Here is a 144,179-nt window from a genome sequence, read left to right as displayed (position 1 = left end):
ATATGGTGTTGTAAGCAGTCTTTCTGATCCCTCCAGGCCTTTAGGAGGCTAATGTGGTATAGCTATGTCTCCTTTCGCTTCTTCACCCTTTTAAGCTCCACCTCCATTGAGTGCACACCCCGAAGGCTGGGTGTAGCCTCCTGTGACCAGAGCTGCTCCTTAACACCTAGTTCCTCAGTGTGGGGTTTGTACACCCCATCACGCTCACATACACTGGTAACTGAACTGAGACCACTGAACTCATTTCATATAAGCCACCGCCGGTCAATACATGGCAACATCTTTTAATCTACCTGTTATCAACCTGGGCTGGATTTGAACTAGTGTTCAAAGATGAAAGATTCTGGATATCATTACTAGTCCCCTACACCAACCTGCCTTAAAAAGCTTCAGTGAGGGAAATTGAAGCTGGAAGCTTCTTGTTATTATTTATATTCCAGTAATGTCTAGGCACACTAAACAGTTTAATCAAGGATCAGAGCTTGATTGTCCTGGGTGTAGTATAAACATAGTAAAATGATGGTCCCTGCCCCAGAGAACTAGGTACCAGGAGCAAGCATTGCTAAATACAGTTTTGGAACAGCATGGGGCAGTTTTAAGCCTATTCCTCATGGCAAGTTGCCTCAGAAGACACAAAAGGCAGGAAGATCATAGTAGGGATTACGAGAAGAGATATGAGCAGGAAGAGACAATTCCAAATAAATTATTCACGAACAGGAAACCTGGCTTTTGCTATTTACTTGCATCAAACGGTTTTTGTTATTTACAACAGCATTTAGAATTGTTTTCCTTTACGTGGTTCTCAGTGACAGAAAATACTCCAGGTGCTTGAAGAAATGGAAATAATAAAATCCTGGAAATCTTTAGGCTTTCAATGAACTGTCATTTTAATTCAGGGGTGGGCAAACTTTTTGGCCTGAGTGCCACATATGGGTATGGCAATTGTATGGTGGGCCATGAACGCTCACAAAATTGGGGGTTGGGTTGCGGGAGGGTGAGAGGGCTCAAGCTGGGGATGTGGGCTCTGGGGTGGGGCTGGGGATGAGGGGTTGGGGGTTCAGGAGGGTGCTCTGGGCTGGGACTGAGGGGTTTGGAGAGCAGGAGGGGGATCAGGGCTGGGTCAGGGCGTTGGGGCGTGGGAAGGGGTCTGGGGGGCAGACTCTGGGCGGCGCTTACCTCAAGGGGCTCCCAGAAACAGTAGCATGTCCCCACTCTGGCTCCTACCCGGAGGTGCGGCCAGGTGGCTCTGCGCGCTGCCCTGTCTGCAGGCGCCATCCCTGAAGCTCCCATTGGCTGTGGTTCCAGGCCAATGGGAGCTGCGGGGGCGGCACTAGGGGCGGGGCAGTGTGCAGAGCCTTCTGGCTGCCTCTATGCATAGGAGCTGTAGGGGGGGACATGCTGCTGCTTGTGGAAGCAGTGCGGAGTGGGGCAAGACCCTGACCCCACTCCGCGGCTGGAGCACCAGAGCGGGGCAAGCCCCGGACCCCACTTTCTGGCAGGAGCTTGAGGGACAGATTAAAACATCTGGAGGGCTGGCCCCCAGGTCATAGTTTGCCCACCCCTGTTTTAATCTTTAGGCTTTTCTCTGAACTGCAAACAAAGAAACAAAAATCAAACAAATTCTGAATACAGTAATGCAAGAGGGACCAAATCACCTTTTACAGTAAAGTTCGTAAACATTTCCCCATTACTAATTGTTCCTTCTCTCTGTCTCACTTTCCTGCTTTTGGCTAATCTAAATAGGAGGCTATGACATGTTCAAGTTTCAGTAAACTAAAAGGAAGTGCATGCAGTGAATTTACCAAGTCCCTTAGCATCACACCCCACTCTTAAAACTGTTATTAGAACTACTTGCCCAATCTTTGTGAAAGGCCAATATTACTGAAGATTTTTCTAAGGTATTCTAAAAAAACCTGTGGTCTGTTTAACAAGTGTGTTTAGTACTATGCTTAATTAAATGCTGCTTAAAACAATGCAGATCCACCTCATAGTTGGATCCCCTTACCATTAAACATATGTTATACATAAACTGTCTGCAGACCTCCTTTTAGACTTCTTAAACACTGTTATTTTTCCTGATAATTGACTGTAGATCATAATGGGCATTTGGTATAGTTTACATGGCACTATTGGCATACATAGCAATTTATAAATGTGTTTATTATTAATAATAATTCTTAGCACTTTTTATTGCTAGACTTCAAAGTGCTTTATGAGGCAAGTAAATGTTCTCATCTTCATTTTATAGATAGGGAAACTGTTGGGGAGCAGAGTGATTAAGGGGAAATTTGTAGAGAGATCAGCACAAAACCAGTGGTTTTTAAACAGAGATGAGCACAAGGTGAAAAGATTAATCTAGGTTCAGTTCAATATTTTATCAAAGTTTAGATGTTTGAATCTGAACTTTTGGTTCAGATCATGTCCAAGGAAGGACTCAAGAGTCAAAATTGAGGTCCTCCATAATGGCTATTATCTGTAAAGAGAGATAATCCAGTTTTGCTGATTAATAGTGTAAGGACAACAGCCAGTTCTGATGAGATCATTCATTTCTCCATACTATGTCATGTGTTTTTCTCTAGAAAGAAGATTAAAGAAAGATCAAGAAAAAATGCAAAACTGATAAAACGGAGAATGTGCCCTCATGCAGGTTTCTTTTGTGTCATCAGTTTCCCATCACAAATACATTTCTGTACACTGCCTCTTAGTTTCCTTCTTGATTACCAGTAAAGTCTAATGCATTTTCAGTGATGTTATTTACTGTAGCCTTTGTAGAAAAACTTCCAACCTCAAGCTGGAGAAAGAGGCAAACTGTGTGCCACTAGGTTCAGTTCTCTCTCTCATATGTCATTTCCCAGGTCATTTCAAATAAGCATAACCTCTACGTCAGAACCAGTTAACATAAGCTTAACATGGGAAAGCCATTGAAACTAAATTTATTGCTCAGCAGAGACCTTACCCGCACCCTGAACATGATGTTCTTTCTCACAATTGGTCAGCTTTCTGTTTCTATCCTTCTAACTCTTTCATTTTCAGTCCTCTGCCATTTCCCTTCTAGGCTATTACTAACTTTAGTACCCAATCTCCTGGCTATTAAAATTTAATATTAATTTATTTTTTAACAATGAAAAAGACTCTGGCTTCCGAGAATTCAGAAGCTGACCAACATTATGCCACAGGCCAAGGGAGAGGTGATGTTATTTAAATAAATAAATAAAATCTCAGTATCTCATCATCACCATCAATTTAAGTAAAAAAGTAGATCAGAGGAATGTAATACAACTGAGCAACAAATTAATACTGAAAACCTGAGTCATCTTTGTTCATAAATGGTATCTAGCTAACAGGTTTGTCTTAAGCACCCTCCACAACAGTACTTAACTGCTAACCAGGTAAATCAGATTTCTCACCCTGACTCTCATAGGTGAGCTCAGTGGTGCAGTTTCCTTGCTTTCCTTATGTCTAGCCAAAACAGGGACTTGGATGACAACAAATGGGCTGAGGCTTTTTGTTGAGGTGATGCATATTGGTAGGGGGAACTGATGGGAGCTGTGGCTGTTCCACACACACACACCCCTGCCTTCTCAAAACATTTTTGGATTCTTGCTGTATTTGAAATCCCAGGCAGTTCATACTGTACAATACGTCTCTTTTCTTCCATGGTTAGTAAGGATGATGTAGCCTTTCCTTGCCAGCATAGACATCACCACAGTCATGCTTCAGAAAGGACTACTGCAATGTGGTCTACTTGAGGTTATCCTTGAAGCACTCTCCAAAGCTTCAGCTAATGCAGAATGCAATATCCTACTTGCTTAGTCCCGTGCTTCAGTGGTGGGTGTATTGAATCTGTGTTCCAAAAACTGCACTGGTTTCCTATCTGATTCTAGATACAGTTCGCGTTGGTTTTAATCTATAAATGCTTTAGGATTCATCTGCATTAAACCATCATGGCCACACAATTAGTGTGATGTCACAGTCCCTAGATGTGGACTCCTAAGGTTTGAAAGCAAAGTGGTTTCAGTGAATGAACCTAAACTCAGGTAACTTACTGAGCTTCAGAGCATGGTACCAGGCACACCTTTGTGGTCAACCCTTGGTCTGCCTTTTCATTATCATCACAGTGCTTTTCCTTATGGTGGAATAATCCTGGGAAGTGGGTTTTTCATACTTTCTGTTGTGGGGAGTTTAAAGTAATGTGCTATGTACATTGAATGGTTACCGTATGCCCATAGGTCACAGTGATTATGATCACATAAGTCATTTCTATATTTGATTATACTCATGTGAAAGTAACTCTGAAAGCCAGAGAGCAAGTTGTTGTTGGATCATTACTGATGCATAACTGATTGCACAGTTTTTCATTAGTACCACAATTCCCTAGACTCTAATTAGTTATGGGCAGCTGCTTTGTCAAATCACTGTGTGACAGCTATGTCAGTCTCCCACATGTCTTTGGGAGCTCTTACTGTATTAGGTTTATGCATCATTGTGGATCAGAGGTTGTGTGTCTTTCTTCTCCAGGAACTAAGAATGGGGGAGGACAGGGTGTGACTGCGCAAATTCACTCAGGTTATAATACTTCCAGAGAGGCTCACACATACTAGTTCTAGAGACCAACTGAAGTGACGTGGGACTCACCCGGCAGCACCTCCTGCTGGTCATCCTGGGAATTAGCTCTGTTTCTAGCTCCGGAGCACCCTCTGCCAGTCTGTCTCACCTGTCGTTGGCCCCCGTGTCCCTCCCAGACCCTGGTGCCCCTCTACAGCAGGGTTCTGTCCTCCTCCATACCCCCACAGCTCTGGGTCTCCCCTCCCCAGGGAACCCCCAGCCCTCTATCCCCACCTCGCCTCAGTCTATGGCTACTGCCAGTCACCATCTAGCCACTGCTCACTGGGGCAGACTGCAGTATACAAGCCATTCATCATTGGCAAAGAGGGGTTTGGACCTGCTGCCTTTGCCTAACCCCTGGGTTGCAGCCTCTGCAACCCCAGTACTTGGTTCGGCCTTTGACAAGGCCTGCAGCCTGGGAAGTTGCCAGGCAGGAGCTCCCCTGCTCCTCTCACCTTTCCCCAGCCCTTCTCAGTTGCCTGCGCCCTCAGCTCCCAGGCAGCTAGGTCCTTCTCCCTCTGAAGCTGGGGGGAGAGTGTCTAGCTCCTGGCTCATAGCCCTTTTATCAGGGCCCGCTGTGGCCTGATTGGGGCATGGCCCAGCTGTGGCTGTTTCCCCAATCAGCCTTTCCCCAGCAGCAGGCCTCTCGCAGCCTCAGCCCTCTCCCAGGGCTGGTTTAACCCCTTCAGGGCCGGAGCAGGGTGACTATCCCGCTACACCAACATACAAAGAAAGGACTTTTTGATAAATAGCCTGAGTTTAAACCAACTCGGGGCCTTCTTTCTGATCCAGCAAATGGACAGGGCCTCTTGTCCAAGGGGGGCCCCAATGCTTCCTGGGAAGGGTTGGAAGGACTTTTGCCTACTGAGGTCCCGTAAGATTGATGGGTGACCTCTTTCACCATGCATATGGGAATTCTTAGCATGTGTGTAGGAACTTCTATTGTTTTTAATGTTTTCTTTGCAATGCTTGGACCTTAAAAATAAATGTGCTTGCTTATAAAGAGCTGTGTGGTAACTCATAACTGCCACTGTTCATAGACTTTGAAGAGTAAGCCAAGTGCAGATGCTGGCCTGTTTAGGCAGTCTGGCTTTCTGGGAATATCCCAGGGCAGGCAGGGAACTGTGCAGCCTGGGAAAAATCCCACCAGGAGAGAAAGAAACACGGGTCTCTACCTAAGACTGGTGATGGCTAAGGAGCCAGGAGTGGATGGCCTTGAGGGACCACTGAGGGGGAATACAGGTACAATTGCCTTGAACTGTGACACACTGCATGTTTATTTCTCAAAAACTATGGAGTATGCAAACCTCTGTACTTTGATTTGACTGACAGCGACTATTAGTCAATCAGAGTGCAGCAATTTGAATAATTTTTCAGTAACTGCACTGTGAGTTTGCAAATCTCTCTACCCAGGCTACTATAATCCCTCTGCTCTGATTGGTTCAGCTCCTATATTCTGAACTTTCAAGCTGTATTCAAGCAATGAAGATACTGCCTTAGCTTCTCACTGCCTTTCGGTTAGGCAGATGACAACCTGGGACCTCAGAGACTACTGACTGATGCAAAATGGGTCCATTTTACTTTCTTTATCCTCCCACTCCTCAAGTCTTCCTCCTGCCTGTTATATTTACCTGTTGAGTCTTGTCATAATCCTAAATTGCAAGCTGTCTGGGGCAGGGACCTTTTTTGTTTTACTTGATCGTACAAAGTGCCTAGAACAGTGATTCTCAAACTCTTTTTCGTGGACCACTTGAAAATTGCTGAGGGTCTCAGGGGACCACTTAATGATCTTTCCCAATGTTGCTTGTACCATTAGCTAACTATTGTAAAGCGCTTGGATAAAAGCGCTATATTAAAAAAAACAATAATTAACTTTTTTTTGTTCTACAAATAAAAGCACACAAGCACCATTCATATTTTAATATGAGTAGTCTTACCTTTCTAGTGCGATAGATGTGCCTTCTCTCTTCCACCATAGCAGCCCCCGAGCTGGGGCTGGGAAGGAGGGGGGTTCTCTCCCCGCCACAGCAGCCACAGAGCTAAGGCTGGGAAGGAGGGCCATCTCTCCCTTGCAGCCACAGCCCTGGAGCTGGGGAAAGTCACCTCTTTCTCTGGCCACCGCAGCCCTGCACATCCCAAATTCCTCCCACCCCCTCTTCTCACCCCACTGCCCCCTCCCACCTACCCCATATTCCCTCCAAGGCCACCACCTCACCTTACTTGTGCATCTTCTCCAGGGTCGAGGCACCTAATTAGTGGAGCCACGTTTGCACAGCTCCACTAATTAGCTGGGTGGCCCTTCATTCTCTGGTGTATGGCCACCCAGGCATGCACCTTAGAGGGAACTATCCACGGACCACCTGAATAGAGCTCGCAGACCACTGGTGGTCCACGGACCACAGTTTGACAACCTCTGGCCTAGAACAATGAAGCTGTGATCTGTGATTCAGCTTCTAGGCCAAGAGAGATTTTAATTTTTTTAAAAACCCATTACCATTTCAGTACTTTACTAACCCATTTAGGTTGTTTTGTAGGTTTTATATTCTCTTTAATTTAAAATGTCCATACAATAAAAGAATAGCCCAAATGTGCTTTGTATTAACTAAGCAATAATCATATTCTAGGTTAATAAATTCCTCCTCTTTAGCCTGGGTGTTTATTGTAAACACGTCAGTGGTTGACCTTTGAGCTCAGTCAGCTAGGAGACAGTTCTTTCCTGGTTAATAGGAGGCAGCCTGAAACCATCATGTAACTATATATACACAATCATGTCATCGGGGGTGTGTATACATATATTTTAGGAAAATAATAAACAAAATATTTAGAAAAATAAAAAGCTTTTAAAATCAAGATTGGAAAAATAATTAGCAGGCAGAAAAGACATGGTCTATTATGCCGTATCTAATCTCCTGCCAAGAATCTGATTTAATAATAGAGCAATAACCTTTTTTTCTTCATGACCAGATCCTGAGCCTCTCACAATACATGAGCACAATATAAATACTCCAAGAGCCCCATTCCCACATGCTTGCTTTTCCTGGTAAGACTGCAATTCTCTGTCTTGTTTTTTTGAGTCTGGGCTAACACTAGAAGGCAAGTGAAGTGCTGTAATACTGTCTGCATGCAAGACAATCTTTTTACATTTTGTTTATTAACCACTCTGATTCACAGAGCTGGCCTGTGGATCCTGGGAAGCCAATGACAGCCCCTCTCCCAAACAGATAAAGAAAATGTGAGCTGGCATAAACTGGCTGCTCAATTTTGTGACGTGAAATCTTTTACTGTGTTTTTTCTAAGTTCTAAAAAGGCAGAAAAAAAGAAAAAGTCATTTCAGATTGGGTGGGTTGATTGTTTTATGGGGTTTTTTGTTGTTGTTGTTTTGGTTTCTTCAGTGTCAAGAAAAAAAGGAGAGATTGATAAAATGAAGGAAGGGAGAGATGAAAAAAATGTGTGTGTGGTTGTGGTGGGGAAGGGAAGTCTTATTTCTACCCTTTGTCCAGATCCTATAAATCCTGTCTGTGCCCCGGCTTGTCACATCTCACATCCGCAGAACTGGCCATAACATTTTTGTTCAGGCCTATAGAATAATCTTTTGCCACTTTCCTCCCAACAAAATATAAGCAGTTCCCACCCACCATAGTCAGACCACTCTGCACAAGGGTGGCCAGAGACTCTGGGAGGATTAGTGAGCTTCCTCTGTGGGATACACTCCAAATCAAACTGGCTCATTTGATACAAAGTGTGTGTGTTAGAGGGTCAGGGGATCTCTAGGTTCCCACAGGCTCCAACTGCCGAAATGGGGGCCCAGCTGCTTTTTCCATTCAACCTAGTGATCAGTTTATGCCCATTCATATATTCAAGGCTCTTTACAAGAAAAAGGGCTAGGCCAGTGTTAATTTTTACCTTCCTAGCTGACCCCTATTGGGTGGGGGAGGGGCTGTCCCAGGCTTCCCCAGGGCTCATAGGTCAGTTCTTTGCATCAGAGAATATAATGAAGTATAAAAGAGCATGCTCCTTGCAGTAAAAAGAACGAGGATTACTTGTGGCATCCTCCTCGTTCTTTTTCCTGGTACAGACTAACATCGCTACCCCTCTGAAACCTGTCTCCTTGCAGTGTTTCAGGTCTCCCCTTGCCCTCTAGTGGTAGGCCAGACTCAATGCGAGCTACGGAAGTGCACTCTGAAAAGCCAGACCCACCTATTCTCTCAGGCCTTTGTCTGAGGGTTTGGGAGCCGCCTTCTCTGTGTATCTGCATTGTGCTCATCCACCATGGTAGTGAGCATGGTATAAAAACCTAGAAATATTCAGGGGTTAAGTTTGTTTGTTTTTTCTGTTAAAATTGGCATGCTGAGTTCTGATTGTAAGAAATTGTGCATGGGCCCAGACACATTGTAACAGACATTTGATGTATGCTGAAAAGTAAATAGAACTGCTCTATTATCTTTTATTATTATTATTTATTCTTATTTTATTCCATGCCACAGGGCAATGAAAGCTTCTCCTGGCTTGGTACGGCTGGCTTCTAACCCCACCTCAGGGGATTTCTGGTTCTACAGAGGAAGGGAGCATAGGAAATGAATAGGGTGAAATTTCCAGGTTGAATGACCAAGGAAAACCCCAGTCTTTTACAGCCTACATATGAGCCCTACTTTGACTAAACAGCAGAGGCTGTACACTCCCATTCACGCTGGAAAATGTGCTGTGCTCAAAAAACATTTTTAGAAATGGATCAAAAAACCCAATTTCAGTTCATCAGCCAAAATGGCCAGCCCTATCATTATTGCTTAAGGCCCTTCCCTCTTATCTTTTTCCACTCTCCCTCTTATCTAATCTAAATCTAGCAGGCCTTAATTTTTGGCTATTTTGGTGCCCTGTGATTTCCTAGAAACATAATGTCTAGATCTATCTGTGAATTGTATCAGAATAAATTTTAACAGAAATGGGTTGTTTCATTAGGAATTAAATAAACTCCAAAGTTTTAAAAAAAATCACAAAGTTCATGATAGCTTTTTAAAGAGATTTGTTTATAATATGTGCCCTGTGTTCCCACATTTTGTGCTATGCACAACCAAGAAATAAACTTCAGATAACATGATCAGGAAGAGATAGAGCCGGCATTCACAGTGGACACCAGGAACAAGACATGAATTCCATTGAAAATCCTTCTAAAAGAATGTTGCCATTCTCTCAGAGAGAGAGCCCGACAAGGCCCAGCATATCTAAGCACTGAACACATCATAAACTTTGTAATGGATTCTGGTTGTCACCTTTCACAGGTTCCAATCTTGGAAGGATTTTTCTTTGCTTTCTGTGTATTAGTGTTTGCTTGGTTTCTATATGGCATGAAGACTTTGTGGCAACCTCTGAAGACAGTTAGGCTTTCTCTTGGTGATATCTCCTCCAGAAGTTGCAAAGTTCAGCACCCTTGAATGCTAACTTTATCTGTAGCACTCAAGAGCTTCAGCGTCAGCCTTGTTAGCTGCATTGTTCCAGAGGATCAAGAATGGAGAAGTGGTCTCTGATACAGCTATGCCCTCACTTGTTGATAGCCGTGTAGATTAAGACCAAGGCCTGACCCAGCCTGCTTTGCCTCCACTTTATCCTTCAAGTCCATCCTATTTCTCCCAAAAGATATTCAAACTAGAGTCTGCTCCTAACAAAAATATTAATAAAAGCGCAGAATATAATTCTCTTTCAGGAAAAAATAAACTGACAAAACACATGCTTGCCCCACTCAGCCGCACTGCTGCTTTTACAGGCCACCAACCACTCTTGTCTAGTTAGATAGTAGTACACTCTTTGGGCAGAGACTTTGTCATTTTTGTTGTCTGGAAAGTGCATCTATCTCTCATCTGCAACCATCACTGTAGTACCTGAGCACTTAGCCTGTTGTTGAAACAATAACTAATCAAACTGTGATTACCTTAGTCTCAAGAATGGTTTCCAACAGCCATTTAAAAATGTTATGTTCTGTTGCTGATAGTTGGCAAGCTGTTACTTGAAATCATTGTTAAGGTTTTGTCTGCACTAGCAAGTTGTACTGTTTTAACTATACCTATATAGTTAATGCAGTACAACCTCACTAAGGCCTGGTTTACACTGGGAGGGAAGGGGAGGATCGATCTAAGTTACGCAACTTCAGCTACGTGAATAATGTAGCTGAAGTCGATGTACTTAGATCTACTCACCGCAGTGTCTCCACTGTGGTGAGTCGATGGCTGACGCTCCCCCGTCAACTCCACCTACGCCTCTCGCTCCGGTGGAGTACCAGAGTCGACGGGAGAGCACTTGGGCGTCTGTGACAAGTTGGGTCACAGAAACCCCCGGGGAGTTGCCACCTGATGTGCCAAGACTACTTCTGCCCCTGCTTTCCCTGCCAGTTTGGGACTCCAACATCCTGTCTTGCTGAGCCAGACATGCCAGTCTGCTCCAACACAGACCCAGGGTCTGAATCACGTACCCCAAAGCTGCAGACTTAACTGAAGGCAAGTTAAGAAGTGTTCCTGCCTTTAACACCCAGATGCCCAACTCCCAATGGAGTCCAAACCCTAAATAAATCCGTTTTACCCTGTATAAACTTTATACAGGGTAAACTCATAAATTGTTCACCCTCTATAACACTAATAGAGAGATATGCACAGCTGTTTGCCCCCACCCTCACCCCCAGGTATTAATCTCTGGGTTAATTAATAAGTAAAAAGTGATTTTATAAAATACAGAAAGTAGGATTTAAGTGGTTCCAAGTAGTAGCAGACAGAACAAAGTGAATTACCAAGCAAAATAAAATAAAACATGCAAGTCTAAGTCTAGTGCAGTAATAAAACTGAATACAGAAAAAATTCTCACCAGTTTCAGTAAGCTTTCTTTTACAGACTAGTCTCCTTCTAGTCTGGGTCCAGCAATCACTCACATCCCCTGCAGTTACTGTCCTTTGTTCCAGTTTCTTTCAGGTATCTTTGGGGGTGGAGTGGCTCTCTCTTTAGCCAGCTGAAGACAAATAGTGGGGTCTCCCAGGGGTTTAAATAGACTTTCTTCTGTGGGTGGAGACCCTCTTCTCTCTCCTATGCAAAGTCCAGCTCCAAAATGGAGTTTTGGAATCACCTGGGCAAGTCACATGTCCATGCATGACTGAGTTCCTTACCAGCCAAGCCACATTCCTTGGAAAGCTCAGATGTGGACTGGCATCTCCAAGTTCATTGTTGGCTTAAGGGCTTCTTGACTGGGCACTTACTGAGAATAGTCTTTTCTCAGGAAGCTGACCAACTGCTTCACTAAAATCTACTTAGAATCAGACAAGTATACAGCCAATATTCGTAACTTCGAATACAAAAATGATACATGCATACAAACAAGATTAATAGATTCAGTAGATCATAACCTCCACAGAGATATGTTACATGGCATATGTAGCATAAAACATATTCCAATTATGTCATATATATACATTAATAAGCATATTTCCATAAAGCCTTATGGGGGACACTGTCACAGGTGTCGATTTATCGCATCTAGACTAGACATGATAAATCAACCCCTGCTGGATCAATCTCTGCCTGCCAATCCAGCGGGTAGTATAGACAAGCCCTTAGTGTGGATATAGCTTCGTCTCACACAGGATATATAGCTCTGTCTCATACAGGAACATATAAGTCATCTTTATACCAGAATAGCTGCTTCCACACAAGGGTTTTTACTTGTATAACTATACTGTTAACATCCACTAGCTGCATATAGTTATACCAGTATAGCTTTTCTAGTGTAGACTAAGCCTAAAATCAGGAATGGTTTCAGAGAACAGCCCACTAAACAGATTTTTAGTGGCAGAGAATTGTGTTGCAAGATAGTTGGGAAGCTATTATGTTAAACTGCAAACCCTGCAAACATCAGATTTGATGTGTAAGTGGGCTGTAAAATTCTGGCCACTGTACAAGTGGTATCTGCTTTACGTTCTGGGGTAAGGTGAAAGCCTGCTCATCTCATGCCACAGCACCATATAGCAGGTGATTTATACAGTGATTTGTAGCAGCAGCTGAACACAGGAATTATGTGTTTCCCTGAGATACCAAAGTGTGATTACTGAAAGTCAGGTGTTATGAACTGACCTTCCCCCAGAGCAATTCAGTCAAGTTTGAGAGAGACCTGGTGGTTTAACCATTTATTGAAAACTACAATAGGATCTAAAAATATGATCCTGGCCCACAATTACAGCAACCAAGTAAAATATCACTCCCCGTGGTCAGATGAACCATTTCCTCTGTCTAGAGGAGTCTGTCACCTCTACACCACACAGAGAAGCTCTTAACACACTCAAATATATCATAGGCTACACTAGGGTGTCTGGTTTTTGACTGGAATGTCCGGTCGAAAAGGGACCCTGGCGGCTCTGGCCGTTAAAGGTTTGGTCGGTGGCGCAGTGGGGCTAAGGAAGCAGCTGGGGGCTCCACGTGCTGCTGCCTGCCGCCTGCCCCCACCCCAAGTACCGGCTCTGCAGCTCCCATTGGCCAAGAACCGCAGCCAATGGGAGCTGCAAGGGCGGTGCCTGCGGACAGGACAGCGCACAGAGCCGCCTGCGGCTCCGCGTAGGAGCCGGAGGTGGGACATGCTGCTGCTTCCAGGAACTGCCTGAGGTAAGCGCCACCCAGAGCCTGCACCCCAACCCCCCTCCCATGCCCCAACCCCCTACCCCAGCCCTGATCCCCCTTCTGCCCTCCAAACCCCTCCATCCCAGCCCAGAGCACCCTCCTGCACCCTAAACCCCTCATCCCCTGCCCCACCCCAGAGCCTGTACCCCCAGCTGGAGCCCTCACCCACCCCCAACCCTCTGCCCCAGCCCTGATCTCCCTCCAAACCCCTCGGGCCCAGCCCGGAGCACCCTCCTACACCCCAAACCCCTCATCACCAGCCCCACTCCAGTGCCTGCACCCCCAGCCAGAACCCTCACCCCCTTCCGCACCCCAACCCCCTGCATCAGCCTGGTGAAAATGAGCAAGTGAGTGAGGGTGGGGAGAGCAAGTGACAGGGGGGCGGGTGTGGAGTGAGAGGGGGCGGGGCCTCAGTGAAGGGGCGGGGCAGGGGCGTTCAGTTTTGTGCAAGTAGAAAGTAGGCAACCCTAGGCTACATATGAGTCCTGTGACATGCACATACACAGTATGTCCAGACATGCCCAACCATGGCTCCCCCTACTGCTGGAAAACATGAAACACATACTAAAAAGATAAACATTAAAAACAAGAAGGGTAAAGGTGCCTCACCCAGGGGACACAGGAGCATCTAATGGTGAGGCCTGTATGGGGGTTCTCCAGTCCCCTAACACAGGGGATACTGATGTGTTGGAATAGAAAACCAAAATCTTTTTCCAGCCTGGGTGACAGGCTTACTCAAAAGGGGAATATATAGTTGACATAATGGTCTAGATAATATTTAGCCCTGCCATGAGTGCAGGGGACTGGACTAGATGACCTCTCAAGGTCTGATACTGGATAGTGATACTGGATTTCCACCAGTGTACTACCATTGACTTGAAAGGCCTTACTCCTGATTTATTCCAGTGCAAAAGGGTAGTCTTTCTGTGGGGGAAAATCTTAACTCCATGACAGTATTTGATGTTCAAATGCCATTCTTAAAATACCACCATTTAATAGTCCCTACTATTTAATGCAAATATATTTTGCACAGTCTTTCATACAAACTGCAACTCAAACTGAGGTAAATAATACAGGCCCAGATTGTGTCTTCCCATGGAAAAACCCACAGACAGTGACATAGCAGGGGTTCCCTTGTAAAGCTCTCCACAGTTGGGGTTGGGTCTGTAGAAAACGTTTTAGGGACCACCTCCAAAATCTGATGTATGCCCAAGGATTGCAAGAAACTCCAGAGATCTGTAGGAGATCGGGGCCATCCAAGCAGAGGCTGTATGCCTCTGCACCATGTCTAATCCCAACACCCACTCCCCGCAGCTCCCTGGTAAAGCACTTGTGCAACCTACATAAAGGGGAGGTAAGTCAATTTACTTACTTAATTTACTTACCAATCAATTCTGTGCTACAGAACTCCTCTATCTGATATACAGCAATTGCACAGACCATGAGTTCATATCCTTGTGAGAGATTAGATTTTCTATGGGAATCCTCTACATACTAAAAGTGGGAATTATAATAGGATTCACTTTCTTTCTCTTCTTCAGCATTCAGTGGCAGTCTTTTCCGTAAAACAGGTTACGCACACTCACGTGGGCATAATTAGCAGTTTTAAATTTATTTTTAGAGAATAACACTCCAAAAATAAACCGTTACAACACAGAGTTACAATGCTCCCTTGCTAGACTAACATCACTAACTAGAGATTTGTTATTTTATTTTAAAAAGAAGATAGTACAAGGCCTAAACCTTAAATTATATATATTTATATCTTACAAAATAAATAGATTGGAACTTCTGACAATTGGATATCTTCTGCTTTCACATAGGCCCTAGGTATTATATTGACAACTAGATAAAACGTTTAGTTGTACCACCAAACCAATTGTTTCAGCATTCACAATATGGAGCACATACAAAATAAGAGAAACTGACAATTGCATTGTTGTAAGGCTCACATGGTGTCTTTGGTTCCATGATGTAATACAACTCATGAAGACATTTGGCCTCCAATCTACAATTCCTCCTTTATGGTGTTTTCCCAGCCTAAATCCAACTGATTTTTATAAGATTACAGGAAACTGCACTGAGATCCAACTCACAGATTCAGTCTGGGTTACACTGGCAGCGTTAGCTCCTCCCTGCAGGGCTGAGCTGGATCTGACTGGTGCTCAGCAATGGCTCCCAGTTTGTACCCCATATAGAACTCACTGCTGGTTGGTCAGGAGCTTCCAGTCTCTAACTAAGGGCTTGTCTACACTGGCACTTTGCAGCGCTGCAACTTTCTCGCTCAGGGGTGTGAAAACACACACCCCTGAGCGCAGCAAGTTTCAGCAATGTAAAGAGCCAGTGTAGCTAGTGCACCAGCGTTGGGAGCCACACTCCCAGCGCTGGTAGCTATTCCCCTCACGGAGGTGGGTTTTTTAGAGCTCTCTCCCAACGCTCTGCTGCGGCTACACAAGCCACGTTAAAGCGCTGCCACTGAAGACGTGCCCTTAGGGTGTATGTGTGTACATGCAGGAATGTCTTCCCTTAATGAAGCTTTCCAAACTAGCTTCAAAACAGCAATTGAGCATTGTTAACTTCCTGCAGTCCTAGTGTGTTGAAATGGCAACTACTTGTTTGCAGTCACTCAAGCCTCTATACTGCCACCTTGTCTTGGAATGTTTCCCTATCAACTCAGAACAGCAGCTGTAATTACAGCAATGGGTTTCGGCAGAACACCAGACAAAAAGAAAAGGGGGTTACACTTGTGCTCCCCTCCCCCATGTACATGCTGTGTGTTGCAGAATGTTCTAAAGCAAGAATAAATAGTAATGATAATAAGTTTAGTTACCACATAAAGACAAAAAGAAAAGGAGTACTTGTGGCACCTTAGAGACTAACCAATTTATTTGAGCATAAGCTTTCGTGAGCTATAGCTCACTTCATCGGATGCATACTGTGGAAAATGTAGAAGATCTTTTTATACACACAAAGCATGACAAAATACCTCCCCCCACCCCACTCTCCTGCTGGTAATAGCTTATCTAAAGTGATCACTCTCCTTACAATGTGTATGATAATCAAGTTGGGCCATTTCCCACTCTCCTGCTGGGCCCAACTTGATTATCATACACATTGTAAGGAGAGTGATCACTTTAGATAAGCTATTACCAGCAGGAGAGTGGGGTGGGGGGAGGTATTTTTCATGCTTTGTGTGTATAAAAAGATCTTCTACACGTTCCACAGTATGCATCCGATGAAGTGAGCTGTAGCTCACGAAACCTTATGCTCAAATAAATTGGTTAGTCTCTAAGGTGCCACAAGTACTCCTTTTCTTTTTGCGAATACAGATTAACACGACTGTTACTCTGAAACACATAAAGACAGAACTACTCTTGATTTTTCTGCATCCTTCCCAGCAACATTAGCAGGACATCCACTGCAGATGAAGGGGAGTAAAATCATGACACCTGGGTTATATTTCTTGATCTGGTTTGACTCATGGCCCTGGTCTACACTGTGGGGGAGGAATCGATCTAAGTTTTTCAACTTCAGCTACGTGAATAATGTAGCTGAAGTCAACGTACTTAGATCGACTTACCGTGGTGTCTTCACTGCGGCAAGTCGACTGCTGCCGCTCCCCCGTCAACTCCACCTGCACCTCTCGCAGCGGTGGAGCCCAGCAGTCGACGGGAGAGCGCTCGGGGATCGATTTATCATGTCTAGACTAGAAGCGATAAATCGATCCCCACTGGATCGATCGCTGCCTGCTGATCCGGCGGGTAGTGTAGACATACCCATGATGGTGTAATCTGACAAGATGTGCAAGGCATTTGGCCAGATTCTGATGTCAGATACATCAGTGCAAACCCAGAGTGAGATCAGTGGTAACTGAGAGAAGAATATAGCCCATTGCATGCAATTACCAAAGGTCTTGGCTCTGACAGAACAGCAGATAAGAATTTTTTGTTGCTTAAAATCTTCCAGAGAAATATATTGAGAAGAGGGGTATGTGGGGTGTTTCCAGCCTTATCAGTGTAGTTCATTAAAGTGAGCAACTCTGTAAAGTCCCTTGGCCATTTCCTTCTGCTTTTAATCTGCTCAGTGTAAAGTTCTCTGTTCTTTATGCTTATTCCTTTGGACATATTAAATATCTTAATATTAGTAGTAATAATAGTACTTTGCTGCTTCAACACCTTTCATCCCAGGCTCTCAAAAAAACTTCACAAACATTAACTGATTAAGATACTCAACACCTCTGAGGCAGCTAAATATTTGTTGTGTGTACCCATTCTGCAGACAGGTAAAATGAAACAAGCCAGTGGCAGAACCAGTTCAGTCTATTGGTTCAATGTACTTAAAATATGTAATTAATAAGATATGGAGTAATCCAGTGGACTGAATATGAAGATAGGGCCTAGGATCTTCTGATTTTTATTGTTGGCTCTGACATGGATTTGCTGTCTAGCTTTGAGCAAGTCACTTTACCTCCCTGTGTCTCAGTTCCACCATCAGCAAGGTGCAAAGAATAAGTTACCTGCTTCACAGGGGTGTTGAGCATTTACTACTGAGTTTGTATTTGTATAGCATTTTGAAAACAGAGAGCGCTATATTAATGTTAAGAATCCTCACGAGGGCTTGAGTTGTTACCACAGACTGTTGTTATGGGTGTTCTCATGCACATCCAGACTGCAGACCAATAGGTTGTCACACATCCCACATCTCTTGCCCTTTGGTCTGGGGTCCACCTCCCTTGCTATTCAAAATTGTGCAGCGTATCTCTGAGTTCTACAGTTACTGCTTCCGTAGACATTCCTTTCCCACTGATAGCTAGCAGTGGCCTCCCCACTCAAGGCTGCAGACCCTGATGGGGCCTCAGTTTCCTCTCCTCCTTCTCTTTCATAGCAGTGAAAGCCGGTAGATGCAGCTAGCCTGACTCCTCCTCCTTATTTCCAGGGCTTTTACAGGCTTTTAATTGAAAGCAAGAGCCTAGGTGCCTGTGAAACTGGAAACAAAGAAGGAAGTCATGCAACCAGCCTGCTCTTCGTGAACCACCAGCAAGCAATCTGACTGTTGTGAGGGAAGAAATTACAGGACTTGGTCACAGTGTCAATGTGGTGGAGAAGGAGAGGGTAGGATTTAAGATGAGCCCCAAGCTTGCAAGCTTGGATGGAACAGGGAGATAGTGCAGAGAGCTTGAGAAGGAAGATCAGGGGCTCTGTGTCAGCCATGTTGATTTGATGGCAGTTTGGCTGTTTCTAACTCTAGGCAGGGTTGAGGTAGAAACGCCTAGCAGTTGTGTGGTAGGGGAACCAGGCCCTCTCACTCCACCAGGTTCCAACCCAGGGGCCCTCTTGAGCACCATAATGCAGGAGTCCACCACCTGGGCTTCTTCCTACCACTCTTCTCCTCTCTTTGGGGCTCATCACGGCTGGCAGTTGGCCCCCGAGACCTAGTTCATGTTTCTCAGCAGGGTAGGGAGTCCCAGTTCAGTGCAGCAGATTTCCCGCTAGGGATGCCTACCTGACATAATCCCTTTGCAGCAGCAAGTGCAGGTCTGCCTCTCTCTGCCCACGACCCTGCTGTGCTGAAGAGACTTCCTTGTAAGTCCGTCCTCTAAGCAGAGCATGCCCAGCCGGCTTTTCACGGCAGGGTTTCCCAGGCCCAGTGCTGTTCCTGCACCCTTAACTATCTAGTGTGGGGTTTATTCACTCTGTCACACTGGCAAACACTATTTGGAAAATACCTCCGCATTTTCAGAGATGGAGGAACTTGCATGGGCATGCATGCAACCCCACACGTGCACGTACACACACACACACACACACTGGATAAGTCTACACTGCAATAAAAGACCCCATCATGGCCGCAACTGGCCTGGGGCGTGGGCTGTGGGACTATAAAATTGTATTGCGAATGTTCGGACTCGGGCAGGAGCCTGGGATCAGCAGCCCTGCGAGGGGAGGGTCTCAGAGCCCAGGTTCCAGCCTGAGCCCGAACATCTACACTACAATTTTTAGACCTGCAGCCCAATCCCCGCAAACCCCGTGAGTGCTGAGACTCAGCACTGCAGGTTTTTAGCACAGTGTAGATGTACCCACAGAGACCTGACCCCAAGAAAGCTTTATGTTTCTACGTCTCCTTAGCTTTTTTTAAATTTAACAATTGTGCCCCTAGAAGGCAGCAATGGGGATATGGCGACACTGCAGTCAGGAGGTGTAATTGCAGCACTTGTAGAGATACCTGAGCTAGCTTTGATCTAATAACAATCGCAGTGAAGCCATGGTAGTACAGGCAGCTTTACGGACTAGCCCTGCCCTCTTGGGACACTGGGTACATACCCTAGCTTTCACTGCTAGCTCCAAGCTAGCTTGGGCATGGCTACACATGCTGCAATCAAACCTTCCGATTGCAATGTAGACATACTCTCAAAAATGAGGGCAAGGGCCTGGAAGCAGAAAGAATTTTAGTGCCTAGGATCTGGGTAAGCTTAAGGCAGAGCTTAGAGGGTCTGCAATGGAATGTAAGACCAGAGTTAATGGAACTCGAGTCAGTAGACCCTGGGTTTGAGAACCCAGTGCTGGAGCATCTACGTTGATTGCTGACCCTAGGTCGAGATTTTTTGAACCCAAGCCCCAACCTGGAGCTCCAACATATGTACAGCAGTACACAGGCCTAAGTTCAACCAAACATACCACAGACTTCCTAGTGCCCTTCCAAAATGCTCTACCCCTTTGTTTGCGGTGCAGTGTGGGAACATTTGACTGTCCACTCACACAGGACATTTGAGCTGCCTGCCAGCACAGCCTGCTGAGCCATCATTTTGTTCCATGTGCTCCCAGTGACCGGAGCCAGCAACGAGAAGGCATCACCATTTGAAGAACTTCTCTTGCTTGTGCTTTCACTCTTGTTTAAGGAAACAGGAAGAGCTGGTGGATATTCTGGTGGCATTTTCTGACCCACTGAAGGCACCTGACAGAGCTAATGATAGAGCAGAAGAAAGAAGAGGAGGAGGGTACAGACATGGCAGACTCAAACTCGCTGATGCTGCCCATGACAGTCATGATAGCCACTTCTGGAGCAGGGCCACAGGCAGTGCTTAATTTGTGCCAGGGCTTGCCAGGGCTGAGCCCCGGTAACTCTAGGCTTGGCAGTTCATAGCCCAAGCACCTCTGGGCTTGTTGCATCAGTTATGAATGTAAAAAATTTGCTTGAACCCTGGTGCCTCTTTCATCACAAATTAAGCAGGGTCACAGGCACAGACTGGTGGGACCACACAGTCATGCAGACCTGGGACGACCAGCAGTGGGTCCAGAACTTTCATGTGAAGAAAGCTACATTTCTGGCGTTGTATGAGCAGCTTGCCTTGCCCCTCCAGCATTAGGACACGCACATGAGGGCAACCATGCGGTCCCAAATCAGGTTGCTATAACTGTATGGAAGCTGGTTACTTCAGGCTGTAGCAGGTCTGCTGACAACCAGTTGGTTTGGAAAGTCGATAGTGAGTAGAGTGGTGGTGGAGGTTTCTGAGGCAATCAGGTGTGCGGTTTACCTGAAAGTGGCAGTAACTGCTGGCTTTGGGAAAGCAGAGTTCCAAACTGTGCCAGGGCCATTGATAGGATTCAGGTGCCATTAGTCTGCACTCCTGATGGAACATCTGAGTACACAAACCAAAAAGGGGACTACTCTATCATCATGCAGGACCTTGTGGACTTCAGAGGTTGATTTAGGAACGTCAACATGGGTTGCACTGAAAAAGTTCATGATGCCAGGATTTTCTGCTGATTGGAAGTCTGCATTCAAGGATGCCACCAAATGTCATTGTCATAAATGGAGTTACTGTTCCCACTGCTATTCTTGGGGACCCCGTGAACCCTCTTTTGCCTTCGTTTATGAAGCCATATACCGATATCAGAGAGCCTGGCAAAAAAAGGTTTAAATGGACTCTAAGCAGGTATGGAATGCTGGTTGAAGGTGCATTTGGCAGATTGACATCCCATTGGAGGGGTCTACAAACCCACTTGGATGCCAGTGTCATCAGTGCTGTCCATATTATTGTGGCCTGCTGTGCTCTTCACAACCCTGAGTCCAATCCCAAGGCTGAGAGATTTGTATGTAGACAAAAGAGGGCTTAGGGCTTGAGCCCCTGTCTGAGCTCAGGCTTACATTGCAGCACTTGGCTTACATTGCAGCTCAGGCTTACATTGCAGCAGCATCCCTAAATCTCCACTTCCGAACCCTGGCAGCAGGATCTAGGATCCAGTGTCCTGGGTCCAGAAGCACCCAAAGTCCAGAGGTGTTTAGATTCTGAGTTCCAGTTCAGAACTGATGATAAGCAATTAAATATTTAATTGCTAGCCTACCACTGGTTACCAGCTTCCCCTCAAATCCAGTATGTTGAACTCCTAACCACTGCTACATTCTTGCACTAACCAGGATAGCCATGTCATTAAGAAGATGAGGTTTGCTCATTTGTTTTGTTATGTGCAGTCTCATATGATGCAGTTGGTTTACACATGGGCTGTAATCAAAATACACTTCAGTTGTGTGTATTTTTCAGTTTGGTTAATTACGTTCACTGCATCTTTCACTGATAACTGGTGCTGCTACAATGTTGGGACTGATAAAAAGCTGCAAATATTCTTTACTTCCAAATAAATGTTCCATAACCTCTTGCAAGCCATAGTAAATCTACACTCCACATCACTGAGTTAAACCCAGGGTCCCCAACGTGGTGCCCTCGGGCGCAATGGTGCCTGCCGGGGCAGTTGTGAGCACTTGCAGGACACCGCCCGCCGATACGCCGCCGAGAAGCGTTGCTGTTTCTCGGTGGCATTTCGGCAGTGACGCTTCTTGCCGCTGCCACTTCTCGGTGGCATTTCGGCGGCGGGGTGTCTGGCACCTGCCACAGTCTTCTGGGAATAGGAATATGCTATTCCCACAGAAAGGTTGAGGACCACTGAGTTAAACCATCACTATATAAGTTAGTGCTGCCACTTGCTGGCTGTTTATTGTCTGTGCAGATGCTAAACCCTGCAGCTAGATCCCATAGGTGGGGAAAAAATGGATACTGTAGTATCTACCAGTCAAATCAGTAAAAAGAAAAGGAATACTTGTGGCACCTTGGAGACTAACAAATTTATTTGAGCATAAGCTTTCATGAGCTACAGCTCACTTCATCAGATGCATGTAGTAGAAAATACAGTGTGGAGATTTATATACACAGAGAACATGAAACAATGGGTGTTACCATACACACTGTAACAAGAGTGATCAGGTAAGGTGAGCTATTACCAGCAGGAGAGCCGGGGGGGGGGGGGGGGAGCCTTTTGTAGTGATAATCAAGGTGGGCCATTTCCAGCAGTTGACAAGAATGTATGAGGAACAGTGGGGGGTGAGGGAGGGTGGAATAAACATGGGGAAACAGTGTTACTTTGTGTAATGATACATCCACTCCCAGTCTTTATTCAAGCCTAAATTAATTGTATCCAGTTTGCAAATTAATTCCAATTCAGAAGTCTCTTGTTGGAGTCTGTTTTTGAAGTTCTTTTGTTGAAGAATTGCCACTTTTAGGTCTGTAATCGAGTGACCAAAGAGATTGAAGTGTTCTCTGACTGTTTTTTGAATGTTATAATTCTTGACGTCTGATTTTGTGTCCATTTATTCTTTTACGTAGAGACTGTCCAGTTTGACCAATGTACATGGCGGAGGGGCATTGCTGGCACATGATGGCATATATCACATTGACAGATGTGCAGGTGAACGAGCCTCTGATAGTGTGGCTGATGTGATTAGGCCCTAGGATGGTGTCCCCTGAATAGATATGGGGACACATTTGGCAACGGGCTTTGTTGCAAGGATAGGTTCCTGGGTTAGTGGTTCTGTTGTGTGGTGTGTGGTTGCTGGTGAGTATTTGCTTCAGGTTGGGGGGCTGTCTGTAAGCAAGGACTGCCCTGTCTCCCAAGATCTGTGAGAGTGGTGGATCGTCCTTCAGGATAGGTTGTAGATCCTTGATGATGCATTGGAGAGGTTTTAGTTGGGGGCTGAAGGTGATGGCTAGTGGTGTTCTGTTATTTTCTTTGTTGGGCCTGTCCTGTAGTAGGTAACTTCTGGGTACTCTTCTGGCTCTGTCAATCTGTTTCTTCACTTCAGCAGGTGAGTATTGTAGTTGTAAGAACGCTTGATAGAGATCTTGTAGGTGTTTGTCTTGTCTGAGGGGTTGGAGCAAATGCGGTTGTATCGTAGAGCTTGGCTGTAGACAATGGATCGTGTGATTTTAATAGTATACAGTGCTAAGAATCACAGGTCACATTAGTTTAATTTGCCTAAATTTTGCAAACAAAAAGTGTTCAAACTCCATTAAATAACATTTAACCATTATCTGAAAACAATTTAAAGCATCTATCCCAATCCCTGCCAGTTCAGCCTCCACCTTCAGCTCTACTTTCCTGATTCAGCCTTGGCAAGGCAACAGGAGCAGTTGCCTTTTTAATATCAGTTATATACATGCTCCCTGATCTTTACCTAAAAAGCAGGATATTTCACCGCCTTCTGCTCCTTTTAACAGCCACGTGTAAACGAAGGCAAACAGCATCAACCAACGAAGGGGCAAATCCTAAGAAGAAATGCTGCCTCACGTTCAAAGGAGAGTGGCTGGGTGAAATAGTCGAAACAGAATCTTAACTGGCAAGATTCATGTACAACTGAGGGAAATAGTCCAGTACACTGCTGATGTGGGCTTGATCTGCAAAATGTATGCTGAAACTAGAATATCCAAAGATTTCTCTACAAGAAAGAAATGGGACGATGGATGGAAGTTGGATGACATGAAGAGGCATTTATCAAGCAAAGGTCATGAATCTGCTGTACATATTCTTAGAAGCATAAATTCTCACCCACTGGGATTTGACTTGCAAAGTATTCTATTAGAAACCACTAATGCCAGTGTGACGATGCTGCCTGTGGGAGCCAGCTGAGGTCACTCAATTAGGGTGAACTGCGAACAGAACAGGGTAGACAAACCCCAAATGCTGGTGGATATTCCAATACTTAGATTTACCAAGCCAGCACAAAACAGCTTCTATTGCACCTCACTGGTTACTCAGAAGTCCAAACAACGCAGTTCCCTTAAAGTGCCCAGCCTCTGGCCTCCATCCAGACACACATGTCAGATATGATGATGGTTACTGAAAATCTTATTTCATCATATAAAATAAATTGGTTAGTCTCTAAGGTGCCACAAGTACTCCTTTTCTTTTTGCGAATACAGACTAACACGGCTGTTACTCTGAAACATATAAAAGAAAAGGTTCTCCTGACCCCAAAGGACCAAGCCTCAGAGACCCAGGTCAAATAATAACTTAGATCTTACCCCAAATACACACTTATAGTCAATTCTTATTAACTAAACTAAAATTTATTTAAAAAGAAAAGAGAGAGAGTGTTGGTTAAAAGATCAATATACATACAGACTTGAATTCAATTCTTGAAGTTCAGATACATAGCAGAGATGAGCTCGTAGTTGCCAAAAGTCCTTTTAGAAATAGTCCATAGATTATACTCCAATGTCCATATTCAGGGTGACTCCAGTCAGTGACTGGGGATCTCAATCCTTATGGCTTGAAACCCAAAGCATATCTGAAATGAAGAAGCATCCTGTCCCAAGGTTTTTATACATTTTCTGCAGCCTTTTGGCCTGAGAAAACAATAGGCTTAACTTTCCTTCTTCCAAACATCATGGCAATTAGCACAGGATAATTTATCCATTAAACAGTTCAGATACAGGTTAACACAACCTTCAAAGAGACATAGACAATAATACTATTTCATGCAAGCATATGTTAATATTCTTTTTTTAATCTTTGAATCAAAGCTATAGCCATAGACAAGACTTGTTTGCTTACATCACAAGACCTGAGCAAAAATCTACTCTTCTATCTCCAACAATACACGCTTGCATTTCAAAACTCTATTCATTTACATATCTTCCTAACCAGTCTTTAAAGTTCAGCCATGGGTCAGGTTAGTCTGTGAAAAGAAAAGGAGTACTTGTGGCACCTTAGAGACTAACAAATTTATTTGAGCATAAGCTTTCGTGAGCTAGACAGTTGACAAGAAGGTGTGAGGATACTTAACATGGGGAAATAGATTCAATATGTGTAATGACCCAGCCACTCCTAGTCTCTATTCAACCCAAGTTAATGGTATCTAGTTTGCATATTATTCCACTCTTACTCCACTTTTTCATGTTCTCTGTATGTATATATATATCTTCTTACTATATGTTCCATTCTATGCATCTGATGAAGTGGGCTGTAGCCCACGAAAGCTTATGCTCAAATAAATTTGTTGGTCTCTAAGGTGCCACAAGTACTCATGGTCTTTTTGCGGATACAGACTAACCCAGGTGCTCCTCTGAAACCTGAGTTAATTAACTCTTTCTGGCCTTATCACCTTTCAATGAGATATTATATTACACTCTTAACGTCACAGCCAGACAGAAGAGACTGGAACTGATGGAAAGACAATGTTCAAAGCCAGAAGAAATAAAAATGCTCATAGACAATGTTCTGCTTGCAGTACAAATGAAGAGCTCCATGAACTGTGCAAAATATAAATGGCAAAATATCTGCATGTACCAACGAGCTGGTGTCACAAAAATTATACTTTTGGGTTTTTGGAGTCAGTCAACAGTGTTGTCCATGCAGAAATCATGTTGCAGATTCGTCTGTCTTCCTATCATCCACTTATTATTGATGAAAACACAGCTATTTCTGTTAACAAGATGCTTATAATTTACTTTAAATTCAGAACTGCAGCATCTGCAGTGCATAAGACAATGCTTGGTGAAATTATTAGATTATCTGCTTGTAATGTGCAAGCTATTACAGCTGCTATAAAAGATTTCTACACTCTGAATAAGCTGGACATGATGAAAATGATGATGTTCACTTCAGATGGTGCTTCTGTCATGCTAGGGAGAAACAATGGTGTTGCCACACAAGTCAAGCAGTGCATTCCACATTTAATAGAACAACACTGTGTGGCCCATCGAGAAGATCTGGGGATAGTCAATGCTGGTACCAATGATGAAGAAAATAGAGACACTTTTGAAGACCATTTATACAGTCCTCTGTTGATCCTCAGTCCAAACAGGACAATTTGAGGAAATGGCAAATCTCACAGAAAATGAGACTATATTGTTTAAACCTCTTAATGAAGTGAGATGGCTATCTAGACATTTTGCTGTAAGTGCTTTGATGAGCAATTATGAGACCCTTCTTAGATACTTTGAACATCAAATCTCAGAAAATAATGACCCGATAGCAAAGTACTGCCTGAATAAGCTCTCGGATACTAATTACCATATCACTCTAACTGCATTAAATGATGTCTTATATGAATTAACAAAACTGACCAAATGCTTTCAGAAGAACTCTTTTTAACAACAGTTGAAGCTGTACAGTTAGCAAGGGCCCAGATCCGCAAGATGAGAGGACAGTGTCTCAAAGAAACAGTCTCTTGGAGCAACACTATGAAAAATCTAATTGCATCTAGCACAAGAGATAAACAGTTCAGCGGTGAATCTATTCTACGTTTCATATCCCTACTGTGTGATCATCTGAATCAAAGGTTTCCAGAAAACGAACTAAAGGAATGGGCAGCTTTTGACTTTGCCTTACTTTCATCACAGCAAATCAGTTATGAATTTGGCACTGAAAACATTAGCAAGCTAGTTGACAAATATAGAAAAATTTTGGACGTTAGTCAAGTGAAGTCATCTGCCCAAAACACCATGGAGAAGAACAAGTTCATTGTGAGCCAGTACAATGATTAAAAATACATAATTGTGGAGAAACATGAAGCAAAGTTGATGACAAATTTCCAGGAAATGATGAGTTTCAGTCTATAAAATGCAGAACAATACAGTGTAGTTTTATGACTGGTGGATATATGTGCAACCTTTCTAGCTTCCAGTGCTGACTGTGAGCGTGGCTTTAGCCTTATGAATAATATCAAAACTAAATCACGAAACAGATTGAAAGAAGATCACCTGGATATGCTAATGAGGATCAAATTTCACACTTCAAGTGGTGGAGAAGTAAACTTTGACACTGTATATAAACACTGAAAAAGTGGTAAAGACAGAAGAGAAAAGGTTCGTGACCAGTGGCAAGTATCTGCCCCATCATCTAGCCTGCCAACTACTGGCTCGGGGTCTCATTCCATGACAGTGATTAGTGGTCTCCTAAATTAAGAAAATAAATAAAGTAATTTCTTTCATGTGTCATAACAAAAGAATGTTTAATTTTATGTGTCACAAGTCACAACAAAAGGGGATATATAGCATACATAAAAACACTAGATAAAAAACTATTTTGTGTGTCAAGCCAAGAGATGTAATCTTTAATTTCAAGCATAAAGAAACTGTAACAATTATTTTATTTCATGCATCAATACTAATGATAAAATATTTTGTTTTCTATGTCAAGAAAATTGATAATTTTATTTTATGCCTCAAAGGAATAGGTACATGTAAGATTCTAAAAGGCTACTGAAAATTTTGCAGTGTTAATTTTCTTTTTATTTGATTTCATATTAAATAAACATCCTAAGCAGTGCACCTTGTTAATTATCCCTTGTTTTAATAATCTTTCTTCTTCTTCATGGTAACCTTTTAAAAATATATATTATATCTAGGTTTTTCGTTTCTACTGGTGGCACACATCGGCACATTACCTTGATATTCATGCTGCACATAAAAAAATTCATTCCACATATGGATGGAAAAAAATAGAGGGAACATTGCATAGGGAGGGGGTCGGGAGCTGCTGGAGGGGGGCTTCCACTTCTCGGCACTGCTGCAGGGAGCTGGGTCGGGGCACGGGGGCTTTTTCTGCTCCGCCTGCCTAGCAGCTGGGGCTCATGGCTTCTGCCGCCAGGGGAGCGGGGGCAGGGGGAATTTTTCCAGGGGCTTGGCCCCACTTCAGGGACCACTCTCACAAGGAGATATTCCATCTGGAGGTGGGCTTTCTCCTACAGCAAGGGACTATAGATCAAGTGTCACCTCAGCATCAAGGGAAAGGGTGCTACTGCCCATATTTCATAGTTCCCAAGAAAAAAGGAGGCTGGAGACCCATTGCTGACCTACATCAGCTGAATATCTTTATTCGCAAATCAAAATTTTGCATGGTTACACTGGCATCAATAATCCACTCCCTGGAAAAGGCATGTGGTTCATGGGTTTCAACATGAGAGATGCTTACTTTCATGTGAACATTCATATCTTCAGATTCCTGGTGGGACAAGACCACTACCAGTTCATAGTACTTCCATTTGAAGCAGGGTCTTCATGAAAGTCCTCTCGGAGGTGGCAGCCCAGATGAGATGAAGCAGCTATACCATCTTCCTGTATCTGGATGACTGGCTCCTAATGGACAGATCCAACCAAGAGGGTCAGTTGGCAGCCCTATCTTTGTCCACCTTCTGGCATCCTTAGGAAACTGTGTAAACAGAAAATCTACTTTGTCTCCCACAAAAATACTACAATTTATAGGAGCACCCCTAGACTGAACCTCAGCAAAGGCCTACCTCTCTGGACAGGGTCCAGGCCATGAACAGCCTGACAGCATAAGTCACTCTCAGACCTCAAACCACAGTCAAGTCTGCCTCTCTCTACTAGGCCACATGGCCTTGTGTACCTACATAACACCATTTTCCAGGTTTCACCTCTATTTCCTACAGGTCTGGCTCCACTCTGTTTACTTACCAGACAGAGACAAAATGAACACCAAGGAAATAATTCTTGCCAAAGTCAGGACTTCTCTTGTATGATGAATGAATCTGGAACAAGTGTATGGAAGAGTCCCTTTCCTTCTGTACATATCCAATGCAACCATAATCACAGATGCATCCCTCCTAGGCAGGAGAGTCCCTTTGGGCAGTCACTCTGTGCAAGACACATGAACTCAGGGCTGTCCCTACCCATACACAAAGTATGTAGCTGCATAGGGCATCAGGAAATTTGGTGACCCAAATTTCCTGGTGCCCTATGCAGCTGCGTGCTGCTCCAGCCCCTGCCCTGCCTCTTCCCCATGCCCCCCTGCCTCTTCCCCAACCCCGCCTCTTCCCACCCTGCTCTGCCCCAGCCCTGCCCCCATTCCCCTGAGGACTGCAGCAGTGCCAGGCCTGCACTCACTGGCAGTCAGAATAGACCCAGACCCAGCCAAACCACCAGTGAGAGCTGGGGGGCAGTTTCCCTGCCCCCCAAGCCAGCCCCCGCCCCCCCATGGAGGCCTAGGACCTCACACATACATACCCTGCAGAGGGCTGCGGAGGGTCCCAGAATAGCTAGGGACAGCCCTGCATGAACTCCTCAGGAGTTCATGTACATATCATATGTGCATGTTGCATATCAATCTCCTAAAATTAAGGGCAGTCCACCAACCCTACAATGCATTCCTCCCACTTGTATGGTCCTGTCACAGACAGATAATGTCAGACAACATGACAACTGTCTTCTATATAAACAAACAAGCTGGAGTGAAATCTCTTACTCTATGGCAGTGATACTCAGACTGAGGCTCACAAGCCGCAAGTGGCTCTTTAATGTGTCTCCTGCAGTTCTTTGCAGCATATTATATTAAAACACTGTGTGATTTATTTATTAACCAATCAAGATGCTTTTACTGTGTTATTAAGCAATTGTAGTTGATAAAATAATAATACTTCATCAGTCATTTTGCTGTGAGAATAAAATATACTGCAAAACCCCGTTTATCCAATCTAGTTGGAACCGGGGCCAGATCTGATAATCAAAAATACGTATAAACTGGAGAATGGGAAAGTGCAATGCTACAGCGCCATCTAGTGGCCACAGGAGAGAGCGTCCCCTTTTGGCCTGTGTGCTTTGGTTGTCTGGTTAACACGAGAGCTGCATAATGAAGGGTCGAATAAATGGAGTTATATATATATACATATATATATATATATATATATACATATATAAACTAAATATTTCCCCTGTCATACTGTTTAAATATGAATCTATACAGTAGTACTATAGTAAATGAATTCACACTACTGTGGCTCTTTTGGGTAAAGTTGATCATTAATTTGGCTCCTGAACCACTGAAGTCTGAGTATCACTGCGCTATGTATAGAAGCAATAAGTTTATGGAAGAGGTGCATAAGGAACCACATCACAGCCTCAGCAACATATCTACAGCATGCACAGAACTCTCTAGAAGACAATCTCAGCAGGCACTTCTCCACAGACCACAAATAGGAGATACACAGTTCCATCCTGAACGAAATCTTTGTGGGGAACACCATCCTGGGACCTGTTCACCTCCCAGACTTACAAGAAGTTCCCCTTCTGTTTCAGAGTAGCACTGGGCAAGGACTCCAGGGGAAATGCCTTTCTGTTATCCTGGATAGACCACCTGAGGTATGCCTTTCCTTCCATCCCACGGCTTCCACAGTTTGTGCAAAAGATTCAAATATGACAAAGCTGGAGTCATTCTCATCACACTGAACTAGCCCAGACAATTCTGGTTTCTGGACTTTTATGGATGTCAATCAATCCTCCCATCAGCATCTGTCCCTTCCTGGATCTATTAACTCAGGAGAACAGAAAGATAAAACATCCAAACCCGGACCCTCTTCACCTCTTGACCTGGTGTTTGGAGGGCATCAGATCTAGAACATTCATGTTTGGAGGCAGTTCAATTAAGTCTCAATCAAAGGAGAAAAGACTCCACCAGAAAATGTTAACTAGTTAAGCAGAGGCATTTCTCTATCTGGATACATCAGTTACTCCAGAAACAGTGGGTATTCCTGCTACTTTAGACTACATCCTCACTCTCAAGACATTGGGGCTTTCCATTAGTTTGCTAGCAGCAATCAGTGCCTTCCATCCTCTGGTTGAAGGATATTCTACTTTTAGGTTTCAGAGTAGCAGCCGTGTTAGTCTGTATTCGCAAAAAGAAAAGGAGTACTTGTGGCACCTTAGAGACTAACCAATTTATTTGAGCATAAGCTTTCGTGAGCTACAGCTCACTTTGTCGGATGCATTCATGAAGTGAGCTGTAGCTCACGAAAGCTTATGCTCAAATAAATTGGTTAGTCTCTAAGGTGCCACAAGTACTCCTTTTCATTCTACTTTTACTCACCTAGCAACAGTCAGATTCCTGGAAGATTTCATTAGGACCTTTCCATTGGTGGTGAAACAAACACAGCAATGGGACATCAATCTTATGTCATCAATACTTTTCAAACCACTCTTTGAATTGCTGGCCACATGTTCCACCTGTCCATGAAGGCTGTCTTCCTATTCGCCATCACACCAGCCAGAAGGATGAGTGATGTGGGAGCACTCATAGCTGGCCTGCCATGCACCACATTTCATAAGGAGATGGTTTCTTTTGACTCCGCCTGAAATGTATCCCTAAGGTAGTTTCTGAATTTCACATAATCAACCTATTCGCTTACCACTATCCTGTCCAAAACCTCATGTTTCCAAGGTGGAGAGGAGACTTCACTCTCAACGTCAGATGGGCTTTAATGTTCTATCTGCAGAAAACAAAATCAATTAGGAAGACACCTAGATTATTTGTTGCTATAGTGGAGCAATCACATGGAAGCATTATCTACTCAGCGACTTTCTGTGTGGATCTCTGGCTGTATCACTCTTTGTTATCAGCTGCTGTGTATTCCTACTCTGGACAGGGTGAGGGCCCATTCCACAAGAACACAGGCAACCTCAATAGGATCTCTTCAATAAGTACCTATACTAGACCTTTGCAGGGCAGCTATGTGGAGCTCCATTCATACCTTCATGAAAAATTATGCCATGGTCCAGGCCTCTTCTGCAGATGCAACTGTTGCGACAGCAGTATTATTGCTCTGCAGTCCTAGTAAACCCCCTGCACCAGGAAGCAGCAAGTGACAGGAATGGAGCAGCGAAGGTGGGTCCTCCAGGGCTGCCTAGAGAGGCCTTACAGAAGCAGCCAGGCTCAGATAAAAGGCGCTGTCGGGCCTTAGCAGTTCAGTAAATTCCTGGCTGGGACCAGAGGAGTGAGGAAGGGTGCTTCTTTCTGGCCAAAGCCACCTGATAAGTAGCCAGGGTTTATGACTGGCTGAACTTACACTGAGATTGAAGGAGGGTGCGGGGAGAGAGAGAGAGAAAGAACGAACCTGAGGATGCTGGGTCCTGAGATAGGACTGGAGATAAAGCAGCCTGGTAGGAAAATGCTCACAGAAATAGCAGTTTTCAGAGTAACAGCCGTGTTAGTCTGTATTCGCAAAAAGAAAAGGAGGACTTGTGGCACCTTAGAGACTAACCAATTTATTAGAGCATAAGCTTTCGTGAGCTACAGCTCACTTCTTCAGATGCAGAAGAAGATCTTCTTCAGATCTGAAGAAGTGAGCTGTAGCTCACGAAAGCTTATGCTCTAATAAATTGGTTAGTCTCTAAGGTGCCACAAGTCCTCCTTTTCTTTTTGAGAAATAGCAGTGATGAATTGGAGTAAGCAATTTGTGGCTGCTGTTCATAAGATCCCTGGATTGGAACCTGGAGTAGTGGGCCGGCCTGGGTTCTCCTACTGGCCACAGATAAAGTGGTGTAAATCCCAAGAAGGATTATATGGGAGCCTGAACAAAGGGCTGAATTTAAAGGGCCTAGAGCTGGGGCTGAAGACCCTCGCGAGGGGAAATAGACTCTTTAATACTTTGGGAGGAGTTCATTTGGATTTTGACTCAGCCAGAGGGTCAAGCCACTGAAGACATCCCAAGTTTGGCTGACACCCTGCAGTGGGTGCCAGGAAAGAAAAGGACTGTGGTACTCTTTCCAGGTGCTTGGAGGCACTCAAGGTGACTGCCACTTTACAGATAGTAATGGCTCCATAGGTTGTAACACATTATCCATTATACTCTAGAGGTGGGGGAGGGGAAGTGTTCCCATTTGTAACATGGGACTACTGATAATCTTTGCCTACTTCACAGGGGTGTTGTGAGGATTAATTAATTAATGTTTGTAAAGTGATTTGAGATCTGTGGCTGAAGGGCACTATAGAAGTGAATAGTATTATTTTTGGTACCTAGATACTACCATGATGGAAGCCCTTGAAATAGATAAACTTTCAGTAGCAGGGCTACAATGCAAGCAATTACCCCCAGCAACTGATCACTTATCTGTGTTTCTCTATATTCTGAGATAGAAGAACAGCATACATGCTATGTTCCTTATTTTCCATATTAATTTGCATAGCACACTCCCTTGAATGGAAAAACACATGGGGTCTGATTCTCCTTTCACTTGCGTAGATGTTACTGGTGGGCGTGATGGCAGAACCAGAACTATATTCTTTAAGTGAATCACCATGGGAAACAATATGGGTTTTGTTTTATGAAATAATTTGAATTCACAAATATTTTCAAAGCTTTGGTCCACCTGGTTTGTCCTTTGTATTCTACTTGGTTTACCTGTCCATAATCTAGGTAGACTGATAGGTAGACTCTATAAGTGAAAACTGTGTATCTAGACTTCCATCCATTGGTCTGTACAAACATGAAGCAAATCTTACAACACAACAAGATTATTTTTATTTCTATTTCAAGGAGGTGAAAACTGAGGTTTGTAGTTCCGTGGTCCAAAGTCACACAGCAAGTCAGTGGCAGTGCCAGGAACAAAATCACTCTTTTAATGCTAACTTTAAAATAGTGCAGCATGGAGTGCTAGGGACTCTAAAAAAACAGGATTACCTTTTGAGGTCTGGAGGATCAAGCACAAGCAGCAAAGAGAAGTCTGAATTTGTCTGCCCTGAATTTGTTTGATCTTCTGGATAAAAATAATTTGAGCATCTAATGCTACCAAATTAGTTCAATGGCCATGATTCTCCAAATCATCTGAGCTGTGCTTGGAGGCATTGAATAGGGGTGGCTGCAGGGACCTGTTTACAGATTCCAGACTTAGAGCTTCCCAGTTTTTGCACAGCAGTAGCTCTTGCTTACTCCAGAGGAAGATCAGGCATAGCAGAGCTCTGTTCCACTACACTCTCACCGTCCCCTGCCCCCAGAATGCCCTGACACACCCGCCTCTTCTCTTTCCCTTTATGCTGAGACTGGAAGGGCATCAGCTGTATAAGGCAGCAGAGGTGCTTCCTTGAGAATTATGCTAATGGCTAGTGTCCCTACACAGAGGGAATTCTCCACTGGCTGTCTGCAGCCACTTTAAGGCCAAAGACTCTGGCATACTAACTTTCTTGCAATGACACAGTTGATATATGAAGTACCTATGTCCAGAATGTTTCATAGTGGTAACTGGATTTTGTAAAATGTGCCTGTCTGTACTGATGATGAGCAGCATATCTGTCATATTTTAGATTTAGAATAAACAAAGCACAAGCTCTAAGTGCTCTGCCAATAACTTAAAATTACAACACGAAAATGCAATACCATCAGTTCACCCTCCTACAAAACCATTGCCCATACTCAAATGCTGCCAGCTCCACACACGCGCCAGTACATCAAGCCACCCACTCCTATTCAAAAACCATGTTAAAAACCTGCAGGCCCCCCCCCCACACACACACACCTTTTTTTCTTCACCATCAAGTCCCTGATTGAGCAAAGCACACACCTAACTCCCTTTGCTGAATCAGGGCAGGTATCACTTTGCTCACATTAATTGATCCTCACAACACCCTTACCTGAGAATAGGCAGAGTCTGTTTTTTTCTTCACTCCTTAAAAAGGTGTTGGGGAGCACCTTTGAATAGCAAGTTAACAAACGTGATAGTTATCTTGCGGTGAAATGCTAAATGGAGACAAAGCACTGTAGTGTGTACTTTGAGGTAGCTAGGTGAGGTCAGAAGGCCTGGGATTGATCGTGCCTAGTTTACTGCACAGTAAAACTCCTCTGTTTTTACAATGGGATAGCTAATGCACATTAATTATTCTGCAGTAAAAACACACTGTTTGGCAGTGAAGACAGACTAAGGCTATATGTACACAACCCCAGAGTCTAGTGCACATTGTTATCCACACCCCTGTAGTTGTAAGTGCTGAGCTGTAAACTCCCCGATTCCTTCCCCGCCCCCTTTGGACTCTGCAGGCACGAGGTTCCTAGTTTGCATTAACATAGTCCTGTTTGGTTTCAGAGTAGCAGCCGCGTTAGTCTGTATTCGCAAAAAGAAAAGGAGGACTTGTGGCACCTTAGAGACTAACCAATTTATTTGAGCATGAGCTTTCGTGAGCTTATGGGTTTCGTGAGGAAACCTTTTGAAGTGATAAACACCCATTTTTTCATGGTCTGTGTGTGCATCCTCACTGCATTTTCCACTTTTATGCATCCGATGAAGTGAGCTGTAGCTCACGAAAGCTTATGCTCAAATAAATTGGTTAGTCTCTAAGGTGCCACAAGTCCTCCTTTTCTTCATAGTCCTGCTTGAAGAGGATTGCACTAACATGGACTAGAAACCACTTAGTTTGTGCCCACGGCGTCCACACGGGGGAGCTGGAGCTCAGTACTTTGGTGTACACTGCTACTCAGACCCTGGCAGCCAGAACTGCAGGGCAGTGTTATCAAGCTCGAAGCTTTACCAGAAATCAAAAAAGTAGTCAGCATCAGAGGCTGAATTAAAACCCAGGAATTGCTGCTTCCCGGTCCTGTGTCCAAACTACCAGCCTGCACCTGTGTGACAAACACTGCATTGACATGAATGGTTAAAGTGACTTTTATGGTGTCTTTTCTGTCAACCCAGTGGAAACTGCTCCCTCCTATGTCACAGAAAACAATCTGACATTATTGCAACTGGGCGGGTGAACCTTCAACATTTCCTGTTCTGTCCCTTTAGCTCTCATTCAGTTCAGAATGGCGTTTGTGTCTAACACATGAACACTTCCAATGAAGTATTGTTGCCTTGAGATTCTTGTTTGGTTATACTTGAGTTTCCAGTTGCTGCCTTTGCCTCCTATTTGGGTCTTTGCAAGCATAGGACCATTTAAAAGTATTCTGCAAAAGAAGAGAAATTGGGCTTTTGTCCTTTTTGCTTCCTCATGATGAAGATGACCTGAAGAGTTTTTTGTAATGTCTTAAAAAAACAACAACAACAACAACAAAAAACTGTTTAAAGGAGGACTATTAAAGTGGCAAAGTCAAGCAATCAGATTAGGAAATGTCAGAATTAAGGTTTCTGTACAACTATAATTCCCCCCCACCCACACCCCCGTGCGTATGCATTATGATACAGTCTTTAGTTACATGGTCACATAGTTTCCCTCAGGACTCCTGCCTTATTCAGTGAATTAAACATTTCGTATTTAACACACACCATCCAAACCCTGCTCTGAACACACAATTATTTCTACCTGGGTATTTCTTTGGTGCTCTCACCATAGTATGAGTGACAGGTTTCAGAGTAACAGCCGTGTTAGTCTGTATTCGCAAAAAGAAAAGGAGTACTTGTGGCACCTTAGTGACTAACCAATTTATTTGAGCATGAGCTTTCGTGAGCTACAGCTCACTTGTAGCTCACGAAAGCTCATGCTCAAATAAATTGGTTAGTCTCTAAGGTGCCACAAGTACTCCTTTTCTTTTTGCATAGTATGAGTGTTTCATACACACTAATGAATCTATTTTCACAACATCCTGGTGAGATGAAGTGGTATTATTATCCCTATTTTATTGCTGGGTAACTAAGACACACAGATTAAGGCTAAAGCTGTCTTGTTCCCACTAATTTTGGGTGCCCAGTTTGAGATACCTAGGCCCTGATTTGTTTTCAGAGTACTTAGCATTTTATGGCGGTTTGTGTTCACAGCATTCATTCAGAACTAGTGAAACTGATATCCCATAAGACAATATTCTGGTTTTGGGAACTGTACCTTTAAGTGGTTTAGCTTCCCAGGGTGGGAACTTGGGGCAGACTACTACAGAAGCCTATGTTCTGTTATAGAGAAGCTGTTGGAACTGGTCAATGAATAAAGAGGATCTTTCAAGCACCTTGGAGTGATTACTGAACACCACAGTACGGATTTGTGTGGGGGAAATGGGTACTTGGGTACAAAATTATCCATTTTTGTTTCTCCAGATATAGTTGCATGCAAAATTAGCTGTTTGGGCTTACACTAGTTTAGTGACTAAGTGCACATGTACCACTGACCTCTGGAATAGCAGACCTGCTATTTGCCTATATTTGCCTATATTACCTGCAGTGTAAAGGCTGCAGTCTCTAGATGACACAAGCTCTAGTAGTACGTCTACAGAATAGTACAGCCTTAAGTTGAAGAAGTAGAAACCTGTGGTTTTGGAAGCAAAGGTCCTGGGTACTAGTCAGAGTGCCATAAAAGTGCTGTTTAACCTGAGTGTGGTGTCTAGACCATTGACTCTAGATGTACATATTTTTGGGGGTACAGCTGAGGTGCCTATCTTTGAAAATTTTGAGCAGAATAATAATTTTGCAGCGCCAACAGTCTGAGTCCCCATCCAAGAGTTTCATGTCTCAAGTCTCAGGGAGGACTGGCTGGGAGTAGGTTGGTCTTGACATTTAGAGCATCTGTCATCAGGCAGAATGCAGACTCTAGTAGTAGGTGCAAATCTGGCGTCATTTACCCTGTGAATGCCCTGGGTCAGGAGTGAACATTAGCTAAGCCCTGACTGTATAACTGTTCCAAGCTCGCTCTCCCATCCTTCTAACTGAGTGTTATATTCATAGCAAGCCAAATTCCTCAGGAGTCCTAGGACTGGAGTGGGGAATATTAGAGAAAACAGGGAGAAAAGATCTGCTGGCAAATAAGCCCCTTATCCCAGCTTGCTTGCCTAAAATGGAAACTGTGTAAACATGAACTATCAATCTTGTGGCAGACTAAAAACCATGTGACTGTCAAACAACATGATGGAGATATGATTTTCTCTCTGATGCATCACCTCTCACATCATCCTGCTTTGAAATTCCTTGGAACTACACAGGAGCATAATTGAAGACAGAGACAGGTAATCTGTTTTCTCATCTATTTCCAGTGAATGATTAGTCATTGATGCTGCCGCCAGTTGCCTGGTTGCGGGTTTTGTAGGAGAAGTTTTTGGTTTATTATGCCCCATGCAGGTTCCGGGGCAGCTGAGGAGGCAGTATGTGCTATTCAGCTTCCTGGGTTCATCAGCAAAGCTAAGATTTTGTCATAGATATTTTTAGTAAAAGTCATGGAGTGGGCAATAAAGAAAAAATCATGAAAGTCACAACCTGTCCCTGACTTTTACTAAAAATATCTGTGACAAAATGGGGATCTGAGTGTAAGGGGACTGTTGGCCCCTTACTAAAATTCAGTGGGGGTTTTTTGGTTGACTAGTTCCCAGTACCAAAAGAAAGGGGAAGGGGACAGTCCCCAAGGGGACTGGGGAGAGGCCAATGCTCCAGGTCAGCCTGATTGACAGGGCAGATCAATGAGGGAGTCAGGAGGCCGGAGACGTTCCATCCTCTGTGTGAGCTGGAATTGCCTGGGTCAGACAGAGTGGGACCGAGCTAAGGAGAGAGCAGGGGCCTGAGCTGAGTTGGGGAGCAGGGCCATGCCAGCCAGAGAGAACCAGAGAAGCAGCCCAGGGAGCAGGTCAGTGCTGGGAGCAGAGCCACGGAAGCAGCCCAGAGAGCAGACCTGTGCAGGGAGGAGAGCTGCAGCAATCAGAGCCAGAGGGGCCAGAAAAAGCAGCCAAAGGAGCTGGAGGCAGAGCATCAGCATCAGTGCTGAGGCAGAGTAGAGCTGGAGCTGGATGCCTGGCAACCCTACTCAGGATTAGGGGAGCATAAAGGAGGAGCGTAGAAGTGGTTTAAGGCCACCTTTGTGCTTCTCTCCTGCTGCATTATTGCACCAAACACCGCTCACCAAGAGGATCAGGGCCTTCAGTTAGTTTCACTTTTCCAACTGTACAGCAGCCATGTTTTGTTGTTATTGTATAGTAGTTCTATTCCCTCTCTTCTCTTCTCCCTTTTCCCCTCTTTCATTTATTAATTATCTGGAAAAGGAGGTGACAACTGAGGTGGCAAAAATTTACAAAAAATACAAAATCTTCTAGGTTAGTCAATACTGCAGAAGAGCATGGAGAGCTTCAGGAGACCCCCCAACCAGTTAGGTGAATGGGCAGTGTGACAGCAGATGAAATCCTTTGATGAATATAAGGTAATAACATACTAGAAGGAATCATTTGAACCACTCATACACCTCAGTGGGTTCTAGATTAGCTGTAGTCAGTTTAAGGAAAATCTCCAGTGAACGTGCAGCAGCAGACAAAAAAAATTGAAAACGTAATACCAAAATCAATGGTATGACTTCACCTGGAATACTGTGTGCAATTCTGTTCACCCTGTCTCAGAAAGGTAAAGAAGAAATTAAGGGGGTTACAGAGACAAGCAAATGAGACATGGAGTCAGATTACGGCATGAGGACAGAATATAAAGATGGGGACTGTTTTGTTCAGAGAAGAGATGAATAAGGAGAGAAGTGACAGATGTGTTCAAAATAACAAATAGAGAAGGTACTTCCCATTTCTCATAATACGTCAAGGGAACATTTAGTGAAACCAAAACACACTAAAGAAAACACCATTTTACATAGTGCACACTAGCCTATGGCTAACTCAGAGCCACAAGATCTCATTGAGGCTAATAGCAGAATTTATAAAAGGATTTGATGTGTATGGATAATGGGAACATCCACAGTGATGCTAGATAGGTTAATTTTTAAAAGGAATACAAACCCTGAGGCTTCAGGGCATAAACCAACCTTTTAATGATGGGATTAAGAAGAAAAAAATCTACTATGAGCAGGTTATAACATAATTTTCCATCGGGGTTTCTTGCACCTTCCTCTGAAGATTATGATACTGGCATTGTTGGAAACAAAACACAGTACTTTAAAGAACTCTGATCTGATTCAATATGACGGTATATTCCTGTATGCACGGTCCCATTGACTTCAATGTGATTACTCATGTGGGTAAAGGTATTCACACACGTTTCCAGAATCAGACCCAAATCTTGTAAGTATTGTTTGGAGCTCATTGAAACCTTTTTATGGGTAGAGTTAAAACCTTGCTGAGATTGAAGGGTGAACTAACTCTTCAGTTAATGTAACTGTCAGGATCAGTTAATCAGAATCCCTCCACCTTTGGCTATGTCTACACTACAGACCTTACAGCAGCACAGATGTAGTGGTAAAAAACGCCTCCCACGTAGCTGCTGTTTGCCAGCAGGAGAGAGCTCTCCTGCTGGCATAATTAAACCACCCTCAATGAGTGGCCGGCATTATCTATGTCAGCAGGAGAGCCTCTCCTGTTGACATAGTGCTATCCACACCAGCACTGTTGCTGGTGAAACTTATGTTAGTCAGGGGGGTGTTTTTTTCACACGCTGACTCACAGAATTTTACCAACAAAAGTTTCACTGGCAAATCCAATACATCCAATAAGATACCAGATTCTAGTCCCAAAGTCTACTTGGGAGTAGAAAATCCGCAGGGTCCCAAACTTTGACTAGCTGCTCAGGTGAAAAAGGGGCAACAGTATTGTCCCACCACTACCAAACTGAAGCCACTAACCAAAAGTTAACATGTCTGACTGAACTTCCTCTTTCTAGTGCCACTAACCAAGCACAGAGGTTCTGCTTTACATTTGTCATTCATCTGTGGTGAGTGTGTGTGTGGGTGGAGTGGATAACAAAGAAAAGAGAAACGGATGACTTTGTGTACAAAACATACATCCTACGTAGGCAGTAATTAGAGGGCGGCAGCTATGTTTAGACTCAAATTACAAAAATGGTCCAAAAATAGGTAGAAGTGTTACTTCAAACACTACGAGTAAGATGTTGTGGGCAAGTCAAACCCAGGCCATTGCTATTTTTAAAGTGTGTCTGTGGGCTGACAGACTTAGATGAATTAATTCACTTTTGAGAGTGAAGAAAAATATGAAAAGCAAATGAAAAGAGGTTTGGGGGTGGTTGTTATTAAAGGAAATGAAAAAGTGAATGGAACATATTAGTAAAGCTCAAATGCAGTGGCTTAGGGCTTAGCTCTTCACTGGCACACTCTAAAAAAACCACCTGCATGAGGGGCGCAGCTCCCAGCACTGGTGCACTGTCTACACTGGCACGTTACAGCGCTGAAACTTGCGGTGCTCAGGGGTGTGTTTTTTTCACACCCCTGAGCAAGAAGTTTGCAGCGCTGTCAAGTGCCAATATAGACAAGCCCTTAGATTTTCAAAAGTGACTAATGACTTTTGATGACCAGTCTGAGATTTCTTAAAAGGACCTGGACCCAAAACTATAAACACTCTTGAATATGTACACTAGATCTTCAGAAGGGAGATGTGTCGCATGGCAGTAAGCATGTTAATGTACCCCTGCAGGGATATCTGTGTGAGCATTAGAGGACATAACATGGCCTTTATATTTAAATGTCAAAAAAGATCAGTGTTCAGTCGCTTCCATTGTACATTGTATTTGCTTTCCCACACTTCTGATTACAAATGAGTTTTGTCACAACAATTCATCTTTCCTAATAGCATACTGAACAAGCCATATGACAGGGACTTGCTTAGTGTCTGACTAAAGTCAGTGGAACGAGTCCAGTTCATTTCAGTGAGATTTGGATCAGGGCCCACAGGGTCAGCTTTGAGGGTGGAATTTCATCTTGGTGAAGGCAGTGTTCATCAAGACCAAGTTAACAGACTATCAGCCCTTCAGTTTACAGTGGGGAAGACAGTATGTTAGGGTACTTCCATGCTATAGAGCAGTGGTTTTCAAACTTTTTTTTTCACGGACCACTTGAAAATTGATGAGGATCTCAGCAGACCACTTAACGATCTTTCCAAATGTTGTTTGTATTGTTAGCTAACTATTGTAAAGTGCTTTGGATACAAGCGCTATATTAAAAATAACAATAATTAATGTTTTTTTGTTCTACAAATAAAAGCACACTACTCATATTTCAATATCAGTAGTCTTACCTTTCTAATGCGATAGATGTGCCCTCTCTCCCCCACCGTGGCAGCCCTGGAGCGGGGCTGGGAAGGACGGGGGTCTCTCCTTCTCTCCCGCCCCACATCAGCCCCCGAGCTGGGGCTAGGAGGGCTGGGGGGTCTCTCCTCCAGCAGCCACAGCCCTGGAGCTGGGGAAAGTCGCCTCTTTCTCTGGCTGCCACAGCCCTGCATGTCCCAAATTCCCCCCATCCCCTCTTCTCACCCCACTGGCCCCTCCCACCTACCCCTCTATTCCCCCCAAGGCCACCACCTCACCTTACATGTGCGTCTTCTCCAGGGTCCAGGCACCTAATTTTTGGAGCCATGCCTGTGCGGCTCCACTAATTAGGTGGGTGGCCCTTCATTCTCTTGTGTGCAGCCGCCCAGGCACACCCCTAAGAGGGAACTATCTGCGGACCACCTGAATGGAGCTCATGGACCACAGTTTGAGAACTTCTGCTATACAGCCTAAATGTTCAGATACTGTGTGCACCTCCCAACCTCTGACACATAAGCTGAACTGCTGTGAACCTCCTCTCAAGATGCCTGCCCAGAGGATGTCTGAAATTAGTCTGCAGACAAGTCATAATTTCTGACAGACAGTGATGTTTAATAATGTGTGTATTACTCATGAGGAATACACAACTAGCCAACACATTTCAAAACCAAAATGTTTCTGCCTGTGCTGTGTGATAAGAAATATTTTTAAAGGGTGCTAATTAACACCTCATTTTCCCTATGTGGACAAAGTCAGAGTAGTCTCACTGAGGGGTAGTGCATGGCTTGAAAGAGTATAGAAGGTACAATCTCAGACACTATGGTTATGGGAATCAATAAATACCTAGGCACTAATGGTATCTGTATACCAGTCATGGACCAGTCATTCTGTGGGTGGAACTGACAATGCATTGACATCCAAAAATGTCAGAATAGTGGGCCCTGTGTAACTGAATGCACTCCTGTATTCACACCCTGCACATTATTCTAGTAATCTTTGTATAAAATGTGACTCGTGAGGTATCATTTAAATCCCCCCAGGAAATGTTAAAGGAGCCTGTTCAAACTCACATAGCCCCGATTACACACAACTAGTCAAGCAGGTCTTAAACAAAGGGATGTGTGGCTACCTCAATTTCTATATAAGCTGTAAACAGAGTCCTCAGACAGGAAGAGAGAAAAGACAAAGAATCTGCATCTCAGCACACACAGGTGAAAGAAAATAGCATGAAGCATCTTTCCTCACCAGACTTAATATCTCCTTGCTCTCAACTGAAAAGAACTTTGTGGGGACTGAGCTATAAAAGTGAGGGGCAAACATCCCAAGTTATCTCTTTCCCTGTCAATCTCCCTCTTTGCACCTCAGAAGACAAAGGAAACAGCCATTAGACTTTGGGGGAGGGGTCCTGACCTGAAAAATTTTTGGTCACTAATGGTGTTAGAAGAATGTGGTAAGGACTTTACTATGAATCAAGTATAGTTTTAAGTTAGGCCCCAGAAAGCATTTTATCTTTTTTCTTGTCACCATTTCTAACTTTTATGCCTCATTACTTGTACTCACTTACAGCCTCTTTTTAGTTACATAAACTTGTTTTATTCCTTAATTAAAACTAATCCAATGTGGTTAAGTTTTCTGGGTAACTCCATTTAAGGCGGCAAGTTTGTTGGGTATTGTTCCCTTAATGAGATAATGGACCTAATATCCTTGGACTGTTCAGGAGAGGGCTGCACAGTACAGAACATACTTCTGGGTGTCTGGGACAGGGAGAGTGTTGGGGTCACCCTGCAGAAGTAACCCAGGCTGTTAAAAGCCAGAGTGTAACCTAAGTGTGGCTGGCAGGCTGCAGTTATACACAGATACCCAGGGTATGACTTGCATGCTGAAAGGCTATCTGAGCAGCCCAGGTGACAGCTGCAGCAGCAAAGCATTGTAACTAGGGCTTTCAATTAATCACAGTAAATTCACATGATTAACTCAAAAAAATTAAACGTGATTAAAAAAAGTAATTGCAATTAATCGCAGTTTTAATCTCACAGTTAAACAATAAAATACCAATTGAAATGTATTAAATATCTTGGATGTTTTTCTACATTTTCATATATATTGCATTCTGTGTTGTAATTGAAATCAAAGTGTATAATATTTTTATTACAAATATTTTCACTGTAAAAAATAAATGAAATAGTATTTTTCAATTCACCTCATACAAGTACTGTAGTGCAATCTCTTTGTCTCTTTGCATGGCACTTTTGTAGCCAGCATTGCAAAGTATGTATGTGCCAGATATGCTAAACATTCGTATGCCCCTTCATGCTTCAGCCTCCATTCTAGAGGACATGCTTCCATGCTGATGACACTCGTTAAAAAAAAATGCATTAGTTAAATTTATGACTGAATTCCTTGGGGGAGAATTGTATGTCCCCTGCTCTGTTTTACTTGCATTCTGCCATATATTTCATGTTATAGCAGTCTCGGATGATGACCTAGCACATGTTGTTCATTTTAAGAACACTTTCACTGCAGATTTGACAAAATGCGAAGAAGGAACCAATGTGAGATTTCTAAAGATAGCTACAACACTTGACCCAAGATTTAAGAATCTGAAGTGCCTTTCAAAATCTGAGAGGGACGAGGTGTGGAGCATGCTTTCAGAAGTCTTAAAAGAGCAACACACCAATATGGAAACTACAGAACCTGAACCACCAAAAAAGAAAATCATCCTTCTGCTGGTGGCATCTGACTCAGATAATGAAAATGAGCAAGCGTGGGTCCTCACTGCTTTCAATTATTATCAAGCAGAACCTGTCATCAGCATGGACGCATATCCTCTGGAATGGTGGTTGAAGCATGAAGGGACATATGAATCTTTAGCGTATCTGGCACGTAAATATCTTGCAACGTTGGCTACAATAGTGCCATGAGAATGCCTGTTCTCACTTTCAGGTGACATTGTAAACAAGAAGCGGGCAGCATTATCTCCTAAAAATGTAAACAAACTTGTTTGTCTGAGCGATTGGCTGAACAAGAAGTAGGACTGAGTGGACTTGCAGGCTCTAAAATTTTACATTGTTTTATTTTTGAATGCAGTTTTTTTTGTTCATAATTCTACATTTGTAAGTTCAACTTTTACTTGTATTAGGTGAATTAAAAACTACTATTTCTTTTCTTTTTTACAATGCAAATACTTCTAAATATAAAAAGATCACTGTACACTTTGTATTCTGTGTTGTAATTTAAATCAATATGTTTGAAAATGTAGAAAACATCTGAAAATATTTAAATAAATGATATTCTTTTATTGTTTAACAGTGTGATTAATTGCTATTAATTTTTTTCATTGCTTGACAGCCCTAACTGTAACACACACAAGGTTGCAGGGCAGGTGTGAGACAGCCCCTCACCGGCCTGGATTGCACCCTGGAATGCCACAGCCTATTGGTCTGCGTTGGAGGAAATAATGAGGTAGATTTTTTTCTTTAATTATTCTCTTTTCCAAAGATACTTGTTTTCCAAAGTATCTCTTGCAGTTTGACTGAGATTTAAATACAGGTCTCCAGAGGTACAGAGCAGTGCAGTAATCCAGATTTAGTTTGATCTGGACTACATTGAAATATTGGTTAAACAGGAAAAATAGAAGGATTTTAAGAGCGACTAGAAGTTTGGGATAGGAATATACTTTATTTCCCCACCCCCACCGCCACGCACCTCCCACCCACCATACATGGCTCAGGATCTACCATAACAATGCTGTTATTATAGAATGGGCAAATGTCAGGATAGGAAACTTGCCACTGTCTGGCTACAACTAAGAGGAAGAACTAAAGTCTCCTGTGCTCCCACGCCACTGTCTACCTGTCATCCATACTAAATGGTCTTGGCTGCAGAGGGAATAAGATTGGAAGAAGAGGGGGTTAAAAGAAACTTGAATTAATAAAGGAAGATTCTCATTAGGATTCTGCTGACTCTCAAATGTTCTGATGTTTGTTTTGTTTGGCTTTTCTATTTGTAGCATGGCATAAACCCCTCCAGTTTGAATTTCAATTGATTCCTTTTGGACAGGCCAGACTGCATTTTAACTGCTAGAAGACTGAAGGCCAGACTCTAATCTCAGCTGTGTTGGTGTAAATCAGGAGTAACTCCACTGAAGTCAATGAAGTTAATTTGGATTTATACCAACAAAAATGAGATCAGATTCTGGCCCTATCTTTTGCAAATGTATGTCTTAAGCTATGTCGCGTTTAAAAAAAACAAACCAACAACTTTGCTATCTTTTTCCAGGGAATTTAGTGTCCCGCAAAAAGTACTGGATTGATAACCCTGGAGACCAAAGTCTTTCATGTACAGAATGCATACAGCACTAGAAGCAGCAGCGCAAGCTTCCCCACACTGCCCTGCCAATGTGCTTCAAACCTGACATGAAAGAATCATTTGTAAGGATAAAAGGGTAGTTCAGTCTCCATACACAATCAAGCCCCAGCCATAAAGAGCCAGAAACAAGGACCATACAATATCTCTCCAGACTCTTCCTTCTGTCTTCTCTTAACTTCAGGGTTCTCTTGTCCTGACTTGTCAGTTTACTTGTTCTTTGATACAGTTCCACAATGTTCAGTTCTAGTCAGCATCCATTTCCTGTAGGAGTGTTTCTGGCCGCTGTGATGCTATAGTTGTTATTTATTTGAGCCTGGTTTCTTTGGATACCCAGATTATGATTCCATCAAGCAGTTTTATGTTTTGCTAATGATATGATGCTTCATGTTGTAGTGGATTAATCATAGTGAATCTCCCACATTTATTTCTGGATGATTTTCTCTATTAACTTCCTCTCATGCCTCCTCCTAAGATTTCCACCCCCCACTCCACCCCCAGTGTTCTCAGAGGATCCAGTCATTCGCTGGATTTGGTTTGTGAGAGAGGGCAGTTTATCCTGGACTCTGAAACTTCTGTAGCAGTTAACAGTGCTTATGAGAGTCTGTGATGGCTTTTGCATTGCTGATATGATTAGCTTGTAAGCTGGAAATATCACCTAAGGCAGGGGTAGGCAAACTACAACCCGCAGGCCGGATCCGGCCCATCAGGGCTTTGGATCCTGCCTGCAGGATTGCCACCCCCCGTGGCACTACAGGGCTAAGGCAGGCTTAGCTTGGGCAGTGGAAGACGTACATTTCTGGAGGAAACCCTGGGACTGAGAACTTGCTGGTATTGCTCTGCAGTGTAACTCATCAGTGGCGGGCCATAGCACTCATACAGTACAACTGGGAGTGACTTACATGCTGGAGGCTGTGTGTGAGCAGACGAGGAGTGAAAGCTCTCATAGCAAAGCAGGGTAAAGGGCACCCCAGGTGGGGGAACTGAGGGGACACAACTGTTCAAGAATCCAGATCGTATTCTGGGTAATGTCACAGGGCAGAGCAGTGCACTCTTCAAAACGGCACCCCCCACCCAATACTGGACAATACTACATCTGGTTTTGTCTGAGTACGACGCTTGGGACAAACCTGAGCAACAAGACTGTACAGTTTAATACCGGATGAGTTGCCTGCCTATGTATGGCATCGTTTGACAGGTGAGGCACAGGCAGCTGATTGAACAGTAAGTGAAAAGCAGGTGGCCTCCTGTCCTGTGGTGAAGGCTGCCATCGTGGATAGACTGGGACTGACTCTGGAGGTGTACTGGTGCTGTTTCAGATCAAACCATTCCCACAGGGGGCATGACTGTGGACAGTGGCTCAGATTATAGGACCTCGCTACATGAGGGTTATGCCCAGAGACTACTAGTTCCACAGGGAAAATCATGAAGGTCCTTTCCAGGGGAGCCCAGAGCTGCCTTAATGGGGGAGCCAGTCAAATGGTCAGAAGCCTTCTTTAAGGCTGAAGTAGCTGAGCATGAGCAGCCTGAACAGTGTGACAGACTAGTGGTGGCCCCCTAGGGAGACCAGACAAGAGGATAACCTGGTCTGAGGAGTCACCAAGAGGCTCTCAATGGAAGAAGAACCTCAATAGCTGAAAACAGGGTTGCATGGGAACTACCAGAGTGCTGTTCAGTCCCAACTATAGTGGAAGCGCTTCTGGGACAGCCAGGGAAACTGGGAAGTCCAGTGTTCCATATCAGATGCAGCAAGCCTGGGCATATCGGGTGAGTGCCCAATAATTTAGTGTGATTACCTGGGCTGCTGTTACAGCCAGGCTGGGGGTCTGGGGTTTACTCTGAATGATGCTGGGGCAGAGCCATACCTGGAACCAGTCAGACTGGGAGGAGTGCCAGTAGAAGGTCTTGGACTTAGGTTATGGATGCACCTTTATCTGGGAAAATGGGGTGTAGCAAAGAGGATGGACGGGCGCCTTCCCATACATGTCTCCCTATGGACACGAAACAAGTGTCTACCTTATGACAGAGGCTGAGCTGGGGGCCCAGGGCTGGTGGCTAGGCTGACCTAAGATTTAGGTGAAGGCCTGGCCTGAGGCACATTGTTACTTGCACAGTGTCATGCAGGAAGTCTGTAACAGAGCTAGAAATTGACTCCCAATCTCCCAAGTCCCAGGTCAGTGCTTTAACCATAAGATCACCTTTTCTGTCTGGCAGAGGGCCAGGTTGCAGTGGAGCAAGGTAGCTGCCACATGCTTTGGTGGGGGAGGTGGGAGGCCACCAGTGCACCTCTGACTGGAATGATGGCCTGGCTAGGCTGACCAGAAGAGTGTTTATTGAATGCCTTCTCTCTGGAGCACTCAACTATAGAGATCCTAGTGGGAATTCATGCAGCTCCCTACTGCTAGAAGGAGCAGGGAGTGCAGCAGTAGAAACACTGCCTGGCCTCTGCAAGGGTAAACGCTTCCAGGGCATAAAGAGATTTGCTAGCATAGGGAGGGACGTGGGCACCTCTCTGTGACAACTTTAGTGACTCTCATCCCAACTCCTTGTGAGTTAGGAAAATTTGATTTGGCAGGTTTAAACCTTCAGTAATAGTGTGGATCTCTTTTACCAGAATGGCAGCAAAATGGCTCCTATTTAGGAAACTGAGGGCATGGCTACACTTGCAGGTGTAGAGCGCTTTGAGTTAAACCAGCCTTTGTAGAGCGCAGTAGGGAAAGCGCTGCAGTCTGACCACAATGACAGCTTCAAGTGCACTGGCATGGCCATATTTACGGCACTTGCAGTGGCGTTGGGAGCGGTGCATTATGGGCAGCTATCCCAGCATGCAAGTGGCTGCAACGTGCTTTTCAAATGGGGTGGGTGGGTGGGTGGGTGAAGTGTGACAGGGAGTGTGTTGTGTGTATGTGGGGGGGAGAGAGAGTGGGGTTTTGGGGGGCTAAGAGCATGTCAGCATGCTGTCTTGTAAGTTGGGACAGCAGCAGACCCCCCTATTGCTCCTCCCCCCCACCTCTCTCTCTCTCACACACAGCATTCCACACGAATGGTTGCTTTGTCTCTGAACACATAAGCAGCCAGCTATCAGAAAGGGAGCTTTCCAAGGGCATTTCTGCATTCCTACAGCCGATTCCAAACAATGACAAGAGTGGTCACTTGCCTTAAGGGGATTATGGGACGTTTCTGGAGGCGGATCAGAGCGCAGTAAAGCAACACCTCGTTCACACTGGTGCTGCAGCGCTCCAGTGAGGGCGCAGCAAACGTTATTCCACTTGCCGAGGTGGAGTACCAGCAGCGCTGTAGCTGTGGAGTCAGAGCACTCTATGTGCCTTGCCAGTGTGGACAGGTAGTGACCTAGTGCACCCAGAGCTCCTTTATTGCGCTGTAACTCGCAAGTGTAGCCAAGCCCTGAGACTGAAAGTGGCTGATTAGTCAACAAAGAACTAATGGAAACTGTGACAGGTTGGATCACAGAAACCCCCTTGGGGCTGCCAACTGATGTGCCAAGACTACTTCTGCCCCTGCCTTCCTCACCAGCTTGGGACTCCAGAACCCTCCTGGTTGTGCCAGATATGCTTGCTGGTCACAAACACAGACCCAGGTCTGAACCACATCCCACAAACTGCAAGCTTAACTGAAAGCAGCTTAAGAAGTGTTCCTGTCTTTAGCACTCAGATGCCCAACTCTCAATGGGGTCCAAACTCCAAATAAATCTGTTTTACACTGTATAAAGCTTATACAGGGTAAATTCATAAATTGTTCTCCCTCTATAACACTGATAGAGAGATATGCACAGCTGTTTGCCCCCTGACCAGGTATTAATACATAGTCTGGGTTAAATAATAAGTAAAAAGTGATTTTTTAAATACAGAATAGATTGATTTAAGTGGTTCCAAGTAGTAGCAGACAGAACAAAGTGAATTACCAAGCAAAATAAAATAAAACACACAGCTCTATGCCTAATACAGTAAGAAAAGAGAATACAGATAAAATCTCACACTCAGGTGTTCCAGTAAGTTTCCTTTTACAGACTAGTCTGCTTCTAGTCTGGGTCCAGCAATCACTCATCCCCTTCCCCCCCGCCCCGTGGTTACTGTTCTTTGTTCCAGTTTCTTTCAGGTATCCTTTGGGGGTGCAGAGGCTATCTCTGGAGCCAGCTGAAGACAAAATGGAGGGGTCTCCCAGGGGTTTAAATAGACTTTCTCTTGTGGGTGGACACCCCTCCCTCCCCCTGTGTAGAATCCAGCTACAAAATGGAGTTTTGGAGTCACCTGTGCAAGTCACATGTGCATGCATGACTGAGTTCCTTACCAGCCAAGCCACATTCCTGAGAAAGCTCAGATGTGGATTGGCATCTCCAAGTTCATTGTTGGCTTAAAGGCTTCTTGATTGGGCACTTACTGAGAATAGTCTTTTCTCAGGAAGCTGACCAACTGCTTCGCTGAGGCTATTTAAAATTAAACAAGTATACAGCCAATATTCATAACTTGGAGTACAAAAATGACACATGCATACAAATAGGATGAATATATTGAGTAAATCATAACCTTTTCAGAGATATGTTACATGGCATATGTAGCATAAAATATGTTCCAGTTATGTCATATATATACATTCATAAGCATATTTCCATAAAGCATTATGGGATGCAACATCTCAGAAACATTGACACTATTGGAGAGATCATAGGCAACAAAGCTGCCATAGGGAGACTCTGCATGCTACAGATTCTTAATTCCGTGTGCCTATAAATACATGTGCTCTGCCAGTCCCTCTGTTCCATTAAACCTTTATATGTAGTTAATCAACTCCCTAGTCCTCTGCCTGTCAGTCTTTCTACCAGCAAATTGGTAAATGTGTGTATAATGCACTTTGTATTTATACATACACATCCAGTAAAGAGGTGCACATGCTCTGAAGCCTTGCTGTGTCTGTGAAGTGTAATTAGGGGGAGCATTAAAAAGGGAACTGAGGACAGAAGAAAATGAAGTCTTTCTTCAGAGTTCACTTTCTTTGATCTTATACTGCTGTATGTTCTGTACTAGCTTTCAATCAAATCCTGCACTGCTTACTGAAGCCACCTCTGCACTGGGTTTTAATTTTGGGTACAATTTTCAAAACCATTTTGGTGTCTTAGGAGCTTAATTCCAATTTATTTCCAGTGAGACTTGGGCTTCCATGTCATTTAGGCACTTCTGAAAATTTTACCCTCTAACCCTATGTAAATTTACACCAGTCCAGCTTGTCTGCACGAGGGCTAGATACTGATTGAAAGAGTGACTTGCACTGACGTGGCCCACCTGGTTTGAAGTGGATGTGCAAGTCATCACTTCTTACATCTATGCAACCCATCTATAGTCGCAAAAAGAAAAGGAGTACTTGTGGCACCTTAGAGACTAACCAATTTATTTGAGCATGAGCTTTCGTGAGCTACAGCTACAGCTCACGAAAGCTCATGCTCAAATAAATTGGTTAGTCTCTAAGGTGCCACAAGTACTCCTTTTCTTTTTGCGAATACAGACTAACACGGCTGTTACTCTGAAACCCATCTATAGTCGGAGTCTATCCTGGCGCAGCTACATCAATGTAGCTATACAGGGGCAAAATCCCCATTGTGATCAAGGCCCCAACACCCATTGACTTTGCAAGTGTCAGGATTTGCAGTACTTAATACTAGAGGATTTGAACCAGGTATCACACAAATGTAAAAGCTTGCTGGGCCAAGTTTTCTAAACAGGAAGATTAAGTTCTACGTGAACAACAGTGCTTATCTCTGCCCATGCAGTCACCAGGATTGCATGCACAAACCGGATGATTTTCATGTGAAAATGGTTGGTACTACGTAGCCTTTTATGTTTTTAGTCACCCAATTTGCACCAGTTAGGGTAGGCACACAACTGATTTCAAGGGAAGTTTTTCCTGAGTAAGCAGGGCAGAACTGGACGGAAATTAGGGTGCAGCCCTGCTCCTGCATAATGCTCAGTGGCTATCAAAGTCAATGGAAGCTAAGGCTGCTTCTACTTTTCAGGGCTGGACCTTATAGATTGAAACATAGTGCATTGAAAATTGGAAAAAAAAAAAAAAACAAGATTACAAACACCTGCATACAGTTTTTTCATTCTATGGGCCACTTTGTACAATAATGTCCATCTCCTCTGCCCACACAGAGACTGGTGGACTGGCTGCCTAATGCAGCCAGATTTCTCTCATAAAACCAGTCCCATAGCCTGTATTTTGAAACGTTTGTGTAAGGAAGAACTCTTGAAAATTATATTTATTGTAGGATTACAATACCTGTGTACAAAGATGTGCTGATGAAATATTGAAACAGCAGAATATAAAGCAGACTAGCAATGTTAGACATTACCAGCTGGTTTGCCTGCTGAGTATAAACCAAAGAAGAAAAGACAAAATGAAAGCTTCTTCATTAAAGCTTATGATCAATTATGAATGATATTTTTATGAAAGTTTTGAACACAGGACAGGTTATGAAAAATTTACTTAACTGTCTTCAAAAAAATACATTTCAAAACAGATTTGATGGAAAATAAAGATACCCTATGACAGGTCATTGGAAATGTGAAAAGAAATCAAAGCCATCCCAGCTATACCTAGACTCATGTTAAAAATCATTATGAATGCTGGTGACACAAAGAATGAAGGGAAGAGAGGCCCAGGAAACTGAACCTTTACCATAGTCGTGTGGGCCTGTTGTAATCCATTACAGGCAGGTTTCTAGGCAGAACTGGAGAGAACACTCCATCTCCAGGCAAGAAGAAATGTAGTCTATGATAATTTATTTGACAAAGGTATTCCCCCAAGGTCTGAGTTTGCTCTGTGATTGGTTAGCTGAAGTGGCAAGCTGTTAGCTAGGTAGAAGTACTGTAATTAAATATCAGTTGGATTTGTGGTTCATCATAGATGCTACTAGGATTGATACCAATGTAGCAAACAGTGTTTACGTAATGGAAAGTAAGGCGGTGAGGGAATCCCCAACTGAATCCCCAGATGAGCCAGTATTAAAACTAGTGGGAGCCCTATTGTAGACAAAGGTTCCAGCAGGGAGAACCATTATTACTGTTTTAGTTAAACACAGTGGCAGAAATGATTACAGCTGCCAAAGCCTTGCCTACATTAGGGCTTGCTAGGGTGACCAGATGTCTCGATTTTATAGGGACTGTCCCGATTTTTGGGTCTTTTTCTTATATAGGCTCCTATTACCTCCCACCCCGTCCCAATTTTTCACATTTGCTGTCTGGTCACCCTGGGGCTTGCACTGATTTTAACACTTTTCAATGAACTAAGTGGGGAATTTTTTAGTTTAATTACCTGAGGAGGGCTTCCAACTTTTCTGATTTTTTTTTTAATTTTTTTTAAACTGGACCCCCTGATCTGCTTCTTCTCCCCAGGCCCTGCCCCCTGCTCGCTGCTCTCCCCCCTCCCCCTTACTAGTCACTCAATCCTCTCCACATGCCACCCTCACCAGCAGGGCTCCTCCTGCTCCGGGGCTGGGATGGCACCTGCAGCCCCCGAAGCAGAGCCTGCCTGCCCAGGAGATGCAGGTAGGGGACGGCCCTGGCTGAGCAGGGGCTAGTGTGGGTTGATGACCCGGCACCTCCCTGCCTGCAGTAACCTGACTTTTGGTGTCCGGTCAGTATATGCAACCAGACGCTGTCAGGTTCCCCCTTTCGACTGGACTTTCTGGTAGAAAACTGGACACCTGGCAACCCTATATCGGAGTGATTGTAAAGATTTAAAAATCAAGATTCAAATAAGTGGCTATTTAGGAGAAATTAAGTGGAGGGGTTGGCTATTATTTAAAGCATCCCAAATGTTACTGAGATGATGAGTTCCACGGAAGTCAGTTTTTTGTATATTTATGTAAATGTTAGCAGTTATTCATGAAGGTAGACACACATGGGATACTAGTTTGTATAACACAATTTTACTATCCTACTTACAGTTAAATACATGCCATGCTTAAAGAATTCAAAAATACTATTCAAGGATCTGATCTAATCCTGAACAAATAACATAACCTGGGCAAAATTCCTGAGAAGGCTGCAGACCATACACAAAACAAAAGAACAATTGTCCCTCTCAGATGCTATGACTGTGCATGGGGATCCTTTTCAGTACTCTTTCTTGGCAATCCTCTCTATTCCTGTCCCAAAGATGAGAGATATCACAGCAGGCCTGGGACCCAGTATAGCCACAATCTCATTGTTCAACCTACACACAACCCAGAAGTAATCTAAATACATAATCGGTCACATTTTTATATCACTTTTCTATCTGTGGATCTCGAAGTGTAACAACCATTAATTAATCTCACAATAACCCTATGAGGTATGGAAGTATTATTCCCATTTTACAGATGGGGAGATTGAGGCCTAGAAAGGTTAAGTAACTTGACCAAGGTCAGGTAGAAAATTTGTGGCAGAGCTAGTTAGAGTCCAGAACTTTCAGTCCCATATTGTAACCATATGATCATCTTCACCAGTGATCTATAATTAGTTTTTCTTTTAGCAATTCATGCTGTATTATGTTTTGTATTTTTACTTGTAATGATTAAAGCTGGTGTGATAATTTGTAAATATAATTTTAATTCAATAATGTAATGGTTGAATACTAGGTCCATTTATTGGATGTTGAATTGGGCAAGTAGAAAAACTAAATGAAGTGAAAGGCCCACTACTATAGTGGTTAGATGTTGTATTTTTCCCCATTTTTTTATACTGGTGCATAATATTTATTTTGTACTCCATTGATTTAATGTTATTTTGTCTTATTTTAAAATAAATGCTTTTTCAAAGTAATTTTAACCCCCATGCAAAGAATAGTTCCTGCACACAGTTTTATAACTGGCTGCATTCTGTGACATGGAAAAATATTTTAGATCCCTTCATATACTAATGTGAAAGTGAGACTAAAGTTCCAATCCTGCTTGTAGTCAAATCAATGGCTAAACTACCATGACTTCAGTGAGAGCAAGACCTGGCACTAGTACACTGCTCAACAACATTATTGCTTATAGGAATGACACTTTTTGGCTTGAAAAGCTAAATTAACTATTATTAGAATATATGAATAATATAGATGCAGCTGTCAGGGGAGAAATCATTTACATGTCTGATATGTTTAACTAAACAAATGCTATTTTTAACTATTATTTAACTAAACAAATATTATATTTATAATTAGAAGCACAATTTATGCAAAATATACTCTTTGATGTTCAAAGTGAGCTATCTGCATGGGTATTTAGTTAACATTAGAGAGGGCAGGGGACAGAGTGCATATAGCATACCTCTCAATCTGGTTCAAAGACACAAAATGAGAGGGACCCATAATTCTAAACAGGAAGCCTGTAATACTGTGGTATTCCTTCCTTTAGTGTGAATAACTCTGTAATGTCAGTTTCATTATTCTGTATTTCTGATCTACAATAAAAGGGGACACTAGATTTGTGGGGAAAGTAGCTGACTTTGAGACTAAAATGAGCCATGTCCTTCAAAAGAAGGTACAGCTGAGAGGTACGTCAGTGAGCAGGACTATATATTTTTTTAACCACGGTACAATATAAATAATCATAAAGGGTCAAACTGTGCACTTCTCAGGGCACATTCCAGTCCTACTGAAGTCACTGAGGCTCAGATCCTCAAAGATATTTATCTTCCTAACTCCCACTGAACTCAATAGAAGTTAGGTGCTTAATTACCTTCAAGGATATGAGCCCATGAGTCCGTCCATTGACTTCAGATGGTGCAATATCAGGTAGCTCCATCTGATGCTGGCAAAATTTTCAGACTTTATTAGGAGCAGAATGAGTCATGGAGTTGCTTACTGACTTCAGTGAGTTTTACCTGAGCAAGAATTGAGGAACAAATCCTACTTTCTCTTCTGTGGTTACACAAGACTCCCAACTTGTGTCAGAGGAGGAGGCCCCAGGACCAAGCCCAGCTACCATGGCTTAGCTCAGCAAAAAGGATTTAGCCCTGAGTGTGGACTGCAGGATTTAGCCCAATAATACATTGCATTCTTCATGCCTTTAATCTGAGGATCTCAAAGTACTTTACAAGCAATAACAAATTGACCATTTCAACTCCCCTGTGGGATAGAGTAAGGGAGATGTAAAATACACTTTATGCTGAAAGTATGTGGTTGCTCCGTCATGTTTGGGAAAATAAATTGCAATCATCTGATTTTTTCCCCCTGGTTATGCCTCAGAGTTAGCAGAAGGAACAAAGATCTATGGGTAAACAAAATGAAGACTGAGAAACCCATAGCATACAGTTAGAGACTGGTGGGATTTGAATTTTGAAATTCAGACCCACCTTAATTTTACACTATCCCTTATACCCTCTATATCATACTATATTGCCTTCCCAGAGCCTCAGTAGCTCAAACATTAGCTTACTATCGGCTACAAATTACTACAAATTAGCTTGCTATCGGCTTCCTGCTTGTCATGGAAATTGTAAGCCTTGAGGGCATTGGGTAATAATAAGGCTTTGGTTGATTATTGCAATGTTCTGGCTTTCCGTGGTGTGCAGTGACCTAGCACACTGGGGCAGGCTGGCAAGAAACAGCAGGTTGGCATTCTTCCTACTGTATCCTCATTTGACTTTGCTATGTGATACAAACAATGGTTGTAGTGTCAAAGTTATTCCTTAGAACTCCACTAGCCTCTCCTGTGTTTATTTTGTCCTGTATTGTCCTTGCTTGTGCCTTTAGACCATAACAGGAATCGATTCTGTTCCTTGTTTGACTAACATTAGCTATCTAAAAATGTCATATACATTTATGATGCTAGAGAGAAAATAAAATTGCCTGTCAGTGGTAAGTCTTGAATAATGGTTACCTCATATTTCCCTAACCCAATTCCAGTCTAACAGATTTTGCCACAGGGACTGTTACAGATGGGCCTGTGATATAGCATTAGCCTGGACAAATTTGCCTGGAAAATATTGCTCTTGAAATATTCTTTCAGGTCTCAAGTCAGGGACTTCTGTCAGTCCTGTTTCGCTATGTCAGTCACAGTCACTGAGTATGTGCTCTTCTGAATTGCACTGAACAGTACCATACAGTGTCCCTGATGAAACAACACTGCCTTGTTTCTTTTAGTCATGTGTTTTGCTTATTAGTTGAATTCTTGGCACATTTTTTGGACAGATGTCTACACTTGTTACAAACCCAATGCTGTCTTTGCGCTTCTGGTTGTTAAATTTGGCTTTTTAGGAACTTAGAGCTCCTTTCATTTATTGGCCGGAAGAGGGTCCAGGCCCTTCTTGGTGACTTGCTGTATCCCTTACCATCAAGAAAGTTTGATGAGGAAACCAGAACTTTCTCACCTTTACAGTTGGCACCTCTAGGTCAGAATTCAGGGTACAGGACAGTTCAGCTCAGTCTCTGTGCATAGATATTTCTGAGAAGTTTTCAACCTGGCTCATGCTGAGACTCCAGGTTTAAGCCTGTACACTACACTTCCAGTATTGATCCAAACCTTTCAAACTGTGCATTCAAAGCATAGGAGTCAGCACAGGATCTAATCTTGCAGAAATTTCTAATGCTTCCTCTGAACCCAATTCAGCTCCCATTGAAGTCTGTGGCAAAAATCTCATTGGATTCAGTGGCTGCGGGGTTGGGCCCTGTGTGAGCAATGGATTTAACATGGCAGCTCAGGTGTTAGGAACCAATTAAATCAGCAAGCAAAGCTTATCAGATGGCTGCAGAAATATCCATCCATCCATGCTCTTTTATACTAATGAGGAAGCAGTTTATCATATATATTGACAGTTTCAGTTGTCCCTCTAATCCTATTACTCACTGGATTTCCCCCAACTGAATACTCCTTTCCAGTCAAAACATAATTATCTTCTTCCTCCTCTGCTTCTAGCTTCATTTTCTCCAGCTCAGACTTTTGCTTCACCGTTAACTGTACCAGAGTCGCTGATTTCGTTTTATCCTTTCCATCTTGGCTCCTTTTTCTCATTCTTTTTTTCCTCATCCACACATGGAATGACTTTCCTGAACAGATCCATAAGGCTGCTACCCTCTCCTTCTTCAGCTCCTTTCAAGAACCTCCTCTATGGTGACTGCTACCAGAAATTAGCAAACTAGGACACAAGCAGGAATAGTTTATATTATTTCAATTTTTAAAAATGTGTATTAAATTATATATATTCTGATTGCATCCATCTCCCAGATCCCTTGTAGGTTGCTTGGATTTCTAGGTCCTGTCCTGCAAGCAATTACTCATATATACTTAATTTTATACAAGTCAAAGTCTCGTTGACTTTAGTGGAACTACTTGCATGTGTAAAGCCAGGAATATGCCCAACTTCAGGATTGAGATCATAGACTGTAAGCTCTTTCGTGCAGGCACCAGGTCTTCCTATGCCCATTGGAGCCTAAATACTACTGAAATATAAATACTAAGTCATTAGTTCTTCTCTTTGTTCTCATGTTAATTATTTTCCAGTAGTTTTTTCTTTGTATTAAATAGAATCATAGAATTGTAAGACTGGAAGGGAATTCGAGCACTCGTCTAGTCCAGTCCCCTGCACGCATAGCAGGACTAATATTATCTATATTTTAAAGAAGATGAATTACCGAGGAGAGAGGGACAGATGAAAATACATCAGCCAACACAACCCTAGAGTTATGCATTAATTCTTAGCAGTGACATAGCATGTGCTTCACAGGCATGCATTGGTCCTTGCAACACTTCTGTGGGATACGTATTTCTTTCAAATGGGAAAAGTGAGACACAAAGAGTGAAATCCACTATTGGTTTGAAGGGCCACCACATGGGGCAGTACAACACCCTGATGCTCCACACGATCAAGTGATGGTGTGGCCATGCAGGCTTGTCTGTGCCTTTTAGCGTACTGTGGAAATCATCTCTGTGCCAGGCTTTCGTAGGCCAGTGTTAACATTCACTTTGGAGTGGAGTTGGGGTGGAGCGTGGGGGCCAGGAGGGGCTAGTGGATCTGACTCAGGGAGGCTGCAACTCCTACTCCAGCACAGAATATGTGGATTGATGCTGCAGGGAGGCTGCCAGCAGTTCTGTGGTATGAGGCTAACATGCTCCTTCTTGCAGGCTCCACAGACACATTTCAGTGGAATTAAAATGCATTCACTCACTTCCCTTTGCATGACACAGTGGGCAGATGTCTCTCTCAGGGTATGTCAACGCTACGAAATTAGGTCAAATTTGTAGAAGTCGGTTTTGTAGAGAGCGTTTTTATACAGTCGATTGTGTGTGTCCCCACACAAATGCTCTAAGTGCATGTAGTCGGCGGAGTGTGTCCACAGTACCGAGGCAACCATCGACTTCCAGAGCGTTGCACTGTGGGTAGCTATCCCACAGTTCCCGCAGTCTCCACAGCCCATTTGAATTCTGGATAGAAATCCCAGTGCCTGATGGGGCTAAAACACTGTTGTGGGTGGTTCTGGGTACATATTGTCAGGCCCCCCTTTCCTCCCTCCTTCCGTGAAAGCAAGGGCAGACAATCATTTTGCGCCTTTTTTCTTGAGATACCTGTGCAGACGCCATACCACAGCAAGCATGGAGCCCACTCAGCTAACCGTCACCGTCAATGTCTCCTGGGTGCTGGCAGACGTGGTACTGCATTACTACACAGCAGCAGTTTATTGCCTTTTGGCAGCAGACAGTGCAGTATGACTGGTAGCCGTCGTCAATGTAGTCCTGGGTGCTCTTTTAACCGACCTCGATGAGGTCAGGGGCGCCGGGGCAAACATGGGAGTGACTCAGCCAGGTCATTTCCCTTTTAAATTTCATCTCGTGGCGATTCAGTCCTACTGGCAGTGCACTGTCTTTTAATCAGCAGCCAGCAGAAGATGATGGCCAGCAGTCATACTTCACTGTCTTCTGCCAAGCACCCAGGAGATGACGATGGCTAGTAGTCGTACTGCACAGTCTGCTGCCCGCAAGATGTATAAAGATAGATGAAGTGGATCAAAACAAGAAATAGACCAGATTTGTTTTGTATTCATTCTCTCCTCCCTCCCTCCGTGAAATCAACGGCCTGCTAAACCCGGTTTTGAGTTCTGTCCTTGAGGGGGCTATTCTTTTTCTCGCAAAGCCACCCCCTTTGTTGATTTTAATTCCCTGTAAGCCAACCCTGTAAGCTATGTCATCAGTCGCCCCTCCCTCCGTCAGGGCAACAGCAGACAATCGTTCCGTGCCTTTTTTCTGTGCAGACACCATACCACAGCACGCATGGAGCCCGCTCAGATCACTTTGGCAGTTAGGAGTACATTAAACACCACACGCATTATCCAGCAGTATATGCAGCACCAGAACCTGGCAAAGCGAAACTGGGCGAGTAGGCGATGTCAGCACGGTGATGAGAGTGATGAGGACATGGACACAGACTTCTCTCAAAGCACGGGCCCTGGCAATGTGGGCATCATGGTGCTAATGGGGCAGGTTCATGCGGTGGAATGCTGATTCTGGGCTCGGGAAACAAGCACAGACTGGTGGGACCGCATAGTGTTGCAGGTCTGGGATGATTCCCAGTGGCTGTGAAACTTTCTCATGCATAAGGGCACTTTCATGTAACATTGTGACTTGCTTTCCCCTGCCGTGAGGCGCAAGAATACCAAGATGAGAGCAGCCCTCACAGTTGAGAAGCGAGTGGCAATAGGCCTGTGGAAGCTTGCAACGCCAGACAGCTACCGGTCAGTCGGGAATCAATTTGGAGTGGGCAAATCTACTGTGGGGGCTGCTGTGATCCAAGTAGCCAACACAATCAAAGATCTGCTGATATCAAGGGTAGTGACCCTGGGAAATTTGCAGGTCATAGTGGATGGCTTTGTGGCAGTGGGATTCCCTAACTGTGGTGAGGCCATAGATGGAACCCATATCCCTATCTTGGCACCGGAGCACCAAGCCAGCGAGTACATAAACCGCAAGGGGTACTTTTCAGTAGTGTTGCAAGCACTGATGGATCACAAGGGACGTTTCACCAACATCAACGTGGGATGGCCGGGAAAGGTACACTCGCATCTTCAGGAACTCTGGTCTCTTTCAAAAGCTGCAGGAAGGGACTTTATTCCCAGACCAGAAAATAACTGTTGGGGATGTTGAAATGCCTCTAGTTATCCTTGGGGACCCAGCCTACCCCTTAATGCCATGGCTCATGAAGCTGTACACAGGCAGCCTGGACAGTAGTCAGGAGTTGTTCAACAACAGGCTGAGCAAGTGCAGAATGGTGGTAGAATGTGCATTTGGACATTTAAAAGTGCACTGGCGCAGTTTACTGACTCGGTTAGACCTCAGCGAAACCAATATTCCTACTGCTTGCTGTGCGCTCCACAATATCTGTGAGAGCAAGGGGGAGACGTTTGTGGCGGGGTGGGAGGTTGAGGCAAATCGCCTGGCTGCTGGTTATGCACAGCCAGACACCAGGGTGGTTAGAAGAACACAGGAGGGTGCGGTGCGCATCAGAGAAGGTTTGAAAACCAGTTTCATGACTGGCCAGGCTACGGTGTGAAAGTTCTGTTTGTTTCTCCTTGATGAAATCCCCCGCCCCTTGGTTCACTCTACTTCCCTGTAAGCTAACCACCCTCCCCGCCACCCTCCCCTTCGATCACCACTTGCAGAGGCAATAAAGTCATTGTTGCTTCACATTCATGCATTCTTTATTAATTCATCACACAAATAGGGGGATAATTACCAAGGTAGCCCAGGAAGGGTGGTGGAGGAGAGAAGCTCCAGGAGGGGTGGTGGAGGAAGGAAGGACAAGGCCACACAGTACTTTAAAAGTTTAATACTTTAAAACTTATTGAATGCCAGCCTTCCGTTGCTTGGGCAATCCTCTGGGGCGGAGTGGCTGGGTGGCCGGAGGCCCCCCCACCGCGTTCTTGGGCGTCTGGGTGAGGAGGCGATGGAACTTGGGGAGGAGGACAGTTGGTTACAGAGGGACTGTAGTGTGGTCTGTGCTCCTGCTGCCTTTCCTGCAGCTCAACCATATGCTGGAGCATATTAGTTTGATCCTCCAGCAGCCTCAGCATTGAATCCTGCCTCCTCTCATCACGCTGCCACCACCTTTCAGCTTCAGCCCTCTCTTCAGCCCGCCACTTACTCTCTTCAGCCCGCCACCTCTCCTCCCGGTCATTTTGTGCTTTCCTGCACTCTGACATTGTCTGTCTCCACACATTCGTCTGTGCTCTGTCAGTGTGGGAGGACAGCATGAGCTCAGAGAACATTTAATCGTGAGTACATTTTTTTCACCTTTTAATCTTCGCTAGCCTCTGGGAAGGAGAAGATCCTGTGATCCTTGAAACACATGCAGCTGGTGGAGAAAAAAAAAGGAACAGTGGTATTTAAAAAGACACATTTTCTAGAACAATGGGTACACTCCTTCACGGTAAACCTTGCTGTTAACATTACATACATAGCACATGTGCTTTCATTCCAAGGTCGCATTTTGCCTCCCCCCAGCGCATGGCTAGCCCCTCCACCCTTAAGAAAAGCACCCTATTTCAACCAGGTGACCATGAATGATATCACTCTCCTGAGGATAACACAGAGAGATAAAGAACGGATGTTGTTTGAACGCCAGCAAACATACACTGCAATGCTTTGTTGTACAATGATTCCCGAGTACGTGTTACTGGCCTGGAGTGGTAAAGTGTCCTACCATGGAGGAAGCAATAAGGCTGCCCTCCCCAGAAACCTTTTGCAAAGGCTTTGGGAGTACATCCAGGAGAGCTGCGAATGCCAGGGCAAATTAATCCTTTCATATGCTTGCTTTTAAACCATGTATAGTATTTTAAAAGGTACACTCACCGGAGGTCCCTTCTCCGCCTGCCGGGTCCAGGAGGCAGCTTTGTGTGGGTTCGGGGGGTACTGGCTCCAGGTCCAGGGTGAGAAACAGTTCCTGGCTGTTGGGAAAACCGGTTTCTCCGCTTGCTTGCTGTGAGCTATCTACAACCTCCTCCTCATCATCATCTTCTTCGTCCCCAAAACCTGCTTTTGTGTTGCCTCAATCTCCATTGAAGGAGTCAAACAACTGGGGCTGGGGCTGGGGTAGTGGTGGCTGAACCCCCATAAAATGGCATGCAGCTCATCATAGCCATAGGTTTTGGGCTCTAACCCGGAGCAGCCGTTTGCCTCTCTGGTTTTCTGGTAGGCTTGCCTCAGCTCCTTAAGTTTCACGTGGCACTGCTTCGGGTTCCTGTTATGGTCTCTGTCCTTCATGCCCTGGGAGATTTTGACAAATGTTTTTGCATTTCGAAAACTGGAACGTAGTTCTGATAGCACGGATTCCTCTCCCCATACAGTGATCAGATCCCTTACCTCCTGTTCGGTCCATTCTGGAGCTCTTTTGCGATTCTGGGACTCCATCATGGTCACCTCTGCTGATGAGCTCTGCATGGTCACCTGCAGCTTGCCACGCTGGCCAAACAGGAAATTGAAATTCAAAAGTTCGCGGGCCTTTTCCTGTCTACCTGGCCAGTGCATCTGAGTTGAGAATGGTGTCCAGAGCAGTTTCAATGGAGCACTCTGGGATAGCTCCCGGAGGCCAATACCGTCTAATTGTGTCCACAGTACCCCAAATTCAACCCGGCAAGGCCGATTTCAGCGCTAATCCCCTTGTTGGGGGTGAAATAAGGAAATCGATTTTGAGAGCCCTTTAAGTAAAAAAAAAAAGGGCTTCGTCATGTGGACGGGTGCAGGGTTAAATCGATTTAACGCTGCTAAATTCGACCTCAACTTCTAGTGTAGACCAAGGCTTAGTTTGCACACACAGTGCCCATAAAAAAGTATGGCACAAGTTCCTAGGTATTTCCAGGTCTACAGCCGGGATGCTCAGGACAAGATGCAGACATAGCCTCCTAACAGCATTCAGGTCCCCTTATCCTCCCACCCCCATTAAATGGAATCCCCTTCATTCCCCATTTATACCCTTCATTAGCATATTTAATCCACTTCATTCTTTGCAGATTGAGATTTTCAGACTCCCAAAATATTTGGATGCCCAATTCTTATTCATCTTAATGGGAATTGCGTGTCCAAATCTCTTAGGAGGCTTTAAAAACCTCAGCCATTAAATCTCCTAGTGTTCGTGCTTTATAAGCACAAACACAAGCTAAACACCACTTTTTCTGAAAGGCCTTATCCCTTTCTTTGGCTTGAATTCACTCCCAGCAATCCTGCTGGTATAAGATAACACAAAGGTTTTGTTTACACTAACAGTAGTTTCCTATTGGAAACTTTGCAGCTACGATGTTTGTATCACTTTGACAGCATGAAAGTAATTTACTCAGCAGTAGACTGGAATTATGTTTTCCATAACTGTGTACTTTTTTTGTAACAGAGTGGAAAGAGTGGGAGGAGATCACAGTATGACGTGGTCTACTCAGATTATTAAATACATGGAGGGGCTTTCAGAGGATTATTAGTATTTGGAATTCTCTATCCCTGCAGATACTGGTAAAATCCACTTACTTGGATTCAAAATGGGAAAAGAACAATGAGACCAGTTTCACTGAGGGGGTATGAATGGGGATAAGTGTTTAACTGTTGTGTTTCTTGATCACATGCACAGAGTTAAATTGACCACTGCATTTTGGGTGAGGAAGAAATCTTCCCCTGATGTACCTGGCAGAAACTCTTCTGTTTTCCCACCTTTCTTTGGAGGACTGAACAGGAATGATCAGATAAGATCAGGTGGTCACACCCCATGCTATCAATTTCCAGCCCTTGCAGCGGATGGGTGTTGGTGAACCGTGGTCCTTCCTGTCTGTTCTCATGTGTGTAATCGCCAGCAATGGGTTGCCCAGTGCCATCCTGATAAACAAGGACAGTAATTAATTTTATGACTTGCCACAGCCTTTCACTGCTGCAGGGAAACAGTGCTGAAAGGAGGAGATACAGGCTTCATTCAGACGAGGATGATCAGATAGCAAGTGTGAAAAATCAGGGTGAGGGGTAATACGCACCACCTATATAAGAGAAAACCCCAAATATTGGGACTGTCCCTATAAAATTGGGACATCTGGTCACCCTAATTTAGACATATCCTAGTGAATGGAAATTCCCAGCTAAAACCCCTGGGCACAATAGATTGCTCTTCCCTTCATCTAAATTTCTGTTGTGCGCATATTTCAAATATCTTCCCTCCACCCCCCACAAACACTTTATTCCCCTCCCCGAACTGCGCAGCCTCTGCAGAGCCATAATTGAGCCCTAAAATAGATTGACTTAAATTAACTGCAATATGTTTCAGTATTAGTGTAATTAGTGTAAAAAGAAAAGGAGTACTTGTGGCACCTTAGAGACTAACCAATTTATTTGAGCATGAGCTTTCGTGAGCTACAGCTCACTTCATCAGATGTTTACCGTGGAAACTGCAGCAGACTTTATATACACACAGAAATCATGAAACAATACCTCCTCCCACCCCACTGTCCTGCTGGTAATAGCTTATCTAAAGTGATCAACAGGTGGGCCATTTCCAGCACAAATCCAGGTTTTCTCACCCTCCACCCCCCCACACAAATTCACTCTCCTGCTGGTGCTAGCCCATCCAAAGTGACAACTCTTTACATAATCAAGTCGGGCTATTTCCTGCATAGATCAAGGTTTTCTCACATCCCCCCCACCCCCATACACACACAAACTCACTCTCCTGCTGGTAATAGCTCATCTAAACTGACCATTCTCCAGGTTTAAATCCAAGTTAAACCAGAACATCTGGGGGGGGGGGGTAGGAAAAAACAAGAGGAAACAGGCTACCTTGCATAATGACTTAGCCACTCCCAGTCTCTATTTAAGCCTAAATTAATAGTATCCAATTTGCAAATGAATTCCAATTCAGCAGTTTCTCGCTGGAGTCTGGATTTGAAGTTTTTTTGTTTTAAGATAGCGACCTTCATGTCTGTGATTGCGTGACCAGAGAGATTGAAGTGTTCTCCGACTGGTTTATGAATGTTATAATTCTTGACATCTGATTTGTGTCCATTTATTCTTTTACGTAGAGACTGTCCAGTTTGACCAATGTACATGGCAGAGGGGCATTGCTGGCACATGATGGCATAGATCACATTGGTGGATGTGCAGGTGAACGAGCCTCTGATAGTGTGGCTGATGTTATTAGGCCCTGTGATGGTGTCCCCTGAATAGATATGTGGGCACAATTGGCAACGGGCTTTGTTGCAAGGATAAGTTCCTGGGTTAGTGGTTCTGTTGTGTGGTATGTGGTTGTTGGTGAGTATTTGCTTCAGGTTGCGGGGCTGTCTGTAGGCAAGGACTGGCCTGTCTCCCAAGACTTGTGAGAGTGTTGGGTCATCCTTTAGGATAGGTTGTAGATCCTTAATAATGCGTTGGAGGGGTTTTAGTTGGGGGCTGAAGGTGACGGCTAGTGGCGTTCTGTTATTTTCTTTGTTAGGCCTGTCCTGTAGTAGGTAACTTCTGGGAACTCTTCTGGCTCTATCAATCTGTTTCTTTACTTCTGCAGGTGGGTATTGTAGTTGTAAGAAAGCTTGACAGAGATCTTGTAGGTGTTTGTCTCTGTCTGAGGGGTTGGAGCAAATGCGGTTGTATCGCAGAGCTTGGCTGTAGACGATGGATCGTGTGGTGTGGTCAGGGTGAAAGCTGGAGGCATGCAGGTAGGAATAGCGGTCAGTAGGTTTACGGTATAGGGTGGTGTTTATGTGGCCATTGTTTATTAGCACTGTAGTGTCCAGGAAGTGGATCTCTTGTGTGGACTGGACCAGGCTGAGGTTGGTGGTGGGATGGAAATTGTTGAAATCATGGTGGAATTCCTCAAGGGCTTCTTTTCCATGGGTCCAGATGATGAAGATGTCATCAATATAGCGCAAGTAGAGTAGGGGCTTTAGGGGACGAGAGCTGAGGAAGCGTTGTTCTAAATCAGCCATAAAAATGTTGGCATACTGTGGGGCCATGCGGGTACCCATAGCAGTGCCGCTGATCTGAAGGTATACATTGTCCCCAAATGTGAAATAGTTATGGGTAAGGACAAAGTCACAAAGTTCAGCCACCAGGTTAGCCGTGACATTATCGGGGATAGTGTTCTTGACGGCTTGTAGTCCATCTTTGTGTGGAATGTTGGTGTAGAGGGCTTCTACATCCATAGTAGCCAGGATGGTGTTATCAGGAAGATCACCGATGGATTGAAGTTTCCTCAGGAAGTCAGTGGTGTCTCGAAGGTAGCTGGGAGTGCTGGTAGCGTAGGGCCTGAGGAGGGAGTCTACATAGCCAGACAATCCTGCTGTCAGGGTGCCAATGCCTGAGATGATGGGGCGCCCAGGATTTCCAGGTTTATGGATCTTGGGTAGTAGATAGAATATCCCAGGTCGGGGTTCCAGGGGTGTGTCTGTGCGGATTTGATCTTGTGCTTTTTCAGGAAGTTTCTTGAGCAAATGCTGTAGTTGCTTTTGGTAACTCTCAGTGGGATCATAGGGTAATGGCTTGTAGAAACTCGTGTTGGAGAGCTGCCGAGCAGCCTCTTGTTCATATTCCGACCTATTCATGATGACAACAGCACCTCCTTTGTCAGCCTTTTTGATTATGATGTCAGAGTTGTTTCTGAGGCTGTGGATGGCATTGCGTTCCGCATGGCTGAGGTTATGGGGCAAGTGATGCTGCTTTTCCACAATTTCAGCCCGTGCACGTCGGCGGAAGCACTCTATGTAGAAGTCCAGTCTGCTGTTTCGACCTTCAGGAGGAGTCCATCTAGAATCCCTCTTTCTGTAGTGTTGGCAGGGAGACCTCTGTGGATTAGTATGTTGTTCAGAGGTATTTTGGAAATATTCCTTGAGACGGAGACGTCGAAAATAGGATTCTAGGTCACCACAGAACTGTATCATGTTCGTGGGGGTGGAGGGGCAGAAGGAGAGGCCCCGAGATAGAACAGCTGCTTCTGCTGGGCTGAGAGTATAGTTGGATAGGTTAACAATATTGCTAGGTGGGGTGAGGGAACCATTGCTGTGGCCCCTTGTAGCATGTAGTAGTTTAGAAAGTTAGTTAGTTATTAGTGTGAGACTAAAGGTGATATGTATCAGAGGGGTGGCCGTGTTGGTCTGTATCCACAAAAACAATGAGGAGTCCGGTGATACCTTAAAAACTAACATTTATTTGGGCATAAACTTTCGTGGATAAAAACCCCACTTCTTCAGATGCATGGAGTGAAAATTACAGATACAGGGATAAATATACTGACACATGAAGAGAAGGGAGTTACCTTACAAGTGGAGAACCAGTGTTGACAAGGCCAATTCAGTCAGGGTGGATGTGGTCCACTCCCATTATTGATGAGGAGGTGTCAATACCAAGAGAGGGAAAATTGCTTTTGTAGTGAGCCAGCCACTACCAGTCCCTATTTGAGCCCAAATTAATGGTGTTAAATTTGCAAATGAATTGTAGCTCTGCAGTTTCTCTTTGAAGTATGTTTTTGAAGTTTTTTTGTTGAAGTATGGCTACTCTTAAATCTGTTATAGAATGTCCAGGGAGACCAAAGTGTTCTCCTACTGACTTTTGTATGTTACCATTCCTGATGTCGGATTTGTGTCCATTTATTCTTTTACATAGAGACTGTCTGGTTTGGCCAATGTACATGGCAGAGGGGCATTACTGGCATATATCACATTAGTAGATGTGCAGGTAAATGAGCCCCTGATGGTGTAGCTGATGTGATTGGGTCCTGTGATGGTGTCACGAGAGTAGATATGAGGACAAAGTAGGCAACGGGTTTATTCTAGGGATTGGTTCCTGGGTAAGTGTTTCTGTCGTGTGGTGTGTAGTTGCTGGTGAGTATTTGCTTCAGGTTGCAGGGCTGTCTGTAAGCAAGGACTGCCCTGCCTCCCAAGGTCTGTGAGAGTGAGGGATCATTTTCCAGGATAGGTTGTAGATTGTTGATGATGTGCTGAAGAGGTTTTAGCTGGGTGCTGTACATGATGGCCAGTGGTGTTCTGTTATTTTCCTTGTCGGGCCTGTCCTGTAGTAGGTGATTTCTGGGTACCTGTCTCGCTCTGTCAATCTGTTTCCTAACTTCCCCAGGTGGGTATTGTAGTATTAAGAATGCTTGATAAAGATCTTGTAGGTGTTTGTCTCTGTCTGAGGGATTGGAGCAAATGCGGTTGTATCTTAGGGTTTGGCTGTAGACAATGGATCATGTGGTGTCCTGGATGCAAGCTGGAGGCATGTAGGTAAGTATAGCGGTCAGTAGGTTTCCGGTATAGGGTGGTGTTTATGTGACCATCGCTTATTTGCACTGTAGTGTTCAGGAAGTGGATCTCTTGTGTGGACTGGTCCAGGCTGAGGTTAATGGTGGGGTGGAAATTGTTGAAATCCAGGTGGAATTCTTCAAGGGCCTCCTTCCCTTCCAGATGATGAAGATGTCATTAATGTAGCGCAAGTAGAGTAGGGGCGCTAGGGATGAGAGCTGAGGAAGCGTTGTTCTAAGTCAGCCATAAAAATGTTGGCATACTGTGGGGCCATGCGGGTACCCATAGCAGTGCCACTGACTTGAAGGTATAAGTTGTCCCTTAATCTGAAATGGTTGTGGGTGAGGACAAAGTCACAAAGCTCAGCCACCAGGTGTGCCATGGCCGCATCAGGGATACTGTTCCTGACAACTTGTAGTCCATCCTCGTGTGGCATATTGGTGTAAAGAGCTTCTACATCCACAGTGGCCAGGATGGTGTTTTCAGGAAGATCACCAATGCATTGTAGTTTCCTCAGTAAGTTGGTGGGGTCTCAAAGATAGCTAGGAGTGCTGGTAGCGTAGGGTCTGAGGAGAGAGTCCAAATAGCCAGATAACCCTGCCGTAAGAGTGCCAATGCCTCAGATGATGGGGCGTCCAGGTGTTGGGGCTGACCGCCCGTTACCTTGGGCTATTGTTACAGAATGGTTCGGAGGGAGCTAGTAGTGAACTGGCTTTGACCGGCCAGGCTGGCTTGCAGACACTTGACTGGATAAACAAGGAAAGAGATAAGGAAGGCCTGGAGAGTGTTGAGTGTGGGAATAGAGAGCAGTACTGTTTCTTGCCAGAGCCTCCTTGTGGGTGAATACGCCCCCACCCCCCATTGAAGGAGATGATGATAAAGGGAACTATGAGAATTGCTTTAGATGAACAGTCTCACCTGCGGACCCTGGCCTTGTGGGTGCCCAGGAATTCCCCATGCTGGAGCAGTGCCTGCTACAAGCCCACAAGGACAAGGCTGGAGGGTCCAGGACTGTGCATAGCAGAAGCGGTGTAAGCATTGATTCTTGCTTGCTTGCTGGAAAGCACGTATTTAGTAATGTGTGAAGGCTGGGAAGCTTATTATATTTTGGCAATAAAACCAGTTATACTTATGTACCTGGTGTGGTATCATTGAGTGTATCCGAGCCTCCCGCTCCCCCAGGGTTTCCATGTTTATGGATCTTGGGTAGCAGATAGAATACCCCTGGTTGGGGCTCTAGAGGTGTGTCTGTGTAGATTTGTTCCTGTGATATAGCAGGGAGTTTCTTGAGCAGATGGTGTAGTTTCTTTTGGTACTCCTCAGTGCAATCAGAGGATAGTGGCCTGTAGAATGTGGTGTTCGAGAGAGGCCTGGCAGCCTCCTGTTCATAATCTGACCTGTTCATTATGACAGCAGCACCTCCTTTGTCAGCCCCTTTGATTATAATGTCAGAGTTGTTTCTGAGGCTGTGGATGGCGTTGCATTCTGTATCGCTGAGGTTATGGGGCAAGTGATGCTGCTTGTTCACAATTTCAGCCTGTGCACGTCTGCAGAAGCACTCTGTGTAGAAGTTCAGTCTGTCATTTCGACCGTCAGGAGGAGTCCACGCAGAATTCTTCTTCTTGTAGTGTTGGTAGGAGGGTTCCTGTGGTGCACTGTTCAGTGGTGTGTTGAAAATATTCCTTGAGTCGGAGATGGCGAAAGTAGGCTTCCAGATCACCGCAGGGCTGTATCATGTTTGTGGAGGTGGTGGGGTGGAAAGAGAGTCCCCGAGATAGGACACACTCTTCTGCCGGACTAAGTGTGTGGTTGGATAGATTAACAATATTGTTGGGTGAGTTACGGGCACCACTATTTTAGCCCCCTGTGGCATGTAAATGGCTTGTCTTGTGTTTGTAAAGTCCAGCCATGTGGAAGTTTGTGTGGAACGTTGGTTTTGTATGAGAGTCTCCAGTTTTGAGAGCTCATTCTTGTTAAAGGTGATATGTGCCCAATGAACACGGAAGAAATACTCTATATGCAAATATTTGTTCTTATTTTATCTATTTATCTTTGTACCTGAGAGCCTTTTCCTGCCTCTTTAGGGCTTCGATTAACACAACTACACAACATCTTTACATTTAAAATATTTCTATTTTTAAATGCTAAATGTATGTTTCTTGGAGGAACAGTTAGTATCTTCATATATCCAAAAAGCAAATATTCTTTACTTATATTATAGTTGCATTCAGAGGCTCCAATCAAGATCAGAGCCTCTCTGGGCTGGTTTTCTTGAAGTTTTGTTTCTGTGATTTCAGTTGCAATATATTCCCAGATGGTGACAGAAACTAACGTAAGCAGAAGGAAATTAAAGCAATACTGGCTGTAAGTCCATTTTAGCATGATAGAGTGCACATCACCTGAGAAATTCTTGAGATGCAAAGTATCTTTCAGATTCAAATTACCAACCTACTCAAGAATCTGAAAATTGGGAATGTGTTAGAATCACAACATAATCTCAGTTGTTCAAAGGACATTAAAATGTCATACTGTGTTTGTCTGGCACTTCCCTGACAAATTTTATTTTCAATCAGAATATGAATTTGAGGTTTGGCATAAATGTCTCAGCTTCTTGAAAATGAACATGTTTTCAAATATAGTCATAGAGAATTTTACAGAATGGTTGTTATGAGTGTAAAAAAATATAGCAGATTTGAAATGCTTTTGCATTGTGCTTGAAATTCCACCCAGTGCAGAGGACTTATTCCAGGCTCTCCACACCACTTAAGCCTCAAATTAAGAACTAGGACCCAGATCCTGCAAAGACTTAGGCCTGGTCTACACCTATAATTTAGATAAATCTAGTTATGTCACTCAAGGATGTGGAAAAATTCACACCCCTGAAAGCGGTAGTTTAACCAATCTAAGCTCTGGTGTAGAGACCGCTAGGTCAACAGAAGAGTTATTCCATCAACCTAGGCTACCATTTCTTGAGGGGGTGGATTTACTACAGCAACGGAAAACCCCCTTTTGTTGCTGTATTAAGTGTCTATGCTACATTGCTACAAAGGCATAGCTGGAACTTTATACGTGAGTAGTCCCCCCTTAAAGTGAACAGGATTATTTACGCTTAAAGTTAAGCATGTGCATAAGTGTTTGCAGGATCGGGGTCTAAATGCCAACCTCATTGAAGTCAATGACAAAACACCTTTAGATTACTCTGGGCTAGGATTTTGTCTCTAAGGGCTTAAGTGGTGTGGGCAGCTTTGCAGGGTCATCTGCAGTGGGGTGAATATCAACTTTTAAAACATTCAAAAGATTGGAAATGGGGAAAAATGTAAGTTTTTCATCTACTATGATACATCTACACTCTGTGTTGTACATCCTAAAACCAAAGTCAGTTATTATTAGAGTGTAAAAGTTAGTGAATAAAGTATCAGGAGTGGTAGGGAGAGGCTAATTATGTATTTACCTCAGTAGAAAGAAGTGTAGTCTAGTAGTCTGAGTACAGAACTGAGAGCCGTGAACTCTTAAATTCAAATCCTATCTCTGACAATGACTGGCTGTGCGGCCATCAGCAAATCACTTAGGATAAAATTTTCAAAAGCTCCTAAATAGTTTAGGAGCCTAAAGTCCCATTTTCAAAAAGTGATTTAGAGACAGATTTTTATCTAAAGATGCAGACAAGTGCCTAGTGCAGTGGAAAAAACAGTAACGTTTTGAAAAATGGCGGCGGGGGCGGGAACCAAAATACAACGAGAAGATGCATTTTATTTCAATTTTTTAATTGAAAACTTAAAAACCTGAATTTTTTTGAATGAAACTTTGTTTGAAAATTAAAATAAAACAAACCGAACAGCTCTAGTGCATTCATTAAACCAGATTACAGATGTGTTTATTAAACTGATAATACCTTGTCCTCCTTTATTTTACAGATGGGGAACTAAGGCATAAATAAATTTAGCCCCTGCAAAAATTTATGCATGTTTCACTTCAAATATGTGGGTTGCCCTAGTGGATTCAAGTTAAACACATGATTTCACTGGGATTCCTCACCACAAGTGTAAACATATCTTTCAAAGCTCAGACCCCATGTGACAGCAAGATAGTGACAGAGCTGGGACTAGAAGCCAGATATCCTTGCTCCTGCTTGGCCTGTCCTCATCTCTCTTTAATAGCCACAATGCCCACAACAACACAAAAGCTCATTTACCACTGGGGTGCAAAGTGATCCAGGAGCAGATCTAGACAAACACAATCACGATCTGCTGCTGGCTTCAAAATGACTAGTAACGCATAAACCCTGGCGTGCGTAGAAGTACATGACGGGCTCGCTAAAGAAAAAAACAAACAACACTTTTTGTATGGGGCTAATAGTGTTAGGTCAGATTCACCCTCAGATTGGACTTGACAGTCCCAACATCCTTCAGACCTGCGCACTGTCACTCACGGGCCTGCCTCACCACGTCTCGTTGCAGGCAGCCCGTGACTTTCGCGGGGCGGGCTGAGCCTCTCTCCTGCACCCTACCTGGGCCGCCGCAGTCCCGGCCCCTTCCCCGCGCCCACAGAGGTGCAGCGGGGGGCGCGCGGGAGGGAGCCGGGCGCGTCTCGGGGAGGAAGAGCCGAGCTGGAGCAGGTGGAGGAAGCGGCCGGGCTCCCAGGGAGCAGGCAGGGGCTCGGCTCCAGCGCTGGAAGGGGCTGCGCGGCCGGGCCTCCGCTCCAGGTGCGACTGGAAGCCGGCGGCAGCCAGGTGAGCTGCTGGCGGGGGGGCTGAGCCACAGCGCCCGGGAAAGAGCCTGGCCGCCCCTGCTCCGCTCCCTGGGCGGGTTGGGGGGGGTCTCCTGCTGGCTTAACCCCTTCCAGGCCGCGCCCCCGGGGATTGCCTGGCGGGGCTGTCTTTGGGGCGCCCTTCCCGTGGCCCTGGGCGAGCCTCTCGCCCCCTGCCTGCTCCTGCTGCACGGTAGGAGGGGGGCGGCCCCTCGCCTGCTGCCTTTCGCGGGATGGGCTGCGGGGAGGCCGCTCGTGGCTCCGTCCCCGGCAGCGCGCTGCAGCAAGCGCTCTAGACTGGGGGCGGCCCCGCTCTGCTCTCCTGGCCGCGGGTGGGGTGGGGGGAGTTGTGTGTGGCATTAGTCACGGAGCGCTTTGCAGACTAAGCAGCATTGCTTAGGTCGAGGGCTGCCGGGCTAATCCTGCAGCCGTAGCCTAAAGGCGGCTGGAAACTCCGATGACTCACAGTGGCTTAAAAAATTTTAAAAAAAGTTTTGTTTCAAATGCAAACATTCCCTCTTGGTGAGCCGGGCACGTTTTGAGTTGCTGGGACCTGTTGGCGTATTGTGTGTTTTGCACCCATTATTTGGCTTCAGAGAAATTACCTGCAACAGGTCCAGGCTGGAAGCTCAGCGTACTATCCGCAGGGCTTGGAACGCGGCATGCCTGGTGTAGTTGGTGCTAGAAAGGTGCTTATGGTAGGGTTGCCAACAGTCTCTTATTACAAGGGATGGCCCTTATTTCTTCATCTCTGTGTACAACAAGATCAGGAGTTGCTGAGTACTTCAAAAAGCTGCAAATAATACTTCTGGCAAGTGTAGGTGAGTGCTGCTTATTACTATTGCTAATATTAATTATAATAACGATGATGATATGGAGAGGAGAGGTGGGGTGCTAAGAAAGCAGACCCTTATTTTTGACAACTTTAGCAACCCTAAAAATAGTATGCCTGTCACCATGGTTTCTCAGAGGAGAGTCTCTGTGGTAGTCCTTAGGGGAGAATAGATCTAGCATCTGACCCTTGCAATCAGCATTCACTCCTCCTTTCAGATCTCTCTTTGGTTTGTGTGTCTGTAGATCAGAATCATAGAATATCAGGGTTGGAAGGGACCTCAGGAGGTCAGATGGAGGGAGGGATAGAGCAGCTCAGTAGGGTGAGCCCAGAAGTCTGTTGTATTTGAGGGAAAGTAGGGGGAGACTTGTACGGAAACAACTTACATTGTTTCCAGGTCAGACTAGATGATCTTCTTTTGGCCTTAGCACAAGGCACCCACTCAGATTCAAACAAATTCTGTCTTTTAAAAATCATCACTTTCCAACTAACTTTGAGCCTTTATGGTGTTTTGGTATTTGAATTACAAACTGTAGGCATTCACAAGTGCTTCCTGGTATTTTTCCAGTCATGTGAAAGTTAGATATTAAAGCATAAGGCTGAGAGGCTTTTTAAAGGTGAGGTGTGCAAAGAACTAGATGGCTTAAAAACATTTTCCTCAGGGACAGCAGTGTAGTAGTGGTAAGATATTCCTTAAGCCCCTGAAAGCTTTGAAGATCACTTTCCTCTGCTTTAAACATACCTCCAGTCCCCTCAGGCTTTGCATCTAACGTTTATCTGAGAAACTGAACTCTATGAACATCCCTGCTCAGGTCACCAGAGCTGGGGAAGCTGGCTTAGGTAATAGTATGTAGTGGGATCTGGGTCCTTGAATCTTTTAGGTGACCAGCTTGAATCCAGCCCAGGTCAATGATGACTGAAAGCTGTTGCCATCCAGAATTAAAGGGAGGAGGGTGCGAGGGGGAGGAGGAAAGAAGTGAATTGGCCTGCTTCTCAGTGGAAAGTTCACATTCCAGAAAACACCATAATAATTGGCATGTTTTGAGCTTGTGAGTAACAGAGAAGGCCAGGAATAAATGAGCATGGGGACTTACCTGCTCTTGTACTCCTATGAGGTGGCTATCATGGGTAGGCTGTGGGCCCATCGTTGGGGTGATGTGGAGACGCTTCTCCTGCTGCTGTTTGTGCTGTATTTGGTCTGTAGATGTGAATCACTTCAGCTTTCAGTGTGGTGTTAATCTGCCACTTTCCATGAGTCCTAGTATTGTATTTAGTTAAAGGTATTTAAAATAAATTATCTGATAGGCTTGCTGCTGTGAATGGCTAGTCTCTGCCTCCTACTAGCTTGTGAATCTGAGACTGGGATCTGAAATCAATTCACATGGCCAACTACATATCTCCCTTCTTATTTCTAATTTTTATTTATTTGTGCAGGAATGTATAGCTGCAGACTCTGGAGCATGTTTTATTCAGACATAACTTGCACACCAGATGCAAAACATTAATTTCCTTTTATCTCCAAAGATGTTAGAATGTTTCTCTTCCTCCCCACCACCTTTCTGTATTTCACCATGAGGAGGTGAGTCATTGATCTCTAGTCAGTGCCCCACTGATAGGGAGTTACTAGTGAGCCTGCATAGTGGTAGGTTAAATACTGTTTCCTTTATAATCTCATCTCTGTGTGTTTTTGTTATAAATCTCCAAATGTTCAATAAACTCCTTTTGGCTTGAATTTTTTCATGCTTTGTCAAAGGCAAGAAGACAGATTTTTTTTTTTCTTCTTTTGGGGTGTGGAAGGAACCACTTTTTGGCTAAGGTTTAAATCTTTGTATTTGTGATCTCTCATAGCTCAAAAATGTATTGTTGCAGAAATTTCAGGCTGGTTTATACAGACTTATTCATAAGACCAGTATTGTCACAATTTAGATCCTGATGCTTTAAGTTCCCATGCACAGATAGACGCTGCACATAAGCTTGCAAGAGCACATCCTTAGTTTTCAGTTTAGTTACTAAAGATCAAATACTTGAAGGGGTGCTGTCGGGTCAGCCTACATTTTCTTAAGTAATATTTGACAAAACCTAATGCCAATAGAAATGTTTCCACTGAAATAAAAATATGAATGGGAACAGTTTATTTTTAAAAGCTATCTAGCATTCTAATGTAGTGGCTGAAAACCAAACATTGCAGTTATTTTTCCGATGCATGCAATCAGAAACTGAAAGATTAAAAACTGAATGGTTTGTTTACATTGCTCAAACTGATAGAAATGCAAGAAATGGACAGTCTAAAGCCTGGAGCCTACAAACTCTTACAGCTGTGCTTAATTTTACCCATGTGAGTAGTCCAACTGTCTTTGATATGAATAAAATTAGGCAGATGTGCATTTGCAGCATAAGAACCTAAGAGGTGAAAAATAAACTCAATTTCTAAAAATCTGAGGTGCTAGCAACACAGGTGGTTAATTCTCTCTCTTTTTTTTTTATATGAATTTTAACTTGTAAGTGTCCTGTTACTGTTGGAATTTCTGTCCGGTTGCATGGTGCTGAACATCTGACAAAAACAACAATTACAAGTCTTCTGGCAATTCATCATATTTTTACTTTCGGTGGGACGTGTAGCCCTGTGAGCATCTGGTCAGTTATTTGTTGGTGGTTTAGGCCCTGATCGTACAGATGCTTACGGATGCGAGTAGTCCCATTATACATAAAATTACTGTATGTATGTAAGTGTTTGCAAGATCAGGATCTGAGTTTATTGCTTCTGCAGGCCCGTTTGTTTTCTAGAAGTGTCAGATTTTGCCAAGATAACTGATAGGTGAGTCTTGTAATGTTGGTGAGGTGTTTAGCAGTTACCACCTCCATGAGACCTTTCCTACCCAGATATAGTGGCCCAGGCAGCCTCCAGAGTTTCATCAGAAATACCAAATGACCTTGGAGTACTTCACCCTGCATTCAGTCTTTTGACGCAGAGGATTCCAAGGGTTTCTGTTGATGCTGCAAAACCTGAAGGATTTAACAAATGGGAAGTGTGTTACACCTTTTAGGGCCCCGATTAACCTGTACAGGTCCTAGGGAAGGAGTGTTATAAGTCCTCAGGCCGATCCATGTTGCTGGGGGAAAAAATTCTGTTAGGCCCCAGGTCTTTGTGACCTATTGATCCTTCTCCAAATAGCCAGCAATGCTTGTAACTTCCATGGAACCTCACTCTCTTTTAAATGTGTCCCTTAAGTGAGGCACTTCAGAGTTGCCTCTAAAGGCTGTGGTGAGTTGGGGCAAACCAGGATATTACAAGAGTCTGTGGGAGGAAGCTGGGGTGCAGGCAATTGAATGGAGGGGTCATGGAATAGCTGAGATGATGTGCGAGCCTGGTTGAAAGGAGGCTTTTTGGGAGGGGTGTGGCGGGATGCTAGCCACCTTCTCTAATGAGAATGTGGAATGGAGTGTGTATCTTTTAAACTGTCTCTTTCACATTTGTATATGTCCGCCTGTTCTTATGACACAGATGCATTTAATGATCATTTGTTTTTGTTTTTTCTCCTGGGCTTTTCAAAGTATCCTATGTTAAAGTGTCTAGATCAAATAAGGAATATAAAACACATCCTTAATTGAAGACTGAGGCCAGTTGAGGAATCTAAACTATGTTCTTTGTTGAAAAGAGTCCATGAGACACTGAAATATATTGAGTGCTAATTTTTTAAACTACACTGTGAAAACTGTTTCACAAGAACATAAGAATGGCTGTACTGGGTCAAGACCAATGGTCCATCTAGCCCACTATCCTGTTGTCGAGCAGTAGCTAGTGCCAAATGCTTCAGAGGGAATGAACAGAATAGGGCAATTATTGAGTGATCCGTTCCCTGTCTGGCAGTCAGAGACTTAGGGACACCTGGGACTTATTGCCATTGATGGATCCATCCCCCATGAACTTGTTTAATTCTTTTTTGAACCCAGTTATACTTTTGGCCTTCACAACAACCCCTGGCAATGAGTGTCACAGGTTGACTGTGTTGGGTGAAGAAGTACTTCCTTATGTTTTAAGCCTGCTGCCTATTAATTTTTTGGTTGACCACTGGTTCTTGTGTTCTATGAAGGGGTAAATAACACTTCCCTGTTCACTTTCTCCACACCATTCATGATTTTGTAGACCTCTATCATATCCCGTCTTAGTCATCTCCTTTCTAAGATGAACAGTCTGTCTTTTTTAATTTCTACTCATATGGAAGCTGTTCCGTACCCCTAATCATTTTTGTTGTCCTTCTCTGTGTCTTCCAATTCTAATGTATCTTTTGAGATGAGGTGACCAGATCTGCATGCTGTATTCAAGATGTGGGATACCATGGGATTTGTATAGTGGCATTATGATATTTTTTGTATTATCTGTCCCTTTCCTAATAGTTTCTAACATTGTGATAGCTTTTTTGACTGCCGCTGCACACTGAGAAGATGTTTTCAGAGAAATATCCACAATGGCCCCAAGATTTCTTTTTTGAGTGGCAGTAGCTAATTTACACCCCATCATTTTGTATGGTGTTGGGATTATGTTTTCCAATGTGCATTACTTTGTATTTATCAACATTGAATTTCATCTGCCATTTTGTTGCCCAGTCGCCCACTTTTTCCTTGAAACGCTTCAGAGTCAGCTTTGGACTTAACTATCTTGAGTAATTTTGTACTGTCTGTGAACTTTGCACCTCTCTGTTTACCCCCTTTTCCAGATAATTTATAAATGTGTTGAACAGTACTGGTCCCAGTACAGATCCTTGGGGGACCCTGCTGTTTACCTCTTTCCATTGTGAAAACTGACCATTTATTCCTACCCTTGGTTTCCTATTTTTTAACCAGTTACTGGTCCATGAGAGGATCTTCCCTCTAATCCTTTGGCTGCTTACTTTTCTTAAGAGCCTTTCACATTGAACCTTGTCAAATACTTTCTGAAAGTCCAAGTACAGTGTTACTCGTGTCCATAAGTTTGTTGATCCTGTCAAAGAATTCTATAGATCAGTGAGGCATGATTACCCTTTACAAAAGCCATGTTGACTCTTTCCCAACAAATCATATTCATCTATGTATCTGATAATTTGTTCTTTACTATAGTTTCAACCAATGTACCTGGTACTGAAGTATGCTTATGGCCTGTAATTGCCAGGATCGCCTCTGGAGCCTGTTTTAAAAATTGGCATCACGTTAGCTATCTGCCAGTCATCTGTAAGAGGTTGCATACCACAATTAGTAGTTCAATTTCATATTTGAGTTCCTTCAGAACTCTTGGGTGAATACCATCTGGTCCTGATGACTTATTGCTGTTTAGCTTATCAATTTGTTCCAAAACCTGCTCTGACACCTAAGCCTGGGATATTTCCTCAGATTTGTCACTTAAAAAGAATGTTTCAGGTGTGGGAATCTCCCTCCCATCCTCTTCAGTGAGGACCAATGGTAAGAATTCATTTAGTTTCTCTGTGATGGACTGGCCTTCCTTGAGTGCTACTTTAGCACCTTGATGGTTGAGTGGCTCCACGGATTGTTTGGCAGGCTTCCTGCTTCTGATGTACTTTATTAAAAAAAAAAAAAGCTGTTTGCTTTTTGTGTTTTTTGCTAGTTGCTCTTCCAATTCTTTTTTGGCCTGCCTAATTACACCTTTATACTTGATTTGTCAGAGTTTATGCTCCTTTCTATTTTCCTCATTAGGATTTGATGTACAGTTTTTAAAGGATGTCTTTTTGCTTTAACCACCTCTTTTACTCTGTTTAGCCATGGTGGCTTTTTTTTTTTTTTTTGGTCCTCTTAATTTTTTTTTAATTTGGGTTGTATATTTAGTTTGAGCCTCTATTATGGTGTTTTTAAACAGTTTCCATGCAGCTTGCAGGCATTTCATTCTTGTGACTGTTCCTTTTAATTTCTGTTCAACTAGCCACCTCGCTTTTTGTGTAGTTCCCCTTTTTGAAGTTAAATGCTACGGGGGTGGGTTTCTTTGGTATTTTCCCCCCTTACAAAGATGTTAAATTTAATTACATTATGATCACTATTACCAAGCAGTTCAGCTATGATCACCTCTTGGACTAGGTCCTATGCTTCACTTAGAACTAAATCAAGAATTGCCTCTCCCCTTGTCGCTTGCAGGACTAGTTGCTCCAAGAAGCAGCCGTTAGTGGTGCCTAGAAATTTTATATCTGCATCCTGTCTTGAGGTGACATGTACCCAGTCAATATGGGGGTAGTTGAAATCCCCCATTATTATTGGGTTTTCTGTTTTTGTAGCCTGTTCAATCTTCCTGAGCATTTCACAGTCACCATCACTCCTGGTCAGGTGGTCGGAAGTATATTCCTACAGCTATACTCTTATTATTCAAGCATGGAATTTGTACCCACAGAGATTCTGTGATACAGTTTGATTCATTTAAGATTTTTACTATATTTGACTCTATGCTTTCTTTCACATGTAGTGCCACTCCCCCACCAGCATGACCTACGCTGTCATTCCTATATACTTTGTACCCTGGTATTGCCGTGTCCCATTGACTATCATTGTTCCACCAAGTTTCTGTGATGCCTAATATATCAATATCTTCATTTAATACCAGGCACTAGGGTTCACCCATAACGTTTGTATACAAGTTGTCTGCCTTCATGCGGTATAATTGACTTTTCTTCGTTTGACTGTTTCTCTTCAGTTCCTACCTGTAGTTTATCAAATTCTATCCTCTCCTCTTTACTAAGATACAGAGTATGTCCTTTAATAAATCTTCCCCTACTTGATGTCTCTATCCAAACTGCATGCTCCTCTGTCAGCTTTCCCCCAGCCCTTGGTTTAAGAACTCCCCAGTTTAAAAACTGGTTTCATTTTGGTTTAGGTGGACCCCATCCTTCCTGTATAGGCCCCTCCTTTCCCGAAAAGTTCCCCAGTTCCTAATAATCCTAAATCCCTCCTCCCAACTCTATTTTTCTCATCCACTCATTGAGACTCTGCAGTTCTGCCTGTCTAACTGGCCCTGTGCATGGAACCAGAAGAACTTTAGAGAATGCTACCATGGAGGTCCTGGACTTCAGTCTCTTACCTAGTGTTGCCTGATTTTATGGGAGATTAATAATATTGTTTAGATAATATGGGTTATAGGCTCACCAGTTGATCAGAAGATAAGGTTATTGTGTCAGAATCAGACTACACAGAATTTGCAGGGAGATGTATGATAAGGAAACTCACACTGAGAACAAAAGGCAGCTTTAAACCTTTTATTGAGATAAATGGAACAGTAATGGAGTAATCAAATCAAATTAATTACAAAAGCAATGTTATTCTAGCAGTACATGTGGTATTATAAACTATAAAAGTTTATCAATTTAAATATTCACACCCTTCCTTGATAATAACTTGGTGATAAGAGACAAAAGGCTAGCCTTGCCTCAGGCATGCCAAGTGAATTCGATGGTCCAGGTTCCTCAAGTCTTGAATGAAGTGTGAAGAACTTAGAAGAAACTAGAGCTAAAAGCTATAGAAAGACTATAGAAGCTAACTTAGTTTACTTAAAACTAACAATTAAGAACTAACAATGATGAACTAACAATAAACAAGCTGAATCTGAACTTCCCCAACATGGTCGGTTGCCCCTATTATAGGGCCTGATCCCTAAGTGCCCTCCTTCCATGTCCAAACTTAACTTCCTCAGCCACAAAAATGTTAGGGTACCCTTACTCTATAGGCTGGCATGTTCATGCATATTAATGTTGTATTTGTAACTATTAGAGACCATTAGCTCATCCTCACCTCTCTTATATCTGTCCTCACCAGTTATTTTCTTGTTCTTTGTGGTGTACCTGTTAAGTCTGAAAAAGGCCATGAACTTGGGTGGCCTTACCTACCAACTTGCTTTAACTTTCCCACTTATCTGTGTGAAAGGTCACAAACATATATACTATATACTTTAGCTCATCACCACCTATTCAGGGTGAAGGTATTGATCATATGTATGTTAACTTGCCTTAGCTTAACATACAGGATGTTGCCTGTAGGTTCCTTGCGTTACATCTAAAATACCCTAATTCAAATTGATAAACCTATTATAATAACAAACTTATAATGTAACAAATGATTAAACTCATAAGAAAAGATTTTTATGCAAGCAAGCAAGCTAGCCCTATAGGTAAGGCTAAGATTTTGTAAAAACCATGGACAGGTCACGGGGAGTAAAGAAAAATTCACGGAGCCTGTCCGTGACTTAACTAAAAATAACTGGAGGCAGGGCTAAGTAGGGGTGGGAGGAATGGAGTCTCATGGGGGAGGGGGAACGACAGGCCGAGTCCCCTGCCATGGTGGGGGACACAGCCCCGGCGGCTGCAGTGTGGGGCGCAGCCACAGCGGTGCTGAGCTCCCACTCCGGAGCTGGCTGTAGCTGTGGGACAGGTGTGCAGTCCCTGCTGCAGCCCCCTCACCCCTCCCAAGCCATAGGGCAGGGGCTGCAGGGTCCTGGTTCCAGCCATCCAGCCCTAGTTGCAGAGCAGGGTTACACAATCCCGCTTGCAGCCCAGCAGCTGAAGTGGGGTAAAGTCACGGAATCTGTGACTGCTGTCACCTCTGTGACTAAATTGTAACCTTATCTATAGGCTACACTAGCAGCCTAAATTTGGTCTCCAGGATCTCTCTCCTACCTTTCCCTATGTCATTAGTGCCTACATATACCATGACCACCGGCTCTTCCCAGCACTGCACATAAGTCTATCTAGCAAAAAGAAAAGGAGTACTAGTGGCACCTTAGAGACTAACCAATTTATTATCAGTCTCTAAGATGCCACTAGTACTCCTTTTCTTTTTGCGAATACAGACTAACATGGCTGCTACTCTGAAAGTCTATCTAGATGTCTCATGAGGTCTTCAACCAGCAGGCAATTCACTTTGCGGTTCTTCTGGTCATCAGAAATCAAACAATATATTTCTAACAGTCGAATTCCCCATTACTATTACCTGTCTCTTTCTAATAATAGGGGTCCCGTACCCCAGAGGGGTATCCTCAGAGTGAGAGGATACAATGACATCATCTGAAAGGAATGGAAGTTGTGTCCCTGAAAGTCTCATCTGTGTACCTCTTTGTATTCCACTTCAGACACTCTGGTTTCCTAACGGGATGAAATTTTCAGAAGAAAATTCTTCTCCTAACCTACATTACACACACACATCTTCAAATTGTTTGCTGAGACATAAAATTAGAGGGCAGGTCAAACTAAGGCTAACAGTGGAACTTTCAATGTATCCTCAACTCTAGAGACAGTATAAGGCCTCCATAATATTTTGTGAACTCCAGTCTTGAAGATTTTTTGCTGCTGTTCTTGCAAACTTGCCTTTTAAAATAGTAGAGCTCTCACCATAAACTTCTTTTCTGTTTATAAGTGCAAATAGGTAGGGGTGTGTGTGTGTGTTGAAAATAGCATCTGAGATGATGAGGTTATAGAGGTAGATTGCCCAGAAGGAATTTTGTGAAAACTACTTTTCCCCAAGCAAGGGGTGAATTTCATACAGTAATGGCCTGACTTCTGGAGGTTTTGAGGATCTCAATACAGAAGCTGCAGGTGCTCAGCCATAAATGCTTTGGCAGAAACACAGACTTTAAAAAAAAAAAAAAAATTAAAGAAGTTAACTGGTTTGAAAACATTAAAGAAGTTACAGTAATGCAACAAATCTGCTCAACAAACCTCCCATTCAGAAACTAAGGACTTGTCTACACTTACAGCACTGCAGCAGCGCAGTTGCACTGATAAATCTGCGCTGCTGTAGTGCTAAGTGAAGACGCTACTTGTGTTGACAGGAAAGCTTCTCCCATCGGCGTAGGAACTCCACCTCCCTGAGAGGAGGTAAATATGTTGACAGGAGAAGCTGTCCTGTCGACATAGCACTGTCTGCCTTGGAAGTTTGGTTGGTATAACTGCATCACTCAGGAGTGTGGATTTTCCACACCACTGAGCCATGTAGTTATACCAACATGACTTCGTAGTTTAGACCACGGCTAAAATTTGCTCTCTATAATACTAGTGTGTTCATCTCATGCAGATTTTGCTTTGGGACAAGTGAGGAAGGGGAATAGCTTGAATTCCTGTGGTAAATTGCTGTGTGGTATGCGGCACCTCATGGTCTCGGACACCATCCGATGGCCTAGGGATATCTACATTGAACACATCACCGGCCACCAACAGTACCAGGAGGTGTGAGCTGGTATGACATCGTGCATCAACTGGGAAAGGGACTGAGCGACTTTTTCCATTGGACCATATGAACTGGAACCATAAACTCACTGAACATTAAATCCCACCAAATGAGGGTAAATGCATCCTCATCGTATCCACTCATTCTACTCCACACCTGACCATAGCCATTATATGAACAACATACCCCCATATCTCAATGTCTGTACTTTGACCCGTTAAACTTTTATCCCCAGTTGGGGAGATTGCAGATTATGTATTCCTTACGCCACCCGTTCCTAAACTGAATTTCGCACCCCTTGATAATCTGTACCTTATTCCCTGATAACCAGAAACTTCTATGCTTAAACGCCGTACGGTTTTCTTTTTACTTCAACATCATCTTAATAAAATTATTAAATCTGTAAACTTGACTAGCTAGGGTTTCTCTACTAGAGCTCTTCCTCAGGAAGTTCTTCTCCCTGTCATTCTTAGCCCAGGGAAAGGGAAACTGGAATGCATAGGCTCTGGCAATTAAAAAAACATATTATAAAGAGCTGGGCTAAATAATTGCCCTTGTATGATAGCACTTTTGGCCACTTATAAACCTAGCCATCTACCATGCCACTAAAGGGATTCTGACCATCTCTGTGGACAGTTGATGGTGGAGTGAACAGATATCAAATAAAAGTGTTATGGGAGTTACAACCTGTTCAGAAGGCCCAGAAACTCAAGGAAGGCCAGAGCTGGAGGGAGTCCTGTTTAACTCTTTTTATATTTAGAAATAACTTGTAACAGAGACTAGTTAAAAAGCTTTCTGAATTTACTTCCATTAATGGCATTGGCTCTCAATCTGTAGATCATTGACCACCTATGATCTGCGGTACTGCTTCTGTCTAGGGCTGTCGATTAATTGCAGTTAACTTGTGATAAATTGCAATTAATTTTTTTAATTAAAATTAATTGCAATTAATTGCAGTTTTAATCACACTGCTAAACAATAGAATACCAATTGAAATTTATTAAATATTTGGATGTTTTTCTACATTTTCATATATATTGTATTAAGTTGTAGTTGAAATCTAAGTGTATATTATTTTTATTTCAAATATTTGCACTGTAAAAATGATAAAAGAAATAGTATTTCTCGGTTCACCTCATACAAGTACTTTAGTGCCACCGCTGTGTCGTGAAAGTGCAACTTACAAATGTAGGCTCTGAAGTTTTACATTGTTTTATTTTTCAGTGCAGTTATGTAACAAAAAAAATCTACAAGTCCACTTAGTCCTACCTCTTGTTCAGCCAATCGCTAAGACAAACAAGCTTGTTTCCATTTACAGGAGAAAAATGCTGCCCTCTTCTTATTCATCAGCAAGTGAGAACAGGCATTTGCATGGCACAGTGCATTAATTACATTTGTGACTGAACTCCTTGGGGAGAATTGTATGTCCCCTGTTCTGTTTTACCCGCATTCATGTTATAGCGGTCTCGGATGATGACCCATCACGTTGTTCATTTTAAGAACACTTTTGTGCAGATTTTACAAAACGCAAAGAAGGAACCAATGTGAAATTTCTAAAGATAGCTACAGCACTCAACCCAAGGTTTAAGAATCTGAAGTGCCTTCCAAAATCTGAGAGGGATGGGTGTGGAGCATGCTTTCAGAAGTCTTAAAAGAGCAACACTCCGATGTGGAAACTACAGAACCCAAACCACCAAGAACGAAAATCAACCTTCTGCTGGTGGCATCTGCCTCAGATGATGAAAATGAGCATGTGTCAGTCTGCACTGCTTTGGATTGTTATTGAGCAGAACCTGTCATCAGCATGGACACATGTCCTCTGGCATGGTGGTTGAAGCATGAAGGGACACATGAATCTTTAGCGCATCTGGCACATAAATATCTTGGGATGCCGGCTACAACAGTGTTAGGAGCATGCATATTCTCACTTTCAAGTGACATTGGGGTTTGGTTCGACTAGGAAAAGAGGTCGAGCTCAGATTGTGCTTCACTGGTGTGCTAAATAATCCTGACCTAAACTTGACCATTTTCTCCAGGGTAGATTGAGAGTATTACCTCGTCGTACCATTTGTAGCTGGTTGAGTTCTAGCCTAGCTACATGGACTGACAAAGTGCCACCCTGCATTTATACTGGGGGAAATGGTTGTGTTTAGGTCAGAAATAGCTAGCATATTAGCTAAACCCAACCTAAATGCAACCAATCTTTTTAATAGATTATAATGCGATAAGGCTAAGAACCAATCCCTATAGGACCCCACTAAAAATACCCACTAGATTTACAATTGCATTCTGCGACCTGTCATTTAGGCATTTAATGTGTACATACTGATTTTATATCATTCTAGTTTCTTAAAACAAAATGACAGGTTTCAGAGTAACAGCCGTGTTAGTCTGTATTCGCAAAAAGAAAAGGAGGACTTGTGGCACCTTAGAGACTAACCAATTTATTAGAGCATAAGCTTTCGTGAGCTACAGCTCACTTCTTCAGATGCATATCGTGGAAACTGCAGCAGGCTTTATATATACACAGAGAATATGAAACAATACCTATTCCCACCCCACTGTCCTGCTGGTAATAGCTTATCTAAAGTGATTTCCAGCACATGTCATTCAAACAAAATGTCATTCAGTACCAAATCAAATGCCTTACAGAAATCTAAGCATCAGCGCTACTATCTTTATCAACCAAATTTTATAATCTCATAAAAAAAAAAGCCAAATTAGTTTGATAGGGTCTATTTTCCATAAACCCTTGTTGACTGGCATTAATTATATTACCCTTCTTTAATTCTTTATTAATCAAGTCCCATCTCAGTTTTTCCATTATTTTGCCTGGGATTAATGTCAGGCTGACAATTCTATAATTACCTGGGTCATCCCTTTTACTCTTCTTAAATATTAGCACAACACTTGCTTTCTTCCTGTCTTCTGGAACTTCTCTAGCTTTCCACGACTGATTTGAAAATCATCATCAAGTGCATGTCTACATTGCAATAGAAGACCGATGGTTCAGATGTGGCTGGCCCAAGTCAGCTGACTTGGGCTCATGGGGCTTGGGCTGTGGTCTATAAAATTGTATTCATAGAGTCATAGAATATTAGGGTTGGAAGAGACCTCAGGAGGTCATCTAGTCCAGGCCCCTGCTCAAAGCAGGACCAACACCAACTAAATCATCCCGGCCAAGGCTTCGTCAACCCAGGCCTTAAAAACCTCTAAGGATGGAGATTCCACCACCTCCCTAGGTAACCCATTCCAGTGCTTCACCACCCTCCTAGTGAAATAGTGTTTCCTAATGTCCAACCTAGACCTCCCCCACTGCAACTTGAGACCACTGCTTCTTGTTCTTTCAAACTTGTAGAGTTTGGGCTTGGGCTGGAGCCCAGACTATAAGACAGCACAAATTGAGAGGGTGTCAGAGCCCAGGCTCCAGCCTGAGGCTAAACATCTAAGCTTCAATTTCATAGCCCTAGAGCTCTAGCCTGAGTCAGCTGATCTGGGCTCTGAAACTCAGTGCTATGTTTTTTTATCATAGTGTAGGCATACCTTGACAACCCAGAGAGCTCCTTGGCTAGGGCTTGGCTTCTTGCATCTAAATTATCTGGACCTGCTGATTTTGAAAATGTCTATCTTTAGTAGCTGCTGTTAACAGCCTCCTGAGTTACTGTTGGGATGGAAAGTGTTTTGTTACCATGCTGTGACTATATTATCTGGCTTTCTCCCAAATACAGAACAGAAATATTTCTTGAACACTTCTGCATTATTGTTGACACTTCTACCACTTCCCTCTACTAACACCAATACCAGTTGTAGGATTTTTTTTGTTCCTAACATACTTTCAGAAAACTCATTATTGTCTAACGCTGCTGGCAGTACATTTCTACTTGTGTCCTTTTGCTTCCTTTGCCAGTTTTCTACAATTACTAGTTTCTGATTTACATTCATTATTCTCAAGTTCCCCTTTCTTTTATTTCTTATATTTTTTTAAGAGACAAGATTTTACTGGACCAGCTTCTGTTGGTGGAAGGTACAAGCTTTCAGACTTCAAGGCTTACACTACAGTTTAAGTCGACATAAATTGTCACTTGCGGGTGTGAATCCGAGCAACATAACTTATGCTGACTTAAGTGCTAGTGTAGACAACGCTATATGGGCAGGAGAGCTCTGTGTAGAACGACTACACAGAGAGCTTACATTAGTGCAGCTGCACCATAAGCTCTCTAGTGCAGTGGTTCTTAACCTTTTCTGACTACTGTATCCCTTTCAGGAGTCTGAAGCCTGAGCCCTGGGGCTCAAGTCCAAGCCGCTGCTGCCTAGGACTGAAGCATGTAACTTAGCTTTGTGGGAGGGGGGGGCCCTGTGGCGTGGGGCCCCGGGCAATTGCCCTGCTTGTCATCTCCTAACACTGGCCTTGCACTTGTGACCCCCCCAACCCATCCTGCGACACCCTCCCTCCCGCGGGGTCGTGACCCCCAGATTGAGAGAGACAGATCTAGATGAACTGATGTACCTCCTGGAAGACCTCTCTGTACCTCTGGTCGAAAACCTCTGTAGCCATAAGCCACAGAGTTTTTCTGATCTGGGGAAAGAAATCAGAGTGAGTTAAGTACAAGTAAGGAAAGATAGTTAAGAATAAAGCATAAGGTGGTAGGAGGTCACTTAAGATAGTGTGGGCAAAAAGGGTTAGATTGTTATGCAAAAGGGGTTTGAAGTGGGCCATTAATGGTTAGCAAGCAGAGGTGGTGTGTGTTTCAGAATGTTGCAATGGGTCATGAAACCAGTGTCCCATTTAAATCCAGGGTTTTTAGTGTCTAGCAGTGTTATCAATTCAAATTCCTAGGCTCACCTTTTGAAGGTGTTGTGCAGGTTTCCTTTGCGAACAACACTGCAAACATATTTTTTTAAAAAAATTGTGTGCTTTCACTTCTTTTCTAAGTCAGCTAGGCTTTTCTTAATCAGTGTGGCCTTTTTTCTCAATTGTGTGATTGCCACCTTTTTAGGCAGCTAGTAAAATGTTCTTAAGTTTCCAATTAGCATGCACATTATTCTCTTTAAATTTTTTCCCAACTGATTTGACTCATAATTGTATTCAGCTTTGTGAAATTGACCATTTTAAAGCACCAAGTATATAATTAAGACAAACCTCTGCTGTGCGATTTAGTGATTGGCCTTATAATAATGCATAGAGGCAGCCTTAACTCTAAACATCCTTACATTGGGGTGATTAATCATTCTCCATCTTCATGTTGTGTTAACATAAGATTTTGCATTTAATTTCCTTGTTTCTCTTTTTTCTTTTGCTTTAAAGAGAATCAAAATAACAAAGAGGAACATTTGGAAAAATATTTCACTGAGTACATTTGACTCTATTTTTATGTTTGATTTTCAACCAGCTGAAGGAGCCTTTGCCCTGGCGGGGTGGGAAATCTTTTTCTTCTGCCCTGAAATTCTCCTCCGGGTCCGCTGGTAGATGCAGCACTCCTTGCAGCAGCTTAGAGATTCTGCAGCAGATCTGAATAAATTAAAAAGTGTATGTTTGTTCATTTTCATATTTAATTTAACAATTAGTAGGTTTTTTATTTAATTGGATAGTAAATTGGTTGATTTTTACTCTTCCTCCATCCCAGAACTCTAGTGTGCTCCAGAATTTTGTACTTAAAACTCCCAACTGCTTGTAGAAGTTTTGCAGAGAAGGGGAAGAGAGAGAGAAAGGAGCTAAAAGTTTTGGCAGAGGAGACATTTGGGACTTTTGGCTCCTTGGAAGGCATGGGGGGCAGTTTGGAAATTGGGAACCAAGCAGGTGGTTGAGATTTTGGCACAGAAAAGGGAATGAGTCTCCTTTTTACCTCCCATTTGTGCAACAGCACAGAGTTGATTTTAAACGTGTGAAAGAGGCTTCGAACTCTTATTTTTTCCATTCCAGCAACTCTTGATAGCAATCAGTTGCCCAGTGCCCTACTGCTCCTGCACCCAACAGTGGTAGGTTAGTATATTGATTTGGCTGGATGTGTTTGTGCTAAAACAATGATCAATGAGAGAGTTAAAAATATATATAAAGATAACTTTGCCATTAGGATTCTGAGTTAATTATTCATTTATATGAATGGGGGCAGTTTGCCTTTCTCAGAGCTATTGTTTTAGGCTGGCTGCAAACTCAGGAAGACAACTATGTATTAGTTAATATTTATTTTGTTATATAGAAGATTTTCTGCACAACTAAAAGTGCTAGCAACATAAGTGTAAAGTGAATGCTTGGATTCTGGAGCACAACTTCTGTAGCAAGAAGTCGGTTTGGCAGATCATAGACTCATAGAATATCAGGGTTGGAAGGGACCTCAGGAGGTCATCTAGTCCAACCCCCTGCTCGAAGCAGGACCAATCCCCAATTTTTGCCGCAGATCCCAAATGGCCCCCTCAAGGATCGAGCTACATAACATTGCAAATTTTAAACTTGATTAGTATCGGAGTGCTTGAACATAATGAGTGTTTATGGTTTGTGAGATTCTTCTAAAACATCTAAGAAGCTTAGATTATAATTCTTTCCTCTTATTTAAAGGTTAATGTGGAAAAATAACTTGAAAACTAAAATGTCTAGATAGGTTGCATTTAAATGTGAGGGAAGAAAGGAGGAAGGGAGTTGGAAACTGATTAGACAAAACTGAGATATTTTTAGTCTAGCAAAGTCTGCCTCCTCAGACCAAAAAATAGAGTAGCAGAGAGTGGTTTGGCATGAACCTTTGTTTCCCCTAACCTATTTTTAACTTCAGTTACTATACCAACAGAAACTAATCATCATCCTGGAAACAAATTAATCTTTTAATAACAAATGTTTGCATATTTTCCTTTCAAAACTATTTCTACTATCCCTTTTAAAATCAACCCTTTCCCACTCGTGACTGTTTAAATAGGCAGGATACGTCATAAATTCCCAGACTTTTGCTGAAATTTGTTACAAAATCATTAGGGGACAAATCTGCTCGTGGGTCGAGACATATAACTCTTCTTAACTTCAGTGTGAGCTGCTTACATGCATCTGAGGGCAGACGTTGGCCTTAAGAAATTACTTTATAACTTTGCAAAAAGAAAAGGAGTACTTGTGGCTGTAGCTCACGAAAGCTCATGCTCAAATAAATTGGTTAGTCTCTAAGGTGCCACAAGTACTCCTTTTCTTTTTGCGAATACAGACTAACACGGCTGTTACTTTATATCTTTGCAGCTAACCCTGCAGTGTGGCTCCTCTGAGGAAAATTTGGAAGGGTTAATCATTATTCTTGTGACAGTGCTGCTAGAAACTGAAAGAATTATTAACTTGACACATTGCTTAACAAATATATCTGTTAAACATTTGAGAAGTAATCCAGTCTTTTTGGACTGGGAGGAGTGTGTACAACCTGTTACTTCTCCATTGCTCTCCTGGTCACAGATTTGGTCTGTGTTACAGCGATAAGGGCTTGAGACCACCTCAGATAATTGCAGCTTTATAGCACCTTTCATCCCCAAACACTTGGGTATGTCTTCATTGCAGTTAGCCCAGGGTCTTACTGGGTGTTGTCCCTAACCCACCTGCCATCCACACACAAACCTCTCACCCGAGTTTGGTAGTGCTTTCAACTGGGGCTAACTCCCTTGACTTCAGGTTATTCACAGAAGTTCGAGTGGTGCTTTCATTTGGGCCGGTACCCTGTCCACTTTGCAGTGAGGATGCAGGCTAAAGTACTCAGTGCCATCCCACAATTCCCTCTACGTGCCCAGATGGATAGATGAGTTCTCCCACAATTCACTGGGAAAGAATTGTAACGTGGCTCAGCTTATTGCAGCACAAAGAACCTTGGGATATACCCCCAGAAGCCCACGCAGTGCCGGTGAGGACAAGTGACTCGGCATGGCAAGGTGGCTGCTTTCGCCCAGGTGCCAATTACCCAGACTACTCTTCAGTCAAGACATATTCTATGAAGACTGTCCCTCATTTGGAAACTTGGCTGACCGGAGTTAGGTACTTGGGTCTGCATATAGGCAAACAAGTAAGTGACCTGGTTTGCAGAGGTGCTGAGCACCTGCAACTCCTAAGTGACTAATTAATCAACCAGACGTGAACATTTTTGAGCTCCTGTAATTCAGAAGTCACTGACTCACTCTCTAGTAAAGTCTCAGATAGGAATGTTTTCAAAGCATTGCAGACAGTTCTAGCAATGCAATTTTCTGGGTGGAATGGGATTTAGTCATCTAAATCAGCGGTTCTCAACCAGGGGTGAGCGTACCCCTGAGGTATGCAGAGGTCTTCCAGGGGTACATCAACTCATCTAGGTATTTGCCTAGTTTTACAACAGGCCACATAAAAAGCACTAGTGAAGTCAGTACAAACTAAAATTTAATGCAGACAAAATGAGAAAGTAAGCAATTTTTCAGTAATAGTGTGCTGTGACACTTCTATATTTTTGTCTGATTTTGTAAGCAAGAAGTTTTTAAGTGAGGTGAAACTTGGGTTACACAAGACAAATCAGGCTCCTGAAAGGGGTATAATATTCTGGAAAGGTTGACACCCACTGATCTAAACCTCTGCCTCATTCTTTGAGAATATGCTCCCTATGGCAGGCTGTTAAAGGGGCGGGTACACCAGCTGTTGTGGGAAGCAGCAAACCTTTTCCAACCCCTGCTGCTGCAGATGTGGAAACTGGTCTTTGACAGGCTGTCCATCCCTAAATAATGTCTGACTGGGGACTTGTGTTGGGGATATAAGGAGAGCTTAGAGAATTCTTCTCCCCCTCGCGCCTCCTCCACATGTTACAGATGCTACAAAATTGTTTGAAATGGGCAGCAAACTAAAAGTTAAGGAAGTGTTAGACCTTTGAGAAACAGAAGCAGATTATCTAGATGAGGAGATGTAGCAACTAGTATAAGTAGCTATTTTATTTTAATGTTTGTGAAAGATGCTGGATTGTGTACCCTGGAACCATACTCTGGAGAGGTCAGAGAGAAGAGTTTGCTCTTATGGGCTGCTCCATTGGTACTGCCAGCTAGGGAGGTCCTAGTGGGGAGCCAGCTATGGTCACTCAATTAGGGTGAACTGCAAAGAATGTGTCAAAGAATCACCATAAAGCTGATGGATAGTCCAATACTTAGATTTACCACACCAGCACAAAACAGCTTCTTTATTACCTTACTGGTTACTCAGAAGTCCAAACAACACCGTTTCCTTAAAGTGATCCAGCCTCAGGCCTCCATCCAGGTACCCACGTCAAATATGATGAAGATTTCTGTAAATCTTATTTCTTCATTTAAAAGAAAATGTTTACCAATCTCAAAGGATCGGACAGATTACCTCCCAGGCTAATCAGTGTTTCAGATCCTACCCAAATACACGCTACAGCCAATTCTTATTAACTAAACTAAAATTTATTAAAACACAGAAGAGAGAGAGCATGGTTAAAAGATCAGTATACATAGAGACGTAAGTTCAATTCATTGAGATGCAGATTCATAGCAGAGCTGGTGAGCTTTGTAGCTGCAAAGAGTTCTCTCAGAAATAGTTCACAGATTATAGTCCAATGTCCAATATCACCTTCAGGGCGTACCAGCACAACTGGGACCTCAATCTTGCGACTCAAACTTCCCCTGATGAAGCTTAAGCAGATCTGAGATGACAGAATCAGGATCCAAGGATCTTTTATATAATTTCATGTCTTTTGACAAGTTGGGATTTCTTCGGGGAACAAAAGGTAATTGGGATGACTTTGAAGGAAGTACTTAGCTATACGAATTAACATAAGGCCATTTGCTTGTTCCTCCACCATTCACAGTACATTTCAAAGAGAGATGAATACCGAGATATCCCGTGTTTACAATTAATTTAAATGCTAGGCTGTTCTTTTGGCCTCTGAATTATCAGAATACAGCACAGACAGGGACTGTTGATTACATTGTTGACCCTACTCATACAGATGTAAATACACAAAAACACAAACATCATCTCCCCACATATCTTTTGAGGGTTATTTATTTTGCCGGATGTTTAACCCTTTCTAGCCATGCGTCACAGCTAGCAATTAGTGCTAGTATGCTCTGCTAATTATTTGCTTTACATTTTGTGTGTGTGTTGTAGGTGTTTGTTGGGAACTGGACTGAAAATCCAGTCTCACTTCATGTAGTCCAGAGTCTGTCTAGCTGTAGAAAGTACAAGGGAGTTAGATAAATTTTTGATTTGTGGGTTTTGGAGGGAATCCTTTTGATACATCTGATAAGTAAACCACAGGACAGATGTAGCTGATACTCTCTGATACTCAGATACACAGGACAGATGTAGCTGATACTATCTGATACTCTCCAGTAGCTATAACTGCCCTTTTTTCAAATATCTATTGGAAGCCTTAGTGGAAATCTCTTAGCTTGAAATCTGTTTCTTCAGAGAACATCTTCGTGATGTGGAAAATCCTTTTCCAGAACAAAGCTTCAAGTAAATCAGCTGCATGCCCACAGGGACAGGAACTCTCACCACTGCCCTCAGGCCACTGCTAAATGGTACAGCTGCTCTGCAGGTGCGCTTGCTCACTAAGCTTTATCCCTAACCCTTCTGTGGGAGAAAATTGGGCCGTTAACTGGTGGATGTATGAACCTGCCCAGCTTCAACCGCCCTGCGCACTGAGGTGCAGGTAGCTTCCTGTGCTATTCTCTGACAAGTAAGGGATCTGCACCGCTTGTGTGGGCAGCTCCCCAGCACAATGAGAGTGCATCAGTTCTTGTCTCCTCTCCTAAAATAGAAAAGGAGTACTTGTGGCACCTTAGAGACTAACCAATTTATTTGAGCATAAGCTTTCGTGAGCTACAGCTCACTTCATCGGATGCTGTAGCTCACGAAAGTTTATGCTCAAATAAATTTGTTAGTCTCTGCGGAATCTCCTAAATAGCCTCTTCATTCCCTGATCAGCCTAGTAGCTCTTTTCTGCACTTGTTCCGATTTGAATTCATCTTTCTTGAATTTCCATGAGCAGAACTGAACACAGTATTCCAAATGAAGTCTTACCACTTCCTTGTACAATGGCATTAATACTTCTCAATCTGTCCTAGCAATGTACATTTGCTTTTTTCACAGCCTCCTTATGTTGGTAGTTCATGGTCATCCTGTGATTGACCCCCACATCCAGGTCTGTCTCCTCTTCTGTCACTTCCAGCTGAGGAGCTCCCAGCTTGTAGCAGAAATTGTTATTAGACCCTACGTGCATGACTTTGTACTATTGAGTTTTATCCCATTTCTGTCACTCCCAGTCTTCAAGATCATCCAGATCTTCCTGTTTAATATTCTGATCCTTGTCCGTATTGGTGATGCCTTCCAACTTGTACATCTGCAACAAGCCTGGATTTTAAAAAAAATGAAAATAATATATAATTCCCCAATTCGCTGTCAGATTTTAGTTCTAAAGTAGGTCAGATTAGGGCATGAACTACTTGACAGCAACTGTTTTAAGGTCAGTGTTGTATTACTTTTCTTATTTTTTATTATAATATTTACCCTGTCCCTTCCAACTTCAGACTTAACTTTATCCCATCCAAATAAACTAAAACAGTTGCAATTATTAGCCTCGCTCATGTGAGATGGCTGTTTCCAAGGGAACTCTAATACACATTTGTGTTTTATTGATGTAAGTGACTTTTCTAAACAAATTCTGCTTTCATGTTCCCAGGCAGCCCACCAACTTCACAGGCATTGGCACAGGCTATAAGTGAGAATAGAATCTGGCCCTACTAAATTCTTAAAAGCTTCTGGTAAACTTAGTAGAGATCTTTCTCTCCACCCACACTTCTCTCTTTCTCATGTAATCCTTGGGGCACAATAAATGTACAATAAATGTCATGATTTACACTCCTTTCTGTTCTAATGAACCTTTGCATCAACTAAAGGGTTGTATTAGAATCCACTGTAAATAATTTTAGAGTATTGTCATGATCCATGAAGAATTATTTGCAAGATTAACAAAAGCAAGAAAAAGCAGGAATTACTTTGTAACTCCTGCAGTCTGCATGTCAACTGCCCATGCCCCTAGTTCGCTGGGGTGAACCAAAGCAGCTATAGAGCAGAGACAAAAGGGAACCATGATTGAGAGATGAAAAGGAAGAGTAATGAATTCATTTGGTTGCTTTCCAGTGTAACATTCTGAAAGTGGAAAGAAAAATGTCACTTCAGAGGGATGAGTTTTTACTGATTTTTTTCATTATATTGTGAAATCAAAACAAGTTATCTGGACTTGAAGTAAGTAGATTTCCCCTCCCCCCGCACGCCCCCCGTGAAAATAAGTGTTCAGGAGTGTGTGTGTGTGTGTGTGTAAAATATGTCTGTGTACACACACACACACACCCATAAGAATCCATGGAGTTAATACCCAAATTAGTTAGGGAAGAGACATGTGGAAGATATGGGGCTGATCTTAATTGAATCCCTCTTTCTCTTTTGCTTGCATGTGAATAGAAATCATTCTTGTCCTCAAGGTTAGAATGCACTGGCAGCTGCTCACACCCAGCCCAAATCTGGTCCGTAGTCTGGTCATGGCTTCCAAAAACAAGTATCTGCACAAGACGAGCGATATCTGAGTATTTAAAATCATAACTCCAATTGTGTGCTTTTTTTTTTTTACACACCATGCTCTTGGTACTATGACAATTATAATTATGTACAAATTCAATCAGAAATACTGTGGTCAGATTTCATAAAGCTTTAAATTCATGTAAATATTTTTTCTGTTAAATGTAATCAAATGTGTGCTGTGGTATTGTACATGGAATGTCTATCCTATCTGGAGAGGGGCCTGCATTAATCCTGAATTTTTTTTAAATACATCTTTAGCTTCAAAGGAACAGGTCTGTGTTGTGCTAATACTCGCACTCGGAGCACAGTACTGTTCACGAGAGGATTTTAACACCCCCCCCCCCAAAAAAAGAGCCCCACTTCCCACCTAGGACTTCCTAACTCTAAAATAAGCTGCAGTGTCATTGAAAGATCTCCCCTGATTGATCCCTTAGTATTCAAGCAATGGTAAATGCATTTTTATAAATCATACAGTAAAGCAAACTAGTTTCACAAAAATATAACTGTTTGCAGAGTTATTTTAAATCAGAGGGGAAAATAGTAGCTTCCTCACCTGCAAAAATCCATTTATTGCTGTCCCGTATAGTGGAATCCCTTTCAACCAAGTATTTCATCTGAAGGTGAATAAAAACCCAGTATCCCAAACTTAAGCAAAGAAACACATGAGGAGGTAGAGGCTGCCAGGCTCTGCTGTTGACATTCTTAAGCACAGTCTGCTGGTAACTCTTCTGTCTCTCCTCTTAAACACCCAGCAGCACCGTATCCCTATGGAACATAGTAGTGCTCTGTCTTTAAACCTAACTTTAACTCTGACTTTTCCAGATACTTTTGTGTCCACCATGCCCCCTCCTCTTCCCATCCTCCAAGAAGTAGTATAGTAATTATTTGCTTTGATGCATTGGCTAGAAGCCTTAGTCATGGACCAGGACCCAGATTTGCTAAAGCACTGTACTAACACGCAACAAAAAGACAGTTTCTGCCCCCAAAAGCTTATAGTGTAAGTATTGTGGTATATTATTTATAACCAGATTACTACAGTACCAGGCTCCTTCCTAGATTAAGATTAGCCCATTCTGTAAAGTCTTTTTTGGTGGTTTGAGTGGCAGTGTGGTCCAGTGGTTTGGTACGTGGCTGGATGATCAGGAAACCTGGGTTTTGTTTCTGGCTCTGGCACTGGCACTGACCTGCTTTGTGGGAAAAGCACTTCCCCTCTGTGCATCAGTTTCCTCTCCCACCCTTTATCCTGTCTGTTTAGATTAGAAACTCTTTGTAACTGGTAGTCCCTTCCCTAATGTGGCTGCACATTGCCTAGCCCAGTTGGGGCCTCGTCTAGGCAGTACTGTAATATAGAAAATAACACGCAGAAGTAGATACTGGGTTTATTTTTAAGTCACCTGTTCCTAGTTAAAGTTTCCAAATCCGAAGTCTAATCTCTATACTGTAGCTTTGCTGCATCTCTGTTCGGAGAGCAGCACTGTCTAATGCTGTGCAGCAGTAAATTTACAATGGAAGATGATCTTTGTTATTTTTTTGTCTTTAAATTGTATCACACACTATTTTTTTTTGTAAGCAGAATTTAAAAAAATGTCTTTCATTTTCTCTCTCAGGGTCTGACAGAAGTTGAGCTTCCTCCTTGGTGCTGGGTGCAGCAATCTGCCTGCAGAGGTAAAACTTGATATATAAAGTAGTACCAGTATCCACCAGGAGAGGGGCTAATTTCCACCTCCTGTATATCAGAGACAGGATCATATGCTTCCTAGTGGGGACGGGGGAAGGAGAGAGTGGCTCACTAGGTTTATTTAGCATCTAGTTAAATACAGTAACTCCTCACTTAAGATTGTAGTTATGTTCCTGAAAAAGTGACTTTATGCGAAACAACGTTAAGCAAATCCAATTTCCCCATAAGAATTAATGTAAATAGGAGGGGGTTAGGTTCCAGGAAAATTTTTTTCACTAGACAAAAGACATTATATACATATATAGTATAAGTTTTAAACAATTTTAAACTAACAGTTTAATATTGTACACAGCAATGAATGATTGTAAAGCTTGGTTGAGGTGGTGGGGTAAGAGGGTGGGATATTTCCCCAGGAATGCCTTGCTGCTAAATGATGAACTAGCACTTGGCTGAGCCCGCAAGGGTTAATACACTGTTGTTAATGTTGCCTCACACTCTACAAGGCAGCATGGACTGAGGCAGGAAGGAGGAAACACAATAGATGCAGGGCAGTAGCTGCAAACAGTTCCCTACAAAAACAACATGGTGAGCCCACGCTATCCAGCTGGAGCACAACACTCCCTCCTCTTGACAGCACATGCACGGCTGCACAGGTGCTGACTTTCCAAAGTGCTGTGGGTGGGGGTTGCGTGCATGAGTGAGAGAGAGAGATGTGAATTGCCCCTTTAAGTACACTGACCCGCACTTCAAGTACGTTGCCCTTTTAAACAGATCAGCCAGTTCAGACAGGAAGTGACAGCTTCCAGCAAGCTCCCTCCTTTCTGTCCCTGAGCCCTGTCCCCCTCCGCTTTGTGGAGACGGGGTATGGAGCAGGGGGACATCCTGACATCAGCACCCCTCTCCCCCCTCCCCCAGCAAGCAGGAAGCTCCCGGGAGCGACTCCAAGGCAGAGGGCGGGTCAGGAGCTGCACGGCAGTGGGGGGAGGGACAGCTGAACTGCGGCTGTGCAGCTGCCGAGCCACAGACCTTACAGGGAATTTAGGGGAGTAGATGCGGGGGGGCTACCGCCACCCCCCTGCCCCTTTCTAATCCCCATAAGGAGGGGCTGTTCTTCCACAGAATCCTGCAAGCAGTGGACAAAGCAGGCAGCTACCAAACAATGTTATATGGGAGCATTGTGCAACTTTAAACAAGCTTGTTCCCTAATAGATCAGCAACGTAACAACAAAACAACATTAACCAGGACAACATTAAGTGAGGAGAAAGAACAGGAGTACTTGTGGCACCTTAGAGACTAACAAATTTATTTGAGCATAAGATTTCGTGAGCTATAAGTCACTTCATCACGAAAGCTTATGCTCAAATAGATTTGTTAGTCTCTAAGGTGCCACAAGTACTCCTTTTCTTTTTGCGGATACAGACTAACGCGGCTGTTACTCTGAAACCTGTTAAGTGAGGAGTTACTGTCTTTGTTTGGAACAATAACAGTATTTATAAACTTTCTCATTGCAGCTGTTTGCTGGTAGATATTTGAAAAGATGTTACTGATGGGCTTTCTTTTTTTTTAAATGTCATACTCTAGGGATCTTCTTTTAAATGATTTTTATTCAGTGTCTTTTCTACTCAGTTATTTTTTATGTTTTTGAAAGAACAATAGACAAAACTGCAACATCCCAGATTTCCTTAAAATGGAAACTAATGAAACCCTGTTCCCATGTCCTGCATGTTCTCCTGATCAGGCCCAGGGCTACTGCTGCATGTGTTTTGCTTGAAGTTTGTACTAGAGAGATTTTCAATGAGGGATGTGTGCACATGCTTCCTGCTTCCAAAATGCCTTAGCATCAGGAACAGCCAGAAAACAGTAAACACAAAAGTAAGCATGGATCCCACAGTGTTTCAGTTTCTTTGCAATTTTTGCTGCACTCTGATAATCTGCAAATTCCAAGATTTCCTTAAATATACCAAACCAAAAAAAAAAATCTTTCCATTAGGAAATAGAAAAAATAGGTTCCAACAGTAACTCTACCTCACTGCACACTTGTATTAACTGGGGTTCCTTTTTTTCCTGGTTAAATAAATTTTATGACCAGCAGTAGGTCCTAAAATATGTGGGATGTGGAGTGTAGCTGAGCTATTGTTGATTTTAGAGCCATCATTTCTGCATTTTCTGAATCTTTGTGTAAAATTCGCATGACATTAATGTAGGTTTGCTGTGGGAGTTATGATAGGTGTTTTTTTTTTTTAATGTATTAAGTAAAATAGGCAATAAAAGCCAGGTAAGTTCTCTGTTTTATTGATAGAATGGGCAGACTAGAGTCTCAATGATAAGAAAGGAGTTTCAGCTGCTTGCTACTCAGTTGTCCATAAGCAACAAGGCAAGCTAGAATTTTTGCATGTGTTGCAGACTTATACAAATAAAAGTATTAGCTAAAATATCACTCTCTAAGCAAAAACCAGTATAACTGTTCTTTCTGCTCACTCAGCTCTGTATCTGTTGCTTTTAAACTTTGGAACTCCTGAAGTAATAATGGATCTTTAAAGCCCATTTATTTTCAAATTTTCAGTTCAGATCTCTCAAACTGTTCTGCAAAAACAACAAGGAGTCTGGTGGCACCTTAAAAACTAACAGATTTATTTGGGCATAAGCTTTCGTGGGTAAAAAAAACCCCACTTCCCCACAAAAGTTTATGCCCAAATAAATGTTAGTTTTTAAGGTGCCACCGGACTCCTCGTTCTTTGTGGATACAGACTAACATGGCTACCCCTCTCAAACTGTTCTGTTTATTAAAGCTGACAGCTTAATTGTATGGTCTGAGCACAGTTCATAGATGAGATCATCTGTGTTACCCACAACCTATAATTGTAAACAGTTCATCGCAAACTAGCCTACTAGTTGAAATGCTTCAGTGATAGCATGTTACAGTCGGAGCTGAGAACTCTAGCCAAAAACTTCCCCCTGTGTTTGAGGAAACTCCCATTGCAGCCATCTGCAGTGCACTCACTGTCTGTGGGCTATGGAGAAATAGGGCATTGGTGGCTGCAAGGTGCAACGTCATTCACCTACATGATTTTAAATGTCTTTATTTGCTAGATGTGTGTGTCACCCTAAAATCACTTCATAATGATTTCAACTAGCCCTTTAATTAACAGCCATGTTTATAAGGAGGTACGTATAACAGAGAAGTAGTTACAGGGGGTGAAAGCTTGAACTAGGGTCAGACACGTGTGAATGGGAACAGATGGAAATCTTGATTAGCTAAGGGGACCTCAAGATTCCAAAGAAATTATGATTTAAGATGAGGGGCTAAAATGTTTGGGGTAAGAACTTCTTTGCCTTAGAATTAAGGGTCTCAAGTTAAAGAACTTTTTGCCAGTGAATTAAAGATAAGCCTCTCTTAGGTTAAGGAATGTTCCTAACTGTATATAATTCTACATGACAGGTTTCAGAGTAGCAGCCGTGTTAGTCTGTATCCTCAAAAAGAACAGGAGTACTTGTGGCACCTTAGAGACTAACAAATCTATTTGAGCACAAGCTTTCGTGGGCTGAAGGTGCCACAAGTACTCTAATTCTACATAGTGACTCTTGTCTCTTATTCTCCAATTGGTTACTTGGGCTTTATAACGGGGCACTGAGAGACACTGGTTGCTCACTGTGCTCCCTAACATGATGAAGAGAGAAACTCAACAGCAGATGTATGTCGCAGGATTATTTTTTCTGAAAGCAGTGTTGGAATATAGATAAGGTTTTCCTGGGGTCTTAGAAACAAATATAGTACACTGAGGATTTGGGGGAGGGAGGGCATCAAGCTTTCTGAAGTCTACTTTTTTAAGGACTTATCTACGTGGGAAAGTTTTACTTATATAATTATACCAATATAATGACAGGGTTCAGAGTAACAGCCGTGTTAGTCTGTATTCGCAAAAAGAAAAGGAGTACTTGTGGCACCTTAGAGACTGACCAATTTGTTTGAGCATAAGTGAGCTGTAGCTCACGGAAGCTTATGCTCAAATAAATTGGTTAGTCGCTAAGGTGCCACAAGTACTCCTTTTGTTTATACCAATATAGTTATATTGCCATAGTTTTCCTGGTATGACACCCTGTGTGGACACTCTTATTGTGGTATAAGAGTAGGGTTTTTTGGCATAGTTTAAACCCCTTCCAATATGACATACGATAAACCCCCCACCAGTCTTATAAGAGTGCCTACACAAGGAGTTATACTGGTATATCAGTTTAAATGCACACCTTAGGTTTTTATAGAATAGCTTTCCCAGGTATACAAGCTCTTAAATACTTGTCCAGATCCCGCTGATGCATGACAACCTGTTTGAGTGCAGTGGTGGTCTGCCAAGTTGCAGTGCTGTGATACTTCTGTTTCTCTTATTGTGAAGATTAATTTAATTGTGAAAAGCTTTGGGTGAGGTTGATCTGTGAATCAGTCCAGCTCCATTAAAATTAGTTTTCTTCCTTTTCCACTTGATATATGGATCTTCATCTGCGTCATGGTCATGTCTACAGCTAGTTAGTGCTGTCTTGCTTCGTAGAGGTTCCAAGCACACACTCTGCTGAAGTTTGTTCATAGCTCAGGTAGAGGGGAGGTAGAGACTCTAAGCTGAGAGACAGACCTGACTTTTTTTCTATTTTTAATTAAAGTAGTGTGTCTTCAAAGTTATTGTTGCTGCATCCTCTACAAGACTGACAGGTTTCCTCAGGCTTTTTTCTGGCTAAGGGGAGTTGGGGAATGACGGATTGGGGCTTTATTTGGGGTGAAGGGATTGGAGCTCATTTGGGTTGGGTTTTGCAGGAGACCTTATTTTCTGTTTTTAATGGTTGATATGATTTTCACTTTGCAAAGCATCTAGAAAACTCTGATGGGGCTAATAGAAGTAAATCTGAACAAATAAACTGCACAAATGGAATTCACATGAGCAAATCCCATTGGATGTAATAGGAACTGCACTTGCAGAGTGCATTGTCAGATGAGACATCTGTCAATATGATTATGATGTGCTTTCTACCGTTTACCGTGACTGAAATGGCCAAACTCCATTTTAAGGTTTGGATTTCTGGGAATGTACAAGTTTCAGATCACTTTTAGATTTCACTGGTGAATTACTGTAAATTACTGGGACAGATCCAGTCCTGATGTAAGATCATTGAAGCCAGCAGACGTATAGCAAGAGGGAATTTAATCCCTTGTTTTATTTTACATCTCTCTCTCTCTCTCTCTCTCTCCCCAAGTCTACAATGCAAGGTCAATACAGACATGTAGCAAGGTTATTAAAGATACTCTGCGGTATTCATTCAGGCAGCTGACTTTTTCCTGGGGCCTGGAGAAATTAGCACTTTATAAAGAAAAAAGTGGTATTTTCATTTCTTGCTGCTTTGCTCATTCGCCTGTGTGGCCTGTTGCAGGGCTGCTTACGGTCTGCTCTTGGCCACACACAGTGCTTCCTGTAAATTGGTCAGCAAGAGGAAACTGCTTGCGGCACTGCAGAGCCCGCTCAGCACGGTGCTGCATCTGGACTAGAGAACGAATGCCAGCAAGGGCAGCACAGTGTTAGAGATGTATATCTCATTGCTCTTGTTTGCATGCACCTAAGGTAGAGGAAGAACAGGTTTTGACTGGGAAAGGTAGAGAGTGGGGAACACAGAAGAATCAGGGAAGGATCCAAATTCCACATTTCTGCTGGCATGAAATTCAAATGCCACTTGGGCCTTGTCTACACTTCCAAGTTTTGTCACCAAAAACTGTATGCAAGAGTGAACACACTACAATGGGACTTTTGTCACGAAAAATGCCCAGTGTTGATGACAAAAAACTTCCACCCATACGAGAGACTTTTGTCTTTTCCCCTCCCTTTACTGTCGACAACGAGCCAGTGTAGACACTGCTGATTGTTTTGTCGACAGAACTGGCTTCCTCCAGTAGCCCACAATGCCTGCCCTAATTGCCCTGCTCAGTGTTTTGATCTCTGCTGCTCTGCAGCATGCGCCCTTCCCCTTTCAAAGCTCCTGGAAGTATTTGAGCGCTGCTCCATTTGGGGAGCAAACAAAGAGCAAACCATTGGAATGCTCCTGTTCTGCCCGGCATTAGGAACATGGCAGCAGGCAGACTGCTATGCCGCTTTGCCGTTCCTCAGCACGGAGAGCTCACAGAGCTGCTCATGGTGCTGCTCTCGGCAGCTGAGGGGGCTGTGGGAGAACTCGCGCAGCAATCAGGTCTTCCTTCCCACATCTTCCTTACATACCCACGGTGCATTGCTCACACAGTCGATAATGGTTTTCCCAATGGGGACATGATCTGTCGACAGAGGGAGCAAGTGTGAACGCCCTTTGGCCATTTTTGTTTTGTCCACTGTTCGGTGTCGACATAAGTTTTGTCAACAAAACTTGATAATGAAGACAAGCCCTTGGTTTGTGATATTCTGTCTGCAGTCTAATTCCCTGATTGAAATCTTGTAGTACTAAAGGGGTAAAATTGTAGTTAATCCTTCTGGGTGAAATTCTCCCCTGTGCAGAGCCAGCATGAAGCCTATGAGCCCTTGGAGTCCTACACTGAAGGCCTGAGTCTTAGTGGTGTGTAGGCCTTGTGCTGGCCTTCTTTGTGGGGGTGAATTTCACTCTTTGTGCAGAAGGATGTATGTAAAAGTACTCCCTGTCTGTTTCACTGGGGTACTGTTACATTCCTACAGTTGCCAAGTTTGACTCTTCCCTTGTTAATCCATTTCAGGAAGATTTAACTTTTATCAGCCTTCCCATTTATGGTTCTAAAAGGCACAGTGATTCTGATTATTCCTGTGCTGGGAAATGACACACGTTCAAACTGCATCTTCTCCAGAATCAGGAACTGTGTAAGCATTCTTACCTAGTTTCTCACTCTAACCCCAATGCCTTCTACAGGAAACAGTTTTGGTTTTGACTGCATTTCCCTCCCTATGAGTATCTCCACAGAATTGAAAATCAGCCAGAAAATTCCAAAGGGGCTCTTGGAATTTGAAATGATAAATCCTTTTGGCACTATGTATCTGTCTGCCTTGAGTGTGGAAGGAGGCCGGTGTGGAATTCAAAGAGAGAAATAATGTGAACCAAGTAGTTGCTAAAGGAATATGCTCTGGATAAATGAGAGGGGATTGAGGTGGGAATGTGAACACCGGAGACCAACATGTTGTAGTAGCAAAGGCAGGAGTCAACTGAGATAGGCTTTTGCACTTGCCCCTAAGAGGTGGAAAGGAAGGGACAGAAGTGGCCAGCAGCAGGTCCGGCTCCTAGGTGGAGGTACGCAAGTTACTCCGCATGGCTCTCGTCTGCAGGCATTGCCCCCCTAGCTCACATTGGCTGGTTCCCGGCCAGTGGGAGTTTGGAGCTGGTGCTCGGGGTGAGGACAGCGCATGGAGCCCTGTGGTCCCCCCCGCCTAGGAGTCGGACCTGCTGCTAGCCATTTCTGGAGGTGCAGCGTGGTGTTGGAATAGCCTTAGCCGGACAGCACCGCTGACGGGACTTTTAATGGCCTGGTTGGTGGTGCTACCAGAGCTGTCATGACCCTGTGCCTTACATTCCGCAACCCAGTACTAGGTTGCAACCCACAGTTTGAAAACCACTAATATAGAGAATTAAATGAGAGGGTTTGATAGCAGCCTGGATGTGGGCTGCAGAGAAAGGAGATGGAGAAGTGTGGCACAGAAGTGTTGATCCTGGGTTAAAGGAGCCTGCTGATGGTATATCAGTGGTGATGTGGAGAGCTTGGGAGGAAAGAGGAAGTCACTTGCATCTAAGATTGATAAAAACTGATTGTTTTAAAATAACTTGGGTTTTTTATTTAAATTGTATTTTATTTAAATAAACTTACTTAAAACTAAATTTGAAATTGACTACTTATGTTAAGGCCTAAGCTTACTATCGATTAAAGTCATTTAAATTAAATACACAAAATGTTAAGCAGCACATGTTTGCTGCCAAATTTTAAAGAAAGTCAAACTCCTGTACTGGTGGAAGTCACTGTTGAAGTACCTGGAATCAGAATGTGTTTGAAGGGCAAAACCAGCTTGCGTCAGCAGTAGCCTCTTCTGCAGGTGCACAGTGAATATTTTCTTTATTTCAGTTTATTCAATTAGTTAATTTCAATGATTAGTTTATTCAAAGTTAAGAAACCAACTGGGAATTGAAAAAGCAGGAAAGCTTGTTTTCCTCTTCCAAGCAATGAATAAAATCTAGATGTGACAGGATTTACTATTTCTAAAATCTTGAAAGACATAGTAACCAGAAAAAAATTGGTTCTCCTCACTAACTATAGATAATACTTCTTTTTTAAATAAATCCATTGTTTATCAAAGCACATGTATCCAGCATTTTTAAGGTAGTTTTATTTAATAAAATAATTTAAAATACTGTTTCTTTCCATTTTTAATGGAAATTCAAATTGAAAGTAAATAGCGCTTGATGCAAATAGCAAGTAAAAAAGTAATCACCACCTAGTAAATATGTACTGCATTATGCACCATTTTGCTAACATAATAAAAAAAATTCAGTTACACTATATAATTGTTTAATTGTGTATAGTTATAGTGCAGGAGTGACCAAACTTACTGACCCTCCGAGCCGCATACAATAATCTTCAGAAGTTTGAGAGCAGCAAGAAACGCACAACCTGCTCCGCGGGGCGACACCTGCTGGGGTGCGGGGCTTCTGCCCCAATGCCCCCCATCCCCACTAGGCTAAAGCCGTTCGACCCTCCCCCGCCCCCGCAGGGCAGAAGCCCCTAGTCCCACCACCTCACCGCAGGCCAGAAGTCCCTCGTCCCACCCCGCTGCTGCAGGTCAGAAGCCTCAAGCTCCAGTCTTGTAGGTGTGCATGGGGGGGGTTCTGGGAGCCGCACTTTAACTGTAAAAGAGCCGCATGTGGCTCACGAGCCACAGTTTGGCCACAGCTGCTATAGTGTATCCTCCTAGTCATCAAAAAGAAGTACCAAATTTAGTGTAAAGACTATATTTTGTTGCAAATCCACATGTTTTAATGGTTACCAACCAATAAGAATAACCTCTTAAGAAAAATAACTAAAATGTACAAGTGCAATACATGATTAAAACTGATGGTTTAAATCAAGGTTTCCTATTAGCTGATTTATATCATAATTTAAATTGGTGATTTTAAATAATCCACCCTGCTTATATCCACTCTGATTTGGAGTTGGTGAGGAGATGTTGGAGAGATGTGGAGATTCTGTCCTTAGGTTTATCATCCTATTGTTTGGAGGAGGTTTAAATTGGGATCCACCTTGTATTGTATGTAGAGTAATATGGTGCAGTATAGTGGTTAAAGCAAGTGATTACTACTCCGGAAATACAGAGCTTTAGTCTTGTCTATGTCACTGAGTCCCAATGTAGCTTTGAGCAAATAACCTCTATGCCTCAAGCACCTGATCTGTAAAATGGGGTTACTTACTGTGACAGTCTGTACCCCTATGTACAGCCCTGTTACAAGACTGATAACTTTTATACAAAGTACGCCTTGTGAGATGGTAAATGAAAACTCATAATTTGCTGATCATTATTGTCCTAGTAAAATGTGGAGCAACTTTGCATGTAAAGTTATAGAATTCCTCTGTGTGTTATTATTGGACATGTTCCAAGTATGGGAGGAGCAGCCACAAACCAGTTCCCCAGAGACAAAAAGCTAGCCAGTGCCTCAGCCAGGTTCAGCAAAATCAAATGGACCATCAACTGGTTAAGTGGCCATCCTTTGGCAGGAAAGAGGATGTGAGTAAAAATCTTTATCTTGGCAAAATAACAGCTGTAGGTTCCCATCACACAGACTTTCTGTCTCTTGAACCTCAGCTAGAGATGTTTTCTCTTCTTCGAGAATCTATAAGATGAGAGAGGGAGCACCCTAAATCATTCCTTCCTTTCTCTTTACCTACGGCATCCACAACATCTGAAGAACAAAGGAAACAGCTTTGGAATGGGAGAGAGATTCTGACTGAAAGGAGTTGTCGGTAAGACTGCTGTAACATGTAGTGAGAGAGAACTTTGCTTTAAATTCACTTAGCTTGTTAAATTAGGTATTCGTTGCATTTTATTTTCTTGTAACCAATTCTGACTTTTATGCCTCATTACTTGTTATCACTTAAAATTAGGGCTGTCAAGCAATTAGAAAAATTAATCGTGATTAACTGCGTGATAAAAAATTGTGATTAATTGCACTGTTAATAATAGAATACCATTTATTTAAGTATTTTTGGATGTTTTCTACATTTTCAAATATATTGATGTCAATTACAACACAGAATACAAGGTGTACAGTGCTCACTTTATATTTATTTTTGATTACAAGTATTTGCACTGTAAAAAAACAAAAGAAATAGAAGTTTTCAATTCACCTAATACGAGTACTGTAGTGCAATCTCTTTATCATGAAAACTGAATTTGCAAATGTAGAGTTATGTACAAAAAAACTGCATTCAAAAATAAAACAATGTAAAATTTTAGAGCCTGCAAGTCGACTCAGTCCTACTTCTTGTTCAGCCAGTCACTCACACAAACGAGTTTGTTTACATTTGCAAGAGATAATGCTGCCTGCTTCTTGTTTACAATGTCACCTGAAAGTGAGAACAGGTGTTCTTGTGGCATTGTTGTAGCTGGCATCCCAAGATACTTATGTGCCAGATGCGCTAAAGATTCAGATGTTCCTTCATTCTTCAACCACCATTCCAGGGGACGTGCGTCCATGCTGATGGGTTCTGCTCAATAACGATCCAAAGCAGTGTGGACCCACGCATACTCCTTTTCATTAGCTGAGTCAGATATCACCAGCAGAAGGTCAATTTTCTTTTTTGGTGGTTCAGGTTCTGTAGTTTCTGCATTGGGGTTGCTCTTTTAAGACTTCTGAAAGCACACTGCACACCTTGTCCCTCTCAGATTTTGGAAGGCACTTCAGATTCTTAAACCTTGCGTCAACTGTTGTAGCTATCTTTAGAAATCTCACATTGGTTCCTTCTTTGTGTTTTGTCAAATCAGCAGTGAAAGTGTTCTTAAAATGAACAACATGTGCTGGTCATCATCTGAGACTGCTATAAAATGAAATATATGGCAGAATGTGGGTAAAACAGAGCAGGGGACATACAATTCTCCCCCAAGGAGTTAAGTCACAAATTTAATTAACACATTATTTTTTTAAAAAGCATCATCAGCATGGAAGCATGTCCTTTGGAATGATGGCCGAAGCGTGAAGGGGCATATGAATGTTTAGCATATCTGGCATGTAAATACCTTGCAATGCTGGCTATAAAAGTACCATGCAATGCATGTTCTCACTTACTGTTGAAATTGTAAATAAGAAGAGGGCAGCACTATCTCCTGTAAATGTAAACAAACTTGTTTGTCTTAGTGATTGGCTGAACAAGAAGTAGGACTGAGTGGATTTGTAGTCTCTGAAGTTTTACATTGTTTTGTTTTTGAGTACAATTATGTAAGGAAAAATCTACATTTGTAAGTTGTACTTTCACGACAAAGAGATTGCACTATAGTACTTGTATGATGTGAATTGAAAAATACTATTTCTTTTGTTTATTTTACAGTGTAAATATTTGTAATAAAAATAATATACACTTTGATTTCAGTTACAACACAGAATACAATATATATTGTGACAGGGTTGGGCCAGATGGGTACAAGAGAGTGATAGAAGGCAGATATATTAGCCCCAGGTTAAGTAGGTCCCTTTTCCCTTGGTAAGGTAACAGGGAAGGTTCCAGGACAATCAGGAACTTTCTGGAAACAATTAAGGCAGACAGGCTGATTAGAACACCTGCAGCCAATCAAAAAGCTGCTAGAATCAATTAAGGCAGGCTAATCAGGGCACCTGGGTTTTAAAAAGGAGCTCACTTCAGTTTGTAGTGTGCGAGGAGCTGGGAGCAAGAGGCCCAAGAAGCTGAGAGTGAGAAGGCGTACTACTGGAAGACGGAGGAGTACAAGCATTATCAGACATCAGGAGGAAGGTCTTGTGGTGAGACTAAAGAAGGTGTTGGGAGGATGCCATGGGGAAGTATCCCAGGGAGTTGTAGCTGTCACCCAGTTGTTACAGGAGCCACTGTAGACAGCTGCAATCCACAGGATCCTGGGCTGGAACCCGGAGTAGAGGGCGGGCCCGGGTTCCCCCCAACTCGGTACTGGAGGAGTTGAACTGGACTGTGGGTTCCACCAGAGGGGAAGGTCTCTGGCCTGTTCTCCAAACCACTAGGTGGATTAGCAGAGACTGTGGGGATTGTTGTTCTTCCTTTCCCCATGCTGGACAGTGATAAGGCTAACTGAGTGAACGGCAGATTTGAGTCACAAAAGTGGTCCAAACTGAGGGCTGCTGTGAACCTCTGAGGCGAGAAAATCCGCCAATAAGCACATTGGGTCCTCACCAAGGCAGAGGAGGAACTTTTGTCACAATATGAAAATGTAGAAAAATATCCAAAATATTTAATAAATTTCAATTGGTATTCTATTGTTTAACTGTCTGATTAAAACTGATAAATTGTGATTAATTTTTTTGAGTTAATTGTGACTTAACTGCAATTAATTGACAGCCCTGCTTAAAAACTATCTTTTGTAGTTAATAAACTTGTTTTACTGCTTTATCTAAATCAGTATATTTGGATTCAGGTGCTTGGGAAACTCCATTTGGGATAACAGGATTTGTGCGTATCATTTTCTATTAATAAAACGAGGGGCGTTGTATGAGCTTGTATTGTCCAGGAGAGAGCTGGGCAGTACAAGACATACATTTCTGGGGTAAAGTCTGGGCCAGGGAATTTGCTGGTGTCTCTCTGCAGTGTAATTCATAAGTGACTGGCTATAGCGCTCATATAATATAAATGGGGGTAACTTACTTGCTGGAAGTTGTGTGTGAGCAGACCAGGAGTGGTGACTCTCACCAAAGCAGTGTAAAAGGCACTGGCACAGTGTAAAAGGTTGCAGAACTGAGGAACAGCTGTTCATCAGTCCAGATTGTACCCTGGATAACGTCATGCATACCCACCTACCTCCTACTCTTAAATTCTCTCTAAGCTGTGCAGCCATGTGGTCGCACAGCTGCCTATTAAGCCCTGCTGTGGGGAGAGGTGCCCCTCCCTGCTGGCCCTAGCACAGACCAGTCTCGGACTTGCTGCGGCCAGGGGAGAGGAGCCCATCCCTCGGCTCGGCCCGGCCCAGCCCCGCCGGAGCTGCTGCAGTTGGGGAGAGGCACCTCTCCCCCAGCCCCAAGCTCCTGCAGTAAGAGAGGGCTTGGGGGGGGAATCCTCTCCCCCCAACGCAGACCAGGGACAGCCTGTACCCCAAACTCCTCATCCCCTGCACCCCAACCTTCTGCCCCAGCCCTGAGCCCCCTCCTGCACCCCAAATTCCTCATCCCCAGACCCACACCCCCAGCCCTGAGCCCCCTCCCACACTCCAAACCCCTCGGCCCAACCCTCACCACACAAATTTTGTTGTGTGCACCAACATGAAGGTAATGTGTCACACATCACCTCCATATTGGTGCACATAACAAAATTCATTCTGTACACGGACATAAAAAATTAGCGGGAGCACGGCTCCCACCGTGAGGTTTTGTTAACATTTGTGGCTAAGTGTAGAGACGTTAATAACTCACCTTCAGGGCTCTGTCCCAGTGGTACTCAACCTTGGAATTGTGTAGAGGTTTCAGGTACTTTCAGCCACCCTTGCCTATTCTTATTACTAAGTGAGGGGAGGGGTCCAGGGAAGGTGGAAGGAGGACTTCGGGGGTGTCCTGGTATGGAAAAGGTTGAGAACTGCTTTCCTACCCAATACCACCGCTATCTGTATCTCAACCTAGATTATTTCATCCTTCTCGTACAGCTTTTGTTCTCCTTAAGCCATGCACCTAACCATACCATTTGTAGCCTTCTCCTTTTTCCATATTGTTCCTTGTGCTTGGAACCTCTCCCCTTCCCTTTTGAGACCTGGACTCGTATATTCTTAAAACACACATCTTCCTTAAAGCCCGTTGGTGCTGATCCACCAAAATAGGTTTTCAGTACACAGCATCCCTCTTTAAAAAATGTCTTGTCCCTACCACTCTGAACAGTGCTAGTCATCTATTGTATTATGTGGCTTTACTGTGTTTTCTATCCTGTGGTGTCACTTAATTCAGCCTGGTTAATTCCCACTGACATCAGTAGGGCATGTGAATTTTTTGCATCTTTATAATTTAAGACCCTCAGTTGAAGGGGCTATAACAGTATAAAATAGTGGTATTTTATATATCATCATCATCATCTGATGGCCCTTAGATTGTAGAATTTTGCCTTTACGTTACAAGCGCCTTAGGGAAGGGTTTTGTCTTCCCTTATGCTTTGTGTAAGGTGAAGCATGCTGACAGTACTTAAGATATTCCTGCTTTCATAGAGGGTGAACTTTCTGCATCAGTTTTGTGAGTATTTAACAAGGTGGCTGTCTTTAGTTCCTTTGTTTGAAAGAAGAAGGGCAATCTCAGGTTGCTTTGGGTAACATTAGAGATAAATATTTAATCCATTCCATTATTATAAACCACCACCATCTGAAACATTTGCTTCTCTTCTTAAGCACTAAGCAATCATTCTGAACCAGGCTTCCACTTGAGTGTAAATTCAAGCACAGAGCCACACCCCCCCAAAACTTCCTCTTTTTAATCCTCCATTTCCTCATGAAAAAAGTACCAAACCAGCTGTAATGGAAAATTCTCTCCCTTTTTGGGTAGCTGTCTGCCACAGGTTGAGATTTTTGTAAGTTTCGTTTTACTACCTCTCTGGTGTATCAGGAAATTCTGATAGAGATAATGCTGCCCAATGACCCCAGGAACAGGAAGCAACACACACAGAGACACACACAGCCAACAAAAAAGGAAGCAACCCATTGCTGAGGCGTCCCATTTGACCCTACTGCACTGCCTGGAAGGGTCAGGGCATGGTTTTTTTCCTCCCTTTTCTAATATGAAACCTGAAGCTGCTGCAGCAACCGTGACAAAGATATTTAATCAATAGGTGCACACTACGGGGAGATATGCTAACTTTCTTACCTGAGGCAGATTATAAATGGCTAATGGCTTCATCTGTACAAAGGAAAAGCTCGTTCAGTGCCACGTTCAGTAAGAAAGCTGTGTACCAGTCAGATCTTGTCATCAGGTTAGTATGAGTTTGTGGTTTGTTAATCTATGCTCTTTTCCTTTTACCTACATAAAGAGTAAACTAATAAGAAAAAAGAAAAAAATCCTCTTTTGTTCTTGACTCTTGTATGTGGATTAAGAATGAATCAGTCATCATTTTTAAAAAAGGTGGGGGTCAGGGGGAACGGGGAAGGAACACACTTCCATGAAATTAAAAGCCAGTGAAGACACTATGTGCACATTAAACTTGTTCATAATTGAATGCTTTGCAGTGGGATTCAGTCCCCAGTGTCTCTCTTCCCATAATACTGACTGGACTTCCACAGCATTGCCAGTATTGGTAATTATCCTCTCTGACAGAACTGTTGCTGAAAACGGAGGCAGGAAAAGGATTAACCTGAGAAAATTAAATTATGTTGCGTATCTGATTTTTATTAGATGTTTCAGTGTGAAATTGATTTTTCTAGTGGAAGAGCACCTGAGATCTCTGCAAGGTTAGAAAATCCAGTTTTAGGAACAGAAAGTAAATGTGTGGCTAGCTGAAGCTGAAATGGTAGAGTTTTGTTCTGACATGCTGAGAATATGCTGTTTTTTTCCTTTCCTCAGTAACCATGGTCTTTGCAGCCGGCTACGTGTATAGTGTTCTCTCTCTCTTGACTAGGCCACCTGTGAAAGATGGAATTCTCAATTGTCTTTCCTTCTATCTTTATTTACTGCACCATTCCTTTTGTTGTATTATTTGTAGGTTCAAAAGCTTCCCAGCTGAGATCTCACTTTTCGTGGGTGTATTGTCAAGATGGGACTTAAAGATGAAATGCTACAGTACATGTGAAATTATGGCACTTTTTATAATTCTCAAATATAGTATGCTGAGACACTTCTGACAAACTGAACTCAGATTTAATGTTTTGTGCTGTAAATTTGAGAGGCTGTTTTTCATTTGCTGACCAAATTGATCCCCAGTGTTTAACAACACAGGGTGTAAATAATATCATGGAAAGCTAAGAAATCCAGTATAACCTCGGGTTGGTGAAAGCTCAGAGAGAAAAATAACATGGTTTTTAGGCCTGAATCCTGCAAGATGCTGAGCAGTAACTGCAAGATACCAAGTTGCCTCATTTCCAGTTGAATTCAGTGGGAGTTGGGGCATGCCGTGCCATGCAGGGTGAAGTCCTTATCTGTTAATCTGTATTTGCTTTAATTTAGGCTGGATGTCTTTGCAACATTCACATATTTTTAGGTTAATTGATTTTAGGGCCAAAAGAGTCTGTTGTTGTTCTACAATACACTCCAGATTTTGAGGGCAAAATTACATTAGTTTGGGTTCTTTTTATGTAAATCTAAATGCATAACTGAATCTAGCTGCTATATATACCCTATGTGCTCAAGAGATTAATGGAGGAATGGGTAGGAATAAGATTTCATTTCTCGATAAGATTTAGATAATTGATTTAAGCACCCCATCTGCCGCAGAAATCTGCAACTTTTGTGCAGTTGATGAGTTTCAGTAACCAAAGGCCATTATACCAAGATTGAGGACCTCTCTGCAACCTCATGTTGAAGTGGTATTACCAAGAGGACAATATAACGTGAATGGCATCTGCCTTCAGCTGTCCGTATGCCGTTGTTTGCAGTGCTGTTGTAGCTGTGTTGGTCTCCGGGTATTAGAGAGACAGGGTGTGTGAGGTAATATATTGGACCAACTTCTGTTGGTGAAAAAGATAAGCTTTCGAGCTGACACAGAGCTCTTCTTCAGGGCTGGGAAAGGTACTCAGAGTGTCACAGCTAAATATAAGATGGAACAGATTGTTGAGCAGAAGTTGTTAGCAATTATTTAAGGGACCATTCAAGGTGAAGGGGCCTATTAATGTCCCTGTAGTCGCAGGACAAAAAAGGGGGCTCATTATCAGAAGCAAGCTCCCCACAGGACCCACCAATTCAAAGTAGCACCAGACCCTGCCATAACAGATGCAAAACCTGTAAACATGTCTCCACTGCTACTATGATTGATACCACCACCAACAAATCCTTCAAGATCCATCTATCCAAGGCATACCTCTCACTATGTGTAGTGTGCCCATCCAGTGCACTAAATGCCCCAATGACAACTAGGTGAGTGAAACCAGACAATCACTACATTCTTGAATGAACTCGCACAGAAAAATGATAAAAGACAAAAACACCGTATCACCCATGGGCGAATACTTATAAAATCACTCCATGTCTGACCTCTCAATCTTTGTCCTCAAAGGAAACCTGCACAACATCTTCAAAACTGTGCCTGGCAGCTTAAATTCATAATTTTGTTAGACACTAAAAAATAACTGGATTTATGATTTATTACAGTAATCTGTGATGCGTTAACACCCCTTTTGGCCTGTGACTGCAGAGGTGTAAATGGGTCACTTTAACTGGAATGGTCTCTTAGCATGTATTCTACCTACTTATGCTAAACAATCTGTTCCATCTTGTATTTAGCTTTAGTACTCTGAGTACTTTTCCCAGGCCTGAAGAAGAGCTCTGTGTAGCTTGAAAGCTTCTCTCTCTCACCAACAGAAGTTGGTCCAGTAGAAGATTTACCTCAGTCACCTTCTCTTATGTATGCTGTTATGGCTTTCACAAGCGTTGGCACAAACATGCTGTAGCAATACTTTTTTGTCCAAATAACTTCTCAAGTAATCCATCACAGCAACTGCAGCTATGTTCAAATTACCTGTGATACAGACTCAGGCGAACCTAACCCCTTAATACTCCGTTCATTTACCAAAAATGTTGCAAACTCTATTTCTAATGGTTGCTTTGCAAAAGAAGAAACACTCGATATGTGTTAAGTACTTGCTCTAGGTAGAGTATGAATAGGCTTTGAGGTATGCTGGAGAGTAACGTGACCACACTGTGCAGTGTTTCAAAGAAAACTCTTCAGTATTGAATATAGTGCTATAAATTACTGTTCCTGTGTTCCACCCCAGCATACTATAGAGCACAGAGTCTTCCTAACAGACATGGGATTGTCCCAGAAAATCCCTGAGGAGTCAGGTACAACAGGGACAAGGCCCTTTCTGGTGTGCTTTGATTGTCTTTGGATCAGTCTCAGTACTACTTGAGGTGAGGAAGGATGTGTGTTCAGTGGGCACTCTGTTTTTGTTTTTTTTTTTGGGAGGGGAGAAGGATGGGTTGTTTTCTTGGCTTGGTCAGCATGACGAAAATTAGGCAAAAGAATGTATCTGTTTCTTAAAAACAAATGCTTTTTGCTGTTACAAGGAACTCACAGAATGAGTTGGGGAAAATTTTCTGAGTAGCCTCAGCAAGAGGCCCCATTCTTATCCTGGTTAAACTTGGTGTACTTACACCACTGTAATTGAGGCTAGGTACACAATGCAGCTTACATCAGTGTAAGTGATGTCTCTTGGGTGCAAATAAGGCACCCTCCTGAGCAATGTAAATTACACCAATCTAAGCGCCACTGTGGACAGCGCTATGCTGGCGAGAGAGCTTCTCCTGCCAATGTATCTACTGCCACTCGTGGGGGCTGGAGTAATTAAGTCAACGAGAGAGCTGTCTCTTGTCAGCTTAGAGCATCTACGCTAGCAGCGCATCTAAGATCAGAACCTGGCTCAGGGTCTCTTGTCTTGGCCTGCAGTCTCAGGTATTTAGACATGTAACCATAATCTGAAAAATGAGTTGGCATTCCCTGTCTATTAGTGATCCGAGAGCTTAATGTGCTCAGATTATAAATCATACAGTGATTTACTGCAATAACTGCCAACTCCAGTTGGGATTTGAAAATCAAGCTGTTCTTTGTCTCTCCTGTATCAGCAGTAATAAAGATCCTGCAATCAGAACTTTTCTGACAGTTGTGTCCATGAAATCTGAGGCAGAATAGAATCTAGTGCTCTCTTTTCCGTAGATATTTTTGGATCTGAGGTATTATCAAGAGTAGTATTAGAAAAATATGTTTTTTCCCTAATAGAGTAAGCAGTTGTGATATGAAGATATATATGGGGCTTGAAATTGGTCGGTTACATTGGTGAGACTTCACTAAAGTCAATGAGTTTATTCCAGTTATACTAGTATAACACAGAAGAGACACTATCCTGTTAAATAGAAAGATTCCATTTTTACTTAATCTCCTTTTTAAACATAACCAAATCTCAGGAAATTTCATCAGTTTGATTTCTGATGATTTCAATGTATATTTTGACTGATGTTTGTCATTTAAAAAAAATATTGTCAGTCCCGGATTTCCCCTTCACACCCTTCATTTTAAGGAAATCACTCCCATGATGACACTAGAGTGTTGCAACATTTGGGTTTCTACAGCCAACTGAAAATGTGCTCACATTCCCTCATGCCTACTTTTCAGCTTCTGCAGTATAGACAAAAAATATTTAATCCAGTTTTGATTTCAGTTTGCAGGAATAACTTCAATGATTTTTTGGAGTTTAAAGCTTCTGTGCATAGTGCATCTCTGGCTCATTAACATGTTGCTTTTATCAAAGATCTCTGTGAGTGCAGTGGAACAAGTCGTCTCATGATTGGGGATTAGGTAATGGGTTGGGGAGAGGCTTCAGTGGAAGGTGGCGCAGATACAGCGTATGTGCAGAAGAGGAACTATTTCAGTGAGAATGGGAAAGTATTTGGGGCAAGTGAGGGAGTTCCCGTTGTACTGGTGGAGCCTATAGTGGGCTAATGGTGGTGTTCGAGTTAATCCATCATGGCTCCATCTGTTGTCTTGGGTTTGAGACTAAAAACATTGCAGCCCCCCGCCCTCCATCTCTCGAACCCTTTCTAAAAATAGAGGGCAAAACTAACATCCATGCCTGAGCGCTAGGCTGCTTAGGAAAACTAGCACTGAATTTAGCAGATAGACAATGCAAGTATGCATAAATGCATAACACTTCGCAAAAACGTTCTCATCCAGGGCAAGTTTAATTGCTCTTGAGGGAGAAGTAAAATATTACTGGCTTTTTCCCCATCATTGTCAGCACAGCAGGGAGCTGGCAAGTAGGTTGGATCCTGCTCTGGTAACTTTTTAATGACCATTTTTTCAAGGCAACATAAGGTGGTGTCATTCAGTGGTGAGAGTGGGTTATGTTGATTGTGACCTGGTCAAATCAAATCCACAATCTAGTATTCTGTGTGACATTTGTGTACCTGGCTTCACCACTTTGGCCCATAAGTTAATACATCACTGCCTCCGAGAAAGCAGGACATGTGCATAGGAGATGGGGCCTCTCTGGAAGTATTGGGAGGGCGGGTCAGAGAGAGAACAGAGGGAGCAGCATGGACTGGCAATCTTCTGAGCAAGAGGAAGAGACTCTGGGAACAGCGAGCTGAGTAGATCGGGGAGTTGAAGGTTGGGATAGAATCAGTGAGAACGGAGAGGGAACAGCGTAATGAGGAAAACTATTAGGAATATAGAGAAACTCAGTGGATGGAATAATGATATTGGGGGAGTCCCCTGGGGAAGAGTTCATTACTGAGGTATAGACACCTCATACATATCTAAAATATAGCCAGGTGGCCCTGGGTGGGGACAAGAGCTGGTAAGATAGTTGGTTCCATTCAGAGTGCCTCAGAACTTTGCGGCCTAGGGCACCTTGTGCAGTTTTGTCTTGCTCTGTTTTGAAAAGGAAGCTAGTAGGGTACTAGTTACTTGTGGTGCAGCTCACGCCTATGGCTTCAGAGTCACTGCTGTTACCTCAAACACTGATTCCTCTCTCGTTTCAGAATAATTATGATTTTATTAAACAAACATGGACCAAATTCTTAGTGGCTCTGTTCAATCAGAAAACTAGTATGGAAAGAAAAAAGTACCCACTGTACATGCTGTGGGAAAACAGAAGCATGTACTGTACTACTGCAATGAATCATTCAGCAAAAACAAACTCCTTGCTCTCTTCACAATGGGTACTTTGAGTCAGCACGTTAGGCTGAAGGGAATTTAGTTAGTGAAATTATATGTGTGGAAAGCACGTTCCTAGGTTATAGATTGACAGTGTTAGCATTTTTTTGTGGAAAAGATGGAGTAAACAGCATCCTTTAAATTTTTAGTTCTTTCTGCTCCGCGTCCAACATCTGTTCAAGTCACAAACAGCTTGAAATCAACTAATAATAGCTGAGGAACTTCAGCAGTTCATGAGCCCTGCTCTCTCCCGTTGAGGTACTCTGTTCAAGCCTTGGGAATAATACAGCATTGTATGTGAAGGTCAAAGTTTCTATTCAGTTCATAGAGGGTGTTCTCAGTACTAGATAATTAAGGGATTTATCCAAGCCCTGCACAATGCCTTTTATTGCCAGTTGAAGAAAGAAGGGTCTCTTTGTGATTATAATCAAGCTGATAAAACTAGTTATTAAGGAACTAATACTCTGTAGCCTGTAAACTGCATAAGAAGGGAGAGCAGAAAGAACTGTAATTGCTAGGATACTCAGTGCAGTGTGGCAGCAATAATTAATGTAGGCTGCCATTAAATGAAACATCAAGGGAGGGTGAATTTGAGTTTGATTATATCCTCACTGTATTGCATGTGACACTAAAAGCAATGTTATGTAATACACACTCCGGTTTATGACAGTACAAAGAACTGAGATAGATAAGAAATGAGGTGCACTCTGTATTTGAATCACAATGTCACTTCTTCGAATAATGGGGGTGGATCTTAACCCTTCCAGCAGCAAGACTAAATACGTTACTACTGGATTGAGGCCCCCCCCCCTTTTTTTTTTCTTTCATGGAAATGTTTTCACAATGTGTTGCTACAACGTGAAGTTAAACTTCTTCTCCGGACCACTGTCATTACCTTGGTGATATGTACAAAAATAAACGGGGACTTTGTGCACCATATTTTTTTTATGCATTGCAAACTTCCTGAAATCTCTGAGACACTAGTTTATTCCACATAGTTGGCTGCTGTACTGTTAGTTATTTCCTTAAACATGTTTTCCAAACAAGCTTCCTTTCTGAAAGTTCATTTCTTAAAGCAAAATATACATACAATGTGAAATACTTTTTTCATTCTAAATTGCAGAACAATGGCCGCAGAAGAGCAGCACTGGCCAGTCCCAATGAAGGCAATTGGAGCACAGAACCTACTGACAATGCCTGGGGGGGTTACCAAGTCAGGATACCTGCACAAAAAAGGAGGCACCCAGCTGCAGATCTTAAAATGTAAGTTGGGGAGGATGTTAGTTGGACTGCATCTGGTTGCTTTAAATGTTTGCATTTGTGGACAGTGACAGGCAGGCATTATAGGCAGGCAGTTAGTGTTCCTGTGTTTATAATGAAGCTTTGCCCTTTTATGTGTTTTGTTCGTATTGGATTTAATTTTACAGTAATATCTAAAGACGATGCTTTCTTGTTTTAGAATATTAAAAATTTTAGATGGGGGTGCGGTGAGGATGTGCATTTCTTTCTTCCCTCTAGTTTGTTGGATTTGGATGTCAGTGCCTCCAAAAATAAGACTGAGAAAATGAATCTACTTTCTCTCCAGTGTACTTGGAATACCTCATTTATTTCAAACATTTTGGTCCATTATTTTCAAAACAAAGTTCTAGTCAACTTCTTGTCCAGATTGGAATGTATGAAATCTATTATTCTGAACTGGAGGTATACCTCCCCGAAGCCCCCTACCTTAAGATTTAGAGTAAACATATTTTTCATATCAGTAATTGCTCCTGGAATCCACATACCTTTAAGGTAAGAAATCCAAGGCTGTGTGTTTTCTTTGTTTCTAGGAAATGCATAAAATATAGTTTCATTATAACAGATATGGAAAGAAATTGCTGCTTTTGATATAGGAGGGAGAAACACTGGAATTTGATTTTTTTTTTAAACTACTCAGTTTTATTGCCAACTTCTCTAACTATATGAAGGCAAGGGAGGCTTAGTTCTGGTTTTGGGGTCAGCGTGAATATGTTTTGATTTTAGTTTCAGTCACGAAGTGTGGCTTTTTTCGGAGATCGGGTATTGTTGGCCTTTGGGTTATGTTCCTTGGATGTGGTTTGGGCTGCAGTCTCATGCTAGTGCTTTCCTCCACTAGAGAAATACAGGTATGGGTCAGCCTTACATCCTTTGAAGTACCTCCCCACTCCCCTTCAGAGCAGCTGTCTCTCAAATGAAGAGAACTGACAGCACATTACATTCTGATAGGCTTATGAGTTGACTGCAGTATCATGTGACTTGTCATTCAGCTAAAAAAATCATCAATTATATTGATCTATTAAACTAGCCAGAACTGCGTAATTCAGGCAGAATTGTTTGAAAGTGCTTAGTAATTCACTCACTTTGAGTTGATTTTTTTCCTCCCACCTTCTCTTTCAAGGGCCACTGAGATTTGTGATTATCCATGAGGGATGTATTTACTACTTTAAGACTAGCACATCTGCATCTCCACAGGGTGCTTTCTCTTTAAATGGCTATAACAGGTGAGTGGTACAAAATATTTATATTATACACAGACACCGTTTAATGATAAAAGCATGGCTTTTACTTAAGTTTTAAGTAACATTGACTCAGGGAAAAGTAACTTTTTCTAGTTATGCAGATTTTGTTAATTAGAGTTTACTTAAGGAACATTTAATGCACCCACAGTGACATTTCACTAAGGATTATTCCATTCACTCCATACAAATCAGATAGTGATCAGGCAACTGGGAAAGGGATCTTGGGGTTGCCTTTTCAAGCTGCAAACTGTTGGCATTATGTTATCTGAATAAACTGTTTTGTCAACATAAATGCCCTTAGAGATACAGGCTATGTGCCAAGGCACATGCTCTTATAAATACATATTCACTACAGATGTTTACAGTAATACTGCTGTAGTGTGTTTAATTCAGGGAGGAAAACCTACATTAACTCCATAATACAGGCAGACTTCTCACTGTTGCTGTTGGTGTTGCACCGTATTGCAATGTGAGATCTCTGCTCCAATAGGTAATATGACGTTTTTCCTTACTAGAAGATCCTATTCCTTTCACCTTTTACCATTTCTTCAGAGAAGCTATCTAAATGCTAACAAATAGGATCAACTTGATTTCTGATTTACACTGATAGATGTGGCCTTTTTGTTTTTGGCAGATATTATCACAGTCCCCATGTTTTCTAATTATCTTCATCATCATCAGAAAATAATAGAAATACTTTTGGAGTTAACTGGTGCCAGCCAATGTTGCCTCCTTATAGAGGACATGCTAAAAGGAAACGATACAAAACCACCCATATAGTCATAAACAAGAGAATATGCATGCAAAAATCTGTAACCCATCTAGCTATGTATGTGATATGTAAATTAAATATTTGCTTTTAAAATCGGTGATGACAAATCTAATTGACACATTCTTTCAAGCTGTACAGTACTGTCAAAATTTGATAGGTCTGTACAGAATATATGAGAGTCACATTAATAAATCAAAACTGATTTAGAAAAACAGCACTATAGTTACTGCCAATACAAGACCAAACTGGATACAGAATCTGGAGTACATTGCCATGTTAGTCACAACCGCTGAAATCAAGATATACTCTAGCAATTATTTTGGGGAAGTTCTATGGCTTGTGTTATACAGGAGGTCAGACTGGATTATCACAGTGGTCCCTTCTGGCCTTGGAATCTACAAACTTATGAGTTTTATTATTTTTCTACTGATTCTTCACTCTAAGGCCACATACGCATTCTCATACTTATTTGTAGGGGATTTTCAGCCTTAAAGTATTAGTAATGTGTGACAGTTCTTCAACAGTGCACAGCTGTGCTAAACAACTCTTAAGGGAAGATAGCAGAAAACACCATATCCAATTAGAAGTGCACAGAGAATTTATATAAACAGAATAAAGTTAACTGAGTTGAAATTTGGCCATGATAATAGGGTTAACACCTCTATTCATGTGAAATATGGGAACTGTCATTGACATGGGTGACGTATTACATATTACATTTACATATTTATATTATACCACCACCCAAAAGTCCCAGGAATTAGGGCCATGTTGTGCTTGGTGGTGTTCAAACCCAGACATAAACACTGTCCTTGCCCCAAATATTGAATAAAAAGCTTACAATCTAAGAAAATGTGTGCAACTCTCATTCATATCAATGGGAGTTGCACGTGCTTGTCTGAAAAGAGGATCTGGGTCCTTGAGTAGACCTTGGTTTTACATCTCACGTTCAACAGTCCTGTGTCTAAAAGTACAGAGGAGCATTGGGTTCAAGTGACTCAGAAGGAAGAGTGATGTCACTTGACTCACCAACACCAGTCCTAAAGCACCGTGGGTATTTCTTACACTGACTTCCTTATGTCTTTAATTAGTAAGAGAACATGTTCCTGTTGCATTTTTAACCTTTTCTGTGAAGACTCCATGTCAGCAAACTATAGCTAGGATTTAAAATTAGACAGGGAATCTTGAATATCTGGCCATAGATCTTTCTAAAGTGTTCAGCAGTCCTTAATGGCAGCTGCTGCATGTTGGCCAGATTTAAAAAAATATATTTAACTTTGCTGCCTAAATGAGAGCAGAGTGTTTCTGAAAATCTGTCCCTGGAGTTCAAAATCCAGCTGGTTCAGGGTCTTCTAATGAGTTAGTGACTCTAGGAAAAGCTGTTCTTTAGAAGGAAAATAGCATTGAAAAGAGGTGAAAAGAGCATTGAAAATAGCATTGAAAACCACTTCCTAATGAGAGCTATGAACTAGTAACTGTGATGATAGTCATAAGCCTAGTTCCCTTTGGCTTTTGTGGATACAAGTATTTTTTCAGACTACCAAAAATCTTAGCACTGAGAGCCCCAAACCTCTTTTTCTCTCCCCAAAATCCCATGTTATGAATTTGTAAGCAATTTCCATGTGAGGTCTGTCTGAGTTGTGCACCTGAGAGTAAGGTCTTACCTGGTGAGGAGGGGAAAACAGAAACAACTATATCTAACCTATCTCCTCAAAGGAGCTGAATGACACGTGTCATTAAGCATCAGTTATTTTAAAAGGACTCTCTTACACTAAAATGAGTGGAAAGGCAAAATAAGGCCTAAAGTTCATATTAGTTCTCCTTTATGTTAATGGAAAAGTAGTGTCGTGAATTTCCCTTGTGAGGACACTTGAAATGAGGAGCACAACCACACAAATACCTCCTGTCATGATATGAAGTTGGGGTACAATAACATAACAAAATTAAAAATCTATAATGAACAAGTTTGTTACAAATGTAGCAGGTATCCTTTTTGGTGATTTCGGTAGTGAATGATCTCTCCCTTTCTCTTTGGCTAGCATCCTCCATTTTCATGAGATAAATACTGCAGATGGCACTATGGGTATTAGATTTTCTTTAGCCTTTTGACAAAGTTGATTTGAAGGGCCATTTTGTAGCTGAACATTAGGACCCTACATTTACCTGCGCAACAGAAATAACTGCATTGACTAGGCTTTTTACACTGTTGCTTTTTCTGTTTCTCAGGGTTATGCGGGCAGCTGAGGAAACAACATCAAACAACGTGTTTCCTTTCAAATTAGTTCATATTAGCAAGAAGCACAGGACCTGGTTTTTTTCTGCCTCCTCTGAAGATGAAAGAAAGGTGAATAACTTCCCATGACCCAAGAATATATTCCAAGGGGGTGGGGGAGGGAATGAATATGTTTTCATAGGAATTTAGAAATTGGGTGCCTAATTCTCTTACTGTGATTTGGGCACCTAACTCCTTGGCCTCATTTGAAAAGCCTGAGTTCTCACTATTGTACTAATCCAGATATTGGTACAGCATGTTATGTCTTCAGATCCTGACTTTTGGTTCAAGAAATAAACAGTATAAAAGTTTTTATAAACATGGAAAATGACTTTGTTAAATCCTTTCTCCATATATAAAATGGGAATATTAAATTACCTGGCTTTCTAAGTAGCAGTTTGAGATCTGTAGAGCAAAAGTTCCGTAAGTGGTAAGTAACATTTTTAGACTGCTCTAATACCTTATATGTTCAAAGCACAGGAACTTACAATACCCTTGTGAGTGAGTAAATGTTGTTATGCAGTCAATCCATAATTGCTAGCACCTCCAGCCTTTCAGAGGGCAGACACTTTATACATTTCTTTACTAAAAGCAATAGAGTAAGTTTACATGAAATTGTTTCTTTTAGAAGTGGATGGTCTCACTGAGGCATGAAATAGATTACTACCATGACAAGAAGGAAACTGTAACAGATTTAAGGTATGCACCTGCTAATTCTAGAATCACTTTCTTGATTCTTGCACTTTATCAAAAATTCCTTAGTAAAGAGTAAGGCCCTTGCTTTTATTAGGCATTGCTACAGTCAGTGTTTAAATGAGGAGATTTAGACTCCTAAGGTCCTACATCATTTTTGAAAATGAGAGTTGGGCTCCTAAATCAGTTGGCCTTGTGATGCTGAGCACAGTAACACCTAAAAAAAAAAAAAACCTTTAAAAATCTGGGCCCATATGTTTATAAAGTTGCTTCCCATTCTTTGCACCTGATGACAAAACATGATTTTTTTGTTTGTTTTATTACCATTAAACAGTAGCAAGTACAGTAATTCCTAACTATGTCTGACTTTCTTACTACATAGGTTAAGTACAATAAAATATAAACCTTTTATAAAGAGCACTTGAAATATCAACTTTATAAGTCCTTAAAAATTAGAAGTATTTATTTGGCTGTTAATTGAAAAATGAGACTAGATCAGTTTTTCTGCTGCTTTCAATATTCTAAGACCAGCACTTGCCAATGTGCTCTTAACCTGAATATCTACTGTTAAATCCCATTAAGGCAACAGTGCACCTCTTACTATAAAATCCCTTTCCTTTTCTTTGTGTAGTGACTCTGGTTCTGATGCAGACAGTTTCTATGGCTCAGTAGAACGCCCCATCAATATCAACTACTCTCATTCTACAGAAAATGAAGGTGAGACTTTAATTTTGAATGTTTCCCTCTTTTACTCCTTACTCCATCAATAAATTAGACTTTTTGATCACTCCTTCCTCGTCAAACCACTCTGAGTTTGCAGCACTTTTATGGGCTTAAAAAAAAATTCAAATAGCTGAAATACTATAAGAATGTTTGGCCTAGTATTACAATAGAAAATTGTTAATGCCTATGATAACATTACAATACATGAAAGGTTACAATAATTGTAAAATAAGGGACACTTGGGATCAGATTCTGAGAGATGCTCAGCATCCTAAACCCCCGAGTGAAGTCAGTGGCAATTGAAGAAGCAACCTTACAGGGGTTGCTAAGCACCGTAAAAGATTGAGCTCTTAGTAGTTGTCCATCAGTTTAATGTCAGAAAGTCATTCTGCTCGCCCATACATCTGACTGAAGCATGGATGAAGACACTTTTTTTTTTTTGGAACATTCAGCCATGTCTGTCTGCCCTATATGGGAATGCCAAATGATCTTTATTAAAGCTGACAATGAGAGTGATTAAATGCCCTTTACTTTTACAGAAGCCGCTTAGAGCTATAATCACTTAAATATAATATGTTCTAAAAGCTTAAAAAGAAGCAATACAGTGAATTATGTGGACTTTTAGCATGACTTTCTGTAAACCACCTGCTTCCGGCACAAACTGTAAAGTTAACCTATTAACCATTCGTGTAGTATTAGAATATTTTTGCATCTGGAGGAGTCCTCCTCCAGAGGAATGAGTTGTTGTTAGGGCCTTATAGACCAGCTGGGTTGAGTAGGCCTATGACAGAGACAGTGGGTACAATTTTCAATGGGACTTAGGCTTGTAAGGGTATGTCTACACTGCAGACTCGTGGGAAAGGTGAGCCTTTGGGGACTCTGCTGAGAATGGAGTTTCAAAAGCCTTTATGTCACTTATGGTATGTCTATACTGCAGTTAAACACCTGCAGCTGGCCCATGTCAGCTGACCTGGGCTGCAGGGCTGTAAAATTGCTATAATACTTTATATTATAGCTCCAGTTTATATTTATATTCCAGACTCTGGAACTATCCCCATTCACAGGGTCCCAGGCCCAAATGTCTATGCTGCTATTTTAGAGCCCAGCAACTGTGGAGAAAGCTGAAAGTTGGCGCCTGTGGTTCTATCCTGAGTGGAACTAGCCAAAATTACTTAATCTTCTGTCTTGTGTTTTCCCTTGTAATGGAACCAGATTTTCATTAATTATAAAAAAAATCTATTTTTTTTAATAAAAATCAGCATATGCATGTTCCCTGTGATCAGATCCCAATGAGTACTTTACAGTTTTAAACACATTTTAATTTTATCTGCAGATTATGACCAGGAAGAAGATGAGGAATCTTACTTACAGCCAGATTCTATGGATTTAGGGAGACCAGATGGTAAGACAATATTCACCAGTCATGATACCTTTTAAAGATCTCAGATAAAGGTGACACTCATGTGAAATATAAAAACATCTGTAGGCTGATGCTTTAACTCAGTATGTGTGAAGCGCCATGGGTAGTTACAATAATTGTAAAGGTTTCAGAGTAGCAGCCGTGTTAGTCTGTATTCGCAAAAAGAAAAGGAGTACTTGTGGCACCTTAGAGACTAACCAATTTATTTGAGCATAAGCTTTCGTGAGCTACAGCTCACTTCATCGGATCTGATGAAGGGAGCTGTAGCTCACGAAAGCTTATGCTCAAATAAATTTGTTAGTCTATAAGGTGCCACAAGTATGCCTTTTCTTTTTGTGAATAATTGTAAAGCAATGAATAAGTGGAGCCTTAACCTGAGAGGTACTCAATGTCTAAACTCTCAGTGAAACCAGTGGCAGTTGAGGAAGCCAAGAACATTAGCACAAGTGCTGAGTACCTTTAAATGACTGTGTTTCTAGCCATTGTCAGCCAGCTGAATATTGGAAGGTCTTGCTGCTAGTCCATGGATCCGTCAAAAGGATGGATGATTCTTTTCAACATGCTTCTGGACTTCCTTCCATCCTAACATAGGCAAAACACCCAATGAAGTTAATGTGACTTGTGCCAGAGTAAGGACTGCAGGGTTTGGCCCTTAGTAAAGTCCAGAACTGTGTTTCAAAGTTAAGTGTCCATCTGGCACTGAGATATCATGATGATAGGTGCCCTAAAATATCCTAAATCAAATAGAAACTTCACTTCAAACAAAAGGAGAGTAGAATCTTATTTTCAATTTTTAAATTTAATTCCTCATGTTCTGTGGGGTTTTCTTACACAGATAACATGATCCTCCCACCAGCCTACCCGCCACCTCCAGTTCCTCACATCAGAAAAGTTCCCTATGCAGAGACAAGGGTGCACTCCTATGCAGGCCAGTCCACTGGGCCTATGGTTCCTCCACCACCTCCTAAAAGAAGCTTACCTGATATAAAACCAGAGGATTCCTTAAATACAAGGGGAGAATCCCAGTTTCATTGCAGAGCGGAGTCAAATCTAAAAATACAGCCATCAAGCCGTAGAGTAAGTGATCTACCACCACCGGTGCCCCCTATGCCTCATCTCAAAAATCTTTCCTGTGTCAAAGAGAGCTGCTCGCCATCAGCAGAGAGCCTACCTCTAGTCTGCATTTCAATGGGCAGTGAAGGATGTGAGGGGCTAAAACAAATGAACCTTTCTCCACGGGTCCCACCTCCATTACCAAGCAACAAACCCAAGCTATTAATGGAGAAGCCAGTGGAGGCCAAAGTGCCAAAAGAACACAGCAAACCTGGGATGTATGTTCCACAAGTGCCAGTGGAGACCAGAGCACCAAAAGAACATGGCAAACCTGGACTGTTCGTGCCACAAGTGCTACCTAAACCGCCTGTGCCTGTATTCAAATCTAGATCAGAGAAATCTTTACTTCCCCAGTTACAGTAAGTATGAAAACAGATCAAACTTTCTGTAGCATATTTACCAAATGATATCTCTGATACTTAGTTCATCAGGCCCAAGTCAGCATTCTCCCTCTTCCCCAAGCTTTGCAGTGAAGTTACTGCACATTTTTGTAATGTTCATCAGTGAAAGTAAACAAACCAATTCTTAGTTTTACTGTAATACGCCAACTTGATATGATACTTCTCAAGGAGATATAGAACAGATGCAGTGTGGTTGATTGTAAGTCATGATACATGTAAGCATGATCCAGGATGACATGAAAAAGACTGAGATGTTAATGCCTATTTTGATTCAGTCTTCCCTAAAAAGGTTAATGGTGACCAGATACTCAACACAATCAACATTAAGAACAAGGGGGAAGAAATGCAAGCCAAAATAGGGAAAGATCTAAATATTCTTTATCTTGATAAGTTAGATGTATTCATATTAGCAGGGCCTTATGAAATTAATCCTAGGATACTTAAGGAACTAGCTGAAGCAGTCTTGGAACTGTTAGCAATTTTCTTTGAGAACTCCTGGAGGATGGATGAGGTCCCAGAGGACAAGAGGAGGGCAAACATAGTACCTATTGTTAAAAAGGGGAACAAAGAAGATCCTGGGAATTATAGACTAGTCAATCTAACCTTGATACCTGGAAAGATACTGAAACAAATTATTAAACAATCAATTGGATAATAGGATAAGAGGATAAGAGGATAATAGGTATATTAAGAATAGCCAGTATGGATTTGTCAAGAACAGATCGTGCCACTTACTGGCCTTGTGGTGTGGGGAAAGCAGTAGACATAATATATTTTGATTTTTTAGAAAGGCTTTTGACACAGTCCCCCACTGACATTCTCTTAAGCAAACCAGGGAAATATGGTCAAGATTAGTAGTATTCAACCTGTGCTCCCCAGACCCCTGTGGCTTCACAGACTAAGATTTCTAAATCTCCGTTTGAAATTTTTTTAGGGGTCTGCAATTGAAAAAAGGGTGAAAACCATTGATCTAGATGAAATTACGATAAGGTGGGTGCAAGTCTGGTTGAAAGACTGTACTCAAAGTAGTTGTCAGTGGTTCGCTGTCAATTTGGGTGGGTGTATCTGTTGCACAGGGATCAGTCCTGGGTCATTTTCATTAATGACTTGGATAATGGAGTGGAGAATATGCTTATAAAATTTGCAGATGACACCAGCCTGGAAGGGATTGCAAGCATTTTGGAAGACAGGATTAGAATTCAAAATGACCTCGACAAGTTGGAGAATTGGTCTGAAATCAGCAAGGTGAAATCAATGAAGACAAGTGCAAAGTATTTCACTTAGGAAGGAAAAATCAAATGCATGACTACAAAATGGGAATAACTGGCTAGTAGTAGTAGTACTGAAAAGGATCTGGAGGTTATAGTGGATTACAAATTGTATATAAGTCGTCAATGTGATGCAGTTGCAAAAAAGCTAATATCATATTGTGGTGAATTAACAGGAGTATTGTATGTAAGACACAGGAGGTAAACATCCTGCTCTACTTGGCACTGATGTAGCCTCAGCTGGAGCACCGTGTCCAGTTCTGGGCACCATACTTTAGAAAAGATGTGGATAAATTAGAGTCCAGAGGAGAGCAACAAAAATTATAAAAAAGTTTTAAAAAAAAACAACCCCAAAACTTGGGCATGTTTAGTCTTGAGAAAAGAAGACTGGGTGAGGTCTAATAAGTCTTCAGATATGTTAAGTAAGGGCTGTTATAAAGAAGACAGTGTTCAATTGTTCTCCATGTCCACTGAAGGTAGGACTGTAAGTAATGGACTTAATTTCCAGCAAGGGACATTTTAATTAGAGACTAGGAAAAACTTTCTAACTATAAAGGTAGTTAAGCTCTGGAATAGGTTTCCAAGAGAGGTTGTGGAATCCCCCATCTTTGGAAGGTTTTAAGAACAGGTTGGCCAAACATGTCAGGAATGGTCTAGGTTTACTTTGTCTGCCTCAGCACAGGGGACGACACTTGATGACTTCTCAAGGTTCCTTCCAGCCCTAAATTTCTATGATTCCATGTTTAAAAATTGCTACACTAAGGAATCTGTCTGGAAGTTTTATGGTATTCCCCTACTGTCTTCAGGGTGTGAATATGTCTGATGTTCCTTATGAGACATTATATAGTCACTGATTTTGTCTGTAATCTTAACTGCACAGCATTTGAAAACCCTGCAACAAACTGTGGCTCTTGGAAATACAGGAATAAGTATTATACAACCTAAAGTAAAGCACATAAGAACAAAAGTGTATCTTGTCTGTGTCGGGTTATGCTGAAAAGATACAATAGAGTCTTAGACTGTAGCTGGTAAAAAGCCTTCACATCAGGATTTCAACAGGAATTGAAAAAATAGCTTTATGCTCTTAAAGCACATGCAGGCTCTTACAGAGAAGGAAATGTATGCTTCAGTGTAAGTACATTCCTTAGTAAGGGACATGGTGTATATCTGCAAAAATGTCCTTACAGATGAAAGCCTCTATGTCCATTGCATTGCTCAGCAGTTTTGAAGTGAATAATAAAAACTGTTAAATGACCAATAAGGAGCTAACGGAAACAGAACAAACTGGTTCTGCATTTATTGTCTCTGAATGTTTTTTCTGCAGAAACGTTCTTCAGTTTTGTTCTTTCTTCCAGGAGATCGCCACCAGATGGGCAGAGTTTCCGAAGCTTCTCATTTGAGAAACCAGCATTACCTTCAAAGCAAAACAAGTCTGGTGAAGATTCAGATGAAGATTATGAAAAAGTAAGATCAGATGGCACATTCCTAAAGAGAACACTTCTAAGTTTTAGGGGGTTGTAAATTTGGGCTTGAGTCAGGTCTGTAAGTTAGAAAGGAGTTAGTATAATTAGTAACAATACTTCACTTCAGAATACTGCTCCAGTGCATTGGCCAACTTTATGAGAGCGCTGGTAACAGATTTTGATTCTAATGTCAGATACGCCAGAATGTATTAGCGCTTTTGAAGGAGCACACAATAGGGAATAATAGTATAGTAACAAAATCAGGAGACCATGGGTGTAATTTAATTCTACAAAATATTTGCTGTACCATAGAAGTTACCTATAAAATTTGGGCCTGAATTTAGAGAATCCTAGGTAGCTGCAGTATGTCAAAAGACACTTTGCTCTGTTTCAGTTATTCCAATCATCTTTTTAAAATATTGCTGTTTACCTTACTTTACACATTTTAATTTTTTTTAAACGCTGTCTTAACAGGTTGAACTGCCTAATTCGGTATTTGTCCAGACCTATGAATCCACTGAAGTAGAAAGGTAAACTTAACGTTTTTTCTTTTTTTTGGAAAGAGGAGTTGCTTATAAATCCTCAAATAAAATGACCTGCAGTCTAGAAAGCCATATTGTGAGAGTTAAGACTAGTAAATCAACCTGAGATTTCTATTGAACGCATGAAATAATTTACCATTAGTTTGTATATAAATAAAAAATTACAAGTCCTTTAAATTGAAAACCAATGGCCTCTAGGAAAGCTAATTACATGTTAAAGTATTCACCATAAAGTAGTAATGCATAAGATTTATTCCTTCTGGGACAATGAATTGGACTGGAGTCTGGCTTAGGGTTATATAGAACTTTTAAACTCTAGGTCACTGGTTCAAATGTAGCCCAGACTGGTAGTGACCAAAAGTCATTATAATGTGATGGCCATTTCATGACCTATATGAAATGAATTTGATGGTCTTAGTTCAGTTCCCAATGGACAAGTATCCTCAACAACAATTGCCACCATAAGCTTGTTGGCAGTCCTCAGCAGAGAGGCCAATGATAGAACGCGTGCGACTGAATTGTCCTCTCGCGCTCTAAAGGTGATCCCTCCAAGTAAAAGCTGGAGAATTGGGGAGCGGGAAGGGGGAGAAGAAGGGAGCGCAGTATGAGAAAATTGTATTGCTACTGCCTGCTCTGTTGTTGTTTGTTTCGTACCATCCAATATATGCTAGTGAGTTTTGAATTACTCAGGAAGATGATCCAAGGATGCCTGGAGAAGCTGATGATCTAAAGAGAGACAGAGACATAGATAGGTTAGGAGAAGGGGAACAATAGGCAATTTGACTTGAATGTAACTTGATTCACTGGTCTGTGGAGAAAGAGACCTTCATGCTTCAGTGCTACCAGTCAGCATGTTTCATGAGCATAGAATCCATTAAAAAAAAATTGAGTCTAAAGTATTGTGCAAATATTAATCAACTGAGATCTTCACACCATCCATCCTAGTAGGGAAATACAGATTGGGAAAGTGAAGCCGAGAGTCAGTGATGTTTTGAAAGCCACACAGCAAGTTGGGGAGAGAGTAGAGATTAGAGACCTAGAGTTTCTTTTTTCCAGCCCGTGCGCAATCCACTAAGACATCACTACCTCCCTATACACTAGCTGCTTAAGGACCCTAATGAGTCTTCCTAAAATGATGAGGTTCTATTAAGTGTCCATTACCATCAGTCTGTGAAACTGCCTTCCCAGCCTTTAGTCAGTTCTTAGGCTAAATCATTACAATCCGTGAAATGATGATTTACATTAAGGATTTTGAGATGTAGACATATCCATTCTATCCAAAATCTGTTAAGTTTGTTAGTATTTTCTGAATGTGATATTTACAGTTTCCATATTATTTTAGGATGTTCAAAGCTACCAGCTCAAGAGGACATCCACAAAATGGATTATACTGTATTAGGAATTCATCTACCAAGCCTGGAAAGGTAACTCACAATAGGGGAACCTGTGCTATAAGTTAATTAAATGTAACTCCCATTTAATTGTTATTTGCAAATTAACGATATTGGAGTTTAATTACAGTAATGTATTTAGCAATTTAGACATGCCCTTTTTTAAAAAGGGAAGTAGGTCTGAAGCAGTAGCTGTACATCCTAACTTGCATAATGCTCAATGCTCAGTTATTTGAAAGAAATGTAACTGATTCCTCAAAAAAGGTAGTTTTGAGTTTTTTCTTCATAAATTTGTTAGGAAGACTTTTTTATGCATGCTGAATGTAATATTGCATTTTCTTTTTCAAGGTATTAGTTGTATGGGATGAATCTGCTGAGAAAGTGAGAAACTACAGAATCTTTGAAAAGGTTGGTATGAATGCTGTACATAAAAAGGGCCTCTATGGTATATTTACACCTGCTCTAGTTACATCATACAGTATCAGCCTAAGGCTTCCCGTTACCTCCAAACACCCTCTCTCCCCCTTCCTCCCTCCCCCCTCTGCAAAAAACGTACAGATAGGCCTGAGCTGCAAAAATCAGATCTGGATTTAGAGCCGGAGAACTCTGATCTGGGCCTTCCATTTATGAAGATAGGAAGTCTATAATGTTCAGACCCAAATATGATCTTCAGTAAAATTATAGGGTGTTTGGATCCCCAGGTTTGGTTTGGGCTTATCATTTATGTGACATGAGCTTAGGGTTAGAGCTTAGGTCACATACATAATACTTTGCAAAGTAGTGGTCTGTTTGGAAAGGCTTCATAGGTGCCATTGATTACAGGTGTATTTTCTATCCCTACAACAGGATTCACAGTTTTACTTGGACTCAGAAACCATGTTTTGGAACATTGGAAGTTTGGTTGAATACTACTCCACCCATGTCTTACCCAGCCATGACAGCTTGATTCTCAAATGTCCTTATGGTTACTGTGGACCAAGGTGACACGGCCTGCAAAATGAACTGACTGTAAGATCAAACACACTGTGGAAAAATGGGCACTTAGAGGGATGGTAGTTTTCCCCCCAAAATTAAATAGGAATTCCCATGCCACTGGGTTTGATTTCCTGAACTTTGCACACAGAAACTGTTTCTGCCATTTGTTCTCCCACTGCCTACAGACTTGCATTTAAAGTATCTCTTTGATAAGCCCTTCCAAACCAGGCTGCTGGATTTCAGACCCTCGTTACAGCTCTTTCTGTGAAAAAAGGCTGATCTGGCTCTGCTGTGAAAGGTATTTACAAGACGTGCCCTTTGAGGAATCGCTGCTGCTACTTTCCTAATCATGTGGATGTGAAGTTGGAGGAAGGACCTGGCCAAAGAGGCATTGTGGACAAAACTATTAGGAAAGGAGAACTTTTGAAAGAAAAGCACTGTCCATTTGTGACAGGGAATACTAATTTTCTGACTTGTATTGCTTCTTGAGTCAGTACTGGTGCTTGACTGAGATTTTGTAATAGTTTATAATTAATCTGTAAATAACAAGGATGCTTATGGAAATAACTTGGTTCAATGGTGGATATAGGAAATCAAGGAAGTGGGCTTTGTAAGTCATGCCTTACAGAAGGCCCATCTCTAACTCCTGCAATCAGCCTCCCAGTGCCTGCAGTGGTATGCTCAGCTCTGATGGTGGGTGTGGATTTTTATATATTGCTTACTGATAACCTCTCTGGACAATTGTGGACCAGTATTAAGTTTGCTCCATCAGAAACCCTATTCACAAGTTCTCAGTCAGAAAGATAGTTGCCAATAAAACTTTTTCATGTATGTATGAAAGAAAAAAGGAGGATATAGGCTGAAGTGGCGAATAATCTGGAGACTAACCCAGATTGAGATTGAGACTTCTCCCATATCATCACTATCAAAGGCAATAGGAAGGATGGTAAATAATACATAAAACTTCTATTAAATCATGTGGATAAAGTTGTCAGCGCATCAAATTCAGTATATGTAGAGCACAATGGTCCCATTATACATTGTGTAAATCACAAATTGTTCTTTCTGTTGGTTTTAACATGTCTATTCAGTTTGGAGTCCTTGTATAAAATAAATGATCCCAAACCTACTGTTCTCACTTCCTGTCAGCTAAGATAAAATTGCAGCATTAACAACCCTATTAATGGTAGGTGCATGTAACTTTTGTTGACATATATTTGTGTAGGAAAATCCTAAAGCCAAGGTGTTAATAGGAAGAGCAACATTTCCACATAACTGACTTTTCCAGTGTATGTTGTTTAACAAGGGGAGGGAGGGAAAAAATACCGTACTTTAATGTCCTGTGTTTCTTAACTTTTGTGTCTCAAGAGTACTGTAATGGTAACATGGTGATGAGCTCAAACTCCGTAGAAGGAGAATAGAACTGATCCAAGTTTGTATGATAAGGTTTCTGAATCCAGATTGGTGAATAATCTCTCCTGGTGTTGACTTTTATATCTTTATGCACACCAGGTTTTATTTCTGACACTGTTTGTATTTAAGTTATTTCATGCATTTAACAAAGGTGTTATAGGGTAAGATTTTCTATTTATAAAAATAATAAAACGGGATCCACATTAGATATTACCTATGATTGAATTCTCCTTTAGAAAAGAGAGATGTGATCTTTGAACTGGATTTCGAGCCAAAATCCTTGGGTTCAGCTCCCAGCTTTTAACACAGTGTATGGTTTTAGGCAAGTCACTTAATCTCTGTGCCCACCTTAAAGGAACGTTGAGTATAAACTAAGGTTTATGTGGTGCTTGGAAAATGTAAAGCACTATGCAAGTTTTTGATATCTTTTAATAGGTTAATATTTGTGAAGTTTTAATGGGAATCCTCTAGGTTTCTCTGCTTCTCCTCTAATATGAGGAGCTGAATGTGAAGCATGCTGTCAATCAAGTGTTTGCAAAAAGTCATTAGAGCTGGTTCTACTCTATGTGGAGAGAACTAGTGTGAGGAGAGGATTTCTCAGAGGTAACCCAGAAAATGTTTATTACTTTCGACCTCTGCTTTTTTTTTTTTTTTCTTTTGCAGATTTTGATCAAATGAATTCTGTCCTGTCTGAAAACAACTGACTAGGTCATACCAGACCATTGACACTTACAATATACTGTCTTGCAGGAAGCAGTTGATTCAGATCTAGAATTATACTAGCATTTTGTTTATTTCCTCTGACAACTATTATTATTCATCTTGAGTGCCTTAAACTGCAAAAGTACTTACATAACACAGTATAGTAAAACTACATAACACTGTCTTGTGTAATAGGTGAAATTTGCACACATGTAAATATTCATTTTCTATGAATTACTGCCAATTTCCTTGTGACAAACCTATGAATGTATACGTTTCTGAGGTAAATAAATTTTTAAGACGAATTCATACCAACTGTGTAATTTCATTGACCTACCATACACACTAAAAAGGAAACTTCTCCTTTTGTTGTGCTATCTTTAAGGAGCATCTGATTCTTTGATTTTGATTTTCAGCACCATTGAGAAGTAATGTTGTATATGGAAAGATCTTTCAGAAAATCATTATTTCTGCAAATAATTGTGTATCAAGAATAGATTAGACAAACATCTGTCAGAGATGGTCCTAGGCAGGAGTGGACCTATGCATTTTGCAAGCCAGAATGGAAAACATTTTCAGCAACCCCTTCCCTCCACCCCTGCTGAGCAGCTAAACAAAACAAAATATGGCTAGCCAATCAGCAAAACTGAACAAAGATACTCCCATGGAAGTTGACGTCCTAGAACCAGCCCTGAGTCTAAGTATATTTAATCCTGCCTTAGTGCTGAAAGATGGACTAGATGACCTCTTGAGGTCCCTTCCAACTCTATATTTCTACGATTCTGTGATCATGAAACTGTACCCTATTGTGAGGTGCAATCAATAAATAAATAAATATTAAGGAGAAAAAATCACTAAACATGGGAGCCTTAATGTAATTGAGAATCAGCCCAGCAAAGTGTAGTGGAACTGTCTGGATGCAGAGGTTATTTGATGCCCCTACGGGAGTCCCATCATCTATTCCATAATTGTGCCTCTAGCAAGAGACCCCAACAGGTTATAGACTTGGCGATTTGTTTAAGGTTCAGTCCCCAGCTGAGAGTATGTCACTGAAGGCTCTGTGTAAGCTTGAAAGCTTGTCTGTCTCATCAATAGAAGTTGATCCAACAAGATACTACCTCACCCACCTTGTTCCTCTAACGTCCTGGGACCAACACGGCTACAACAATACTGCATACAATCATTGAAGTGAGGCAGTCTGTGCAGCAAAGATCTTGCTAGATTTTATCACTAGAAGTTTGTGCTTCTATCGGATGTATTATACCAACTGACACACCACTGATTGTGCTTGTCAGTGCTAGCCACTCTCATTAGGGTTTCTTCCCCTGCATCCAGAAGTAAGCACCGAAATGCTAATTTCACTTAAGGACACAAAATGCTGAGCGATGCCTATAGCAGAATTAGATGAAGAACATCTTGGGTGAATGGGCATGTGTGAATCAAGCAAGGAACAGAGTCTCCCTGAGGAACCTTCCACTGGGTTTATGGGGGGTGACAGTGGGTCTGCCTACTTACCAGCACCCAACAACTGCTATCTCTTTAAGATTTCAGAAGGGCAGAGAAGGCCAACCAGCCAGTCTTCAGACTACAAGATAGGACGTAGTGCAACACTAGATATAATCCCTTCAAGAACCAAGTAGAGGGAGAATATTCCAGCTGTAGCCTCTAGTTAGTTCCTTCCGTCTATCTGAATGTGGGGTACGTACATCCCATCACAAGCTTTTTATATCTTTTTAATTCCACCAATAAAGCACTTTAAAAAGGCATTTTTCAGCAAAGCCAACAAAACAGAAAATTGTAGGCCAAGCCAATGGGGAGATATGAGGCAAAAAACAGCTTACAAGACGAGACAACAGGTGGAGACAGACAGATGGGAGAGCACAAACTAGACAATACTGGTCAACATGATTATGTAGCTGGTGTGCTAAAACCACTGCCATTTTAGCCTTGTAATCAGAATATTCATCTCTAGTGTCAAATACTGTCATGAGGAAGCTATAAACATAGAGATGTTGATAATTAAAATATTTCCAATTAGCTTTACTTGCTTTCTGTCCTTAGAAAATGAAGGTGCTTCTACATTGTTCCTTTGTTACAGATGTCTCTGGAAGTATTGTACCCTTGATGTTTGTAGCTGGAGAGATTAAGCAGGTAAATTGAAGTTTACTGACATGCACATACAAAACAGTTTGATAACATATATGGTCTGTGCTGCTTCATGCTTTGTGAAGATTTTGTTGTCAAAGTTAACATTGCTTTTTTTTAGATTTCTTGAGCCTCTGTGGCAGTTACTTTGAATTTAGTGACATCAACTGGTCAAGCAATAAAATAGCACTATGCACGATAAATTCTACATCTGAATACATTCAACAAAGATTGGGTGATTTGGAAAAAATCCTTGTTATATGAACTTGTGAAACTCTTAACAGAAGCTAGGTCTTAAAGCTCAAGTCTCAATATCAAGTGAAAACTTGATGGGATGGAACACTACTGTAACTGGCTTTGGGTGTAACATCATGTGACCAAATCCTGCTCACATTTCTCCTATAAGTAGTTCCACAGATGTCAGTAGCACTCCTCACCTGAATAAGACAGGATTTGGCCAAGGGAAAGACTGAGGCAAATTTCTTGTGATATTCCTTATGTTTAAATTACTCTAGGAAAAACACTTTCCGTTTATAGTATTTGCACAATGTTGGGCATCTGGTCTCACGACAAATCAATATTTATTCTATCCCAAAACCTTACAGGATTGCTGCTGATTGTTGTGAAATTGAAATATTTTTGGCTGGAAAACTGTTTGACCCCATATCAAATATATCTGATATCTCAAAAGGGTTTCTAGCCCCTTAAATGTTCAAAGTTTCCTTTAAACTTTGATGAGGCACTTTTTTGTTTCAGCAATAGGAACATTGGGGGATGCCAGACTATTTGTACAGCTCATTAAATATAGAATAACTTGTAGTTCTTCCATCTGAAAAACACTTTGCAAACCTTAGCTTCACCACGCCTCTGTACCTCCACTTTTACAGCTGGGTAAACCGAAACAAAGAGGTTCAGTGAGCTGAAGATATATAGGAAGTCTGTGGCAGAGCCAGGACAGAAATCAGGTCCGCTGACTCCCAATCTGTGCCTCAAACACAGGGCTATCCATTACTACCTATCCTGTATATACCCTAATGATAGCATCTAATCTCTGTTTGTTAGGGAGATGGCCATGCAACCCGGTCATGACACGGTTCTTTCCCTGAGGGGCCTACAGTCTAGACACTGCAAACAATCATTTCCATGTATAACCTTATCACACATTCTCACTGAAGCAAATGGATTTTTCATGGAAACAGGATATTTGCTGAAGTAACTTTTTGCAGGATTAGCCCCTGATTTAGATGCAACATGTTTTGAAGAAGGGGAGATGAAATTGAGTGAGGCAAAAAGAGCAAGTCAACAAAATAAGATTAGGAGACTTCTTGTTTTTTGAAAGTCACATTATTGTTCCTTTTTCATTTGTCTAATGCTTTTATGAGGCTGTTTAATGCTTTCAGCTCTTCGCTGTAGCTGCTTCTCCTGCCTTTCGCTATCCCCTCCACACTAACTACCCTCTAAACCAATGGTTTTCAAACTGCAAGTTGCGACCCAGTACTGGGTCGTGGTGACTCTGGTCAGCATCGCTGACCGGGCTGTAAAAAGTCTTATCAGTGGTGCTGTCCAGCTAAGGCAGACTAGTACCTACCTGTTCTGACACTGTGTGCCGCTCCTGCCCCAAGCACCGGCTCTGCACTCCCATTGGCTGGTTCCCAACCGATGGGGTGGGGGGGTGCCTGTGGGTGAGAGCCACGTGAAGCCGCTTCTGTGCCTCCGCCTAGGAGTCAGACCTGCTGCTGGCCACTTCTGGGGCACGGCATGGTCTACGGTGCCAGGACAGGCAGGAACCCTGCCTCAGCACCCCACTGCACCTCTGACTGCGAGCTGCCCAAGGTAAACCTGCACCCCTAGCCCACAGTCCCCTCCCACACCTTGAACCCCTCATTCCTGGCCCCACCCTGCAGCCCTCACGTTTGCATCCCAAATCTCTGCCTCAGCCCTGAGCCCCTCCCACACCCCAAACCCCTCATCACAGGCATCAACAATTTTCTTCAACTGGGTCACCAGAAAAAAAAAGTTTGAAAACTACTGCTCTAAACAACCCTTAATGTGACTAGTTCTTCCTTCATATTACCCACATAGACCACAACCCTGCAAGCTGTTCTGCATGGTTGAACTCCTACTCCCACACAACTCCATTAAAGTTGATAGGCCTTCACTCTGGTGCAGTGAGAGAACAGCCTGTAGAATTGAGGCCTAATATACTGAATTACAGAAAACATGACAAAAGAGGGACAGATGGCCTCACAAATTGTGAGTATGGTGCCTCAACAATCTCTTGTGATTTGTGCTTTACTTATATCCCACTTCTGTTTGCCTTTCCAATGGCTGCCAGACACACATGGTATGTCTATGCTGCAGCTGGGAACACACTTCCCAGCATGGGCAGACAGACATGTACTAGCGCTGCTCAAGCAAGCACACTAAAAATAGCGGTGTGGCTGTGGGACACAGGTGACTGCTTAAGCTACCTACCCAACCCCCGGGTACAAACTGGTGATTAGCCCAAGCCACCACCCATGCCCCTGCAGCCATGCTGCTATATTTTGGCATGCTAGCTCAAGTAGAGCTGGTGCGTCCATCTACTGGTACTGTGAAGCACGCTCCCAGCTCCAGTGTAGACATACTCATACGGTGGTCACTTAAGTACTATTTTCAAATCATACCTAGGTATTCTTGAAAATGTTACTTTCTGTTTATTGCCATCAATACCAGGCTTTTCCTGAATGATGTTTTGCAGATTGTACCCATTTGGCTTGTAATCTCTCTTGGCCATATTTCATCCTCATCCTCCTTGCTTTACACATCCCTTGATTTCTTCAATTCTTCCGTTGATCTATTTTCAGATGTTTCTTACATTAATTTCTCTTCAGTTCTAACTGGGCTATGAAGAATCCAAAACCTTTGCGACTGGCACTGTTCCTTTCTTTAATGCTCAAGGATGAGGAAGGTGTCCTTAAAGAAAGGGTAAGAATCCCATATCAATGAGTTTATTAAATATATCTAGAAACACTATAGCTACCATACAGGTCATTCATTTAGAGAACTCCACCCAAAATCTGTTAAGTACAGGATGTTTACAGGATTTTAAAAGTTGAGATGAGAACCACTTGCAAATTCAAAGGCTCGCTTTCACTTCAGAAAGGATTTTTCAGAAACGTCATAGTACTGTAACAATTTAAAAAGAAAAAATTTGTCACTTGCCTTTTGATCTTTTTCAGACCAATAATTACCAATGAAATCATCCTCCCCAAAATCTGGTGTTTTTAATGCAATCATTAACCAGCTTGATGTACTATTGTAGATTTCTGTTTAGACTCATTACAGTGTTTAACAATGTATTTATTTATTTTAGTGTGAAACAAAAAGTCATTATTTTTCAAGGTTACATAGATTATATGAAAATCTGGCAGCATCAATCATCCTTCTGATCCAGAAACTCTACCCTATTTTCCTACCTGCTGTTTCAGTTCT

The 144,179-nt window shown here is 42.5% G+C and overlaps 1 protein-coding gene across 9 annotated transcripts; it reads left to right on the top strand.

The window, feature by feature from the left end:
* The first annotated feature begins 45,670 nt into the window (after positions 1 to 45,670).
* Positions 45,671 to 138,865, top strand: SH3BP2 (SH3 domain binding protein 2). Of its 9 annotated transcripts, XM_073342704.1 has the most exons (15): positions 74,236 to 74,542; positions 75,325 to 75,380; positions 99,755 to 99,812; positions 121,999 to 122,138; positions 123,292 to 123,394; positions 126,411 to 126,528; positions 127,085 to 127,155; positions 127,781 to 127,866; positions 129,206 to 129,274; positions 130,128 to 130,764; positions 133,430 to 133,538; positions 134,012 to 134,067; positions 135,422 to 135,503; positions 135,819 to 135,878; positions 136,317 to 138,865. In XM_073342704.1, exons 4-15 carry the CDS (start codon positions 122,003 to 122,005, stop codon positions 136,452 to 136,454), a joined length of 1,665 nt encoding a protein of 554 aa, XP_073198805.1. In that variant the 5' UTR covers positions 74,236 to 74,542; positions 75,325 to 75,380; positions 99,755 to 99,812; positions 121,999 to 122,002; the 3' UTR covers positions 136,455 to 138,865. The 9 variants fall into 9 exon arrangements, with proteins under 9 accessions (XP_073198808.1, XP_073198805.1, XP_073198804.1 ...); XM_073342707.1 differs by lacking the exons at positions 74,236 to 74,542; positions 75,325 to 75,380 and adding an exon at positions 45,671 to 45,690; XM_073342703.1 differs by lacking the exon at positions 75,325 to 75,380.
* Positions 138,866 to 144,179: the final 5,314 nt, after the last annotated feature.

This window comes from Lepidochelys kempii, chromosome 4 (genome assembly GCF_965140265.1).
Source record: "Lepidochelys kempii isolate rLepKem1 chromosome 4, rLepKem1.hap2, whole genome shotgun sequence".
Lineage (NCBI taxonomy): Eukaryota > Metazoa > Chordata > Testudines > Cheloniidae > Lepidochelys > Lepidochelys kempii.
This window is presented reverse-complemented; position numbering and strand designations above follow the sequence as displayed.

Excerpts from the sequence above, each read along its gene's own strand:
- SH3BP2 (XM_073342701.1), top strand. The coding sequence starts at position 114,868 with ATGCTAACTTTCTTACCTGAGGCAGATTATAAATGGCTAATGGCTTCA. Across the intron at positions 127,156-127,780 it reads GAAACTGTAACAGATTTAAG|TGACTCTGGTTCTGATGCAG; the intron begins GTATGCACCTGC and ends TTCTTTGTGTAG. Across the intron at positions 135,879-136,316 it reads ACTACAGAATCTTTGAAAAG|GATTCACAGTTTTACTTGGA; the intron begins GTTGGTATGAAT and ends TCCCTACAACAG.